We start from the raw sequence: 144,179 nt of genomic DNA on the forward strand, positions 1-144,179 counted from the left end.
TGCTACGTGTAAATCCAGCAGGACTGTAAAAACTGTGTTTGACACTGCAGTGTCCACAAGTATGCCAACAGACTCCACCCTATATATTCCATGCAGCCTATTGTGGGGTGGGACCCAGTCCCACCCCAGCCGACAACTGCCAAGTACAGGTGAGTACCTGGGCCTTGGACGGCCCCATAGAAGATCCTGTTTTTCTGGAGTGCTACGAAGCCCTTGTGCTGCCTTGTGGTGCCGGGAGGGCTAGCTCTGCCTCCCTGCACCAGTGGAGAATATTGGGGGACCGAGCCCCATCGAACTGCCACCAAACACAGGTGAGTCATGTGAAAAATGGAAACTACAATCCCCAGAATGCAAAGCAGTCTTGGGCAAACATCAAGGACTCACGTTCGCTGCCTCACTTTAAGTCGTGTCCACTGGGCAAGAGTCACTGATGGACACCTCTCCGTGATGTACACCAACTACATATGCATTACATCCTGTTCGAGGATTGTTGTTGTGTATCATTTTGCAACTCCACATTTACTGAAATGTGCACAGCTTTCGCTTTACGAGTAGACATGGTGAAAGGGATACCCTGTTGCTCCTTTCCAGTTCTTCCACTTGCTGTCAGGTTAGCTCAGTGTCAGGTTCTCTCGGTGCTGGAAGCCAGGGTGCAACCTCTCCCTTGCCGGCCCCTCACCGAACCCTGCAGCTACCTTGAGAGAAGGCCTTGGTCCCGCACCCCTTCCTTTTTCCTCCAGTGGTGAGTTCTGCGTTGGTGCCAACTTTTGCGTTGGAAGCGCAGTGGTTGGACTGCTTGCTTCCCCAGGCTAGTCATGTTATGCATTGGCTTTACTGCTGCCCCCTAAAACTTTAGAAATGCTCACATGGGACAGCTGAATTCAAGGAATCATATTTGGAGATTCCACTTGGGAAAGATTTCACCATCATTGCTTCAAAAAGTAAGGTTCGCTCATTGAGATGTGAGTGGAACTGTTAAAGTGTTAATGGTGTCAAATCAAAACTCTAAATACCAACAGTTCTCCCACATCTCTCACAGGCAATGAGTCACACACTAGTGCAGATGCTATTCAACTTCTGAAAAAATTAAAGTTATGCTTCTCAAGTTCTGGTAGACTTGCACTACCATCAGCACTGACACACGACAGGAAATGCTATATGTAGTATGTGCTTGTTTCTATTCACAAATGCTTACAAATACAATCTTTCCTACAGAGAAGAACATATTTTACAGAGTTCCGGTTTATGGACTCTTTTTGTTATGCTTCTTTGCTGAAATACCTGTACATTGACATATTATAAAAATCTATTTCTTATGCCTTATCCATGACTGTTAGTGTACCCTGATTTGCTCTCTTGTTGTTCAGATGTAGCCTCAAAGTAACCTAATCCTATTGCCCTTCTTTTGAGTGCTCTTCAAACAGAAAAGAATTTCTCCTGTATCAGGACCTGTTTTTGCCTCAGTACATATTGTTCCTCAGTTCCAACAGCATGGTGCCTAATACTTCTTTGTATTCTCAATCTGATGAAAGGCACTTACTTTTCAGATACATCTGGAGTTCACTAATTGGTTCTGTTCCCAACTGACAGTGGAGGAGTATCCACACCAGCAACACAGCACTAGAAAATGGTGTGAAAGCCACTGGGCCAAAGCCCTCTAGTTCAACATGAAGTGCAGCTGTCCATGTAAAGTTTTGCATAACAAAATAATTCTCATCACAATATCCCTGTGAGCCCTAACCACAAGGAGGGGTGGCTGTGTTAGGAATCAAGTGGACTTAGTCACTAGTTTGATCAACGACACCAGTAGAAACTTGCAGACCTTAGAAAGATCAAATACACAAATTCAGGAATACCGCATTTTTGTCTGAAAGTGGGCTCAGGAACCTTGGCAGAAGTTTATGACACCCTTTCAACTTTCTTTCCAAATGATTCCCAAAATTATATTTTGTGAGAAGTGTCTCCTGTTTGTGTTGGACTTGCTAGTCTGCTCTTATGCTAGGCTTTCTGTAAAAAAGGCCCAGTATTCTGTCCTTTCACCCATGGTTTCTACTACGATTATTTTTCACAGATATATGTGCAAGTTTGGAAACTGCATAACTATTTAAAAAAATTACACATTGTGGAACAATGGCAGAAATCCTTACAGGAACATTTTGCCAAACAGCTATTGTTTGCTGAATCCTCCAAACCTTCATTCTGATAACAATGTAGGACTTTTCTTAATTAGTATCTGATTCACTACCTCTTTTAGCCCAGAGTTGGATGCATTATAATGAGAAGCATGACACCTTCTCCACTGACAATGTTTAATATGGTTATGTTCTTTATAGTGTACTGATCTAGCCACAAGGAGAAAAGACTGCATGTAGCGCATAGTTATAGTCTGTCAGTAATTAACTCTTTGGCTATCAGAGGGTGGAACTCAAGTGTGGGGGGGTGATAACTCCAGTTGCATACACAAAAATAATTCCTACTATGAATGGATGATGGGGGAGTGGGTGAGGCAGGATTAACCTGGAAGATGCAGCATGAATAGGGGAGTCCAAACATTTCTCATGTGACTGTAGGATGATTTGAATGAACCAAAGGGCAGTTGATAATTGTACTACACAATAAAGTACTAAAAAAAAATTAAGAAGAGTGGGTTGCCTCAAAGAAACCTAATCCAACTTGGCATCCATTAAGGTTTTTTAAGAAACCTTCATCCACCGTGGTCTTTCGTTGGCATGCTTCATCATCAGGTAGCCACTCAGCATCCTAATGTGGCTGAGTGGGCTCAACCTCCTCATGGTGAGAGCACTTCTAAACTGTATTACTAGTGTGATCTGTGAAATGTGTATAAAAATGACCTCCAATAACACATTTTGTGTACAGGAATCAGGGCAAGGTTAATAAAAAAAGAGCTGAACGTGGGGATAACAATGATCCCTGACATCAACTGTGAAAGTGTGGTCTACATGTTTCAGCCACCTGGGTCCGGTTCGGTTCTCCTGGCTTCTGGCGCGGGGATCACTATAGGTACTCGGACTAGCAGGAACCCCTGACAAATATGCCAGTCTGCCTCTAAGTTGCCATATGGGGTCTAATAATCCCTTATTGAAGGTACCGGGCTAGTAGATCCAGGAGTGGTGTAAGTACGTGACTTTCATGAATTATGAGGTTCATTCTGTACACTAACACTCAAATTTTATGAGCAATAACCTTTTGGGAGCATAACACAGGATAGTGTCTGCTTATACATTAACACCCTGGGGTCTGTCATTGTTAGGTGCTGAGGAAAGCCACACGAACTGGTCTCGGCCCAGGTGGCTGAAACATGTAGACTACACTTTCAGAGTTGATGTCAGGGATCATTGCGGCCCCCAAGAATGTTTCTTGTTTTTTTAACCTTACCCCGGTTCAAGGATACGTAATAAAATCAGGTTAGGGATATTGGAGGTAATTTTTGGTTGTGACTAGAAGTTCAGTGGAGGGATCCTCTGTACTTCTATCTCCACCTTTTTTCTGTTGCATATTTGGAATGAGCCCTATGGTTTCAGGGATCTTGTTCCATAATTTTGGTGGGAGCAAGAGAAGGCCTGGTGTAAAGTCCTGCTATTCTTTCTATTTGGAACTTTAAAAGTCAATGGTAGCATTCCCCAAATGCCACATTTCTCAAAAACAGTTTTTTTTTTAGACTTGTTGTATAAAAGCACTGGTGCTGAAGCAAAAGCCATTGACTGGCAATAGGCCTACTCATCTTTTGCAATCCATTTTATGTTATCCTGTTATCATAATAAAATGGCAATTGGGTAAATAGTAACAGCAAACTATTTTGCAAACTTCGTATACAAGCTGTGAACGCCACAAAACTCTAAATGTTATGTGCATCGATTAGAGTTGTTCAGTAAGTAAATTACTTAAATGTGATCAATCTTTAAGCCAAGAGAAGCTTGTGAAAGTCCAAGAAATGCCACTTTGATACATTGAAACTAAACATTCAGGTCATTTTCCATCAAACTTTGTAATACTGACATCACACATTTCATAGCAATGTTCTTTTTTTTCTTAATGAATCAAAGTTTGCTTTATGTGCACAACAACAAAAATGCCCAAAAGGTCTCAAAACAATGTAGTGATGAAAACCTGGAACATGGCTGCAGCCTTACAAAGGCACATCTGTACAACTTGGTACCCTTGTCGACCAAAGTATGTCCTTAAGATGGCTTGTACTAGGTTTTTCTGTCAAGTACGCAATTTTTGTGTCATGCCAAAAAGAAACTGGAAGGTTTAATTTAAGAGTTTTTACTGACGAAAGACAAATTTAACGGATCCTAAACGTAATAGATGAAAATCTTATATCGAGTTTTTGTTTGTCTTTTGTATACCAATACATTCCATGTTTTAAATAATTATGAATAAAATCAATACATTTGAAGTAATGAGCATTTGCTAGTCCAAGTTTAGTATGCGTCTGTGCTGATTGCCTCTGGTCCAATTAGACCAAACGGAGATGTTCTCATACGCCAATGTTGTTTTATATGTAAGCTCCTTTCTTTTGGGGCTAAGCCTGTGCTCTATAAATTCCAAACATGTTAAATAAATAGCCATTCGAGCCACTTATTCATGGCAACGAGCATCCTTTATTTATAATTATCATTATTTTCAGAATCGAAGGCCAAGTGGTAAAGAATGCAGGTGATAGAGAATTCACAGTGGCACTTTACCATTCTTGCGATTTTACTCTGTATTCTTATACGAAGACGTTCTTATGTACCAATGTTGTGTGCTAAATAAACTTCTCCCCTTCGCTGCGTTCGTCCGCCAACGGCCTTCGTGAGTACTACCTCCGTAGTGCTGCGCATGTCCGTTGGCCGACGCAGCCCCGTCCACTCGGCTGACCTGGTTAAGTGATTAAATACCAAAAATATGTTAAATAAATAGCCTTTGGAGCCAGTTTTTCATGGCAATGAATATCTTTATTGATATTTATCTATTGTGTGAATTGAAAGGAGAGTGATCAAGGACAAGAGAATTCACAGCAGTACTATACTATTGCAGTCTATTTCTTTAAGTGATAAATTTGAAGGTTCGTTAGAGCATGCATCTGGCTGAGAGGGATGTGTTCTCTGGGCTCCTGGTGTATTGTGTAATGAAACTCTCAACACGGAAGAATAGCGTTTGTTTCTAGTTTGTTGAACACATTATTATTATTATTATTATTATTATTATTATTATTATTATTATTATTATTATTATTATTATTATTATTATTATTATAATTAACAACAACAGGTTTACTGTGACGATTTTGTGCATGAACACTAGATCAAGTGTATTGCTTCTATGTGAAATGCACATGTGCTTTCCAATAGTTCTGGTCAGATGCTTTGATCACAAAATAGTGGTGCATCTCTTTTATGATTCACATTTTGCATTTTAGCCATCCTTTATAAATCTGCTAAACTCACAATATGTAGAGACAAATGTAAGAAACACATGCAAAATATAAAAGTGATCTCATACTGTCCACCAAATCTCTAAAAGAAAGTTCAGATAGAAATGGCGGCTAAACTGCAGATACTGATAAACAACTGCCTGTCTCTGCTGCGAGGCCATGTTTTCCCATCACAATGCTTTCCTGGCCACTCCTAGCGTTCCATAGGAAGGTGACCTTTAAAGGTCAATGCAAAATATCAAGTCACGACTGGATTTATAGCAAACCAAATGGACTGTTTCTTAGCAAATGTGTCTGCATACCCTGCATGCTAAACTGCCTTGCGTTGATTGACAGCCACTGATGCATCATCCTAGCTAGGGCATCAGTTCCAGTGAGGTTGGAAAAGCAATGCAATGCACACCCAGACAGCGCCGAAAAATCTTTGACCCCCGACCCCCCATATATATCTTTCTAAAGTCAGTGGAGCGTAACTGCGTGCGCAACTGATGAATAATTCTGGTTGTTTTTTTTAAAGATGTACTTTCGAGGTAGATTTACAGGGCAGCAGAACTGCGCACTGTTGCAATGCTGTCATCAACTGAGCGGCTGCATATTGAAATTTCACACACAATAATTGGCTGACCTTCACAGCTTTGGCAGAAACTAATTAAGGCAGTATGCCTCTGCTAGCTGTGCTCTTGTGTGAAATGTGAGGGGTGGTGATAATGAAATATGGGGTGCAGATGTTATTGTCTCGGATCTCCTGTGCCCTTGATTCACACTAATGAAGAACAGCAATTATTAAACAAAAAAGTATGCTTTAAGCGTTCATTATTTTTTTGTTTAAGCTGAAAGGCTAACATCATTTCCCTGCTCCACTCTTGAAACACATCAAGGTAAGATCGCTACAGCATTACAAAGCCCCCTCCTACATTGACGCCACTCTACTATCTTTGTAAGATGCCCTTATACTTAAGCCCAAATAAAAGGAAAGGACAATTGCCTTTTTAATTTTTTTTTTTTTACATATTTAGAAGTTATAATGAAGCTTGACTCTACCTGTTTTTTCTGGTGTTATTTCATCTGTTGTTGTCTTGTTCATGTTAGCTTTTATCGATGGTTTGCATGTGCAACACAGTAGGGTTTTAAGCTTCGACCTACTTATTAACGAAGCAATGCAGCGAATAAAAAGGGCCTGGGTGTATTTATTGAAAATATTGTTAATGGTGTATTGTTACTGTAACTGAAAGAGATCTCAGTTCAGAAGCCTTCAATGCACAAGCCCTTCCCACAATCTGGCCAATAGCTGTTGACAGAGGGACAACCTGCAGACCCTTCTTTGTTTATGTCCTTATCTGCCAAATCAATCCTATTAGGATGAATAGGCGTAGTGGCAGAAGGAACAACACATCTACCATAGACACCCTTAATTTAACCTGCAAAACGCGAGAATAAATGTCAACTTTAAGGAATAACTGAGAAAGCTATTGCAGTATTATCACCAAAAAGCACATTTTGTTATGCAGTCAGGGACATATGTGTGAGGGCCTTGCATCATGCTTGAACCACACAACGTGGTACATGCACGACGCAAAGCTCCAAGTCATATTTATGAAGCTACATGAAGCCACTTTGTGTGGCTTTGAATGGCTTCATAAATACAGAGTAATGCAATGCAGCGAATTGTGCTGCATTGCATCACTTTGTGCAAGGGAGGCATTCCAAGGGCGTTGCGGTGCGTGTTCCTTTGCAAATCCTATGGTTTATGACACATTTCCAGGTTTACCAAAACTGGTAAACCCGGGAATGTGCAAAAAAGATACACCGCCCCTGGTGAGGCGTTACAAGGAGAAATATGTTTATTTCTCTTTGCTTTTTCCTCTGTGCTGCATTCTGCTGCACACATAGAACAAGGAAAACACCTCTATGGATTGTTTTTGTGCAGGACAGTTCCACTTCCGGCACTAAAACAATCCTGACTTAAACACAGGCACCCTTGCACCATTGTGCAAGGGCGTCTCTGTTGGCTCTATGCTGCTATGCTGCACGTGGGTCCCCTGCTCACTACGCCACTGGAGTCAAGCTATCCTGGCTGATGACAGCTGATAGCCAGAAACCGGTCCTAGGATGCTAGATTCCGGTCCAGGGAAGACATGGCTTGGCAGTTCGGGCTGGACTGTTCCCATGAGGCACAGGGTCAAGACTGATTTGCATATGGCCATGTCTGAACTGGGGTGGCTTGGTGAGCAAAATAACGATGGATTAAACCCAGATCTGTGACTGGGGGTGAATGTTTTGCCATTGTGCAACATTCCGTCCATCATCTTGTGTGTTTTGCTGTTCACCCTATGTGGGAAGGGTATGCCCAGACGTGGGTCCTGTGCTCACTACGCCACTGGAGTCAAGCTATCCTGGCTGAAGACGACTGATAGCCAGAAACCGGTCCTAGGATGCTTGATTCCAGTCCAGGGAGGACATGGATTGGCAGTTCGGGCTGGACTGTTCCCATGAGGCACTTGGTCAAGACTGATTTGCATATGGCCATGTCTGAACTGGGGTGGCTTGGTGAGCAAAAGAACGATGGATTAAACCCAGATCTGTGACTGGGGTGAATGTTTTGCCATTGTGCAACATTCCGTCCATCATCTTGTGTGTTTTGCTGTTCACCCTATGTGGGAAGAATATGCCCAGACGTGGGTCCCGTGCTCACTACGCCACTGGAGTCAAGCTAGCCTGGCTGAAGACGTCTGATAGACAGAAACCGGTCCCAGGATGCCTGATTCCGGTCCAGGGAAGACATGACTTGGCAGTTCGGGCTGGACTGTTCCCATGAGGCACAGGGTCAAGACTGATTTGCATATGACCATGTCTGAACTGGGGTGGCTTGGTGAGCAAAATAACAATGGATTAAACCCAGATCTGTGACTGGGGGTGAATGTTTTGCCATTGTGCAACAGTCCGTCCATCATCTTGTGTGTTTTGCTGTTCACCCTATGTGGGAAGGGTATGCCACTGGAGTCAAGCTATCCTGGCTGAAGACGGCTGATAGCCAGAAACCGGTCTTAGGATGCTTGATTCTGGACCAGGGAAGACATGGCTTGGCAGTTCGGGCTGGACTGCTCCCATGAAGCACAGGGCCATGTCTGAACTGGGGTGGCTTGGTGAGCAAAATAACGATGGATTAAACCTACATCTGTGACTGGGGGTGAATGTTTTGCCATTGTGCAACATTCCGTCCATCATCTTGTGTGTTTTGCTGAAATGACACCAGCACAAGGGAAAAGGACAGGAATACACAGTAATGGATAGATACAGTGCATTCCTGCCCATTCCCTGTGATGCAGAGCAGTGCAGCAAGGTAACTTGCTGCACTGTGACACAATTCCCATAAATATCTTTCTGAACGCTTTGGACACTTCTAAAAAACGGGTCTGGAGCCAAGGCTTCCAGAAATGGCTGCATGTATGTGTGAACAATTCTAAAAGTACTGTCACATAAGTATTTGAATAGTGTCCTGTTATGTATTCCCAAGAAGATCTGCAAGGAGCAATGGAGTAATGTTATGGGATCCCCCTGCAGAATCTGAAGCGGGCCTCAAGTCTCCCATATCTCACATATATGCATTGGCCTGTGGAGGAATGGGGCCCTTCTGAGGGGTTTGGAGGCCCCTGAGGGGTTGGGCCCCCTACACAGCACAGGCTGCAGGGGCCAGTGTTATGCCCCTGGCAGGGGCCCGATCTGCAATCACTGAACAAAGATTGTGAATATTACAAATCTTAACAACTGTTCTGCCTTCCACGTCCCCCCCAAAAAAGGAAGGCAGGGATGGTTTGCTAGGGGCCTCAACTTACAATTACATTGCATGTTTAAGTCATTTACTTCAAATTTTTAAGGATAAAAGTTTTAAGACTTCCAAAAAATAGAAAGGCATCCACATTTTTCGGTATAGCCTTTTAAAAATTAGATCTCTAAATTAACAACTGGAATTCTGCTAAATTAGATAAAACCACGCTACAACATTTGTAATATAATCAAATTATTTAAATGTAGATACCATTGGATGAGAACCACAGTGGCAGGGCCGCTGGAAGAAAACAATTATTCCCTAAACAGACACCTTTTTTGAATTCCCTGTTGACAGGAGCCAAATAATGTGACAGTGCACCACGCAATGTAGGAAAAAGAATCAGACAATTTAATATTTGGTGCACAGTGGCATGCAGTAGCGGTCGGTGGTTGAGTAGCTGCCGGGCGGTGATGTTGGGAGGGGGAGGGGCGGGGTGGGGGGTAGTAATCTATGGATTACATAGGATTACAGGTAAATAAACACATAAATAAATAAAATAAAAATCGTTGCGCGCACAGCATCCCCAAATGCGATGCATTGCACGTAACGAAATTCGTTTTATTTATTCATATGTTTGCTTACCTGTAATCCTCCATAATCCATAGATTACTATCCCCCACCCTACCCCTCCCCCTCCCCATGTCACCGCCCGGCAGCTACTCCCACCACAACCGCTACTGGTGGCATGTGATCTCAACAGCTAGGGAACGGACACCAGGCTACCTATCTGGTTTATGCTCTACCAAGAAGATAGCAATACATTTATAAAGTGACAAAATGATTTAAAAAAATGCATTGTGCATTCACTGAAAATGTTAAGACTAGTTATTTGCTTTTGGAGATATCAACTCAGGAATATAATTTCACTTCAGCAGAGAATGACCATTTCCAGGCAAGCTCTCCAGCAGCATCTAGATTGGCAAAATCCAGTCATTCCATGCAATGAATATGCAAATGAAAGAGTACTACTCCATGTTCTCTGCCTGCTGACCTAGTAGGATGCTTGTACCATGCACTTCCAGCAAAGGATCCGGCTCTAGACCGAATCTCCTAGTAGTAAAAGTAACCAACCCAGACCAACATTTTTCAAACACACTTTAGGTAAATTAGGCAACAAGCAATTATAGTTGCAGCGAAAATTCCTGAAATCTTTGGATTTGAATTAAAATCAACCTGCTCTACCTGCAATAAATCCTACAGTTCCTAATTATCCAAGTAACACTTATCAAAAATAAATAATCAACAAAATCTTCAATTAAATATTGATGCCTTCATCTGCCACGGAAATTCAATCACAGGAGAAACAATTTACAGATGCAAGCAATACTCTATGACATATATTAATTAACTGCTAACAGTGCATTGGCTTTGACATCTCTGTTGATTTTATTTATATAAATTGAATGACCTTGCATCCATAGAGGAACCTTAATCCCTAGTGGATCATTGCAGATAGCTCAGACTCAGATCATGGAACATATAGAAGGGTAACAGTGAACAACAGGGATGTTTTTAATCAAGAAGTTGTGGGTGAATTCAAATACATAACAAGAGCATTGCTCAAGTTGTCTATAATGTCTCTCAAAAGCCCGAGATGATTCAGTTTTTACCCATCTATAATTTTCTGTTATGCATGGCCTCCAAAGTCATCTGCCATGCTTTCAACCGCTACACAGGTGCAGAGGAATAACAGAGAAGCCATACATGATGTGGCCTCTTCTCCTTATCACAAATATAAAACAAAATATCTGGCCTCCTTCCACTCATCCCCACAACCCTTTGTGCTTTCTCTTCTCTCCCCCAGCCAAAATCTTGTTAACTGCTCTGAGAGCAGAGTAGCCGGGAATTTCTTGCTGTTGCAATAGTGGGACACAAGTGATGTTTCCTATTGCTGTTGCTTCTTTGAGTGAATAATCAAATTTAGAATGCGGGAGAGCCATAAATAACAACACCTTTTTTGGTAGTTAGAAAGTCATCTACCAGCCTTATGTCTTTGTTCATGTCATGGGAGAATAGTGTGCAATAATCTTTTTCTCATAACGAAAATACGCCATCCTCTATTTTTGAGCATTCCCTTCCCATGCAAAAAGCTCCAAGGACAACGATGAGTTGCTTCTTTTAGAGTTGTATTTCAGAATAGTGATGCTATATTGGATTCCATCAGAGGATTGGAGAATTAGTGGCTCCTTGAAATCATGAATATTGTTGGCTGGGGTGTTAACATGGGGCCCTACTCTCTTTGACTATGACAATGTCAATACCAAGATTTTAGCAGAATCACTATTGTATTGCCTCGCTAGAGTATACAGGTTCAGTGCAAATTGTAGGCATTGTACACCCTGTGGAATTTTGATGACGTGGCATAACCAGCGAATTTGGGTTTGTATGGTTGATGTATAACTTGACTAGTAGCAATACTATGCTTTTTCAGGAGAACACATGGAAGTAGACACTGAAGTTAATAACTGCAGTGACACCCAGGAGCATCTTACCGCCAACATTGAATGCTGGTGGCTTGGCTCAATAACAACTGGGGATCCTATGAGGGAATATCTAGAGGAATCAATATTCAAAAATGGACTTCAAAAACACAACCTCACCACACGGTATGGGAAGTCTTTGCAAATCTGTGCTTAAGCGTGCATGTTTGTGATTGTGTATGTGTGTGCGGATGTAAGTGGTCCAGTGAACACTTTATACTAAGAAAAAAAACTTAAAGGTGATCTTAAAACTAAGGGGCATATTATCAAGGACCGGTGTTAAAATTATCGGCGTTTTATCGGCAGGAAACTGCAGATAAAACGGCGATAACGGGCTTGATAATACGCCCTTATTAATTCCCATAGAAGCCCATGACTGCCGATAAAACTGCGATAATTTTAACACCGGTCCTTGATAATATGCCCCTAAACTTCTGTGTGCGGTTCCTTTGTTAATCTGTATTTCTGATTTGGGTCCCTGTTTTTTTTTCTAGTTTGCCTCTTTGTGGTTGGAGCGCACTGCAACAATTCTCTTCTTATGTGTATTCTTTTACAGAGAGGGCACAGAACACAGCAAAGCAACTCTCCGTTAAGCAGCTGCCAGTAGTAATTACATCTCTCAGTTCCCCACCATGTCCGCCTTTTCCATCCAACTGCCCATTTATCACCGAGTTTTAGAAATGTTGTGAAACTTCCAGCTAACTCGGCTCCTTCTTAGGCTTTGCAAGTGATGTTCAGTCATGGTGCATGCAGTAACAGCATGGAGGTACTATTACAAGTTGAAAGCTGGTCATTGTTGGGTATTTGGTTTCCATGTAATGTGGCTTTTGCTGTGGGTTTTTTTCCCGACACACCTACATTTGCAAGGTGTTTCTTTGTCTTTCCAAACGTTTTGCAAGCTTCATGAGCTTCACAACATGTGCACACTTTTTGTTAATGGGAAAATTGAGCACAATTCAGGGTGAGGTTGGCTTAGCCTGAGTAACCCTTTTTAAAATGAAATGTAAATACAGACGACTCTATGACAAAAACAGACACACAAGCCACACGAAATAGAGTTAGAAAAAATGGTTCGGCAACCATGAGAAATTCACAAGTATCAGAGAATGAAGCAAATTATGTATTTTCGTTTTTAACCTTTCCAGTTGTTCCTGCTTTTACAAATATTATGTCAAAAGCATTCAAGTATAAAAAAACGCGGTGTCTGACTTTAAGGACAAGATGATAAATATTACCACAGGGCAGTTTAAATGTCACCATTAAGACAGAAACAACTTGGAGGTGGGGGCAGGAGAGATGTTCAACAATTAAACGTTTTATGACTTTCTCTAGTGTAATTAAAAGTGCACCTTTAGAAAAGCTGAACAGATTGAATTTTATTTGTTCATCTGGTTTGCCGACCTCGCGATGACCCTTTCGAGTGCAGATGAATTATTTACCCCAGTGAATTATTTCTCTGTTGTATGTGTGATTGAAGATATCCAGAGAAGCAGATTATTAGAATAACCTGTGTGACAATTCGGAGAAACTACATGATTTTATTCGCAGGAGTGATTTTTTACCTGTCTTTAGCATTTTATTTAAAAAAATGCTTGTATAGTTCAAAGAATGTACATTTAAAATCCAAAAAATGACCCTGCACCCCTTCCCACCCACATGATTGTGCACAACAACAGCAAATAATAGGATGTGCAATTTAATTCTGCACATTGTAATGGTGTGCTAAATTTGCCTATGCTAGGTCTCATTTTGGCAAACAAATCATCATTTTCGTGCCAAAGGGCTGGGTGCGGAAAACCTTTATTAGGAACAACGCGTATTTCTGTGTGAGGTTGTAGTTCGGCGGGTAAATTACGATTTGCTTTCCAAAGCACGATCATTTTATGAATTGGACATAAAAAAAAGTGTTAATTCGACTGCAGATAGCAACTGCAAGGACGTATTTTATTAATAATAAGCCAAGGCTTCTGAGCAGAATCTGAGCAAAATCGTAAATTGGTGATAAAATGGGTTAGAAAAATAATAACGTGCACAACACAGACATTTGCACATAGCTCTTGACGTGTTATTTGTTGGGATCCAGCATAATTATTAATTAATGACTAATGACCTTACCATATGGAACATTTTTGTCTCAATAAAGGATTTTCTTGAAATTTCAGAATCTGGTTAAATGTGGATAGACCAACTCACTCTGGATACAGCTCGGCCACAAACAGGTAATCTCATGACAAAATATATTATTACAGCGTTTGCATGCAACGAGTTATTAACAAATAATAGAGTTTTATATAACAGTGAACTCGACCCGAAGGTATCAGGGCGCTTTACATGAGCACCAGTTACGTTACAAATGGACAAATTCATTTTATTTTGGAAGGCACGGGGAGATTAAGTGTTTCCCCGGAATCACAGAATGTTGAGCGCCCCAGCAGAGACTCGAACCCAGTTCTCCAGCTCCGAGGTCGACCGCTCTAGCCTTTAGGCCACATCCTCTTCCCTAGTTTGTAATTTGCAGGTTTGTGCAGCAATCTTACACTTAATTATTCATTCTTGCACATGGCTCACTTCTTATATGTATGGTTGAATCAAGTATGCTCTCATTGTTTCCCATGGACCCACAAAGCAAATAAAGCAACAGAACAGGTGCATGGGCAAGGATTTTCTTTAGTATTTTCGGTGAGTCATTGGCCATGTCACTGGTGCAGTTATTTTATGTTTCCTGAAAATCAATAAATACAGTTAAAAAAACAAGACAAAAGAAAATATGTGGAAACTGCATCTATTAGAAAGTTGTATTTGATATCAGGTTCCAAAATACTGCAGTGACTCACTTACCATGAATTGTTGGCTCATGATAAATGTGTAATTTCGCTTTTTCCACATATAGGTCCCAATATAAATGAGAACTACATGCTTAAGGTGAGAGAGACTTGAAGGATACGTGATGCGCTGCCTAACCCCCTGTGCATAGTTAGTGGCCATGCCCTAAGCAATATAGAATGGAATGACTTTTATGAGCAGGACCGGACTGGTAACCAAAAAATAGCCTTTACATCTATGTGTTTCTCATGGAATGCCTTTGTCATGCAGTCTTTACCACACAGGTAAATATCTGCGTCTTTACTATACAAGCCTTTATCATGAATGATCAGTATTGGTCAGGAAATTTTACGGTTTAGACGAGGGTAATGGTAAACAGAGGTAAGGGTAATTTTAGGGCTATGAAAAAAGAATGTATATATATATATATATATTAATACCACACCAAACTTCACCATCCAAGAAGGCGCTGACTCCGTGTATCTCAGTTCAAGATTTTTATTGCATATCAACTTCTGCTCAGACGCGTTTCGGCGGCAACCTCCGCCTTGCTCACTAACGTCTGACTAAACAAAATGACACTTATATACATGTTTTTAACCAATCACATGTGTCAATATGGTCATACTTAATTGGCACTCATTAGTTTCCATGGCAATCATATGTTACACCCCATCAATTTGTATGTGTTTCACACTTCTATGGCGTTTTAGAATACATAACTTTGTTTCTAATATTGTAAAAAATAGGCACGTATTAAATATATACAAATAGTAAAGAAAGGTGCATTTCTAACATTCTGTTTCTTGTTTATCCCTTTATCACTGTTTGAATGTTCTTGGCGGGAGAAAACCTCCGTTTTCGGTGTTTGTTTACATGTTAATGGTGTCATGATTTTGCTGGCCTATCAGTTGAGGAGGTGTGTTCCCCTACGGCCCCTGATTGGTTACCCGGATACTGTCATTTCTCAAAAGGGTTCTGCCTATTCAGGCATCGGTTTGTTAGTCTGGTTGGCAGGGGCAGAGCACTTTCCCCGGTAACAGACGATCGTTCGTGATTCTAGTGAGTAATGACCTGTTTGTTCCGTTTCAGTCTGCTCGGGGTTTATTTAGCCTGTGCTACGAGGAACTTCCCATTGAACTATTAAGCCTTCGTTCTCTGGGACCAAGACCGCTGTTTCATACGAATTGTGATCACAGCGTCTCGAGTGTTTATTTAATAAAAACCAACATATAGTTTTCCCGCTTTAGAGAGAAATATTGTCGTTTTGCGTTAGTGCGCGTTAAATCTCCCTCTAAAAGTGATTCATCTCGGGAAGTGAAATGCCTGCGTGCTAGCTGTGCCATTAGGGGTGAGTTATTGCCAATTAGTCAAAAGGTAGTTCCTATGACTATGTGATAAAATATGTGATGATTCTCACATATTTACGTGTGCTGTTTAACAACGTTATATATATATATATCAGGCTCACCCCGGGACCCAGCCCTACCAGGAACAATAATGGAGGGAGCAGCTGTGGTTATGCCACAGATTTCTAAAGTTGTTTCCCGCTCTTTCCAACAAGGCGTGGTTCCCGCGAAATGGAAACAGGCCATTGTCAAACCTCTGAAAAAGAAACCATCAATTGCGAGTACCGTGCTAGAGAACTTACGGCCTATCTCACTGCTTCCTTTTGTAGCCAAAATTGCTGAAAAAATTGTTAATAAACAACTGACAGAACATATTAACTCTAACAACTTGTTACACCCTTCTCAGTCAGGTTTTAGAAGGGTCCATTCGACAGAATCTGCCCTTCTACTTTGGACAGAAGAACTGAGGAAGCAAGCAGATGGGGGACAAACGGCCGCACTGATCCTGTTGGATCTTAGTGCGGCGTTTGATACCGTATCTCACGCACTGCTTCTACAAAGACTCGAAATCTGTGGCATCAGATACAGGGCACTGAAATGGATGACTTCGTTCCTTTCTGGAAGGAGTTTTCAAGTCGCACAGCAAATACACTTATCTAAGACCTTCCCACTAGCACAGGGAGTACCACAGGGCTCAATTTTGAGCCCAACACTTTTCAACCTGTATGTGGCTCCACTGGCAGAACAAGTACAGAAATATAATGTGTCGATCGTGTCTTACGCGGACGATACGCAGCTGATTGTATTGCTGTCTCAGGATCAAAAGCTAGCCGCAGTCCGCTTCTCAGAATGTCTAACGCATGTGGAAGAGTGGATGTATATCCACTGACTTAGAGTAAACGGAAGCAAAACAGAAGTAATGATTGTGGGCAAGGCACCATCCGTCTGGTCCTCTGCATGGTGGCCCGAATCTCTAGGCACAACACCCACCCTCAAAGCAGAAGTGAAAAATCTGGGAATCTGGTTAGATGAGAAAATGACGTTTGATAACCAGATCAGGAAAGTAGCTGGCAAATGCTATGGAGCAATAAAAACCCTGAAAAAGATCATTGATCTCCTCCCGCCCGCAGCAAGAAAAATGATAGTACATGCCGTGGTCACCTCCCAACTGGACTACGGCAATGTGCTATACATAGGGGCCACAAAGAAAGGAATAGCAAAACTGCAGGGAGTCCAAAACACAGCTGCCCGTTTGGTGCTTAGACTACCTAAAAAAAACAGTATGAAGAAAGCACTGGTAAGACTGCACTGGCTACCAATTGAAAAAAGAGTGCTTTTCAAGGCAATGTGTTATTGCCACCAGATCTTGTCACTCAACGGCCCAAAATATCTGCAGCCTTTACTAACCCACTATATCCCTGGACGAAATCTAAGATCCACCAACAAGTACATGGTTACCATACCAAGAATCTACAGAGACAGGATGGGGGGTCGGTCTTTCAGATACCGTGCAGCCAAGATCTGGAACACCCTTCCAATAAATATGACAACAGAGACGAGTGAAAGCAAATTCCGTAAACAACTTAAAACGTGGCTATTTGGAAAAAAGGACAATTAGGATGACTAGTACTCATCCGATCGACAGATGAATCAGTTGACGGCATCTCTCTCCCTCTCATCTTGTGCTGAGTTCTGAGTCTTAGTGCGGGGACACACCGTTAGGTGTAACGAGGGGCTCTATAATTGGATAAATAAATAAATATATATATATATATGTATATATATCTGTGTATATATATATACACATATACATATATTTTATATATATATATATATGTATATATGTGTATGTATATATATACATATATATATATACATACACTCATATATTCATACATTTATCACCCACAACACCTACTTTATATCTCTTACCCAAAGTACATAAGAACAGAACTGAACCCCCTGGACGCCCTATTATTTCCTCTAAGAACAGTCTACTAGAGAACACAACTATCTTTGTAGACCACTTTCTGTTCCCCTACGTGAAATACCTTAGCTCTTATCTAAGAGACACCAAGGATGTTCTACAGAAAATTCAGAATTTACATTTGGAGAGCGAGTACTGGATGGTCTGCCTTGATGTGGAATGTCTTTACACCAGTATAAGACACAGTGATGGTTTAAGAGCATATAAACACTTAAAAAAAGAAGTGTACATTTGTTGGAACACACACGCATGATTCTCCAAATGATTGAGATTTGTCTCATTGAGAATGTATTTATGTTCAATGAGGGCACTTCCATGGGCACTTGCACTTGCTTCGCCCCTAGCTATGCCAAGCTTATGGTAGGCTGGTGGGAGAAGCAAGTGCTGTGGGGTGATGATATGGAACCATGGACCAGCAAAATTGACCTTTGGCTAAGGTTTTTTAATGATGTGTTCTTGGTTTGGGAGGGAAGAGAATGTGATCTGATTGATTTTGTGAACAAACTGCACTGTAATAACATCAATTTAAAGTTTACTATGCAACACAGCCAGTAAACTATTGATGTTTTAGATATCAGGCTGACAATGAGTGACGGGAAACTATCCACAGACCTCTACAGGAAACAGACTGCAGGTAATTTGATCCTCTATGCCGCCAGCTGCCATCTCCCTAATTTTAGATGGAGTATCTCCTACGGGAAACTCCTCAGAGGAAAGCGGAACTGTAGCTCTTAAACATCCTATGAAAAAATAAAAAATTACATGCTGGAGATTCATGAGCAGAGGGTACTCTACCAAAATGTTTCGTAGGGTGGTGACTAAGGCAGACACCATTAACTGCAATGAGGCTCTTTTTCAACCACTAAAAACCAGAGGCAGGGCGACAGAAGATGACAACCCAATACGTTTCATAACCACCTTTAATACACAGCTAGCCGGCCTTAGGCAGATATTGAGAAAAAGGTGGCACATTCTTACCCAAGATCCAATGTTAGAAAAGAAACTAGGAGGGGTACCATCAGTTACCTATAGAAATAACCTATCAGTTAAGGATATACTGGTCAACAGCCACTTAAAATCCCGCAAGAGGAATTGACTTGAGCAGGGCGGTGGCATTCACAAGTGCAATAAATGCAAGGCCTGTAGTCACATTAGAATGTCAGGGAGGACACTACAGAGGTCTAGGAAACAGTGGAAAACCCCCAGATCAAAAAACTGTGGGACTGATTTTGTGGTGTATGTTATTACATGCCCCTGTGAGATGTGGTACATTGGGTTCACAACCTTCCTGGTCAAGAAACACATTTTAGAGCACTGGAGAGCTATAACCAATCAAGAATTCAGTTATAGCACAGTTAAGCATTTTAATGAAGCCCACAACAGTGACAGGACAAGGGGAGATACTTTGGCCTGGAAACAGTACCCAAACAACCCAGAGGAGGTAATCGGGTTCAGGCCTTACGCAGACTTAAATCTTGATTTATCTTGCAGGCTTGTAGCATGTCCCCCACAGGGATGAATAACGACGAAGAGTTGCATTCACATCTTTAGAATATCCTTGTCCTGCTAATGGCCAACTCCAGTAGTTGAGCATTTTCATATGTATGCTTTCATTATTTTTCCCTGTTCCCTGTCTTAACCCCATGATGTTTAGATACTTCTCTACATAGGACCAACATTAGTCAATGGAGTATCATCAGTTGCCATTGGCATACCATGCCTGGTTCTTGTTTTGTAGGATTTATCATAATTTTAGATCGTTAGATGCTGTTCAGTTTTGCCAAGTATTAGGTACTACAAGTTAATTGTCTCTTGTTTTTCTCTTGACAGAGCACGTTGACGCAACAGAATGAGAGTAGGCACCATGATTGTAGGATGTTCCTCTGAACTGTCATCTCTCCTCTTTCACGTATAATATATCACCGTAGGTTGTAGTTACGATCACTTTAGTCACTTGAATTTTTCAAGTACTAGGCCCTAGCATTGATAGTTGCATCACTGGCTGTCAGGAGGCCGTCTGGTATGAACTCATTATAAACATCGTTTTGTACAATGCTTGAGCAGCATAATAATGAATACAGGGGTACTACATCCACAGTGTGTTTATCACTTTTTATCACTCTATGCGATTTGCCAGTAACAAGACATTTGGGTGGTATTGACTACAAGCACTAATTCTGTGATTTATTTACTATGGACACCGGTGACAACAAACTTGTGAACGTGTTGCAGGGATTCCGTGTCTTGATCTGTAATTAAATTAATGAATTCTGTAATTGTTTCTTTGTTGCATGACAATTAATGTACAGCCCTCTGGGGTGACATTTGTGTGGTTTGAATATCGATCAACAAAACATTTTTTCATGTACCAATTTAGCCTATGTATACTAATAGCGGCTTTTCAAAAGATAAATATTTTGTTTTGAAGAAGGGGTAACTCAGAGATTGACGCACTTGTTTATTTTTTATTTCTTTGATGTTTCAAAGTCTTTTGTTTATTGCTGTTAGCACGCTGCATTGTGCTTGACACTGTTTCTTTACATGTTTCCGGAACTCGTGAAGTGGTCATGTGACCAAGACCCAGAGAGAGGTTGAAGCGTGTCTTTTGTTGTGGCATTAAAATGGAGAACCTGCACCCTTACAACCGGAGTGGCTCGTTTATTCTCACCAGTGGAGTGGGGAGATATATATTTATATATATATATATATATATATATATATATATATATATATATATATATATATATATATATATATATATATATATATATATATATATTCACTGAAAAAACCATAGGTTTTAGGTGTGTTATAGTTAGCTGGACATTTTACTCTTACAAAACCACTGAAATTCCTCCGTTATAGTTAGTTGTACTAACTGTAACTCTCGTGCCTGCAATCCACTGGTGATGATGTCACATATTACATCATTCATGACATGGTCAGTGACATCACTGATGACATCACTGATGACATCTCAAATGACATCATTGATGACATCACTGATGACATTATCCAGTGAATGTGGTTTGGTACCATATTTAAATTTGTATTATATATGTAGCAATCTGCATTGAAGAATGAGTGGATGTATAAGTCTCTGGATGGACGATTTAGTAGCAGTGTGATTGACAGTTTACTTGACTAATTTATATTGAATAGTGACTAAATTGTGTGAATATCTGTATTACTTTCTCAGTTGTTGTGTAAACTGCTACACCCTTTGGTTACTATCAATCAATCAATCAATACATTTATAGAGCGCGCTACTCACCGCGAGGGACCCAAGGCACTGAAGGGAGAGGGGGGGGGGGGGCGCTATTGCTCAAATAGCCAGGTCTTGAGGTGTTTCCTGAAGGTGAGATGGTCCTGGGTCAGTTGTAGGTGAGCGGGGAGGGAGGTCCATGTCTTGGCGGCCAGGTAGGAGAACGATCATCCTCCGGTGGTGACTCTGCAGATCTGTGGGACAGTTGCGAGGGCGAGGCTGGCGGAGCGGAGCTGGCTGGCTGGTAGGAGAGTAGAACGAGAGGCGGTTGTTCAGGTATTTGGGGTGGAGTGGAGTGCTTTGTGTGCGTGGGTGAGGAGCCTGAACGTGATCCTCTTGCTGACGGGGAGCAAGTGCAGGTTTTTCAGGTGGGCCGATATGTGGCTGTGGCGAGGGATGTCGAGGATGAGTCATGTAGAGGCGTTCTGTATGCGCTGCAGTCGTTTCTGAAGTTTGGCTGTGGTTCCTGCGTAAAGGGTGTTCCCGTAGTCCAGTCGGCTGGTGACAAGGGCCTGCGTGACCGTCTTTCTGGTTTCTGTGGGGAGCCCCAGAAGATCTTTCGGAGCATGCGCAGGGTGTTGAAGCAGGAGGATGAGATGGCCTTAAATTGTTTGGTCATCGTGAGCGAGGAGTCCAGGATGAATCCCAGGTTGCGTGTGTGGTCCGTGGGTGACGGTGCGGTGCCCAGCGCAGTGGGCCACCAGGAGTCGTCCCAGGCGGATCGGGATTGTCCGAGGATGAGGACCTCCGTTTTGCCTGAGTTCAGTTTCAGCCGACTGAGCTTCATCCATTCCGCAACGTCCTTCATTCCTTCCTGGAGGTTGGTTTTGGCGGTGGTTGGGTCTTTGGTGAGGGAGAGTATCAGCTGGGTGTCGTCAGCGTAAGAGATGATGTTGAGGTTGTGTTTGCGTGCAATGGCGTCGAGGGGGCTCATGTAGATATTGAAGAGGGTTGGGCTGAGCGAGGAGCTTTGGGGTACGCTGCAGATGATCTTGGTGGCCGTGGAGCAGAATGGGGGGAGGCGGACTCTCTGGGTTCTGTTGGAGAGGAACAAGGTGATCCAGTCCAGCACTTTCCTTGGATCCCAGTGTTGTAGAGGCAGGTTATTAGGGTGTGGTGGCAGACGGTATCAAAGGCGGCTGAGAGGTCTAGGAGGATGAGGGCGGTTGTCTCCCCGTTGTCCATCAGTGTCCTGATGTCGTCGGCTACGTGAAAGTCTATATTAGTTATTGATTAGTTAGCTGATTATTTGTATGGGAGAGTGAATGTGTGTGTGGTTTGGTGGGAGTTGTGTGACTTCCCAAAGATGTGTCAATAGTTGATTCAGTAGGTCTATGACGTTAAGACTACAGGTTATAATAGTTGTTTGGGTGTTTGAATATGTATATGGATGTGCTGATGAGCAAATATATCTCTCAATGGTACATGTCCAACAAGCAACAATAATAAAACGCAGTGTATGTGACATTTGTTGTATATAAATAAGTATACATAAGACTCAGTGATTGCATGAGTGTCTTTATGGATAACTGTATACTTGTAATAGGGATTTTTATAACACAGTAAGTATGAGTTACTATCTAAATGAATAAATGAAGTGGTGTTTGTATAAGTGTGAAGCTGAGTAAATATAAGTATGATCCATTGCTTGCCTAAGTGAGTAGGATGACTGCATAAGTAAATAGGATGTGTGCTGGTGTGTAACGTCAATATAGGTGTATAAATATATTTGATAGTGTTCTACTGATCATTGACAGCATGTATGAGTGTATCTATAGGTAATTGATTAGATGTGTGTCTAGATCGAGGAATCACTCAGTGGGTTTTTAGATATTTGTATTGGTGTGTCTGTGGATTCAAATATGATACTCTTTATTTTACAGTGAGTGATGAAAGATTATAGTAGTGTATGAGAAGGTGTATCTGATTGTCACATGGATGATGTCATCAGTGATGTCATTTGAGATGTCATCAGTGATGTCATCAGTGATGTCACTGACCATGTCATGAATGATGTAATATGTGACATCATCACCAGTTGGTTGCGGGCGCAAGAGTTACAGTTAGTACAACTAAATATAACAGAGGAATTTCAATGGTTTTGTACGAGTGAAATGACCAGCTAACTATAACACCCCTAAAACCTATGTTTTTTTCAGTGAATTTCAAAGGATTTTTAAATGACAATTCCTAACTATAACCTGCTTGAAACCTATATTTTTTTTCAGTTAATTTCAAAGGTATTTTAAAAGATAATTCCAAAGTATAACCTGCCTGTAACCCAAGGTTATTTTCTGTGATTTTGAAACATTTATTTAATAACACATTTTTAATCTAGTAATTGTTATCTTTATTTCTTTGATACTGAGTTACAAATTTATTTTAAATATATTTATTTTTAGATATCTTATTTTTTAGATTACATTGCACATTTTTAATATATATATTTTTTTATGTAATATATATCTTTTTTAAGATATTTTTTTATAATATTTTGTGTTTTATTTAAAAAAAAGTTTTTTGAGCAGTCCCGCACCCAAAGCGCATGTAGATGCCATTTTACAATTGTTCTGTAGGATGCGCGTAGGGTGTGTGATGGGTGCATATTTTCATGAGTGTTTGCTATGCGACCCATACATGACTTCAAGTGCATACGCAACATATGTGTATCACGCCACACCGTGCGCGTGCATTTCCGCATGATGTCATGTACGCGTTTAACGCGGTGGGCGCACGACTTCCGTGAAATTTTATTGATTTGAAAAAAGATATATATATATATATATATATATATATATATATATATAAATATATATATGTATTGGATCACTGACATAATATCGAATTCACAAATATAGAATTACCAAAATGTCGAAGAAAAAATATAGAATGCAAAAATATCGAATTCCTATCTACAAACAGGTAAGTACAAAAATATCGAATCAAAAATATAGTTTTAAAAAATATAGTTAGTCAAAATATAGATTTTTTTAAATGTCTTAAAATAATGTAAAATTAATGAAATAATAAATATAACATTTACTATTACCACTCCAGTGAGTGCAACAGTAGGGAAAGCGTTGGATAGTGTAGGGGTAAAAATTACTATTCCCACTCCAGAGAGTGCAACAGTAGGGAAAGCATTGGATAGCGTAGGGGTAAAAATTACTATTCCCACTCCAGAGAGTGCAACAGTAGGGAAAGCGTTGGATAGCGTAGGGGTAAAAATTACTATTCAATATTAAATTACTTACCTTCAATTCGATTTTTTTCACCACTATATTCTGTCCATTCGATATTTTGTCCATTCTATATTTTGACTTCGATATTTTGGTAATTCTATATTTTGAATTCAATATTTTGTCTTGTTACCATATGTATTTACTATAAATATTAAAGGGAAAAAAATAACATTCTTTTAGTTTCAATAAACTTATATTACTTTTAAATGCAATTTTGAGAAGTCACGCTGCGTGTAAGCACCCAACGCGGATCCCATGTGACCAAAAGAAAGATTTCACTGTCCTAACTATTGAAGAACCCCACCCATTTCAATTACTCTTCTTAGACCTTCCTTACGAGAAGACCTATCCTGAGAAGAACATCACTTTTTGTTAATCTGAAACCTGAACTTCTTTTTAGGAATCAAAAATAGCTCACCACTGCAACAATCATCTGATTCTGATGATTTTGTTACTGAACAATTTCTACCAGAACCTCACCTTCCCAAAAGATACACATCCATCGTAAAGAAATGTTTTACTTTTCCAGAGGGGCAAAAGAAATGTAATGCCACCAAAGTAACATGCAACATTTGCCAACATTTGCCAGGCAGTACTGTCCAGAGGAGATCCAAACAAGAAATACTCCTGTGGCACTGCTAGTGTGCGCAAGCTCCTCCAATCCATGCATCCTGTCAACTATGCTCACGAAAAATGTAGAAGACTGCGCCAAAATGTACCTCCACCACCGGCAATACCAAGTACCTCTGGGACATCACCTTCAACATCACCACCAGACATACGTCCCCAATTTGGGAAAGATAGAATGCACTGCGTGAAGTGCAATCATTTAATTTGTTATGGGGAGCGATCAGTAGACCTAGTTTGCAGAGCAATTGATAACCATCAATGCTGTTTTTTTTTAAATTCCCTCAAAGTTCATGGTTTTGTTCGTCATGTTGACTTTTTTTTTCTTTTTAAAAAAAAAACAAAAAAAGTTCTAAAAATCTGAAAAAAAACATAAAAGTACAAAAAACAAAAAAAAAGTTATTTTCAGAACTAACTTCTCTGGTTAAAGAAAGAGCTAAATGTATATGCTAGTGTGTGAAAGTTTACATCAATGTATACATACTGTATAATTGACTTAAGAATGCATTTGTCATATATGGTGAATGTATAACTGCAGAACTATAAGGAAGTTCTGTAGCGTGACACTGTAAGCTCTTTAGCTACAGCGTGTTGAGCTACTTCCGAAGGACAGACATGCAACATATGTACATAAATATGTTGGAAGTCTGTCCTTCCCTCTGCACTGCTGCTTAAACTGCAGGCATGTGGTGATACAGGCACCCTTGCACCATTGTGTAAGAATATCTGTTTGGTGTGGAGTTTGTTTTTGTGCAGGAAGACACACCTTCCTGCACAAAAACAATCGGTGAAGGCTTTTTTCTCCTACAATGTATGCTGTGCATTGTAGCATATATTGAAAGAGAAAAAATGAGCAGAAGTGCAAACAATTCTTCTAGGTAGTGCATTAGTCTTTGTGTAGAGTAGGGGGTCGTGTTGGTGGTAGATTTAATGTTTAGGGTAGTACACTGGTGTTTGTGTAGTGTAGGGGGTCGTGCTGAGGGTTGTGTTTTAAGGTTTAGGATAGTGCAGTGGTGTTCGTCTACTGTAGGAGGTAGTGTTTTAGGGTTTAAAGTAGTGCAGTGGTGTTTATGTAGTATAGAAGTTCATGCTGGGGGTAGTGTTTTTTAGGGTTTAGAGTAGTGTAGTGGTCTTTGTGAAGTGTAGGGGTTCTGCTGGGGGTATGTATTAACATTACACTATGACCACCCTAAGCACAATTATCATTAGTACAATTATCATTAGTAACCACCCAAAAAATCTTGCTGTGTGTTCTATTCCCTCCTGTGGCAGAAGCCGGGAGGTTGCTGTGTCATTGTGCTTAGACTCATTTTTATAATTTCCACGTTTTAACTTGCTGCACTTTTAAACATTGCCTTGTATTTTAGCTTGATTACGAAGCTTTTATAAATTGTATTTTTACCTGATGTGATCTCCTCGCTTGACTAAAAAGCGGTTTCGCCCCCTGCTTGACTTAATAAGCGCTCTCCCGCGCATTTCTTCGCCACCCGGACCAGCATCAGACGACACTGGCGCTGAGATAGCTGTGTCCCGGCCGGGCTGAATAATCTTAGCGGCCATCTTAGTTTGGGGAAGCGGTCGCACGCACTCAATTGGCCAGTATAAAAGGGCACCCTAAGCCAGGCTCCCATCCTTGCTGTGTGTTCTATTTCCTCCTGAGGCGGAAGCCGGGAGGTTGCTGTGTCATTGTGCTTAGACTCATTTTTTATAATTTCCACGTTTTAACTTGCTGCACTTTTAAACATTGCCTTGTATTTTAGCTTGATTACGAAGCTTTTATAAATTGTATTTTTACCTGATGTTATCTCCTCGCTGGACTAAAAAGCGGTTTCGCCCCCTGCTTGACTTCATAAGCGCTCTACCCCGCATTTCTTCACCACCCGGACCAGCATCAGACGACTCTGGCGCTGAGATAGCTGTGTCCCGGCCGGGCTGAATAATCTTAGCGGCCATCTTAGTTTGGGGAAGCGGTCGCACGCACTTGATTGGCCAGTATAAAAAGGGAAGGGCATGACTTCGCTCAGCGGACGCGATCAGCGGACGCACCGGACCTGCGCGGAGTCGTGCCAGAGTCCTGCCCGTCTGCGCCCGTCAGCGCCGAGGAAGTGCCAGGGGCCAGGGAGACTGCCACTCGTACTACACTCCCACCCGATGGTGAACTATACTCCCTTGCCATGCTACCCTCGCTAAGACCTCCTCCGTTACCATGCCATCATACTAGATCCCCTAACAATGTTATCTGTAGCTGTACTACCCCATCGCACAGGGCAGGGCTGTGATCGGTTAGAAAACATCGAACTAGGACTCTGCCAGATAAGGGCCAAGACAGCTCTGTAATGAAACCTGGCTTTCTTATTAATGCCAGCTCTCTGGTTAAAAATAACGTTGCTTTTAAGGATTTTGTATCGTTAAGGGAACCTCCTTGGGTCTTTGTAACTGAGACTTGGGGTTTAGAGACTGCCGGTCCGGATCTGGTCGGTGCCATTCCTGAGGGCTACGGTCTGGTCCAAATAGACCGGGAAAGGCGCAGAGGTGGGGGGTTGGGAATTCTCTGCAAAGATGGTTTCACTTGTCGTATTGATCCTCTCTCCTCCCCCTCAGATAAATTTGAAGCTCTATACTTCTCCATTCAGTTTGCCCCCACATCTTCTTTCTCTGGCATTCTGTGTTATAGGCCCCCGGGCCCTAGGGCCCATTTGCTCATGATATACTTGAGATCTTAGAGCCATTTATTAACAGGCCTCAATTTACGCTCCTGGTGACTTCAATTTTCATCTTGAAAAGTCTGATGACCCTGACACCATGGCATTGGTGGAGGGTCTGAATGCCTTTGGCCTCAGTCAACGAGTAGATGGTCCCACACACCTCGCGGGGCATACGTTAGATGGTATCTTTTCCAATGACAACAGGGTAGGGACTGAACCGACGATCCCGCTATCCTGGTCAGACCACCAGGTAGTTCCCTTCCATCTAATCACACCTGCTCCTAAACCTAAAAATGCCAAATCATGGGAAACCATAAGGAACTTTAGAGAGGTCAACAACATATCTTTAGCTCCTTTTTTGACTGAGGTTATCTCTTCACATGGGTCGGACCCTAATGTTGCTGCTTGTAGTTTGTCTAAAAGGGGGTGGTGATGAACAGAGTGTCTGAATTGAGCAGACCACTCTTACCCAGTCCAAAGATCAGGGCTTGATCCATCACCGTTATTTATCTCACTGCCCCATCCCAGCTCAGAACATGGCTATATGCAAATCAGTCTGTCCCTGGCCCAGTGCATCATGGGAACAGGGCAGACTAAACTACCAAGCCAATTCTTTACCAGAAAGGAAACAAGCTACCGGGGACCGGTTTCTGGCATTTCAGCCTCTTCGGCCCGGCTTGCTTGAATCCTGATGGAGCAGTGAGAAAGGGACTCATGTCTGAGTATACCCTGCCACACCTATAGTGGCCAAAATCGATTTACAAAAGGGGGTGGTGATGAACAGAGTGTCTGAATTGAGCAGACCACTCTTACCCAGTCCAAAGATCAGGGCTTGATCCATCACCGTTATTTATCTCACTGCCCCATCCCAGCTCAGAACATGGCTATATGCAAATCAGTCTGTCCCTGGCCCAGTGCATCATGGGAACAGGGCAGACTAAACTACCAAGCCAATTCTTTACCAGAAAGGAAACAAGCTACCGGGGACCGGTTTCTGGCATTTCAGCCTCTTCGGCCCGGCTTGCTTGAATCCTGATGGAGCAGTGAGAAAGGGACTCATGTCTGAGTATACCCTGCCACACCTATAGTGGCCAAAATCGATTTACAAAAGGGGGTGGTGATGAACAGAGTGTCTGAATTGAGCAGACCACTCTTACCCAGTCCAAAGATCAGGGCTTGATCCATCACCGTTATTTATCTCACTGCCCCATCCCAGCTCAGAACATGGCTATATGCAAATCAGTCTGTCCCTGGCCCAGTGCATCATGGGAACAGGGCAGACTAAACTACCAAGCCAATTCTTTACCAGAAAGGAAACAAGCTACCGGGGACCGGTTTCTGGCATTTCAGCCTCTTCGGCCCGGCTTGCTTGAATCCTGATGGAGCAGTGAGAAAGGGACTCATGTCTGAGTATACCCTGCCACACCTATAGTGGCCAAAATCGATTTACAAAAGGGGGTGGTGATGAACAGAGTGTCTGAATTGAGCAGACCACTCTTACCCAGTCCAAAGATCAGGGCTTGATCCATCACCGTTATTTATCTCACTGCCCCATCCCAGCTCAGAACATGGCTATATGCAAATCAGTCTGTCCCTGGCCCAGTGCATCATGGGAACAGGGCAGACTAAACTACCAAGCCAATTCTTTACCAGAAAGGAAACAAGCTACCGGGGACCGGTTTCTGGCATTTCAGCCTCTTCGGCCCGGCTTGCTTGAATCCTGATGGAGCAGTGAGAAAGGGACTCATGTCTGAGTATACCCTGCCACACCTATAGTGGCCAAAATCGATTTACAAAAGGGGGTGGTGATGAACAGAGTGTCTGAATTGAGCAGACCACTCTTACCCAGTCCAAAGATCAGGGCTTGATCCATCACCGTTATTTATCTCACTGCCCCATCCCAGCTCAGAACATGGCTATATGCAAATCAGTCTGTCCCTGGCCCAGTGCATCATGGGAACAGGGCAGACTAAACTACCAAGCCAATTCTTTACCAGAAAGGAAACAAGCTACCGGGGACCGGTTTCTGGCATTTCAGCCTCTTCGGCCCGGCTTGCTTGAATCCTGATGGAGCAGTGAGAAAGGGACTCATGTCTGAGTATACCCTGCCACACCTATAGTGGCCAAAATCGATTTACAAAAGGGGGTGGTGATGAACAGAGTGTCTGAATTGAGCAGACCACTCTTACCCAGTCCAAAGATCAGGGCTTGATCCATCACCGTTATTTATCTCACTGCCCCATCCCAGCTCAGAACATGGCTATATGCAAATCAGTCTGTCCCTGGCCCAGTGCATCATGGGAACAGGGCAGACTAAACTACCAAGCCAATTCTTTACCAGAAAGGAAACAAGCTACCGGGGACCGGTTTCTGGCATTTCAGCCTCTTCGGCCCGGCTTGCTTGAATCCTGATGGAGCAGTGAGAAAGGGACTCATGTCTGAGTATACCCTGCCACACCTATAGTGGCCAAAATCGATTTACAAAAGGGGGTGGTGATGAACAGAGTGTCTGAATTGAGCAGACCACTCTTACCCAGTCCAAAGATCAGGGCTTGATCCATCACCGTTATTTATCTCACTGCCCCATCCCAGCTCAGAACATGGCTATATGCAAATCAGTCTGTCCCTGGCCCAGTGCATCATGGGAACAGGGCAGACTAAACTACCAAGCCAATTCTTTACCAGAAAGGAAACAAGCTACCGGGGACCGGTTTCTGGCATTTCCCATCATGATGTTCCCATCATGCACTGGGACAGGAACAGACTAATTTGCATACAGCCAGGTTCTGAAACTGGGATGGTGCAGTGAGCTAAAAAACGGTGTTGGATCTAGCCCTGATCTCTTGACTGGGTGAGAGTATTCTGTTTAATTCAGAGACTCTGTCCCTCACCACCCCTTGTTGTAAATATTTTTGTCCACCCTAAGCGTGGAAGGGTATGCTCAGATGTGAGTCCCTTGCTCATTGCACCATCAGGATTCAAGCAAGCCGGGCCGAAGAGGCTGAAATGCCAGAAACCGGTCCCCGGTAGCTTGTTTCCTTCCCAGTGTAAGAATTGGCTTTTGTAGTTTGGTTTGCCCTGTTCCCATCATGCACTGGGACAGGAACAGACTAATTTGCATACAGCCAGGTTCTGAAACTGGGATGGTGCAGTGAGCTAAAAAACGGTGTTGGATCTAGCCCTGATCTCTTGACTGGGTGAGAGTATTCTGTTTAATTCAGAGACTCTGTCCCTCACCACCCCTTGTTGTAAATATTTTTGTCCACCCTAAGCGTGGAAGGGTATGCTCAGATGTGAGTCCCTTGCTCATTGCACCATCAGGATTCAAGCAAGCCGGGCCGAAGAGGCTGAAATGCCAGAAACCGGTCCCCGGTAGCTTGTTTCCTTCCCAGTGTAAGAATTGGCTTTTGTAGTTTGGTTTGCCCTGTTCCCATCATGCACTGGGACAGGAACAGACTAATTTGCATACAGCCAGGTTCTGAAACTGGGATGGTGCAGTGAGCTAAAAAACGGTGTTGGATCTAGCCCTGATCTCTTGACTGGGTGAGAGTATTCTGTTTAATTCAGAGACTCTGTCCCTCACCACCCCTTGTTGTAAATATTTTTGTCCACCCTAAGCGTGGAAGGGTATGCTCAGATGTGAGTCCCTTGCTCATTGCACCATCAGGATTCAAGCAAGCCGGGCCGAAGAGGCTGAAATGCCAGAAACCGGTCCCCGGTAGCTTGTTTCCTTCCCAGTGTAAGAATTGGCTTTTGTAGTTTGGTTTGCCCTGTTCCCATCATGCACTGGGACAGGAACAGACTAATTTGCATACAGCCAGGTTCTGAAACTGGGATGGTGCAGTGAGCTAAAAAACGGTGTTGGATCTAGCCCTGATCTCTTGACTGGGTGAGAGTATTCTGTTTAATTCAGAGACTCTGTCCCTCACCACCCCTTGTTGTAAATATTTTTGTCCACCCTAAGCGTGGAAGGGTATGCTCAGATGTGAGTCCCTTGCTCATTGCACCATCAGGATTCAAGCAAGCCGGGCCGAAGAGGCTGAAATGCCAGAAACCGGTCCCCGGTAGCTTGTTTCCTTCCCAGTGTAAGAATTGGCTTTTGTAGTTTGGTTTGCCCTGTTCCCATCATGCACTGGGACAGGAACAGACTAATTTGCATACAGCCAGGTTCTGAAACTGGGATGGTGCAGTGAGCTAAAAAACGGTGTTGGATCTAGCCCTGATCTCTTGACTGGGTGAGAGTATTCTGTTTAATTCAGAGACTCTGTCCCTCACCACCCCTTGTTGTAAATATGTAGTTTGTCTAAGGCACTGAGCGTGGCTATGGACACTCTAGCACCACCTAAGAAACATTATTCTGCCAGGAAGAGTCCCTCTGCCCCCTGGTATTCTGAAAGACTGAGATTGTTACGGCAGAAATGCAGACAAAAAGAAAGATCCTAAATTGCCCGTCCCAATGCTCCTGAGAAAAGCCAACACAAACTGGTCTTAAAGGAATATAAAAGGGCTATAACAGAAGAGAAAAGGATCTACTTCATTAACACCACTGTTGCACTTAAATCTTTAAGAGAGCTTTTTAAAATCATTAACTCTTTATCCTCACCTAGGGTCGTTAACTCAGTGGTTGAGACACAGGTGCTATGTGATAATATCGTGAATTTCTTTCATACTAAAATAGCCGATATACACACTGCCCTAGAAAAACTAAATTTGGACCTGAACACCGGACAATCTTCCACTTTACCCTCGCCCCATTGCCCGGTTGTGTCTGTGGTCTCGGAAGCAGGTCTCTGTCCCCATCTGACTAACTTCCCTAAGATGTCTTTGGAAAAACTTAACCGTCTCCTCGACTCCTCAAAGTCCAGTTCCCCTCTAGACCCCTGTCCCTTAAAAACTCTCAAAGCCTGTAGAGAGGTTGTTTTTCCTCCTCTATTGGAAATCATGAATATGGTCATTACTGAAGGGATCTTCCCCATAGTCTGGAAAACCGCAGGGGTTAAACCCCTGTTAAAAAAGGCCTCCTTGAATCCCGAAGTTCTCAAGAATTTTAGGCCTATTTCCTTACTTCCTGCCCCGGCCAAAATTCTTGAATTATACATCAACGGCCATCTGACTTCATTCCTGGAGACCCATAAACTTCTGGACGTATCCCAACATGGGTTTCCCTGCAGCCCATAGTACAGAGATGGCCCTCACCGTGGTTGCTAATAACATCAGGTCAGGGGTAGACACAGGCCAAACCATCTTGTTGGTTCTGCTGGACCTCACGGCGGCCTTCGACACCCTGTCCCCCTCAATCCTGGTCGACAGACTTGGGGGGGATAGGTGTCGAGGGCAGTGCTCTGAATCTCCTTTCCTCCTTCCTGCATCAGAGACAACAAAGAGTAAAACTGGGCAATTTCTTGTCTCCCTCTCAGGCGGTACAATATGGGGTCCCACAGGGCTCTGCTTTGAGCCCTGTATTGTTCAATATATATGTGACCCCTCTTGCTAAAATTGTAAGATCTTTTGGATATCAAGTACCCTGATTATCGTCTCCACCTCCCAGCCTATACAAGACTCCGCCCCCAGATTTAGAGCATGTATGGAAGCAGTAGCAATATGGATGATACGTAACCATCTCAAACTGAATGGAGAGAAGACCGAAGTCTTGGTCTTTAGAGGGAGTCATGAGCTGTGGAACAAAGATTGGTGGCCTGACTTCCTTGGTGATTGCCCCCAGCCGGCACAATCTGCCAGGAACCTGGGCGTATTAATGGATCCGACCCTCTCATTCGACCTACAGGTCAACAAAACAGTGGCCACATGCTGTACCATCATTCGGACACTAATAAAGATCGCCCCTTATCTGTCCTTGGAGGCACGTAAACAGTCAACGGTAGCCCTGATATCTTCCAGGCTTGACTATTGTAATGCACTTTATGGTGGCATTAATAAAAAATTGATTCAACGTCTTCAGGTGGCCCAGAATGCAGCTGCTAGGCTGGTTCTCAACCTGCCTAGGTGTTCATCTGCAACTAGGGCAAGAAAAGATCTCCACTGGCTACCAATCCAAGCCAGGATTTCCTTCAAACTTCTATGTATGGCCCATATGGCGATATTTGGGTCAGGCTCTGAAGGGATTAAATCTTTAGTTAGCCCCTATATCCCCAGCAGATCCCTTCGCTCCTCCTCCAGAAATCTGCTTACTGTCCCTACATTTAATAGGGCAAGATGGGGAGAAAGAGCCTTTTCCCTCTTAGCTCCCAGACTCTGGAACTCGCTCCCGCCTGAATTGTCTGATCAATCCTCTTTATCGGTTTTTGTAAACTCTTAAAGACATGGCTCTTCTCCCAGGCCTATTAACCTGACATTATTCTCTTTCTGCTTTGTTCTGTTTTGTTCCTTGCCTGTTATCTGCGCCTTGATGCCCCTCGGGGTTAAGTTCTTGCGCATTATAATTCACCTTTCATTCATTCATTCATTCAGGTGAAGTTATCAGCAGAATGCTAAGAAAACGTTTATCAATATTAAATGCTTCTAATCAAGTACAATTCAAATCATCACATGCAGTGTGCCACAAATGGTATTACCACAGCAGTAAGTCTCCCCAACTTAGATTTAAAGTGCATAAACATGTTTCATATGACAGACCCATAGGCCAACACTGCAGCTTCCACATGCTTCAACACTCACCACATACTCAGCAAGACCTTCAAATAAACCCAACCCTGAATCAAGGAAGACCATCACTCAAGCACTCATCACCAGCAGGCTGGACTACGGGAACACCTTCAATGCCTGAATCAACAAATCTCTACTCCATAAACTTCAGACTGTCCAGAACACCACAGCCAGACTCATCCTCAGCATCCCACGACAAGACCACATTACCCAGCATAAACGAGCACTTAACTTGCTCCCCGTAGAAAAAAGAGTGACCTTCAAGCTGCTCACACATACCTATAAAGCGCTCAACAACACTGGACTCCAATACCTCAATCTCCTTCTACTCCCCCAAAAGAAACCTCCACTCCGCTGACCAGGCCTTGGCCAAAATCCTCTGTATCCACGGAACCAGACAGGAGGCACACCCTTCTCCTACATCATGGCCAAGACCTGGAATGAACTCCCCCTCAGCATCAGATGAACCACCACACTAAAAGCATTCAGGAACAGCCATAAGACCTGGCTTTTCAAATCACCAATGCTGCACAAATCCCCCCCACATACTCCCCAGTGCCTGGATCCCTCACATGTGAGTACTGCACCCTATACATCCCTAATTGATTAATTGATATGCCACCACACTGTGTGTTTGAGTGTTATCAACACCCTCAGCCATTAGTTTGGCTATCTGTAACTCTTGAGGGTAGTGAAATGAGCAGTACAACCTTCTTTAATATACACAGAATCTCTGAGATTGGCTTGGTTTGGCTTCACCTCTGAGAACTACTTTCAGGGTGCTGGTGAGCTACCAGTAGCTCCCGAGCTACTAGTTGGAAACCCCTGGTATGTATAGTGAGTGGGGAATGTTAGTCCTGAAGCACAAATGTGAAGGTTATTACACCACTACATGCATAATACATAGCTCTTTGAATCACTCCATTCCCTAAAGCCTGGCTCACAGCATGAGTATATGCTTACTGGTTGAATGATTACATTAATATAAGTAAAGACACTGGGTGAATTCTTAATTGGTTGGCTTTTACTTTAGTGAATGAATTACTACATGGTACTGAAAGATTCATTTTGAAATTGCAACAGCAGTCACACTGTATTTGCTGGAGTATAAAGATAGTGACTGGGGAATTGTAGGCCTCAAGCATAAGTGTGAAAGTGGTTACACCACTACATGCATAATGCATAGTAATTTGAAGCACTGCATACCCTAAAGCCTGGCTTACTGCTAGAGTATATGTTCTTATGTAACTGCAAACACATCAGCCAACCAAATCATTCTCTCTCAGTTTTGCCAAATGAACACTGATTCATAGTGTGATTCTAGACAAATAACAGTATGCCTTGCAGAGTATAAAGAAAGGTTAAAAATATTAGATACATAAATGTATTTTAAACTCTTAGTAATGGAATTAAATAAATTAATAGTCGGATATAAAGTAGAATACTCAAAGTTTAATAGAGAGTATCTCTAGCACAGGATGCAGGGAAAACAGGGGTTTTGGGTAATGAAGAATAATGAAAAAAGTTGTACAAAAAATGGGAAGTTACTAGAATGATAAGTCGAAAAAAAGGGAATGAATGTTAATACTCGTATTAAAAAAAGTAACCTATAAAAATGCTTTAATAAGAAAAACAAATTTAAATAAAGCATTTTAGAAATTATACGAAAGTTTAAAAGTATGGAAAGAGGCACGTTTACATAAACACGTGACGTACTAAAAGAGTGGAAATGAGAACACCTGTCAACTGAAAAACGTGACTTAAAAGTGGGAGGAGCAATACATTGATCCCATAGAGTGTTAAGTAACCAAAAAGTATATAAACCACACCCGTGGGATAATTGGTTTCGTTTCAGAGAATCAATACGGGCGAAAAAACTATGAGCAAGGTAATAATTCAGGGCTGCGGAAGCATCTTGAAAATATCTTTCATTTCTTTAGAGGGAACATATTGTTAATGTATATTTAAAAATACATTAAGCATTATCTTCCTTCCAGAGGAGTTGGATGAATTTCAACGGAGAAAGAAAAGAATATCGAAGAGAGGTAAATTATCTGAATGGGTATATGTTTGATATTTTTAAAAAAGAAAGCAAAATAATTCAAATGATTACAGAATATGGTATGATTAAGTTTAAATGAAATATAATAACAAGTTGACGAAAGACCATTACAAGAAATATAAGTTAATTAAGGAATTACTACATGCAAAGTAATAATTAGGAGCAATGCCTTCCATCTTGAATTTATCTTTCATTTCCACAGAGGAATCATATTGTTAATGTATATTTTAAATTATGTATAACTTTATGATTCTTCAACTGGAGTCGGATGACTTTCAACAGAGGATTTCAAAACATAATAAATACTTTTTTTTTAGTATGCAAGTATTTCCTAATGATTGAAAAATGTAGTATAAATAAACTATTGAGGAAAAAACGAAATATATTGGAATAAAAGAGAATACTCTATCTTCTAGAGTGAAAATGGGCTAAAAGTATTTATATTGTGTAGTGCTTTCACCAATTTTCACTTGTGAAGAACAGGAGGATTATCTTTGCAAGCACTTTTTTGGAAAAAGAAATTATAATTGTGTCTTCAAATGTTAATAATTCTTTCCATTTTTAAAAATGATTGTTAAATGTAATATTGAAATGAAATGTACATAAAAAAAGAAAGATGAAGTAGTGAGGGAGTGTTTGTAGTAGAACTTCTATTCTACTTTATCTGAAAGTAAAAAAAGCCCAAGCATCTAAATAAAAATGATGGGGCAACACTTATATAATGTAAACATAGGGAATGAGTGCTTATGATAAAATAAAATAAATGTGGTCCAACGCGTGATACCAATGAAGGAAAAAAGATTTTGCATTTCACCCATGTGATGAATTTAAAAGACTCAATAAAAATATTTTTAAAACGTGGGCATTTTTCTTTCAAGGATGGTTTGAAGAATTATACATTTAATGAAAGGACAAAGTACTCCACGCTAAAGGAGAAAGGTCAGCACAATTATGATAGAATAAAAAATAGAATAATATTTTTAAATACCTTCACAGTCAATAAACTCGTAAGCACAGTAGACAGTTTATATTAAAAAATACCTACCACAACTGGGGGCATATTATCAAGAAGGGTTTGAAATGCATTGTAAAATAACGTGCGTCACAAAATGGGCTACATACATGGGGCCTCATTTATGAAAAATGACGCATCGCTGAGTGAAAACAGCAATGCGTCACTTTTCATTGCGCCCTCCTTGCGACACCAATGATGCGTAATATTTACAGTATGACGCATCATGTCGCAAGGAGTTACAGATACGTCAGTATTTCTGACGTATCTGTAGGTGCAAAAGTGACGCATTGCTGGAGTGTGTCACAAAAGTGACGCAACTCTAGCAATGTGTCCTTTCACATGGGGCAAGACACTCCAAACAGGACTTCATCTTGCAGAATTCTTTATTCAATTAACAAATGAATCGTGAGGGTCACAATCCGACGCGTTTCGGTGAACCCAGTCGCCTTGCTCACCAGATAAAAGTGGAAAGTTCAAAACAGGTATTTAAACAGATCACCACCATTAGAAATCGCCGCTGTCATGTGACCTTTGATGAACATAAATAACAGACATACGTTCCTGAGTTAACTAACAGCGAACAGACTACGATGTATGGGTCTTTTTCCAGATAAATAAAAGATCACAAACTGTTGCACAAAATATAAATGTTTGTAACATGCATTATAAGTGAAAAATAATAATAATGAATTTATCACAGTATAAATACTTTTGAAGTAACATCCACTTGTCGTGGCAAATGATCGATTTCCCACTTATTCCTTTCTACAGATATGTAGTTGCAAATCAAACTTCCACACATTCTATTTATGGACTGTGCAAATCACTGCTTAATACAGGTCATTATAAATGTTATGAAATACAATCAAATCTGCCATTACTTAAATCGTATTACACTATGCATGTAAATTGTCCAATATGTGATCTCAATTATATGTCTGCATTATATTCTTGTCATATTCATGACAGGCTAAAGTGCAAAAAGTATAAGTGCTCCAAAATTAAAAAAAACAAAGTGCTCATATATTCCCAGCCAGCAAATAATAATTCTCTACCACATCTGTTGGGATCATTTTTATCATGACAGTTAATAATTCAGACAGCCATCTGTATCCCCTGCAATATCAATAGTGGACCGATTCTCATGGGGGAAGAGGGTAATATCATACATCAATCAAGCTATGACTCTGGACTATTAGGGTCTAAGACTCAAAGAGCATTGGATTAAATCTGTGCAAAAAGTGCCAATAAATAATGTAAAACCATACATTCATAAAAACAAATTCATGATCAAACCATTACATACAGAACATCAGATGGAGACATAAAACTAAACCCCAAATTAATGTCTTAAAATTCCAATACAAAAGTTATATATAAATAGTCTTTCTGTCTAAAAAAGTCATTAAATTTCAACCTGGAAGTTGTTAATACCATACCCAAGTAGTTAAAAGTGCGTGTCCGTGTTACTACTCGAAGGAAACGTAAGTACTTTAGAGGTAGTGATGTAAATACTCACAAATATTCAGTCCTCTAGGAGCCATAGTATCAAGCTCCAAGATATACTTGGTTTCCAATTGCCTAAGCAGTTTATCCCTGTCGCCGCCTCTTTTTCTAGGTAGAATACTGTCGATAACAAAGTATCGAAGAACATTAAGATTGTTGTCATGCTCTGTCTTTACATGCCTAGCGACAGGATAGGAGGGGTCTGAATTCACGGTTGCTCTCAAGTGCTGCAATATGCGTGCATGAACATGGATTTTCGTACTTCCCACATATCGGAGACCACATATGCAGGAGAGGACATACACGGCATCCTCAGTTTTACAATTGAAATGCCCCTGTATCATCATTAACTCTTCAGAAAATCCATTCTTGTAAGAGGAGGTATTGCTCCCAAATTTACAGGCTCTGCACGTGCTGCACTTGAAGAAACCCCTCCTAGGTGAAAGCCAAATATCTCTGTTGTAAAGCTCAGGACTTGTCTTAACCAGATCGCTTCTCATAGAGCGCGCCTTACGGTATGTAAAATTGGGCTTGGAAGGTAAAACCATGTTAAGTAATCCATCAGTTAAAACTATTAGCCATTCTAACTTTCGTGCATTATAGCCTCGTTCCAATATTCTGCATTTAGCTTTCTCTTGGGACTCTTTCAATGCCTTATCAGTACTACATGCCCTACGTATCCGCAAAAACTCGCCATAAGGGAGACTTGCTATAGTGTGGTGTGGATGGAAACTAGATGCATGAAGTAATGTATTTCCAGCCGTCGGCTTTTGATAAAAACTAGTTTCTAAGTGGCCATTTTGGACAACAATTTGAATATCCAAGAAATTGGTGGAAACTGGGTCGATATTATATGTGAACTTAAGGTTTAACTCATTGTTATTTATGGTCTCAATAAAACAAAAAGCTTCTTGTTCACTACCCTTCCACACAATAAAAACATCATCAATGTAACGCCACATATACACCACATGCAAATCATAAAGTGTCCTGTGCTCTCGACAGAGGACATGCTCCTCCCACCAGCCTACATGTAAACATGCGTAGCTGGGGGAGAAGCATGCCCCCATAGCCACGCCTTGCTTCTGCTTGTAAATTTTACCGTCAAACATAAAAACATTATTAAATAAGCATCTCTTAATCATTTGCAATAACATCTTAATATGTTTGTACAAGACTATTTCTCTTTTGTGTAGATAGTGTTCTATGGCTCGGAGGCCATCCTCGTGCTTTGTACTAGTGTATAGCGAGGCTATATAGAGTGTTAAGAGCATAAAATCATCATTCCATTTCACAGCACTTTTTTTAGATAGAAAGTCTCTAGAGTCTTGTAAAAACGCTGGTAAAGTGCTGACAAATTCTTGCAGGTAGTAATCCACATACTTGGATGTGTTCTCGAAAGTACTATTGATTGCAGATATTATTGGTCTTCCTTGAAGAGGATTGATACCTTTATGAACTTTCGAAATTTAATAAAAGGTGGGTAAAACTGGATGTTCCTTATATAAAAACTTATATTCATCCTTGGTCATTAAGCCCTCCCTCTGCCATTTTATAAGGTCACTTCTGTAATCATTATTGATCTTAAGTACTTTCACTCCGTTACTTAACTCATAACGGTCGGAATCATTCAGTTGTCTGAATGCCTCCGATCTATACAGTTCCTTGTCCCACAATACTATATTTCCTCAATTGTCAGCGTTATTTATAACCAAAGTGTCATTCTCCTTCAGTTTCTTGATTAATCGAAAATACTCCTTCTCCTTACCCTTGGTCTTTGTCTTGGATCTGCACGTGTTCTTATATAGTGTTTTGAGTTCATCTGTGACCCGCTCATGGAAAATATCCAGGGCATCTCTGGGCATAAAAGGCACAAATGTGGAAGGAGCTCTAAAGGGACTATTGCCTGGTGAGGCAACATTGATGTTCTCCACCTGAGCTACTGGTTGCGATGCCGTTGTTTCCGTTGTCATGGTGTCGTGTAGAAGTGAATGCAACGTTGTTAACACCGGAATATCTCCCGACACCAATGACCCTTTCACGGTAGGCCCTGTTGTGCCAATTTTAGGACTAGTAGATTCCTGATTTTTAATCATGAAATATTTCTTCAATTTCATCTTTGCGGATAAATTTGTAAACATCAACACTTGTCTGAACGAATCCGAAGGTATTTTCCGGACAAAAACTTAGCCCCAAGGATAGCAGCTGTTGTTCTGCTGCATTTAACTCTGTGTTCGTCAAATTGATGATGGTATTTTTGTGCTGACTTGTTGCTTGCGCCAATTGTTTCTTTTTGGTCTCCCCCTGCCGGTTCCGCCTTGCGCACTTCCTCCTTTCTCTCCTCCGTCTGTTCCTTTCATTGTTCCCTGATGGTTCCTCGGTCGTAAGGAGTGCAGTCTCTGTTGCCTGATAAAATCCAACTCATCAGCATAAGAGATTGGGCCCAAGGCTGCCAGAGCTGCAGATGAATCGCCACTGGCGCTGCCACTACCATTGTCCGACTCCACGTCACTTGAAATTAAGCTCGATTCAGAACTCGAGTTAGTGGTCATTAATGTTGCATTTTGGTTGGTAGCTCCCAAACAGGCTGGTAACATGTTGGACCTAATCAGCGCCTTCTGTTTCTTGACTGTGTCGTATTTACGATCGAAGGTAAATACCTGCCCTCGCTCGTAGTCATTCTTATCTCGCGCAAATTTCCATATTTTGCGGGTTTTGATGACTTCTTCCTGCTTATTCTTTCTTGCCATCATTTCTTTTGTAGATTTTCCCACCAAATCTTTATTGGCATCATTGGTTAAAGTGTCAATTTCTTGTTGTATGCAGATTATTTCCTTCAGATCTTTCTACCGATCTATTTTCGCATATTTAATCAGCAGGCAGACTAGGCGCATGGACGCATCTAAATAATATATATATTACCTACTGGCGGTCGCCAGTAGGTAGTTATAGTTAGGACCTAGTTTCCATAGGTAATCCGCAACATTCTATTGGGAATAACTTTGGCACCGGTTGATGAATCTTCGCAAATTTCTCAAAGAAGATGGCTCGCTCCTTCCCTGAAAGTTTTGAGGGGATTCATCAAGTGGGGGCCGAGAAAAAAGGGGGGGTCCCAAAACGTGTTTTTCCCATGTTATTTTCCATAGGACGATTAGACACGGCTACAGCCCGAACGGCTGAACGGAATTACAAGAAATTTGGCAAAATGGCAGAGTCTGATTCGCAGATAACGCTTTTGCTTAAATGGTGTAAATCCCTCCAGTACTTCCTAGGAAAATCGAAAGAAAAAAATATATATATCTATAAGCGTGCACCTTATGCGTACAGGTCCACGTACTGTACGCGTACCGTACGTGTGGAAAACAACACTTACAACGCAACTTTTACAACGCACTACCTTTAAGACGAAACTTTTACAACACAACATCCATTACAATGTATGCCATTACAACGCAACCATTACAACGCATGTCACTACAACGCATACCACTACAACGCAAGTCATTACAACGCAGTCATTACAACGCATACCATTACAACGCATACCTACACTATCCAACACTTACCCTACTGTTGCACCCCATCGAGTTAGAATAGTAATTTTTACCCCACACTATCCAATACTTACCCTACTGTTGCACCCCCTGGAGTTAAAATAGTAATTTTTACCCCTACACTATTCAACACTTACCCTACTGTTGCACCCCTCTGGAGTTAGAATAGTAATTTTTACCCCTACACTATCCAATACTTACCATACATGCAATGTAATGGTATGCGTTGTAATGGTATGCGTTGTAAATGTAGTATGCTTTGTAGTGGAATGCGTTGTAAAGGTAGTTTCAAAGAATTCGTTGTAATGGCATGCGTTGTAATGGAATGTGTTGTAATGGATGTTGCGGTGTAAAAAATGCGTTGCAAAGGTATGCGTTGTAAAAGTATGCGTTGTAACGACATACATCCGTACGCGTACGTGCGCCTATGTACGGGCACCTTCCCGTGCACGAGCTGCATGCTGATTGGCTACCACTGTCTTTCAACACTCCAAAATAAATTGTTGGCAGCCATCTTGTGCCTCGGTAGACTGAGGCACAAGAAAGCAGAAAAACAAACGTGTAGAACTCAAAAAGGGGGCAGGGTAGAAGCACCCTGACCCCCAGGCCTGCTCAGGGGGTCCCACAAGGACCCCCAAGGCCCAAAAATGTTTTTTAAAAACCCGGTCTGTTTTTTTTTCAAATTACCCCCCCGAGGGACCAAATCGCGGGGGCATACTGATAAAGAAGTGTGGGGGGGCCCACTCCCCCCCACACTGCCCCAGGGACCGCCACCCCAGGGCAAAGCAACGCAGCCCCCTGGCACATACTGGAGGCTCCTGCTGGGCTAGTTGGCCCCCAGGGACCCCCAGTATGCAAGGGGAATTAGTTCACCCTCTCCAAACGCACCAGGGGGCTGCATTGCAGAAAGGTGTAAAAAGGGGACTAGCCTCATTACACCTCTCTGCAATGCAGCCCCCTGGCGCATTCTAGAGGTTCCAGTTGGGCTAGTTGGCCCCCAGGGACCCCTAGTATGCAAGGGGAATTAGTTCCCCCTCTGCAAACGTGCCCAGGGGCTGCGTTGCAGAGAGGTGTAAAAAAGGGTGTGACCTCATTATACCTCTCTGCAATGCAGCCCCCTGGCGCATACTGGAGGTTCCAGGTGGGCTAGTTGGCCCCCAGGGACCCCCAGTATGCAAGGGGAATTAGTTCCCCCTCTGCAAATGTGCCAGGGGGCTGCGTTGCAGAGAGGTGTAAAAACATTTTTTTTCAATTTATATTAAAAATATGTAATGTAATTTAAAAAATTAAATATCTAAAAATAAATAATTTAAAATAATGTAGTAAATCAGTATAAAAAATATAACAATTAATACATTTAAAAATTATTATTTACAAAACCATTGAAATTCACTGAAAAAACCATAGGTTTCAACCACGTTATAGTTAGGAATTACCATTTAAAAACCCAATGAAATTCACTGAAATAACTATAGGTTTCAGCCACGTTATAGTTAGGAATTAGCATTTAAAAAACCTTGCAAATTCACTGAAAAAACCATAGGTTTCACACACGTTATAGTTAGGAATTAGCATTTTAAAAACCATTGAAATTCACTGAAAAACCATAAGTTACACACCAGTTATAGTTGGCTGGTCATTTTACTCATACAAAACCTTTGAAATTCCCCCATTATAGTGAGTTCAGCTAATTGTAACTCGCGCGCCCGCAATGCACTGCTGATGACGTCACATATTACATCACTCATGACATGGTCAGTGACATCACTCAAGACATCACTGATGACATCATTTTGTATGAGTAAAATAACCAGCTAACTATAACTGGTGTGAAACTTATGTTTTTTTCAGTGAATTTCAATGGTTTTTAAAATGCTAATTCCTAACTATATAAAGATTGTGAATGATTTTACATATGAGAGTGATTTTACATATTTAAATGTAAATTTTATGTATATTTATATGTAAAATAATTTAAATATGAGAGTGAATGTGTGTGTGGTTCGGTAGAGGGTGTGTGACTGCCCAAATATGTGTGAATAGTTTATTCAGTAGATATATGAAGTTAAAACTATATGTTCTAACAGTTGTTTGGGTGAATGAATATCTTTATGGGTGTGGTGATGAGCAAATATATTTCTCAATGGTACATGTCCAACAAACTAGAAAAATAAAAGGCAGTGTATGTGTCAGTTGTTGTATATAAATAAGTATACATAAGACTCAATGATTGTGTGAGTGACTGTATGGATAACTTTATACTTGTAATAATGATTTTATAATTCACTAAGTATGACTTACTATCTAAATGAATAGATGAAGTGGTTTTTGTATAAGTGTGTAGCTAAGTAAGTATGTAAGTATGATCCATTGATTGCATAAGTGAGTAGGATAACTTCATATGTGAATAGGTTGTGTTTTGGTGTGTACTGTCGGTATAGGTGTATAAGTATTTTTGATAGTGTTCTATTGTTCATTGACAGCATGTATGAGTGAATCTACAGGTAAGTGATTAGATGTGTGTATACATCTAGGAATCAATGAGTGGGTTTTTAAATACTTGAATTGCTGTGTCAATGGATTCAAATATTATACTCTGTATTTTACAAAGAGTGATGAAAGATTTTACTAGTGTATGAAAAGGTGTATGTGATTGTCACGTGGATGATGTCATCAGAGATGTCATTATTGATGTCATTTGAGATGTCATCAGTGATGTCACTGACCATGTCATGAATGATGTAATATGTGACATCATCAGCAGTGGATTGCAGGTGCGCGAAATATAGTTAGTCCAACTAACTATATAGGTGCAATTTCAAAGGTTTTTTAAATGCTAATTCCTAACTATATATGACCTGAAACCTATGGTTTTTTCAATGATTTTCATGGAAAATATCCAGGGCATCTCTGGGCATAAAAGGCACAAATGTGGAAGGAGCTCTAAAGGGACTATTGCCTGGTGAGGCAACATTGATGTTCTCCACCTGAGCTACTGCTTGCAAAGCCGTTGTTTCCGTTGTCATGGTGTCGTGTAGAAGTGAATGCAACGTTGTTAACACCAGAATATCTCCCAACACCAATGACCCTTTCACGGTAGGCCCTGTTGTGCCAATTTTAGGTCTAGTAGATCCCTGATTTTTAATCATGAAATATTTCTTCAATTTCATCTCTGCGGATAAATTTGTAAACATCAACACTTGTCTGAACGAATCCGAAGTTACTTTCCAGACAAAAACTTAGCCCCAAGGATAACAGCTGTTGTTCTGCTGCATTTAACTCTGTGTTCGTCAAATTGATGATGGTATTTTTGTGCTGACTTGTTGCTTGCGCCAATTGTTTCTTTTTGGTCTCCCCCTGCCGGTTCCGCCTTGCGCACTTCCTCCTTTCTGTCCTCCGTCTGTTCCTTTCATTGTTCCCTGATGGTTCCTCAGTCGTAAGGAGTGCAGTCTCTGTTGCCTGATAAAATCCAACTCATCAGCATAAGAGATTGGGCTCAAGGCTGCCAGAGCTGCAGAGGAATCGCCACTGGCGCTGCCACTACCATTGTCCGACTCCACGTCATTTGAAATTAAACTCGATTCAGAACTCGAGTTAGTGGTCATTAATGTTGCATTTTGGTTGGTAGCTCCCGAACTGGCTGGTAACATGTTGGACCTAATCAGCGCCTTCTGTTTCTTGACAGTGCCGTATTTACGATCGAAGATAAATACCTGCCCTCGCTAGTAGTCATTCTTATCTCGCGCAAATTTCCATATTTTGCGGGTTTTGATGACTTCTTCCTGCTTATTCCTTCTTGCCATCATTTCTTTTGTAGATTTTTCCACCGAATATTTATTGGCATCATTGGTTAAAGTGTCAATTTCTTGTTGTATGCAGATTATTTCCTTCAGATCTTTCTACCGATCTATTTTCGCATATTTAATCAGCAGGCAGACTAGGCGCATGGACGCATCTAAATAATATATATATTACCTACTGGCGGTCGCCAGTAGGTAGTTATAGTTAGGACCTAGTTTCCATAGGAAATCCGCAACATTCTATTGGGAATAACTTTGGCACCGGTTGATGAATCTTCGCAAATTTCTCAAAGAAGATGGCCCGCTCCTTCCCTGAAAGTTTTGGGGGGATTCGTCAAGTGGGGGCCGAGAAAAAAGGGGGGGCCCAAAACGTGTTTTTCCCATGTTATTTTCCATAGGACGATTAGACACGGCTACAGCCCGAACGGCTGAACGGAATTACAAGAAATTTGGCAAAATGGTAGAGTCTGATTCACAGATCACACTTTTGCTTAAATGGTGTAAATCCCTCCAGTAGTTCCTAAGAAAATCGAAAGAAAAAAATATATATATCTATAAGCGTGCACCGTACGCGTACTGGTCCACGTACTGTACGCGTACCGTACGTGTGGAAAACAACACTTACAACGCAACTTTTACAATGCACTACCTTTAAGACGAAACTTTTACAACACAACATCCATTACAATGTATGCCATTACAATGCAACCATTACAACGCATGTCACTACAACGCATACCACTACAACGCATGTCATTACAACACAGTCATTACAACGTATACCATTACAACGCATACCTACACTATCCAACACTTACCCTACTGTTGCACCCCCTGGAGTTAGAATAGTAATTTTTGCCCCTACACTATCCAATACTTACCCTACTGTTGCACCCCCTGGAGTTAGAATAGTAATTTCTACCCCTACACTATTCAACACTTACACTACTGTTGCACCCCCCTGGAGTTAGAATAGTAATTTTTACCCCTACACTATCCAATACTTACCATACATGCAATGTAATGGTATGCGTTGTAATGGTATGCGTTGTAAATGTAGTATGCATTGTAGTGGAATGCGTTGTAAAGGTAGTTTCAAAGAATTTGTTGTAATTGCATGCGTTGTAATGGAATGCGTTGTAATGGATGTTGCGGTGTAAAAAATGCGTTGTAAAGGTATGCGTTGTAAAAGTATACGTTGTAACGACATACATCCGTACGCGTACGTGCGCCTATGTACGGGCACCTTCCGGTGCACGAGCTGCATGCTGATTGGCTACCACTCTCTTTCAACACTCCAAAACAAATTGTTGGCAGCCATCTTGTGCCTCGGTAGACTGAGGCACAAAAAAGCAGAAAAACAAACGTGTAGAACTCAAAAAGGGGGCAGGGTAGAAGCACCCTGACCCCCCAGGCCTGCTCAGGGGGTCCCACAAGGACCCCCAAGGCCCAAAAATGTTTTTTTAAAACCCGGTCTGTTTTTTTTCAAATTACCCCCCGAGGGACCAAATCGCGGGGGCATAGTGATAAAGAAGTGTGGGGGGCCCACTCCCCCCCCATACTGCCCCAGGGACCGCCACCCCAGGGCAAAGCGACACAGCCCCCTGTCACATACTGGAGGCTCCTGGTGGGCTACTTGGCCCCCAGGGACCCTCAGTATGCAAGGGGAATTAGTTCCCCCTCTGCAAACGCGCCAGGGGGCTGCGTTGCAGAAAGGTGTAAAAAGGGGACTAGCCTCATTACACCTCTCTGCAATGTAGACCCTGGCGCATACTGGAGGTTCCAGGTGGGCTAGTTGTCCCCCAGGGACCCCCAGTATGCAAGGGGAATTAGTTCCCCCTCTGCAAACGCGCCAGGGGGCTGCGTTGCAGAGAGGTGTAAAAAGGGGTGTGGCCTCATACACCTCTCTGCAATGCAGCCCCCTGGCGCATACTGGAGGTTCCAGGTGGGCTAGTTGGCCCCCAGGGACCCCCAGTATGCAAGGGGAATTAGTTCCCCCTCTGCAAATGCGCCAGGGGGCTGCGTTGCAGAGAGATGTAAAAACATTTTGTTTTCAATTTATATTAAAAATGTGTAATGTAATTTAAAAAATAAAATATCTAAAAAGAAATAATTTAAAATAATGTAGTAAATCAGTATAAAAAATATAAAAATTAATACGTTTAAAAATTATCATTTACAAAACCATTGAAATTCACTGAAAAAACCATAGGTTTTAACCACGTTATAGTTAGGAATTACCATTTAAAAACCCTATGAAATTCACTGAAAAAACTATAGGTTTCAGCCACGTTATAGTTAGGAATTAGCATTTAAAACACCTTCCAAATTCACTGAAAAAAACATAGGTTTCACACACGTTATAGTTAGGAATTAGCATTTTAAAAACCATTGAAATTCACTGAAAAAACCATAAGTTACACACCAGTTATAGTTGGCTGGTCATTTTACTCATACAAAACCTTTGAAATTCCCCCATTATAGTGAGTTCAGCTAACTGTAACTCGCGCGCCCGCAATGCACTGCTGATGATGTCACATATTACATCACTCATGACATGGTCACTGACATCACTCAAGACATCACTGATGACATCATTTTGTATGAGTAAAATAACCAGCTAACTATAACTGGTGTGAAACTTATGATTTGTTCAGTGAATTTCAATGGTTTTCAAAATGCTAATTCCTAACTATATAAAGATTGTGAATGATTTTACATATGAGAGTGATTTTACATATTTAAATGTAAATGTTATGTATATTTATATTTATATGTAAAATAATTTAAATATGAGAGTGAATGTGTGTGTGGTTCTGTAGAGGGTGTGTGACTGCCCAAAGATATGTGAATAGTTTATTCAGTAGATATATGAAGTTAAAACTATATGTTCTAACAGTTGTTTGGGTGAATGAATATCTTTATGGGTGTGGTGATGAGCAAATATATTTCTCAATGGTACATGTCCAACAAACTAGAAAAATAAAAGGCAGTGTATGTGTCAGTTGTTGTATATAAATAAGTATACATAAGACTCAATGATTGTGTGAGTGACTGTATGGATAACTGTATACTTGTAATAATGATTTTATAATTCACTAAGTATGACTTACTATCTAAATGAATAGATGAAGTGGTTTTGTATAAGTGTGTAGCTAAGTAAGTATGTTAGTATGATCCATTGATTGCATAAGTGAGTAGGATAACTTCATATGTGAATAGGTTGTGTTTTGGTGTGTAATGTCGGTATAGGTGTATAAGTATTTTTGATAGTGTTCTATTGTTCATTGACAGCATGTATGAGTGAATCTACAGGTAAGTGATTAGATGTGTGTATACATCTAGGAATCAATGAGTGGGTTTTTAAATACTTCTATTGCTGTGTCAATCGATTCAAATATTATACTCTGTATTTTACAAAGAGTGATGAAAGATTTTACTAGTGTATGAAAAGCTGTATGTGATTGTCACGTGGATGATGTCATCAGAGATGTCATTATTGATGTCATTTGAGATGTCGTCAGTGATGTCACTGACCATGTCATGAATGATGTAATATGTGACATCATCAGCAGTGGATTGCGGGTGCGCGAAATATAGTTAGTCCAACTAACTATATAGGTGCAATTTCAAAGGTTTTTTAAATGCTGATTCCTAACTATATATGACCTGAAACCTATGGTTTTTTCAATGAATTTGCAAGGTTTTTTAAATGCTAATTCCTAACTATATATGACCTGAAACCTATGGTTTTTTCAGTGAATTTGCAAGGTTTTTAAAATGCTAATTCCTAACTATATAAGGCCTGAAACCTATGGTTTTTTCAGTGAATTTGCAAGGTTTTTTAAATGCTAATTCCTAACTATATAAGGCCTGAAACCTATGGTTTTTTCAGTGAATTTGCAAGGTTTTTTAAATGCTAATTCCTAACTATAACACTATATAAGGCCTGAAACCTATGGTTTTTTAAGTGAATTTGCAAGGTTTTTTAAATGTCAATTCCTAACTATATAAGGCCTGAAACCTATGGTTTTTTCAGTGAATTTGAAAGGTTTTTTAAATGCTAATTCCTAACTATATCGGGTGTGAAACCTATTTTTTTTTCAATAAATTTCAAAGGTTTTGTAAATGCTAATTCTATTAGTGGATAACTTTTATATATGTTATTATCCTTCTGGGACCACCTGAGCAGCCATCTTGTTTCTCAGGAGAAGTGAGGCACAAGAGAGCACAAAACAAGAGTGGAAAATGCAAAAAGGGGGCAGGGTAGAGACCCCCTGACCCCCTAGCCCTTCTCAGGGGGTCCCAGAAGGACCACCAAGTGCAAAAAAAATTATTTTTTGTTTTTAAATCGCGGGGTACGCGCACGGTACGCGTACCGTACGCGTACGGTGTGCGTATCCCTCGATTTTTTTGCATTTTTTATTTCTTTTTTTTGTCCTTGGGGGTCCTTCTGGGACCCCCTGAGAAGGGCTAAAGGGTTGGGGGTTCTCTACCCTGCCCCCTTTTCGTGTTTTACACTCTTGTTTTGGGCTCTCTTGTGCCTCAGTTCTCCTGAAAAACAAGATGGTGGCCAACACTTCCTGGTTTGGACAGTTTGGAATGTTGACAGTCGACTGCCAGCCAATCAGAAACTTGCTCGCGCACGTAAGGGTACGCGCACGTACGGGTACGGTACGCGTACGGTACGCGTACGGTGAGCGCATATAGATATATAATTTGCTCAAATTCAATTTTCTCAACAACTACTGGAGGGATTTTCTCCAAATATAGAAAAGGCACTACTGCATACCAGTCCCTACCATTTTGCCAAGTTTGGTGTAATTCCGTACAGCCGTTCGGGCTGTAGCCGGTTCTAAAGGTCCCATGGAAAATGCCATGTGAAAAATTTCAAATTCAATTTTCTCAAGAACTACTGGAGGGATTTTCACCAAACATAGCAAAGGTACATGTGCATACCAGGCCCTGGTGTAATTCCATTCAGCCGTTCTGGCTGTTGCGGTGTCTAAACTGGTCCCTATGGAAATTAACATGGGAAAACACGTTTTGGGACCCCCGTTTCGGCCCCCGCTTATTGAATCCCCCCGAAACTTTCAGGGAAGGATCAGAGCGGAGCTGGCCAAAATTCTGGAAAATTACACGCAGATTCCTCAATCGGCGCCAAAGTTATTTCTAATAGAATGTTGAGCGCATATAGATATATAATTTGCATATAGATATATAATTTGCTCAAATTCAATTTCTCAACAACTACTGGAGGGATTTTCACCAAATAAAGAAAAGGCACTACTGCATACCTGTCCCTACCATTTTGCCAAGTTTGGTGTCATTCCGTTCAGCCGTTCGGGCTGTAGCCGTGTCTAAAGGTCCCGTAGAAAATGCAATTTGAAAAATTTCAAATTCAATTTTCTCAAAAACTACTGGAGGGATTTACACCAAACATACAAAAGGCACTGCTGCATACCAGTCCCTACCATTTTGCCAAATTTGGTGTTATTCCGTTCAGCCGTTCGAGCTGTAGCCTTGTCAGAATGTCCCTATGGAAATTTACATGGGGAAAACACATTTTGGGACCCCCCTTTTTTCTCGGCCCCCGCATGACGAATCCCCCCGAAACTTTCAGGGAAGGAGCAGAGCGCAGCAAGGCAAATTTAAGGAAAATTACAGGCAGATCCTTCAATCGGCGCCAAAGTTATTCCAAATAGAATGTTCAGAATTTCCTATGGTAACTAGGTCCTAACTATATATACCTACTGGCGACCGCCAGTAGGTAATATATACATACATATGTTTTCCCCATGTTAATTTCCATGGGGCGGTCGACCTCACTTTTAGCCCGAACGGCTGAATGGATTTTCACCAAACTTGGCAAAATTGTAGGGACTGGTAGCCCGATGTGCCTTTGCTATGTCTCAAGTTATGTGCTCCAGTGGATTTTGAGTAATTTAGGTTCAAAAAAATATATATATCTATAAGCGCGCCCCGGTACGCGCACCGGGGAGCGCACCGGGCGGGCCACGCGACTTGCGCACGGAAAGCTGATTGGCTCACGGGTGTCTGTAAACATTCGAAACAGTCTGGAGCGGCCGCCATCTTGTGTCTCGGTAGGATCGAGACACAAGAGGTGACATAAAAAAAGGGAGAAATGACTATAAGGGGGCAGGCTAGACCCCCTCCTGACCCCCTAGGTTTGATGTGGGGGCTAAAATAGGGTCCCGCGGGGCATTTAAAAAATATATTTTTTTTCGATTTGCGCGGGGAGAGCACCCGGTACGCGCACCGGGAAGCGCACCGGGGAGCGAAGCATGGGGAAAATCCAGGCCTTATTTATGAAGGCCTTGCGACAGTTTTGCGCCGCCTGTGCGTCACAGCGGTGTAAAAAATGCGCCTCGTTGCGCTATATTTAAAAAGTGACGCATCTGGGTAGATGGGTCACTTTTTAAAACCCTGCGCCACATTATACCTGCGTCAGGTATAATGTATGCAGAGGGGGCGTTCCCCCGCAAAAAGCTTCGTAATAGTGACGCAGTGAAATCTATGAGATTTCACTGCGTCACTTTTAGGATGCTGTTTCGTCAAAATCTTGCGCCTGCCTCACAGCAGGCGTAAGACTGACGCAAGACCTTTCACACGGGGCTTTCCCCATGTGAAAGGACGCATTACTGGAGTTGCGTCACTTTTGTGACACACTCCAGCAATGCGTCACTTTTGTGTTTACAGATACGTCAGAAATACTGATGTATCTGTAACTCCTTGCGACATGATTCGTCATACATTAAATATGACACATCTGGAATGTCGTAAGGAGTGCGCACAGAAAAGTGACGCATCGCTGTTTTCACGCAGCGATGCGTCACTTTTAAGAAAAGAGGCCCCCAGTTTATTCACTGTGTCACCTCTACGACCCTTTCTTGCGTCAATACGTCCCTTTTGCATACATTACACCTGAGGTAGGAATAATGTGGCGCAGGGGCTTACAAAGTGACGTAACTACCTAGATGCGTCACTTTGTAAATATGACTGAATAAGGTGCATTTTTTACAGCACTGGTGCGTCACAAAAAGTGACGCATCGGTGGCGTTAAAGTGACGCATGGCCTCATAAATGAGTCCTTCAGTCTTCTACTCATGCGTCATATTAAATTTATGACGTATTATGTTGGAAGTTCTTTTAGATACGTTATTATTTCAGATGTATCTGTAAGCGCAAAAGTGAAGCATTGTTGGAGTGTGTCCCAAAAATGAAGCTACTCCAGCAATGCATCTTTTCACATGGGGCCAAGCCCCATGTGAAAGGGCCTGCACGCCTGCTGTGAAGCAGGCGTAATATTTGGAAGTAACAGCGTCATAAAAGTGACGCGGTGATATGTCATAGATTTCACTGCGTCACTTCTACGACCCTTTCTTGTGTCAATACGTCCCTTTTGCACACATTACACCTGACGTAGGAATAATGTGGCGCAGGAGCTTACAAAGTGACGCAACTACCTAGATGTGTCACTTTGTAAATATGACTGAAGAAGGTGCATTTTTTACAGCACTGGTGCGTCACAAAAAGTGACGCTCTGGTGGTGTTAAAGTGACGTATGGCCTCATAAATGAGTCCTTCAGTCTTCTACTCATGCGTCATATTAATTTTATGACTTATTATGTTGGAAGTTCTTACAGATACGTCAGTATTTTAGACGTATCTGTTAGCGCAAAAGTGATGCATTGCTGAAGTGTGTCTCAAAAATGAAGCAACTCCAGCAATGTATCCTTTCACATGGGGCCAAGCCCCATGTGAAAGGGCCTGCACGCCTGCTGTGAAACAGGCGTAAGATTTGGACGCAACAGCGTCATTCAAGTGACGCAGTGATATCTCATAGATTTCACTGCGTCACCTCTACGACCCTTTCTTATGTCAATACGTCCCTTTTGCATACATTACACCTGATGTAGGAATAATGTGGCGCAGGGGCTTACAAAGTGACGCATCTACCTAGATGCACCACTTTGTAAAGATGACGCTCTGGTGGTGTTAAGGAGACGCATGGCTTCATAAATGAGGCCTTCAGCCTTCAACTCCAGCAATGCATCTTTTCTTACCCTTCCACACCCCCGTTCCTTTTCAACATTTTCTTTGAATATCAACATTCCCTATATTTACTTTTCTTCTCCTTACTTTCCTTCCCAACATTCACCTTCTTTCAGTCCCCCTACTTCACTTCCTTTCTCCTCTCATACCTTTCTGTTCTTTCTTACTCATTTTCCTTTCCATTATCAATGCACTCCATTTCACTTACTCTTTTTCATTTTTTAAAGAATATAGCTCTTTGATGAGAATTGGAGGTAGTTCTGAAAAGAACTTTTTGTTTTCTTCTTTTTTCAAAACAGGAACAAAAACAGGGAATGGAAACTGCTCAACAGGAGCAAAAAAACCAAAAAAAATTAGGGGTGGAAAGGGCAGTGATGGTTTTCCAATGCTCGAACCATGAGCTGGTCACTTTGCTCCCCAAAGGTAAGGAGTTGATTGCAGTATCTGCATCTCAGGACACCATGGTTAAAAGCAGGTTGGATATTTGGCACGAGCTCCTGCGATTGCCCCCTCCCAGAAGTAGTTGCTCCTCCGGTGGATGTAGAGGCCCCATCACTGGGAACCTCTTGTGCCAGAGCCCTGACACTTTCTCGGGCAAAATTCTGGGGGTGCCTCCTCTCCACACGCCTGATCATCGTAAAGTTCCCAAATGAGTATTTTTTTTTGGGGTCACCCCGTGACAGGACTTGTTTGCAGATCCTGCACTCCGCTTTTGGAGCATTCACCTTTTTTTGGTTAGGTGATATTTTAAAAAATTTCCAAATAAAATGTTCCTTCACCTTTGGGGTAGGAGGCTCTTCATTGATGAAATCAGGTTCTTCATCACTGCTGGATTCTCTAACAGCCAGGGTAAACCAAGAAAGATCCAGGAGCAAAAAACAGGTCTTTCAGTCACAAACGTGAAAGAAGAAGTGAAGGAAATGGGTGGGGATTTCATTCTTTGTAAAAAAAACTGTTAGCAACCAATGAAAAGTGTTATTTTAAGGTCACATGACTTGACGCGCTGACGCTGCGCGCACCGGAGCGCTTCCGGGGGCGCATACGCGGCGCGAACGTAGGCGCTTCCGGGGCGCATACGCGGCGCGAACGTAGGCGCTTCTGGGGCGCTTACGCGGCGTGAACGTAGGCGCTCCGGGGCGCGTACGCGGCGCGAACGTAGGCGCTTCCGGGGCGCTTACGTTGCGCGCCGAAGTGACGTCTTCATAGTTTTATGGAAATGCAAAATCATTTTCATTTCCTTATAAAAAAAAACTGCTTTTATTTGTATGGTACGAAATTTTTTGCGTTATTATTAACTTGTCATTCATATTTTTTTCACGAACGAAAGTAGCGCTCTGGGTGCGCTTCCCGGAGAGCTTACCGGAACGCGCACCCAGAGCGCCCCGGGAAAAAATGATTAAAAAAAAAACAAAACAAAAAAATTAATACTTACACAAAACAGCAAATTGTAAAAAAAAACATAGGTTAGAAACTCGATATAGAAAGGAATTAGCATTTAAAAAACCTATAAAATTCACTGAAAAAACCATAGGTTTCAAACTAGTTATAGTTAGGAATTAGCATTAAAAAAACCTTTGAAATTCACTGAAAAAACCATAGGTTTCACACCAGTTAAAGTTAGCTGGAAATCTTACTGACATAAAACCATTGAAATTCCCACGTTATAGTTAGTTGGACTCACTATAACTTGCACGTGTAATGCACTGCTGATGACATCACATATTACATCACTCATGACATGGTCAGTGACATCATTCATGACATCACTGATGACACCATCCAGTGAATGTGTGTCTTTCTGAAAAATAAATATGTTTTATATATGTATATGTAAAGGTCGATGGAAGAATAAATGGTTAAATAAGTGTCTTAATGGATGTTTTAAAAAAAAAATGATTGGTTAACTGGCTTATTAAGTGTATCATAGTGAATACATATATTAGCGAGTATTGTTTCAATATTTAAATGTTTGTATCAGTGTTTCACTTTGTATATAAGTGGGTGCATGGGTTGGTGAGTAGCTACATGTGTGTTTCTATGGCTTATTAGATGTTTTTTTAGAATCAGTATAAATGTCTGTATGATTTGGTGGGGGTGTTACTTAGCACACAGATGCATCAATGACTGACTCACTGTTTGTATGTGTTTTGAAGACAGTATATGTGCCGGACTGTATGGGTGAGTGAGTGTGTATATGTATGTGTTAGTAAGTGAATGACTGTCTCACTACTGTCTTTATCAGTAACTACATATGTTTTAATCTAGTATATGTGAGTATTGGTGTATATAAGTGAGTATATGTGAGAGTGAGAGATTGAAAGAGTTCTTGTTTTAATAAGTATGTGTTTCTATAAGTGATTGTTTAAGAGAGTAAGTATGTGTAAGTTTCCTTAGAAGTAAGGTGGTAGTGTGTGAATAGCTGTATATGCAAATAAATGAATGTTCAATAGTTTATTTGCATGTGTGAGTATGTGTGTGAGCAACTTTTGGAAGACTGTCGGTGTATTAAGGGATGTATAGGTGTCTCACTAAATATGATGAGTGAGTATATGTATGAGTGACTATATAGAAGTGTTGGTGAGTGAGTGGATGTGTATATAAATGGTGGAATTACTGAATTGGTTGTTGTAACTGGTATAGGTATGTCCACTTTTTTTTAAATGTTAGTTTTTTTTTCCAAAATGTGTTTTAAGGGTTACTTTACAGTGAAAGTAGGTCAGTCTCTCTGTCACAAGGATGGTGTCATCAGTGATGTCATGAGTGATGTCACTGACCATGTCATGAGTGATGTAATATGTGATGTCATCAGCAGTGCATTACACGCGCAAGTTATAGTGAGTCCAACTAACTATAACGTGGGAATTTCAATGGTTTTATGTCAGTAAAATTTCCAGCTAACTATAACTGGTGTGAAACCTATGGTTTTTTCAGTTAATTTAAAAGGTTTTTTAAATGCTAATTCCTAACTATAACTAGTGTGAAACCTATGTTTTTTCAGTGAATATATATATATACATAAATATATATACACATATATATTACATATATATATATATATATATATATATATATATATATATATATATATATATCAACATATATTACCTACTGGCGGTCGCCAGTAGGTATATATAGTTAGGATTTTTTCTCTATGGGATTTTTGAAAATTCTATGTCTAATAACTTTGGCGTTTGTGGACGGAATTGGCTGACATTTTCAGGAAAATGGAACATTTTGTTTCTGAGCAGCCCCTGACAATTTGGGGGGGTTTCATCAAGGGGGGGCCGAGAAAAAAGGGGGTCCCAAAACGCGTTTTTCCCATGTTAATTTCCATAGGGCGGTTGGCCTCACTTTTAGCTCGAACGGCTGAATGGATTTGCACGAAACTTGGCAAAATTGTAGGGACTGTTAGCCCGATGTGCCTTTGCTAGGTCTCAATATATGTGCTCCAGTGGATTTTGAGTAATTTAGGTTCAAAAAAGATATATATCTGGGCGGAGCCTAACCACACATCTGATCTGATTGGCTGTCAGCACTTCATCCAAGAAGTGTTGGCAGCCATCTTGGGACCAATATACATGATAGCACCTCATTAAAAAGCATTGTAGTCAATAGAGGGTTTTAGGACTTTAGTTACATTATAAATCATTTGTTGATTGTACCATACTCGTTTTAGGAATTGTGGTGGGTTCTAAGGTGATTTTACCATGTGAAAAAACCTTCTGCTGTGATATCATGAATATTGTTTGAAAGAAAACTAATATCTCATGATTTTCCCACAGTGGTTTGGAAGGGGATCTATAAGCTAAACTGAAAGCATATTTTCTGTAAATTCACATTATCTTTCTCAGTCATGTGAAAATGAAGTCTGACATTCTCAGTAAAACATGTACATCCAACAAGGACAGAGACTGTCAGTTGATTCCTTTGTGCTCTACTGCAGCCTCCTAAAGTGTTCTAAAGAACAACTAGAGCGCTAACAGTCCTACGTATTACAAAGGTATAGCACACCTGGAGCCATCGTGATGGGAATAAAGTGGTAACTCTTAAAACATTTAATTTAAAAAGGAACAAAATGAGAGGGTATATTATGCAATAGAAGGTATTATTAGTGCTGCAGAAAGAAAAATTAGGGCACATTTTGAGTGACTTTTCAAATCCTCTTCTATTTCATTAAAAAATTCTGACATGCAGTCTCCCAAAATGGCCACCAGAGACAAAAGAGCCCAAATGTAGCCCAAATATCACCCAGATGTAGCCCAAGTATAGCCCAATGACAGAATGTCCCAGAGTGTTCTAAAGAACAACTAGAGCGCTAACAGTCCTACTTATTACAAAGGTATGGCACACCTGAAGCCATCTTGATTGGAATAAAGTGGTAACTCTTAAAACATTTAATTTAAAAAGGAACAAAATGAGGGGGTATATTTTGCCATATGAATTATGATTAGTGCTGCAGAAAGAAAAATTAGGGCACATTTTGAGTGACTTCTCAAACCCTCTTCAATTTCATTAAACAATTCTGACATACAGTCTCCCAAGATGGCCACCAGAGACAAAAGAGCCTAAATGTAGCCCAAATATCACCCAGATGTACCCCAAGTATAGCCCAATGACAGAATGTCCCAGAGTGTTCTAAAGAACAACTAGAGCGCTAACAGTCTTACTTATGACAAAAGTATGGCACACAAGAAGCCATCTTGATTGGAATGAAGTGGTAAGTCTGAAAACACTCAATTTAAAAAGGAACAACATGAGGGGGTTAATTTTGCCATAGAAAGTATTATTAGTGCTTAAGAAAGAAAAATTAGGGATCATTTTGAGTGACTTCTCAAATCCTCTTCTACTTCATTAAAAAAATTCTGACATGCAGACTGAAACATGCACTTTGAATACCAGCAGCAGACGCCCCTGGTGAGCAGTAGCTTTACTACAGTGATCTAATGTGCAACTAGAGTGCTAACATTCAGAATTTATGGCAAATGTGTGACACATCTGAATGCCTTCTTGATGGAACCAAAGTAAACAAGCATTGAAAATGCAATAGATCTCGCCCTCGTTTAAGTTAAAGCCATTCTGTTTGTAATGAGGTGGCTTTTTAGCTTTGCTTTTATTAGTGTTTTTTCAACTTTCATGTAAATAACATGCATCTGTATGCATATAAGTATATGTATGCATGCATTTATGTTTGTATTTATATAGATATACAGATGATATATGTTTATATATGCATGTATATATATATATTCACTGAAAAAACCATAGGTTATAGACCATATATAGTTAGGAATTAGCATTTACAAAACCTTGAAAATTCACTGAAAAAACCATAGGTTATAGACCATATATAGTTAGGAATTAGCATTTACAAAACCTTGAAAATTCACTGAAAAAACCATAGGTTATAGACCATATATAGTTAGGAATTCGCATTTACAAAACCTTATTTTACTCACACAAAACCATTGAAATTCCATATATAGTTAGTTGCACTAACTATATATCGCGCACCCGCAATCCACTGCTGATGATGTCACATATTACATCATTCATGACATGGTCAGTGACATCACTGATGACATCACTGATGACATCTCAAATGACATCACTGATGACATCACTGATGACAACATCCAGTGACTGTATGTTTCTGTAAAGTTAAAATATGTCTTACATATTGAAGAATGAGTGGATGTATAAGTGTCTGGATGAAGGATTTAGTAGGTGCATGACTGACTGTATGAGTGAGTGATTAAATGTGTCTCACTGAGTGCATGGGTTAGTGACTAAACTGTCTTAATTTGTGCATCATTATGTCTGTTGTTCTGTAAACTGTTGCATGTGTTGATAAGTAGCTATATGAGTAACTATATGGGTTATTGAATGGTTGCCCAAGTATTTGTATGGGAGACTGAGTGTGTGTGTGGGTGGCTGGGAGGTGTATGACTCTGTGCATAGATGTGTGAGCAGTTGATTCACTAGATGTATGGTTTCAAAAGTGCATGCGGAAACAGCTGTATGGGCGGTTGACTGTGTGCATGAGTGTATTGGTGAGTGAATGGATATCTCAGTGCTACATGTCAAAGTAAGTACATATGTAAAACACAGTACATGTGAGAGTTGACATATATAAATAACTGTGCATAAGAGCCAGTGAATGTGTGAGTGGCTGTATGGATCATTGTGAACTTGTATCAGGGATTGTATAAGAGAGTAAATATGTGTTAGTATATGTTTGAATAAGTAAAGTTTGTATAACTGTATAGTTGAGGAAATGGAGGTGTGATTGATTCTTTGCATGACTGACTAGGTGTGTGAGTAACTCCATGGATGAGTGACAGTCTGTGAGTGTCTGTTTACACTGATTGTATCTAAGGTTATATTAGAGTCTGAAGAGGTTCATCGTATTATCACATGAATGATATCATCAGTGATGTGATCAGTAATGTCAAATGAGATGTCATCAGTGATGTCATTAGTGATGTCATTTGAGATGTCATCAGTGATGTCATTTGAGATGTCATCAGTGATGTCATCAGTGATGTCACTGACCATGTCATGAATGATGTAATATGTGACATCAATCATCAGCAGTGGATTGTGGGTGCGCGATATATAGTTAGTGCAACTAACTATATATGGAATTTCAATGGTTTTGTGTGAGTAAAATAAGGTTTTGTAAATGCGAATTCCTAACTATATATGGTCTATAACCTATGGTTTTTTCAGTGAATATATATATATATATATATATATATATATATATATATATATATATATATATATATATATATATATATATATATATATATATATATATTACCTACTGGCGGTCGCCAGTAGGTAGTTATAGTTAGGATTGGCTACCATAGGAAATTCCGAACATTCTATTGGGAATAACTTTGGCGCTGATTGAGGGATCTGCCTGTAATTTTCCTTAAAATGGTCTCGCTGCGCTCCGCTCATTCCCTAGAAGTTTCGGGGGGATTCGTGAAGTGGGGGCTGAGAAAAAAGGGGGATCCCAAAACGTGTTTTCTCCATGTTAATTTCCATAGGACGGTCTGACAAGTCTACAGCCCAAACCGCTGAACCGAATTACGCCAAACTTGGCAAAATTGTAGGGACTGGTACGCAGATGTGCCTTTGCTATGTTTGGTGAAAATTGCTCCAGTGGTTTTTATGAAAATTAAGTTCAAATACACATATATATCTGTAGGCGCGCTGCCGGCGCTCTCCGGTGCACTACAGGTGTGCGCGAGCGAAAGCTGATTGGCTGTCGGGTGTCTGTTAACATTCTAAACAGTCCGAAGAGTCCGCCATCTTGTGTCTCAGTAGAATCGAGAAACATGAGGTGAAAAAAGAAAGGGGGATATAATTAAAAGGGGGCAGAGTAGACACCCCCTGACCCCCTAGGTTTTCTGAGGGGGACCTAGAAGGACCATGAAGGGCTAAAAAACTTTTTTTTTCCAATTTTCGCGGGGTGAGCGCTGGCGGCGCTCCCCGGTACGCTCTCCGGTACGCGGACCCTGAGTGTACCATGGGTAAAAAGAGGTTAAAAAAATAGAGAAAAAAAAATGTTGAGTGTTTAGAGGAAAGTGATGCATTGCTGTAGTGTGACAAAAAAAGGATGCAACTCCAGCAATGCATCCTTTCACATGGGGCCAGGTCTATGTGAAAGGGCCTGCATCAGTCTTACGCTTGCTGTGAAACAGGCGCAAGATTTAGACGCAACAGCGTCATAAAAGTGACGCAGTGTTATATCTTAGATTTCACTGCGTTACCTCTACGACCCTTTCTTGTGTCAATACACCCCCTTCGCATACATTACACCTTACGCAGGTATAATGTGGCATAGGGGTTTACAAAGTGACGCATCTACCTAGATGTGTCACTTTGTAAGTATGACTCAATAAGGTGCAGTTTTTAACAGCACTGGTGCGTCACAAAAAGTGAAGTACCGGTGGCGTAAAAGTGACGCATGGCCTCATAAATGAGGCCTTCAGTCTTCTACTCATGCGTCATATTAAATATATGACACATTATGTCGCAAGTACTTACAGATACGTCAGTATTTCAGATGTATCTGTAAGCGCAAAAGTGATGCATTGCTAGAGTGTGTCACAAAAATGATACAACTCCAGTAATGCATCTTATCTTACCTTTCCACACCCCGTTCCTTTTCTACATTTTTTTTGAATATCTACATTCCCCATGTTCACTCTCCTTCTCCTTACTTTCCTTCCCCACATTCACCTTCTTTCAGTCCCCCTACTTCACTTCCTTTCTCCTGTCATAGCTTTCTGTTCTTTCTTACTTATTTTCCTCTCCTTTATCAATGCACTCCACTTCACTTACTCTTTTTCATTTTTTTAAGAATATAGCTCTTTGATGAGAATTGGAGGTAGTTCTGAAAAGAACTTTTTTTTTCTTCTTTTTTCTTTTTTTAGAACAAAAACAAAAACAGGGAATGGAAACTGCTCAACAGGAGCAAAATAAAAATTAAAAATTACGGCTAGGAACGGCAGCGATGGTGTTCCAATGCTCGAACCATGAGCAGAACACTTTGCTCCCCATAGCAAAGTAGCTGATCACAGTCTCTGCATTTAAGGATGCCTTTGTTAAATGCAGGCTGAATGTTCGGAACCAGCTCTTGCGATCTCCCGCTCATCGATGTTGTTGGTCCTCCGGTTGATGTAGAGGCCCCATCACTGGGAACCTCTTGTGCCAGAGCCCTGACACTTTCCCGGGCAAAATTCTGGGGTGCCTCCTCTCCACATGACGAATCATTGTGGAGTTACCAAAATAATATTTTTTAGTGGTGTCACCCCATGACAGGACTGTGTGGCAGATCCTGCACTCCACTTTTGGAGCATTTACTTTCTTCTGGTCCTCGGGAATTAAAAAAAACTTCCAAATAAATGTTCTTTCACCTTCGGCTAAGGAGGCTCTTCATTGATGAATTCATTGGTGTCATCTTCACTGCTGGATGGTCTGGCAGCCATGATAATCCAAAATATCCAACAAAGAACCGAGAGCAAAAAGGCAGGTCTTGCAGTCACAAAAGTGAAAGAAGAAGTGAAGGAAATGGGTGGGGATTTCATTCTTTGTAAAAAAAACTGTTAACAACCAATGAAAAGTGTTATTTTAAGGTCACATGACTTGACGCGCTTACGCTTTTGGCGCTTACCGAAGCGCTTACGCGGCGCGAACGTAGGCGCTTCCGGGGGCGCATATGTGGCGCGAACGTAGGCGCTTCCGGGGGCGCTTCCACGGCGCACCTAAGTGACGTTTCGATAGTTTTACGGAAATGCTAAATTATTTTCATTTCGTAAATCAAAAATACTGCTTTTATATGTATGGTACTAAATATCTTGCGTTATTATTTACTTTTCATTCTTATTTTTTTACACGAACGCAGAAGTAGCGCTCTGGGTGCACTCTCCAGAGAGTTTACCGGTGCGCGCACCCAGAGCGCCCCAGGAAAAAAGTGATAAAAAAACATTTAAAAAATATTATTATTAAAAAAAAATTGTAATTAATACTTACACAAAACAGCAAATAAAAAAAAAATCGTAGGTTACAAACTTGATATAGAAAGGAATTAGCTTTTAAAAACCTTTGAAATTCAGTGAAAAAAACTGAGGTTTCACAATCGTTATAGTTAGGAATTAGCATTTAAAAAACCATTGAAATTCACTGAAAAAACCATGGGTTTCACACCAGTTATAGTTAGCTGAACAGTTTACTCATACAAAACCATTGAAATTCCCACGTTGTAGTTAGTTGGACTCACTATAACTCACGCGCCCGCAATCCACTGCTGATGATGTCACATATTACATCATTCATGACATGGTCAGTGACATTACTGTTGACATCACTGATGACCTCACTGATGACATCATCCAGTGTCTGTGTGTTTCTGTAAAGTTAAAATACAATTAAGTTAAAGTTAATAATTTACATATTGAAGAATGAGTGGATGTATGAGTGTCTGGATGAAGGATTTAGTAGGTGCGTGACTGACTGTATAAGTGAGTGATTAAATGTGTCTTACTGAATGCATTGGTTAGTGACTAAACTGTTTGAATATGTGCTTCAGTATGTCTGTTGCTGTGTAAGCTGCTGCATGTTTTGATCAGTAGCTATATGAGTGGCTATATGGGTTATTGATTTGTTGTTCAAGTATTTGTATGTGAGGGTGAGTGTGTGTGGGGGTGACTGGGAGGTGTGTGACTCTGTCCATATATGCAACTCCAGCAATGCATCCTTTCACATGGGGCCAGCCTCATGTGAAAGGGCTTGCGTCAGTCTTACGCCTGCTGTGAGGCAGGCCCAATATTTTGATGCAATGGTGTACTAAAAGTGACGCAGTGAAATCTCATAGATTTCACTGCGTCACTTCTACAACCCTTTCTTGCGTCAATACGTCCCCTTTGCATGCATTACACCTGGCGCAGGTATAATGTGGCGCAGGGGCTTACAAAGTGACGCATCTACCTAGATGCACCACTTTGTAAAGATGACGCTCTGGTGGTGTTAAGGAGACGCATGGCTTCATAAATGAGGCCTTCAGCCTTCAACTCCAGCAATGCATCTTTTCTTACCCTTCCACACCCCCGTTCCTTTTCAACATTTTCTTTGAATATCAACATTCCCTATATTTACTCTTCTTCTCCTTACTTTCCTTCCCAACATTCACCTTCTTTCAGTCCCCCTACTTCACTTCCTTTCTCCTCTCATACCTTTCTGTTCTTTCTTACTCATTTTCCTTTCCATTATCAATGCACTCCATTTCACTTACTCTTTTTCATTTTTTAAAGAATATAGCTCTTTGATGAGAATTGGAGGTAGTTCTGAAAAGAACTTTTTGTTTTCTTCTTTTTTCAAAACAGGAACAAAAACAGGGAATGGAAACTGCTCAACAGGAGCAAAAAAAACAAAAAAAATTAGGGGTGGAAAGGGCAGTGATGGTTTTCCAATGCTCGAACCATGAGCTGGTCACTTTGCTCCCCAAAGGTAAGGAGTTGATTGCAGTATCTGCATCTCAGGACACCATGGTTAAAAGCAGGTTGGATATTTGGCATGAGCTCCTGCGATTGCCCCCTCCCAGAAGTAGTTGCTCCTCCGGTGGATGTAGAGGCCCCATCACTGGGAACCTCTTGTGCCAGAGCCCTGACACTTTCTCGGGCAAAATTCTGGGGGTGCCTCCTCTCCACACGCCTGATCATCGTAAAGTTCCCAAATGAGTATTTTTTTGGGGGGTCACCCCGTGACAGGACTTGTTTGCAGATCCTGCACTCCGCTTTTGGAGCATTCACCTTTTTTTGGTTAGGTGATATTTTAAAAAATTTCCAAATAAAATGTTCCTTCACCTTTGGGGTAGGAGGCTCTTCATTGATGAAATCAGGTTCTTCATCACTGCTGGATTCTCTGGCAGCCAGGGTAAACCAAGAAAGATCCAGGAGCAAAAAACAGGTCTTTCAGTCACAAACGTGAAAGAAGAAGTGAAGGAAATGGGTGGGGATTTCATTCTTTGTAAAAAAAACTGTTAGCAACCAATGAAAAGTGTTATTTTAAGGTCACATGACTTGACGCGCTGACGCTGTGCGCACCGGAGCGCTTCCGGGGGCGCATACGCGGCGCGAACGTAGGCGCTTCCGGGGCGCATACGCGGCGCGAACGTAGGCGCTTCTGGGGCGCATACGCGGCGTGAACGTAGGCGCTTCCGGGGCGCATACGCGGCACGAACGTAGGCGCTTCCGGGGGCGCTTACGTTGCGCGCCGAAGTGACGTCTTCATAGTTTTATGGAAATGCAAAATCATTTTCATTTCCTTATAAAAAAAAACTGCTTTTATTTGTATGGTACGAAATGTTTTGCGTTATTATTAACTTGTCATTCATATTTTTTTCACGAACGAAAGTAGCGCTCTGGGTGCGCTTCCCGGAGAGCTTACCGGAACGCGCACCCAGAGCGCCCCGGGAAAAAATGATTAAAAAAAAAACAAAACAAAAAAATTAATACTTACACAAAACAGAAAATTGTAAAAAAAAAACATAGGTTAGAAACTCGATATAGAAAGGAATTAGCATTTGAAAAACCTATGAAATTCACTGAAAAAACCATAGGTTTCACACCAGTTATAGTTAGGAATTAGCATTAAAAAAACCTTTGAAATTCACTGAAAAAACCATAGGTTTCACACTAGTTATAGTTAGGAATTAGCATTTAAAAAACCTATTAAATTCACTGAAAAAACCATAGGTTTCACACCAGTTATAGTTAGCTGGAAATCTTACTGACATAAAACCATTGAAATTCCCACGTTATAGTTAGTTGGACTCACTATAACTTGCGCGTGTAATGCACTGCTGATGACATCACATATTACATCACTCATGACATGGTCAGTGACATCATTCATGACATCACTGATGACACCATCCAGTGAATGTGTGTCTTTCTGAAAAATAAATATGTTTTATATATGTATATGTAAAGGTCGATGGAAGAATAAATGGTTAAATAAGTGTCTTAATGGATGTTTAAAAAAAAAAAATGATTGGTTAACTGGCTTATTAAGTGTATCATAGTGAATGCATATATTAGCGAGTATTGTTTCAATATTTAAATGTTTGTATCAGTGTTTCACTTTGTATATAAGTGGGTGCATGGGTTGGTGAGTAGCTACATGTGTGTTTCTATGGCTTATTAGATGTTTTTTTTAGTATCAGTATAAATGTCTGTATGATTTGGTGGGGGTGTTACTTAGCACACAGATGCATCAATGACTGACTCACTGTTTGTATGTGTTTTGAAGACAGTATATGTGCCGGACTGTATGGGTGAGTGAGTGTGTATATGTTGTGGAATTTTAGTTTGCGATCTGAACATTATCTGCGCCAGCTTGTCACCTATGCACCACATGCACGGCAGCCATTTTAGATATCATGGTCTCCCTGTCCACGATCGATCGCCAGTGCACCCCTCTGACCCAGCAGGCATCCTCCGCGCACCCTGGCTCCCCCTCCCTCCTCCTTATGAGCATGACCCTTCTGCATGACCCTGTCCTTGGGAGTCACGCCAGCGCCTGACCGACACCTCCTCTCCTCCCATGAATGCCCCTCTGTTGATAAACCTCCCCTCTGCGCTGGATTGTCCACGCGGCATGAATACCACTCCATTGATGGCCCCTCACCCCGTGTCCGACTATCCACACAGGTCCGAGGCCACTGCCTAAGCCGGGAGATATCATTTACTGCCCCTTATTGTATGAGGTCGCTCTCCTTCAAAGGACCCTCTATTGATCCAGGCCTCCCCACCCCCTGTGATATGATCAGGCGCACACATCCTAAGACTCGAACGGAACACACAGCTGCGTGATGACCCCCTCCTCTTATCAGCAGGTTGAGGACCTCTATTGTGAAGGTATATGGGGGTGGGATTAACACGAGGATTACGGGGATGCCTTTTCCTTGCCTTACAAAGTTGTGATTGTAATAAAGGAAGGTCACATGCCATAAACCGGTGTATAAGAGGCCAGGCCTCTGAGAGGCTGTTAGAGCACCTCGAGACGATACCTTGTTGTCTGATCTGATGTGTTCTGCTCCGTCGGAATAAACTTCTGTTTCCTGCCTTCTGGTCTCCGGCGCCTGCCTCATTGCTTGGTAAATTTGAATGGTACAAGGGCGGTTAGCGCCGGGCAAATCTTGAGAAAGGTCCTAGCCCTACCTTTTTCTACAATTTGGCGTCCCAAAGCGTGGGGCCCATCAGCGACACGTGGATCCAGTGGGAGAGGTCCCGATGACAGAGTGAACGACTGCAACGATCGGGAAGAGCTCATGTCCGATAGACCCTCGTCTGACAGCCGATCATCCGACCTTCACTAGTTCTGAACAGACCTCTCTCGAGTGATCTACGGTCCTGACTGGGAACCATCAGGAGTGCCGCGAACATCACGAAGGAGAGAGGACGATCGGGCGCTGGATCCAGAGGACAGGAAACCGTCCATGCGGTCCGGGTAAGGTCGTGTAAACACGACGAATTGAGGAAAATTGTTTTTGTTTGGATAATACTAGTATTACGATTTGTTGAAACCTCTGGAGATTCGCTGTCTGCAAACGGGGAAAAACAAACAGGCTCTCTCTTTGCAAACATTGAAGGATAGGTAACGCAGACCTTTGCCCCTGTTGTAATCCGTCGTACCTATCTTCCTCCCCCACTGTTTCCCGAACTGTCGTTCGTGGATTATTGTCTGGAGATTCTTTGTCTGCAAACAGAGAAGAACAAGGTCTCTCTTTGCAGGTAGAGAAAGAGTGGGTAGCGATAACTTTTCGTGCCCACTTATTCTCCCCACTGAATTGTTTGATTGGCCGATTATTCGGTATTGGTTCGTTTGAGGTATTCATCGCCGGCAAACAACGGAGAATAGAAATATTCTGTCTAGTCTTTGCCCGCCGTGATAAGATAGGTAGTGCAGACTTTTGTCCCCGGTGTAAACCGTCATGCCTATCTTCTCCCCACTGGTTGGTAGCCTGTTTAGCCCGGACCGCTTATTAGAGATGAACCATCCAGCTCCACTGGAGGGCACCCCTAATAAGGACATGTTCACTAAGTATGGACTAGTCGCTATAGCTTACACTAGACTATGGCATAAATATACGAAAAAGAACCCTGAAAGTCAGTGGCCACTGATAGGTTCCTTTAACGAAAATAAAATAAAAACATTAGAAATAGCGCTCCAGAAAAATAAGACCACGCCCACTATGCTCGACAGTATCGGCATGTGGCGCAAAGAAACGGAACAACGAAAGAAAAGAGAAGAAGCAAAAGTAGGGAAAGAACTACGAAAGGCAGCCCACCTAGCCGCAAAACAACTAGAAGAAGAAATAAAAGAAAGAAAAGAAGCTACACAAAACCAAGAATCAGGGTCAACAGGCCAATGTCCTGTTAGGACCCCCTCTGCGCTCTACCCTGAACTGCCCTCCAAACAACGGGCAAACGATGAGTTACTGCTAGGTCCCCCAATCATCTACATGCCCCCTCCATACGCTCCCAGCCAACAAAACCTGCAAGCCCCGAGTGCGAGTGAAAGTGACCCTAGTGCTAGTGCACCGGCCCTCACGGCCTCCGCACCAGCCACATTAACAACTTCGTCAGACGACCCCGAGGCTAGCAAACAATCATCAGCCAGGTTAAGTAGGTTAAGCAAAGATGAGCGGGATGGGATCAACGAAATAGCAAAGACATTGGTAGACCGAAGGGAGAGCGAAGAATACACAATGAGCGTATATAATTCACACGCCGACAGCCACAGACGGCATTTCATTTTGCGATTCAGCTACCACACCCTGAACGCGTATGAAGATAGGTATCAGAGTAAGGGTCCCGCTAAACTAACAACACTGTATAGGAAGGTTGATGTTGGAGATGGGACTGAACGTGAGGCGACGGAGCTCTTCATGCAAATGCTTGAGGTCTTCCGCCACCTCGCGGAACAGAAGCCAGAAGCCAAGGTTACGGTCCCTGAAACAACTTCGGCAGAAGTAGTCAATACTATGATGCCTATCAGAGAAGCGGCTCCTTACTGGATCCCGCCACGGGGCCAGGGGACGAGCGATGATATTAATAATGAACATGCAAAGGGAAGGGTTGTGTACAATTGGGTTTACCAACCATGGGACCGACAAGATATCCTAACCTTCAAACAAACCCTGCCCGACTTAAGAAAGAACCCAACGGCATTTTATACCGAATTAGGCACAGCCTTGGGTTCGACAATAATGACTTTAGCAGATATTGACTTGTTCTTTGGGTTATGCCTGCCAGCTGATGTGTGGAAGCAAATCCGGAAGGTTGACCACACAGATCTGTTTGGACATACCTGGGACCAACTCGGTAAACTAGATAGACAGCGAGAGCCGGGGAGTAAACCAGTGAAGGACATACTGGAACTCCCAGACAAACTGGTCCAGAAGTTGAAAACCCTGGTCCCGGAAAGAAAAGTAGACTGGTCGATAGTCACAGCCTGTCGACAGAAACCCCAGGAAGATGTGTCAGAATACTTCTCCCGATTTGAGACAGTGTTCTCCGACTACAGTGGCCAAGACATGACCACCGCAACCGGACAGCACCTGTTTGTGCAAAATTATGTAAAGGGACTAACACAAGAAGTCTCCCAAAAACTGCAGACGAGCGAGAGTAGTTGGGGGGCCTCCAAACCCGCAGCTATCCTTCAGATGGCTCAGTATTACGAGCACCAAAAGAATGAGAATGATAGGGCGTCCGAGAAAAAGAAGAAAGATTTAAAGGAAAGGGTAATGATAGCCCAGATACAAGGTATAGCGCTTGGACGGGAACACCAAAGGGGGAACTACCAATCAACCACCCCCAGAGATCTACCTCCTAAAGATCACACCCCAGCACCCCACACTGGACGAAGAGACGTTAGCAATGACCAATGCGCCTTCTGCAAAGGGCTCGGCCATTGGAAATTCCAGTGTCCAGTTCTGCTAGAAATGAATAGGAATAGGGATTCCAGGGATGTGGCGGGTGGTCCGAGGAATAGAGTACAGGGACGAGGGAGCCCCAACGACACCAATAATGACAGATCAGGAAGACCGAACACATTTGACCGTCCCCGACAGAACCAATATCAGCTATCTGAAGGTGAACATGCCCCCGACTTTGCATAGGACTGCCAGGGGCAAGGGAGGGATCCAGTCGAGCTCTGTGTTGACCAGCAAGGTCCTTATGTCACCGCTAAGGTCTTGGGTACAGAGTCTCCATTCTTGGTAGACACTGGGGCGACACGTAGTGTGTTATCAAAACGACTGATTCCAAGGGCACCCTTGTCTGGCTCACACATAACGTCGATAGGTTTCGATGGGACGCCCTCCACTAACCCCCTGTCCGTACCTATTACCTTTGACCTAGAAAACAACACTACTGACGCGACATTTCTACTCTCCTCCAACTCCCCTGACGCCATTATGGGTATTGACTTACTGAAACATTTTCGAGCTACCATTAGGTGTTCCCCAGATGGAATACGAGTCATCCTGTACGACAACCCAGACATGCCCAGATCCCCTCCCCCACGACACATGTGCTCCGTAACTGACGCTGACCTGTCCCTGCTTGACACCCTACCCCCGTACCTGTGGGCCAAAAATGACTCTGATGTGGGGCGAATGATGATTGATCCTATTCACATAACTGTACGACAGGACGCTATGCTCCCGAAACTCCCGCAGTATCGGATATCACCAGAGGGTGAGAAGGCACTGGTAGCGATCATTCAGTCTCTGGTAGATGCAGGAGTGGTTGAAGAGGTGGTTAGCAACGTCTGCAACAGCCCAATCCTACCTATTGTTAAGAAGCAAGGTGAAGGAGATGAGAAAGCGTACCGCTTCATCATCGACCTGCGAGAGATTAACAAAGTGGTTGTACCCCAATATCCTGTGGTCTCTGATATCACCACCATTCTGACCCTCATCCCGTCCACTGCCACCACCTTCACTGTTATCGACCTTAAGAACGCGTTTTTCTCTATCCCCATTCATCCAGATAGCCGTTATCTGTTCGGCTTCACCTTAAAATCCCGTTCGTACCGATTTTGTAGAGCTCCCCAGGGGTACACTGAAAGTCCCAGCATTTACAGCCAGGCCCTCAAAAGACAGCTGGATGCCTTCCAGCTACCGGAGGGAGTGGTGTTGATCCAATATGTTGATGATATCCTTTTGGCGGCCGACACCACCCCGCTTGCAACGACAGCCACCGTCCAACTCCTACACTTTCTTGCAGAGAATGGCCATAAAGTCTCCAAAAAGAAGTTACAGTTCTGCCAGCCACAAGTGACTTACCTAGGCCATCTTCTGTCCAAAGAAGGGAGGAAACTCACACCCGACCGAATCCAAACCATCCTAGATACCCCCATCCCGAAAACACAGAAGCAGGTCCGCTCTTTGGTTGGCCTAACCTCTTTTTGCAGACAGTGGTTGCCTAATTACAGCCTCATTGTGAAACCATTACTTGCCCTACTAACCAAAGATGTCCCCTCCCCGCTTCCTTGGACCGCTGAGTGTCAAGCCTCCTTTAAAGAATTACGGGATGCACTCTGCTCAGCGCCTGTCCTAGGAACGCCGGATTACTCCAAACCCTTCTCCCTCTTCACCCACGAAAGGGAGGGATGCGCATTGTCTGTCCTAACTCAATCAATTGGTCCTAAGCAGCGCCCTTGTGCCTACTTCTCCGCCACTCTTGATCCTGTAGCCAGAGCCTTGCCTGCCTGCCTTCGAGCAGTAGCCGCCGCTGCTGTCTCTATCCGTCAGAGCGAGGGAATTGTACTTTCCAACTCCCTCACAGTGCTAGTACCCCATGCAGTCGACACCCTCTTGAATCAGACAAAGACCCAGCACCTGACTAGCGCACGACTGACAGGGTACGAGTTGACTCTACTTGCACCCCACATCACACTGAAGAGATGCACGACTTTGAATCCTGCCACATTACTGCCTCTGCCTGAAAATGACCCCGACGTGCCTCCCATACACGACTGTGTGACCCTCACGGACGAACAAACTAGGAGTAGGGTTGACCTCCGAGACACTGCTTTTCCCGACCCCGATGGAGAGCTATGGGTAGACGGCTCTTGCATCAAACTCCCAGATGGCACCACTTCAGCTGCCTATGCAGTAACGACAGCCCGAACAGTAGTTGAAACAGCCTGCATCACACAACGATCTGCCCAGGCAGCAGAGCTGATAGCCCTCACCCGAGCATGCATCATAGCCGCAGGGACCACCACGAACGTATATACGGACAGCCAGTATGCCTTCGGAGTGGTCCACCATTTTGGGCTCCTGTGGAGGGAGAGGGGATTCCTGACATCCCACGGCACCCCGATCCTCCACGGAGATCTAGTTTCCGCTCTGATTGAAGCAGTTCTCCTCCCCAAACGACTAGCGGTGATCAAATGTCAAGCACACAAAAGGGTGACAGACTTAGTTGGGCAAGGGAATGCATTGGCCGACGTCACTGCACGAACCACAGCTGAGAGTAGGACGGTGACGCGCATGTACATGACCAGGTCACAAGCAGAAACATGGAGTGACACAAGGATAATGATTAGAGACATACAATCGGCCAGCACCCCTCACGAACTGACTAAGTGGGCAAGGATGGGTTTGAAGGATGAGGAGGGCTGTTGGCGAACGAAGGATGCAAGCAAATGGTTGCTGCCCGACTCATACCTGATCCCCATACTGACAATGGCTCACTCCCCCGCACACATAGGATCTGCACCCATGATCGAACTCATTTCCAAAGTCTGGCACAATGACAAAATCCCTGACTCAGCCAGACGCCTAGTTCAGCAGTGCCTCATCTGTCTGCAACACAACCCCGGGAAAGGAACTGTAGTGCCCCGGGGAGGGTTTGGGACCCCCAATCACCCCTTTGAGGTCCTTCAGATGGATTACATCCAACTAGAGAGATGCCAAAGCCTGAAGTATGTACTAGTCATCGTATGTGCCTTCAGCAAATGGGTAGAAGCCTATCCAACCCGTGACAACACTGCCATGACTACTGCCAAAGTACTACTGAAGGAATTCTTCCCTCGCTATGGCCTTTGCCGAATTTTATGGAGTGACAATGGCCCCCACTTCATAGCTGAGGTTATCCAGCTAATCCTGAAAGGGTTGGGGGTGAAGCAACGATTCCATGCGGTCTTCCACCCCCAATCCGCTGGTCTAGTGGAACGCCACAATGCCACACTCAAGCTGAAACTGGCAAAAATAGTGGCCACCACTGGACTTAACTGGCCGGATGCCCTCCCACTGGCTTTGTTATCAATGCGCTCCACTCCCACCAAGCACCATTTGACCCCCTATGAGGTCGTGTTTGGGCGGCCTATGAACCTCTGGACTGCTCCCAAACCGACCTCCATTCATGACGTCCCAGACGTCCTACTATCTGATTATTTGTGCAAGTTGACTAAAACGTTGTCTGTCATTCATCAACAGGTGCAGCAGGCCATCCCCGATGCTTCCAGGGGCCCCGGTCACGACATCCAACCGGGAAATTTTGTATTGATACGAAATTTCCAGCGAACCAAGAGTCTGGAACCTCGGTGGACGGGCCCCTGGCAAGTGCTGATCACCACCCGAACAGCACTCCGAGTGGAGGGGAAGAAGCACTGGCTGCACGCGCATCATTGTCGGAAGGTCCCTGCAAACCTGGCCACGACAGAAAACGTCAGCACCCAAGAAGAGCTCCTGACCAAAGACCGACCGATATTGGACTGTTATCCAGATACTGGGGCACTCGAACTTGCAAAATTCTCTGATCCTACTGTGCCATCCAGAGAAGGGTATTTCCTGCGTCGAAAGGAGGGAGTCTCGGCTAAGTAGGCCACGGACTAAGTTAAAATCTCAGAACGGTGACCTACACACAATCAAGGGTTGCCGGGAGAGAAGCTAAACAAAGTCTGTGGTTCTGCCCACTACCGAGCCCCTTGAAGGTGATGGAAGCGCCAAATAAGAAGATGATGGAAGCGCCAGATAAGAAGATGATGGAAGCAACGGGAAATACCCAGTATAGGAATCCAAAGACTGACAACCTGCACAAATCGAAGACAATTGCACTCTTCATTGTCTTCCTCTTCTGCCTCCTTCTCATGACCTCCCTCTGGATTCTGGAAGAGAGCACACCGGCTCATGAGACATTGCTACCTACTGCACAGCCAACACCCCTGAAAGAGCATCACCTAATCTCTCTGTCGCCTCAGCTCCGAGAAAGGCGCAGGGAATTCTGGAACAATTCCTTTGTGCAACTGTTGCACCAACATAACCTTGCTGCAAATGCTACGAACTGTTGGATCTGTGGGTTGCTCCCACATGCCACTGGACACTCCATCCCCTTCATCCCTTCACCCTTCTCAGTTCACGGCTCTTGCCTCGCCTGGTTGATCCTCATGCAAGAGAGCCACAGGGACAACGCCACCTCCAGTCGGACAGTGTCACTCTTCTACTCTGGGTTCTGGCTGAACAAAACAGGAAAGACTCCAGCTGCCCTGTGTCCAGCACTCGCAGGCACCACCTTCATCAAAGACATTCCAGCCAAAGAACGAGTCGAAGTACAGGTGCTCCACAATCCAGCCAGAACCACCTTCTCTCATCTGCAGAAACAAACTACCGCCACCCTGACTGTGGCTCTGTCCGTGATCAATGTCACTGGCCTTGTGTGCCTAGAAGGCCAAGGAACGCAGCTGGTGGGTTACAGCGCCTGCCGAGTCACCAGAACATTGGACTCAGCTGAACCCCCTTCTTTTGTTGCTTCTCCGAATATGTACTTTGTGTGTGGCACCAAGGCTTACACCTGGCTCCCGAAAGGATGGAAGGGCACCTGTTATATTGCCTTCGTTCTTCCACCCACATATGTAGCCCCTGCCAACCACCACCGGCAGAGGCGTGCAGACGACCTTGGGCAAGCCGACTCCACTGGAGCACAGTTCCTGGATGCAGCAAAGGGACTTGTTCCTCTGTGGGGCCCAATGGCTAACAGCCGTGCTATCCGACACCTGACCCAGGCAGTAGAAACAACGATCAATATCACGGCTGGCATCCTCGCCAACAATACTGCGGAGCTTCAGGCGGTCCGCCTCGTGACCCTCCAAAATCGTCTTGTCCTAGACGTGGTCCTAGCCGACCGAGGAGGAGCATGCCGCATCATCGGATCCAGCTGCTGCACCTACGTGCCTGACAACTCGCCTTCAGTCTACAAAGCCATTGAACACCTCCACAGACTGTCCTCAGAGGTTCACCAAGAGCAGGAAGGATGGTCGCTTGGGAGCTGGTTTTGGGACACTTTGAAAAATTGGGGTTGGAAGTTGTTTTCCTTCGTACTGATACCTATTGTAATATTATGTGGGTGTTGCTTAGGTATCCAATGTCTGCCACCTTTGCTCGGCCTTGCTTCTAACTGTATGTGCCCAAAGACTTTGGACTTCCGAAATGAGCACATGAGCCCCCTCTATGAAGTAGAAATACGTGGCCTTATGGGGATAAATCCAAACTGACAAGTTGGCGAGACATGTTAAAAGGGAGGACTGTGGAATTTTAGTTTGCGATCTGAACATTATCTGCGCCAGCTTGTCACCTATGCACCACATGCACGGCAGCCATTTTAGATATCATGGTCTCCCTGTCCACGATCGATCGCCAGTGCACCCCTCTGACCCAGCAGGCATCCTCCGCGCACCCTGGCTCCCCCTCCCTCCTCCTTATGAGCATGACCCTTCTGCATGACCCTGTCCTTGGGAGTCACGCCAGCGCCTGACCGACACCTCCTCTCCTCCCATGAATGCCCCTCTGTTGATAAACCTCCCCTCTGCACTGGATTGTCCACGCGGCATGAATACCACTCCATTGATGGCCCCTCACCCCGTGTCCGACTATCCACACAGGTCCGAGGCCACTGCCTAAGCCGGGAGATATCATTTACTGCCCCTTATTGTATGAGGTCGCTCTCCTTCAAAGGACCCTCTATTGATCCAGGCCTCCCCACCCCCTGTGATATGATCAGGCGCACACATCCTAAGACTCGAACGGAACACACAGCTGCGTGATGACCCCCTCCTCTTATCAGCAGGTTGAGGACCTCTATTGTGAAGGTATATGGGGGTGGGATTAACACGAGGATTACGGGGATGCCTTTTCCTTGCCTTACAAAGTTGTGATTGTAATAAAGGAAGGTCACATGCCATAAACCGGTGTATAAGAGGCCAGGCCTCTGAGAGGCTGTTAGAGCACCTCGAGACGATACCTTGTTGTCTGATCTGATGTGTTCTGCTCCGTCGGAATAAACTTCTGTTTCCTGCCTTCTGGTCTCCGGCGCCTGCCTCATTGCTTGGTAAATTTGAATGGTACAAGGGCGGTTAGCGCCGGGCAAATCTTGAGAAAGGTCCTAGCCCTACCTTTTTCTACAATGTATGTGTTAATAAGTGAATGACTGTCTCACTACTGTCTTTATCAGTAACTACATATGTTTTAATCTAGTATATGTGAGTATTGGTGTATATAAGTGAGTATATGTGAGAGTGAGAGATTGAAAGAGTTCTTGTTTTAATAAGTATGTGTTTCTATAAGTGATTGTTTAAGAGAGTAGGTATGTGTAAGTTTCCTTAGAAGTAAGGTGGTAGTGTGTGTATAGCTGTATATGCAAATAAATGAATGTTCAATAGTTTATTTGCATGTGTGAGTATGTGTGTGAGCAACCTTTGGAAGACTGTCGGTGTATTAACGGATGTATAGGTGTCTCACTAAATATGATGAGTGAGTATATGTATGAGTGACTATATAGAAGTGTTGGTGAGTGAGTGGATGTGTATATAAATGGTGGAATTACTGAATTGGTTGTAGTAACTGGTATAGGTATGTCCACTTTTTTTTAAATGTTAGTTTTTTTTTTCTTCCAAAATGTGTTTTAAGGGTTACTTTACAGTGAAAGTAGGTCAGTCTCTCTGTCACAAGGATGGTGTCATCAGTGATGTCATGAGTGATGTCACTGACCATGTCATGAGTGATGTAATATGTGATGTCATCAGCAGTGCATTACACGCGCAAGTTATAGTGAGTCCAACTAACTATAACGTGGGAATTTCAATGGTTTTATGTCAGTAAAATTTCCAGCTAACTATAACTGGTGTGAAACCTATGGTTTTTTCAGTGAATTTAAAAGGTTTTTTAAATGCTAATTCCTAACTATAACTAGTGTGAAACCTATGTTTTTTTCAGTGAATATATATATACATAAATATATATACACATATATAATACATATACATATATATATGTATATATATATATATATATATATATATATATATATATTACCTACTGGCAGTCGCCAGTAGGTATATATAGTTAGGAATTTTTCTCTATGGGATTTCTGAAAATTCTATGTCTAATAACTTTGGCGTTTGTGGACGGAATTGGCTGAAATTTTCAGGAAAATGGAACATTTTGTTTCTGAGCAGCCCCTGACAATTTGGGGGGGTTTCATCAAGGGGGGGCCGAGAAAAAAGGGGGGTCCCAAAACGCGTTTTTCCCATGTTAATTTCCATAGGGCGGTTGGCCTCACTTTTAGCTCGAACGGCTGAATGGATTTGCACGAAACTTGGCAAAATTGTAGGGACTGTTAGCCCGATGTGTCTTTGCTAGGTCTCAATATATGTGCTCCAGTGGATTTTGAGTAATTTAGGTTCAAAAAAAGATATATATCTGGGCGGAGCCTAACCACACATCTGATCTGATTGGCTGTCAGCACTTCATCCAAGAAGTGTTGGCAGCCATCTTGGGACCAATATACATGATAGCACCTCATTAAAAAGCATTGTAGTTAATAGAGGGTTTTAGGACTTTAGTTACATTATAAATCATTTGTTGATGGTACCATACTCGTTTTAGGAATTGTGGTGGGTTCTAAGGTGATTTTACCATGTGAAAAAACCTTCTGCTGTGATATCATGAATATTGTTTGAAAGAAAACTAATATCTCATGATTTTCCCACAGTGGTTTGGAAGGGGATCTATAAGCTAAACTGAAAGCATATTTTCTGTAAATTCACATTATCTTTCTCAGTCATGTGAAAATGAAGTCTGACATTCTCAGTAAAACATGTACATCCAACAAGGACAGAGACTGTCAGTTGATTCCTTTGTGTTCTACTGCAGCCTCCTAGAGTGTTCTAAAGAACAACTAGAGCGCTAACAGTCCTACTTATTACAAAGGTATGGCACACCTGAAGCCATCTTGATTGGAATAAAGTGGTAACTCTTAAAACATTTAATTTAAAAAGAAACAACATGAGGGGGTATATTTTGCCATAGAAAGTTTGATTAGAGCTGCAGAATGAAAAATTAGGGCACATTTTGAGTGACTTCTCAAATCCTTTTCTATTTCATTAAAACATTCTGACATGCAGTCTCCCAAAATGGCCACCAGAGACAAAAGAGCCCAAATGTAGCCCAAATATCACCCAGATGTAGCCCAAGTATAGCCCAATGACAGAATGTCCCAGAGTGTTCTAAAGAACAACTAGAGCGCTAACAGTCCTACTTATTACAAAGGTATGGCACACCTGAAGCCATCTTGATTGGAATAAAGTGGTAACTCTTAAAACATTTAATTTAAAAAGAAACAACATGAGGGGGTATATTTTGCCATAGAAAGTATGATTAGTGCTGCAGAATGAAAAATTAGGGCACATTTTGAGTGACTTCTCAAATCCTTTTCTATTTCATTAAAACATTCTGACATGCAGTCTCCCAAAATGGCCACCAGAGACAAAAGAGCCCAAATGTAGCCCAAATATCACCCAGATGTAGCCCAAGTATAGCCCAATGACAGAATGTCCCAGAGTGTTCTAAAGAACAACTAGAGCGCTAACAGTCCTACTTATTACAAAGGTATAGCACACCTGGAGCCATCGTGATGGGAATAAAGTGGTAACTCTTAAAACATTTAATTTAAAAAGGAACAAAATGAGGGGGTATATTATGCAATAGAAGGTATTATTAGTGCTGCAGAAAGAAAAATTAGGGCACATTTTGAGTGACTTTTCAAATCCTCTTCTATTTCATTAAAAAATTCTGACATGCAGTCTCCCAAAATGGCCACCAGAGACAAAAGAGCCCAAATGTAGCCCAAATATCACCCAGATGTAGCCCAAGTATAGCCCAATGACAGAATGTCCCAGAGTGTTCTAAAGAACAACTAGAGCGCTAACAGTCCTACTTATTACAAAGGTATGGCACACCTGAAGCCATCTTGATTGGAATAAAGTGGTAACTCTTAAAACATTTAATTTAAAAAGGAACAAAATGAGGGGGTATATTTTGCCATATGAATTATGATTAGTGCTGCAGAAAGAAAAATTAGGGCACATTTTGAGTGACTTCTCAAACCCTCTTCAATTTCATTAAAAAATTCTGACATACAGTCTCCCAAGATGGCCACCAGAGACAAAAGAGCCTAAATGTAGCCCAAATATCACCCAGATGTACCCCAAGTATAGCCCAATGACAGAATGTCCCAGAGTGTTCTAAAGAACAACTAGAGCGCTAACAGTCTTACTTATGACAAAAGTATGGCACACCAGAAGCCATCTTGATTGGAATGAAGTGGTAAGTCTGAAAACACTCAATTTAAAAAGGAACAACATGAGGGGGTTAATTTTGCCATAGAAAGTATGATTAGTGCTTCAGAAAGAAAAATTAGGGATCATTTTGAGTGACTTCTCAAATCCTCTTCTATTTCATTAAAAAAATTCTGACATGCAGACTGAAACATGCACTTTGAATACCAGCAGCAGACGTCCCTGGTGAGCAGTAGCTTTACTACAGTGATCTAATGTGCAACTAGAGGGCTAACATTCAGAATTTATGGCAAATGTGTGACACATCTGAATGCCTTCTTGATGGAACCAAAGTAAACAAGCATTGAAAATGCAATAGATCTCGCCCTCGTTTAAGTTAAAGCCATTCTGTTTGTAATGAGGTGGCTTTTTAGCTTTGCTTTTATTAGTGTTTTTTCAACTTTCATGTAAATAACATGCATCTGTATGCATATAAGTATATGTATGCATGCATTTATGTTTGTATTTATATAGATATACAGATGATATATGTTTATATATGTATGTATATATATATATATATTCACTGAAAAAACCATAGGCTATAGACCATATATAGTTAGGAATTAGCATTTACAAAACCTTGAAAATTCACTGAAAAAACCATAGGTTATAGACCATATATAGTTAGGAATTAGCATTTACAAAACCTTGAAAATTCACTGAAAAAACCATAGGTTATAGACCATATATAGTTAGGAATTCGCATTTACAAAACCTTATTTTACTCACACAAAACCATTGAAATTCCATATATAGTTAGTTGCACTAACTATATATCGTGCACCCGCAATCCACTGCTGATGATGTCACATATTACATCATTCATGACATGGTCAGTGACATCACTGATGACATCACTGATGACATCTCAAATGACATCACTGATGACATCACTGATGACAACATCCAGTGACTGTATGTTTCTGTAAAGTTAAAATATGTCTTACATATTGAAGAATGAGTGGATGTATAAGTGTCTGGATGAAGGATTTAGTAGGCGCATGACTGACTGTATGAGTGAGTGATTAAATGTGTCTCACTGAGTGCATGGGTTAGTGACTAAACTGTCTTAATTTGTGCATCATTATGTCTGTTGTTCTGTAAACTGTTGCATGTGTTGATAAGTAGCTATATGAGTAACTATATGGGTTATTGATTGGTTGCCCAAGTATTTGTAAGGGAGACTGAGTGTGTGTGTGGGTGGCTGGGAGGTGTATGACTCTGTGCATAGATGTGTGAGCAGTTGATTCACTAGATGTATGGTTTCAAAAGTGCATGTGGAAACAGCTGTATGGGCGGTTGACTGTGTGCATGAGTGTATTGGTGAGTGAATGGATATCTCAGTGCTACATGTCAAAGTAAGTACATATGTAAAACACAGTACATGTGAGAGTTGACATATATAAATAACTGTGCATAAGAGCCAGTGAATGTGTGAGTGGCTGTATGGATCATTGTGAACTTGTATCAGGGATTGTATAAGAGAGTAAATATGTGTTAGTATATGTTTGAATAAGTAAAGTTTGTATAACTGTATAGTTGAGGAAATGGAGGTGTGATTGATTCTTTGCATGACTGACTAGGTGTGTGAGTAACTCCATGGATGAGTGACAGTCTGTGAGTGTCTGTTTACACTGATTGTATCTAAGGTTATATTAGAGTCTGAAGAGGTTCATCGTATTATCACATGAATGATATCATCAGTGATGTGATCAGTAATGTCAAATGAGATGTCATCAGTGATGTCATCAGTGATGTCATTTGAGATGTCATCAGTGATGTCATTTGAGATGCCATCAGTGATGTCATCAGTGATGTCACTGACCATGTCATGAATGATGTAATATGTGACATCATCAGCAGTGGATTGCGGGTGCGCGATATATAGTTAGTGCAACTAACTATATATGGAATTTCAATGGTTTTGTGTGAGTAAAATAAGGTTTTGTAAATGCGAATTCCTAACTATATATGGTCTATAACCTATGTTTTTTTCAGTGAATTTTCAAGGTTTTGTAAATGCTAATTCCTAACTATATATGGTCTATAACCTATGGTTTTTTCAGTAAATATATATATATATTAGTAGTTATAGTTAGGATTGGCTACCATAGGAAATTCCAAACATTCTATTGGGAATAACTTTGGCGCTCATTGAGGGATCTGCCTGTAATTTTCCTTAAAATGGTCTCGCTGCGCTCCGCTCATTCCCTAGAAGTTTCGGGGGGATTCGTGAAGTGGGGGCTGAGAAAAAAGGGGGATCCCAAAACGTGTTTCTCCATGTTAATTTCCATAGGACGGTCTGACAAGTCTACAGCCCAAACCGCTGAACCGAATTACGCCAAACTTGGCAAAATTGTAGGGACTGGTACGCAGATGTGCCTTTGCTATGTTTGGTGAAAATTGCTCCAGTGGTTTTTATGAAAATTAAGTTCAAAAACACATATATATCTGTAGGCGCGCTGCCGGCGCTCTCCGGTGTACTACGGGTGTGCGCGAGCGAAAGCTGATTGGCTGTCGGGTGTCTGTTAACATTCTGAACAGTCCGAAGAGTCCGCCATCTTGTGTCTCAGTAGAATCGAGAAACATGAGGTGAAAAAAGAAAGGGGGATATAATTAAAAGGGGGCAGAGTAGACACCCCCTGACCCCCTAGGTTTTCTGAGGGGGACCTAGAAGGACCATGAAGGGCTAACAACCTTTTTTTTTCCAATTTTCGCGGGGTGAGCGCTGGCGGCGCTCCCCGGTACGCTCTCCGGTACGCGGACCCTGAGTGTACCATGGGTAAAAAGAGGTTAAAAAAAATAGAGAAAAAAAAATGTTGAGTGTTTAGAGGAAAGTGATGCATTGCTGGAGTGTGACAAAAAAAGGATGCAACTCCAGCAATGCATCCTTTCACATGGGGCCAGGTCTATGTGAAAGGGCCTGCATCAGTCTTACGCTTGCTGTGAAACAGGTGCAAGATTTAGACGCAACAGCGTCATAAAAGTGACGCAGTGTTATATCTTAGATTTCACTGCGTTACCTCTACGACCCTTTCTTGTGTCAATACACCCCCTTTGCATACATTACACCTTACGCAGGTATAATGTTGTGGCATAGGGGTTTACAAAGTGACGCATCTACCTAGATGTGTCACTTTGTAAATATGACTCAATAAGGTGCATTTTTAACAGCACTGGTGCGTCACAAAAAGTGAAGTACCGGTGGCGTAAAAGTGACGCATGGCCTCATAAATGAGGCCTTCAGTCTTCTACTCATGCGTCATATTAAATATATGACACATTATGTCGCAAGTACTTACAGATACGTCAGTATTTCAGACGTAATTGTAAGCGCAAAATTGATGCATTGCTAGAGTGTGTCACAAAAATGATACAACTCCAGTAATGCATCTTATCTTACCCTTCCACACCCCCGTTCCTTTTCTACATTTTTTTTTAATATCTACATTCCCCATGTTCACTCTCCTTCTCCTTACTTTCCTTCCCCACATTCACCTTCTTTCAGTCCCCCTACTTCACTTCCTTTCTCCTGTCATAGCTTTCTGTTCTTTCTTACTTATTTTCCTCTCCTTTATCAATGCACTCCACTTCACTTACTCTTTTTCATTTTTTTAAGAATATAGCTCTTTGATGAGAATTGGAGGTAGTTCTGAAAAGAACTTTTTTTTTCTTCTTTTTTCTTTTTTTAGAACAAAAACAAAAACAGGGAATGGAAACTGCTCAACAGGAGCAAAATAAAAATTAAAAATTACGGCTAGGAACGGCAGCGATGGTGTTCCAATGCTCGAACCATGAGCAGAACACTTTGCTCCCCATAGCAAAGTAGCTGATCACAGTCTCTGCATTTAAGGACGCCTTTGTTAAATGCAGGCTGAATGTTCGTAACCAGCTCTTGCGATCTCCCGCTCATCGATGTTGTTGGTCCTCCGGTTGATGTAGAGGCCCCATCACTGGGAACCTCTTGTGCCAGAGCCCTGACCTTTTCCCGGGCAAAATTCTGGGGTGCCTCCTCTCCACATGACGAATCATTGTGGAGTTACCAAAATAATATTTTTTAGTGGGGTCACCCCATGACAGGACTGTGTGGCAGATCCTGCACTCCACTTTTGGAGCATTTACTTTCTTCTGGTCCTCGGGAATTAAAAAAAACTTCCAAATTAAATGTTCTTTCACCTTCGGCTGAGGAGGCTCTTCATTGATGAATTCATTGGTGTCATCTTCACTGCTGGATGGTCTGGCAGCCATGATAATCCAAAATATCCAACAAAGAACCGAGAGCAAAAAGGCAGGTCTTGCAGTCACAAAAGTGAAAGAAGAAGTGAAGGAAATGGGTGGGGATTTCATTCTTTGTAAAAAAAAACTGTTAACAACCAATGAAAAGTGTTATTTTAAGGTCACATGACTTGACGCGCTTACGCTTTCGGCGCTTACCGAAGCGCTTACGCGGCGCGAACGTAGGCGCTTCCGGGGGCGCACATGCGGAGCGAACGTAGGCGCTTCCGGGGGCGCTTCCACGGCGCACCTAAGTGACGTTTCGATAGTTTTACGGAAATGCTAAATTATTTTCATTTCGTAAATCAAAAATACTGCTTTTATATGTATGGTACTAAATATCTTGCGTTATTATTTACTTTTCATTCTTATTTTTTTAAACGAACGCAGAAGTAGCGCTCTGGGTGCACTCTCCAGAGAGTTTACCGGTGCGCGCACCCAGAGCGCCCCAGGAAAAAATGATAAAAAAAACATTTAAAAAATATTATTATTAAAAAAAAATTGTAATTAATACTTACACAAAACAGCAAATAAAAAAAAAAATCGTAGGTTACAAACTTGATATAGAAAGGAATTAGCTTTTAAAAACCTTTGAAATTCAGTGAAAAAAACTGAGGTTTCACAATCGTTATAGTTAGGAATTAGCATTTAAAAAGCCATTGAAATTCACTGAAAAAACCATGGGTTTCACACCAGTTATAGTTAGCTGAACAGTTTACTCATACAAAACCATTGAAATTCGCACGTTGTAGTTAGTTGGACTCACTATAACTCACGCGCCCGCAATCCACTGCTGATGATGTCACATATTACATCATTCATGACATGGTCAGTGACATTACTGTTGACATCACTGATGACCTCACTGATGACATCATCCAGTGTCTGTGTGTTTCTGTAAAGTTAAAATACAATTAAGTTAAAGTTAATAATTTACATATTGAAGAATGAGTGGATGTATGAGTGTCTGGATGAAGGATTTAGTAGGTGCGTGACTGACTGTATAAGTGAGTGATTAAATGTGTCTTACTGAATGCATTGGTTAGCGACTAAACTGTTTGAATATGTGCTTCAGTATGTCTGTTGCTGTGTAAGCTGCTGCATGTTTTGATCAGTAGCTATATGAGTGGCTATATGGGTTATTGATTTGTTGTTCAAGTATTTGTATGTGAGGGTGAGTGTGTGACTCTGTCCATATACGCAACTCCAGCAATGCATCCTTTCACATGGGGCCAGCCTCATGTGAAAGGGCTTGCGTCAGTCTTACGCCTGCTGTGAGGCAGGCCCAATATTTTGAGGCAATGGTGTACTAAAAGTGACGCAGTGAAATCTCATAGATTTCACTGCGTCACTTCTACAACCCTTTCTTGCGACAATACGTCCCCTTTGCATGCATTACACCTGGCGCAGGTATAATGTGGCGCAGGGGTTTGCAAAGTGACGCATTTACCTAGATGCATCACTTTGTAAATATGACTCAACAAGGTGCATTTTTTACACCACTGGTGCATCACAAAAACTGACGCACCAGTGGCATGAAAGTGACGGAAGGCCTCATAAATGATGCCTTCAGTCTTCTACTCATGCGTCATATTTAATGTATGACACATTATGTCGCAAGGAGTAACAGATACGTCAGTATTTCTGACATATCTGTAAGCGCAAAAGTGATGCATTGCTGGAGTGTGTCACAAAAATGATGCAACTCCAGCAATGCATCCTTTCACATGGGGCTAGCCTTATGTGAAAGAGCTTGCATTAGTCTTGATAACTTAATTGTATTTTAACTTTACAGAAACACACAGACACTGGATGATGTCATCAGTGATGTCATCAGTGATGTCATTTGAGATGTCATCAGTGGTGTCAACAGTGATGTCACTGACCATGTCATGAATGATGTTATATGTGACATCATCAGCAGTGGATTGCGGGCGCGCGAGTTATAGTGAGTCCAACTAACTATAACGTGGGTGTTGGGATTTAGAGCGGGCTGCGCCCAGTCCTCTCTCTGTGCACATGCTGTTGATTACACCCCTCCCTCTTTATCCATGTGATCGCTTTTAAGGAGAAGAAACCGGGCAGTCAGTGCTTGGTTTAGTTACCGGTCACGTTGTCTTTTCTGGTGACCGAGCTACGTGGGATTATCGGCTGTGTTCGTGTTGTGTTGCTGAAAGACACTTTGTCTGCAGAGCGAGGCTTCGCTCTGAAAAGGATACCTTTCAGTATCTGGATTGGGAGTACGGATATTGTTGGGCTAAGTACCTGATTCAGCATTGGAGTTTGTACGCGGCTGCGTGTGGACATTTTAAGAATGCCAGTGCATTCATTTCCGGGTTTTGGACCTCACTCGATATCCTTGTGTGTTATTCGGGTTCATTTACGAACCAGCTGCTAGTTTGCGGGTTTTTTCCTTTTCTTTTTGTGGCCACTGTATTTTCGGGTTGTTGGGAAGCGGGACGTTTTTTATTTACACATATCCAGAACGGAAGGGGTTTTTTAAGTCGGAAGACTTTTTCCCCTAATGTGTATAAAGTATCAAGGAGACTACTATAGAGGGGAGTTAACTCTAGAAGATTTCAATACGAAGTGAGAGGCACCACGTCTTCAGTCCAGCGATCCTGACACCTTCTGCGGGTAAGACGAGAGGGGTTGTTGTGTTTCCCGAAACATTGGATGTGCATAGAGAGAGTACAGTGGGGTGTGATTTCTCATTTGTATTCTTTCTGTTTATCTCTCCTCTGCAGGGTGTGTGTTTCTCCCTATACCCCTTGAGAGCCTTAAGAGCTGGAGACGTACTGGGTCCTCTGAAGTCTTCTTCTTCCCCGGGTGTGGTTCTTTTTTATCCTACCCTCTCTCCTGGCGCAGGCTGTAGTGTGCAGTGATATATATATTGCGGACTGCGGTCTGTGTGGGGATAGAGGGCTGGGAATATCGTCGCTCCTGCAGCGTGGTTCCAAGTGGGAGACAATCTGACAAAAAACCAAGCCCACGAATAGTTGCGCTGCCCGAGCGAGGATGGATATTGATAAGAATGAGGATAATGGGCAGGAAGAGAGGGTCCCCACCATGCAGGAATTAATGGGTGCCATAACGGCTTTGCAAACGCAATTGCAGGACCTAAAGCAAGAGAACCAGGGGTTGCGTAGGGAATTGGATGTGGCCAGGTCCCGGGAACAGGGAAGTTGGGGAGCCGGTAAACCTGTGCTACAACCCGCCACTTTCCAATATGACAGAGGCGCTAGTAATAGCACTGCTCCTATGACTGTCAATGTCACCACCCCTACTCCTGTCCCGTTAGTGGTCCCTGAACGCTTTACGGGGGATTCAAATAAATTCGCTGTATTTATGAATCAGTGCCATCTCCATTTTTTGTGTAGGCCCGCAGCCTTTCCTAACGATTCCGCCAAAGTGGCCTTTGTGATCTCCTATTTGGCAGGGACCGCAGCTACATGGGCGGTACCTTTAGTGGAGAATGATGATCCCGTATTGACCAATTATGATTTATTCAAGGATTTGATGCATGCCCTTTTTGCCAAACATGCGTTTATGCAGGCCAGTGACGCTGAACTCCTGAAATTGCGACAAGGCAAACAAGATCTACTTACCTATGTTTCCACCTTCAATAGGTTGGTGTCCGAAACGCACTGGCCTGTTGATAAACGCACCTCTATTTTCTATCAGGGGTTATGCGAGGAATTAAAGGATGTGGTTTCCCAGGTGGTCAAACCTCCATCGGATTGTACTGAGTTTATAGATCTGGTAGTGAAGCTTAATCACCGGTTGTTGGAAAGAAAGGGAGAAAGAACTAGACACTTTATGTCAAGACCTTTGCCCATACGGAGCGAATCACGGGGATCTGGGGGGAGGTAAAACAGACCCCCGAACCGATGGAGATAGGTGGAGTAAGAGGACCGTTGACCTCGGTTGAGAAAGAAAGACGTAGATCCAACAATTTGTGCTTATATTGTGGCCATGAGGGACATTATGCAAGGGACTGTCCGGTGAAACCTTCTAAGGAACCTTCGCGTAAGGCTGTGGCCTGTGTGCACAGGGACGCCCTGATTAAGGATTCCTTGGTTCAATGTACCCCTTATCAGATACCCGGCATAGTGAAGAGGGTCCCAAGACATTTCACTATCACAGTGTGTTTGGTTATCTCAAACAACCATAGGGCTCCAGTGTCGGCTTTGTTAGACTCCGGTGCTACGGGGAACTTTATGGATATCAAGTTGGCAGAGAGAATCGGAGTTCCCTGGGTCTACAAGGAACAACCTGAACCGGTGAGGGCCATTGACGGTACTGAATTGTCATCCTGTACCATTACACGTCAGACCGAACCTCTATGTATGGTAGGAGACAACGGTCATTCGGAGGAAATAGGTTTTGATTTGATAGATGCCCCTTCTTTTGGCGTGGTTTTGGGAGTACCGTGGTTGCAGACACATAATCCCAAAATAGATTGGATAAGGAGAACAGTGACCCTTGACTCCGTTCATTGTTTGCAGAGTTGTTACAAGGTCGCAACTGATTGGATCACCCCCTTGACTTGTGCTGCGAGTTCCGGTGGGACGGGGAAGAGTTGGGAGTCCCTGAAAACTATTCGGCCTTTAGTGAGGTGTTTGATAAAGGAAAGGCTAGAGCACTTCCCCCTCACCGGCCGTTTGATTGTCGGATTGATCTGATGCCGGGGGCTACGCTACCTTGTAGTCGTGTCTATGCTTTGTCGGGCCCTGAGGAACAGCATTTGAAGGAGTATATCGAAGAGATGCTGGAGAAAGGGTTCATCCGTCCCTCCTCCTCACCTGTGTCATCGGCTATCTTCTTCATTCCGAAGAAGGAGGGTGGACTTCGGGCGTGTGTGGACTATAGAGCGCTCAACAAGGGTACGATTAAGAACAAGTACCCTCTTCCCTTGATACCTGTGTTACTTGATCAACTGAAGCATGCGACGGTTTTCACTAAGTTAGATCTCAGGGGTGCTTACCATCTCATCCGCGTCCGAGAAGGCGATGAATGGAAAACTGCCTTCTGGACCAAATTCGGCCTTTACGAGTATTGCGTTATGCCTTTTGGACTATGTAACGCTCCGGCTGCTTTTCAGTTTTTCATCAATGAGGTATTGAGGGAATATTTGGATTTGAGCGTCATAGTCTACATTGACGATATCCTAGTGTTCTCAAACACTGTTGAGGAACACGAAGTCCATGTAGGGCAGGTATTGCAGCGTCTGAAAGAACATCAGCTATATATCCGGCTAGAAAAGTGTAGCTTTCACACGCCAAAGGTGGAGTTTCTGGGGTTTGTGATTTCAGCTGAGGGGATTATGATGGATCCCAAGAAAACAGAAGCTATCACTTCTTGGCCGTCGCCGACTTGTGTGAGAGAGATTCAGGTCCTACTTGGGTTCGCCAATTTCTATCGGCGGTTTATCTCACATTTCTCAGAGATCATCGCACCCATGACAGTGTTGTTACGGAAGGGGGTGCCTTTTGTTTGGTCTGATCATGCTCCATCTTCTTTGAATCTGTTAATTGAGAGGTTCACTACAGCCCCTGTTTTGGTTCATCCTGACCCTACGTTGCCTTTCTTCGTGGAGGCGGATGCTTCTTTGTGTGCAGTGGGTGGGGTGTTGTCCCAGAGAGACGTGGAGAATGGATACATGCATCCGATTGCCTTTTTTTCTAAAACCTTGCTGCCCGCTGAGAGGAATTATACTGTAGCGGAGCGTGAATTGTAGGCCATTAAATTGTCTTTTGAAGAGTGGCGTCATCATTTGTGGGGTGCTCGGCATCCGATAACGATCTTCACTGATCACAAGAACTTGGAGTTCTTCCGGTCAGCACGAGCCTTAACTCCTCGTCAGATGCGGTGGGTTTCATTTTTCAATGAGTATGATTTTATCATTACTTATAGGCCCGCAGTGCAGCAGTTAAAATCAGATGCATTGTCCCGTATCCATGTGAAACACACTGACCTGACGGTTGAGAAAGAGAGGTGTTCATTCATTGCTCCTGAAAGAATAGTGGGCAGCATTTCCACTGATGACTTTAAAGAGTTGGTACGGGTAGAACTGGGAAAGATCGATCTTAAGCCTTGGCTGTCGCAACCTTTGTTTTCCTTAAAGAATGGGTTGCTGTATCATGAGGACAAACTGTTTATTCCCCCTGATCTTCGGGATATGGTCTTGGAATGGTGCCATTCTTCATCTCTTGCAGGACACCCTGGTACTAACAAAACCATGGAGTTTTGTTTGCAGTGGTTTTGGTGGGAGTCAGTGGCTAGAGACGTACAGTCGTATGTAAAGGCCTGTCCTGTGTGTGCCGTGAATAAACCGACCCATACTAAGCCCTCAGGATTGTTGCACCCTCTCCCTGTACCCAACGCTCCTTGGCAACACATAAGTATGGATTTTGTGACAGACCTGCCCTTGGAGTCTGGCTTTACAGCCATATTAGTTGTAGTCGATTCATTCACTAAGATGGCGCATTTTGTGCCCTTAGCTAAGTTACCCACTGCGGGGAATCGGCAACGATCTTTTTGTCTTCTGTGGTACGTCTGCATGGATTGCCTCTGGCCATTGTTTCGGATAGGGGGGCTCAATTTGTTTCTCATTTCTGGACTGAATTGTGTGCTGCTTTACGGATGAAACTATGTCTGTCCTCCGCATATCATCCTCAGTCGGATGGTCAGACGGAGCGCACCAATCAAACCATGGAGCAATATTTGAGGTGTCTGGGAACATCATTGTCTTGTAGTTGGGTTGTGGCTCTCCCTCTGGCTGAATTTGCATATAACAACAGTGTGCATTCAGCCGTGGGAATGACCCCTTTCTTTTGTTCCATGGGGTTTCACCCTCGAGCAATCCCTATTCAGCCATCAGGCCAGGTACCTGCAGTGACTGCTTTGGGTCTTTCGTTGGTTCAGATTTGGAACACGGCTTTGGAACATCTAGAGAAGGCCAAGGTTGACATGAAGAAACAGGCAGATAAACATAGGGCCCCTGCTCCTTCCTACCGGGTGGGGGATAAGGTGTGGCTTTCCACCAGGAATTTGGGATTAGGGGGGTCGCGAAAATTACAGCCAAGATTTGTGGGTCCTTTTCCTGTTCTCAAAGTCATTAATCCATTAGCAATGAAGTTGGGGTTACCAGATGAGTATGGGATCCATCCTGTCTTTCACACCTCTCTCTTGAAACCATACGTAGTTACCACACAGGTTCTGCCCCCTCCCCCTCCTGTGGTGGTAGGTGAGGAGGAGGAGTTCGAGGTTAGTGCCATCTTGGATTCCAGAAGAAGGAATGGGAAACTCATGTACCTGATAGATTGGAAAGGATATCCCCCTGAGGATCGTACATGGGAGGCAGCGAGTGGGGTGCATGCCCCTAGATTGGTGAGGCTTTTCCATTTACGCCACCCATCCAAGCCCCGTCCGGTAGGGAGGCCTTTGAGGGGAGGTACTGTTGGGATTTAGAGCGGGCTCCGCCCAGTCCTCTCTCTGTGCACATGCTGTCGATTACACCCCTCCCTCTTTACCCATGTGATCGCTTTTAAGGAGAAGAAACCGGGCAGTCAGTGCTTGGTTTAGTTACCAGTCACGTTGTCTTTTCTGGTGACCGAGCTACGTGGGATTATCGGCTGTGTTCGTGTTGTGTTGCTGAAAGACACTTTGTCTGCAGAGCGAGGCTTCGCTCTGAAAAGGATACCTTTATGTATCTGGATTGGGAGTACGGACATTGTTGGGCTAAGTTCCTGATTCAGCATTGGAGTTTGTACGCGGCTGCGTGCAGCCATTTTAAGAACGCCAGTGCATTCATTTCCGGGTTTTGGACCTCACTCAATATCCTTGTGTGTTATTCGGGTTCATTTACGAACCAGCTGCTAGTTGGCGGGTTTTTTCCTTTTCTTTTTGTGGCCACTGTATTTTCGGGTTGTTGGGAAGCGGGACGTTTTTTATTTACACATATCCAGAACGGAAGGGGTTTTTTATGTCGGAAGACTTTTTCCCCTAATGTGTATAAAGTATCAAGGAGACTACTATAGAGTGGAGTTAACTCTAGAAGATTTCAATACGAAGTGAGAGGCACCACGTCTTCAGTCCAGCGATCCTGACACCTTCTGCGGGTAAGACGAGAGGGGTTGTTGTGTTTCCCGAAACATTGGATGTGCATAGAGAGAGTACAGTGGGGTGTGATTTCTCATTTGTATTCTTTCTGTTTATCTCTCCTCTGCAGGGTGTGTGTTTCTCCCTATACCCGTTGAGAGCCTTAAGAGCTGGAGACGTACTGGGTCCTATGAAGTCTTCTTCTTCCCCGGGTGTGGTTCTTTTTTATTCTACCCTCTCTCCTGGCGCAGGCTGTAGTGTGCAGTGATATATATATTGCGGACTGCGGTCTGTGTGGGGATAGAGGACTGGGAATATCGTCGCTCCTGCAGCGTGGTTCCAAGTGGGAGACAATCTGACAGTGGGAATTTCAATGGTTTTGTATGAGTAAACTGTTCAGCTAACTATAACTGGTGTGAAACCTATGGTTTTTTAGTGAATTTCAATGGTTTTTTAAATGCTAATTCCTAACTATAACGAGTGTGAAACCTCTGTTTTTTTCACTGAATATATATATATATATATATATATATATATATATATATATATATATATATATATATATATATATATATATATATATATATATATATATATATATTACCTACTGGCGGTCGCCAGTAGGTATATATAGTTAGGACCTAGTTTCCATAGGAAATCCGCAACATTTTATTGGGAATAACTTTGGCGCCGGTTGATCAATCTATGTGAATTTCTCAAAGAAGATGGCGCGTTACGCTCTGCTCCTTCCCTGAAAGTTTCGGGGGGATTCGTGAAGCGGGGGCCGAGAAAAAAGGGGGGTCCCAAAACGTGTTTTCCCCATGCAATTTTCCATAGGACCTTTAGACACGGCTACAGCCCAAACGGCTGAACGGAATTACAAGAAATTTGGCAAAATGGTAGAGTCTGATTCGCAGATCACGCTTTTGCTTAAATGGTGTAAATCCCTCCAGTAGTTGCTGAGAAAATTCAAGTTGAAATCAATTATATATCTATAAGTGCGCACGGTGCGAGCACCGTGCGAGCACCCCGCGATTTTTCAAAAAAAATAAAATAATTTTTAGGGGCCTTAGGGGTCCTTGTGGGACCCCCTGAGCAGGCCTAGAGGGTCAGGGTGCTTCTACCCTGCCCCCTTTTTGAGTTCTACACATTTGTTTTCCTGCTTTCCTGTGCCTTAGTCTACTGAGGCACAAGATGGCTGCCAACTGTTTCTGTTTTGGAGTGTTGATAGACAGTAGCAGCCAATCAGCATGCCTTCCAGAGAAAGTTGCATGCTCATTGGCTGTCAACACTACAAACCAGGAAGTGTTGGCATCCATCTTGTGCTAGGTAGACCGAGGCACAAAAGAAGCAGAGCTCACAGCCCAGACAGCTCTCACAGCCCACACAGCTCTCACAGCCCACACAGCTCTCACAGCCCACACAGCTCTCACAGCCCACACAGCTCTCACAGCCAACACAGCCCATACAGTTCTCACAGCCCACACAGCTCTCACAGCCCACACAGCTCTCACAGCCCACATGGCTCACACTCTCACAGCCCAAACAGCTCTCACAGCTCTCACAGCCCACAGAGACCTCACAGCCCACACAGTCCTCACAGCCCACACAGCTCTCACATCCCACACAGCTCTCACAGCCCACACAGCTCTCACAGCCCGCCTAGGTAGACCGAGGCACAAAAGAAGCAGAGCTCACAGCCCACACAGCTCTCACAGCCCACACAGCTCTCACAGCCCACACAGCTCTCACAGCCCACACAGCCTTCACAGCCCACACAGCCCTCACAGCCCTCGCAGCACACACAGCTCTCACAGCCAACACAGTTCTCACAGCCCCACAGGTCTCACAGCCCACACAGCTCTCACAGGCCTCACAGCCCACACAGCCCTCACAGCCCACACAGCTCTCACAGCCCACACAGCTCTCACAGCCTTCACAGCCCACACAGCCCACACTCTCACAGCCCACACAGCTCTCACAGCCAACACAGCTCTCACAGCCCACACAGCCCTCACAGCCCACACAGCCCTCACAGCCCACACAGCTCTCACAGCCAACACAGCCCATACAGTTCTCACAGCCCACACAGCTCTCACAGCCCACACAGCTCTCACAGCCCACATGGCTCACACTCTCACAGCCCAAACAGCTCTCACAGCTCTCACAGCCCACAGAGACCTCACAGCCCACACAGTCCTCACAGCCCACACAGCTCTCACATCCCACACAGCTCTCACAGCCCACACAGCTCTCACAGCCCGCCTAGGTAGACCGAGGCACAAAAGAAGCAGAGCTCACAGCCCACACAGCTCTCTCAGCCCACACAGCTCTCACAGCCCACACAGCTCTCACAGCCCACACAGCCTTCACAGCCCACACAGCCCTCACAACCCTCACAGCACACACAGCTCTCACAGCCAACACAGTTCTCACAGCCCCACAGGTCTCACAGCCCACACAGCTCTCACAGGCCTCACAGCCCACACAGCCCTCACAGCCCACACAGCTCTCACAGCCCACACAGCTCTCACAGCCTTCACAGCCCACACAGCCCACACTCTCACAGCCCAAACAGCTCTCATAGCCCACACATCTCTCACAGCCCACACAGCTCCCACAGCCCACACAGCTCTGGCAAAGATAATACCAGCAGAGAACAAGCACTGGCAAAGACAATAACGGCAGCAAACAAACACTGGCAAAGACAATAACGGCAGCAAACAAACACTGGCAAAGACAATAATGGCAGAAAAAAAAGGCAAAGACAATAACGGCAGCAAAAAAAAAACACGGACAAAGGCAATACCAGCAGCGAACCAACACTGGCAAAGATAATACAATCAGGGGGGCAGGGGCACAAAAAACGGCACAATCAGGGGACAGAAGGCCCGACAAACAGCACAATCAGTGGGCAGAAGGCAAGAAAAAACTGCACAATTAGTGGGCAGAAGGCAACAAATACGGCACAATCAGGGAGCAGAAGGCAAAAAATACAGCACAATTAGGGTGCAGAAGGCAAGAAATATGGCACAATCAGGGTGCATGAGGCAGGAAATACGGCATAATCAGGGGGGCAGAAGCCAAGAAATACGGCACAATCAGGGGGGCAGAAGGCAAGAAATACGGCCCAATCAGAGAGCATCTTGCTCCGGTCCAAAAATCGGATCCCTAGGGCTGCTCAGGTCGTCCCACAAGGATATTAACATATTTAAATGTTATCCGCTAATAGAATTTGCATTTTCAAAACCTTGCGAATTCACTGAAAAAACCATAGGTTTCAGGCCATATTCAAGTAGGAATTGGCATTTAAAAAACCTTTGAAATTCACTGAAAAAACCATAGGTTTTAGGCCTTATATAGTTAGGAATTAACATATAAAAAACCATTGAAATTCACTGAAAAAACCATAGGTTTTAGGCCTTATATAGTTAGGAATTAGCATTTAAAAAACCTTGAAAATTCACTGAAAAAACCATAGGTTTCAGGCCCTATATAGTTAGGAATTAACATATAAAAAACCACTGAAATTGCTCCTATATAGTTAGTTGAACTAACTATATATTTCGCGCATTCGCAATCCACTGCTGATGATGTCACATATTACATCATTCATGACATGGTCAGTGACATCACTGATGACATCACTGATGACATCTCAAATAAGGCCTAAAACCTATGGTTTTTTCAGTGAATATATATATATATATATATATATATATATATATATACACAGAAGTCCTTCCCAAAAGAAAAGGTGGAGGCCAACACGGGAACAGGTAGGAAGTCTTTATTTTGAAACATTCCACCAGGGCGAATGCATTTCGGCATCTTTATCCTTCGTCAGCGCCGTGGAAATGATGGGGAAAGGGAAGTAAGTCTGCACCTTTGAATGTCCTGCCGCTGCTGGATTGGCTGCGGCTGCTCCTCCCCCTGAAGGGCTCCGCCAAAGGTAGTTCGTACTGTAGGTGCTCGAACTACAGGACCCAGAATGCAGTGCTCCACTTCGGGTCCCACGACGGTGATGACAGTAGGATACGCCATAATATTGGATGGTGCACACTTGCTGTCCAATGTCTCCCATGTTAGCAATTAAAGGAGCCTCCTTCCGTCCCCGCTGCACAACCACTCTCCCCAGATTTCTGTTTCACGGGGGCATGCGGCGATGCAGCTAGCCCAGCGCAAGGAACAATGTCCTCATCACCGCGTCTCTTTCACCTGGATGTAGTGGTGGGCCTGACCATGTCAATCCATGACCGAATCCAATGCCGAAGCGTTGCCAGCAATTCGTCAGGCCTCTTGATTTGCGGGGGCCTCCCAACACACCACTGGCAGGCGTGTAAATTATGCACAGAAGTCCTTCCCAAAAGAAAAGGTGGAGGCCAACACGGGAACAGGTAGGAAGCCTTTATTTTTCAAAATTCCACCAGGGCGAATGCATTTTGGCATCTTTAGCCGTCGTCAGCACCGTGGAAATGATGGGGAAAGGGAAGTAAGTCCGCACCTTTGAATGTCTAGCCACTGCTGGATTGCCTGAGGCTGCTCCTCCCCCTGAAGGGCTCCGCCAAAGGTAGTTCGTACTGTAGGTGCTCGAACTACAGGGCCCAGAATGCAGTGCTCCACTTCGGGGCCCCACGGCGGTGATGACAGTAGGATCCGCCATAATACAGGACGGTGCACACTCGCTGTCCATTGTCTCCCATGTTAGCAATTAAACGAGCCTCCTTTCTTCCCCACCGCACAACCACTCCGCCCAGATTTCTGTTTCGCGGAGGCATGCAGCGATGCAGCTAGCCCAGCGCAAGGAACAATGTCCTCAACACCGTGTCTCTTTCACCTGGATGTAGTGGTGGGCATGACCGTGTCAATCCATGACCGAATCCAATGCCGAAGCGTTGCCAGCAATTCGTCAGGCCTCTTGATGTGCGGGGGCCTCCCAACACGCCACTTGCAGGCGTGTAACTTATGAACAGAAGTCCTTCCCAAAAGAAAAGGTGGAGGCCAACACAGGAACAGGTAGGAAGCCTTTATTTTGCCAAATTCCACCAGGGCAAAGGCATTTCGGCATTTTTAGCCTTCGTCAGCATCGTGGAAATGATGGGGAAAGGGAAGTAATTCTGCACCTTTGAATGTCCTGCCGCTGCTGGATTGGCTGCAGCTGCTCCTCCCCCTGAAGGGCTCCGCCAAATGTATTTCGTACTGTAGGTGCTCGAACTACAGGACCCAGAATGCAGTGCTCCACTTCGGGGTCCCACGGCGGTGATGACAGTAGGATACGCCATAATACAGGACGGTGCACACTCGCTGTCAAATGTCTCCCATGTTAGCAATTAAAGGAGCCTCCTTCTGTCCCCACCGCAAACTACTCTGCCCAGATTTCTGTTTCGCGGGGGCATGCGGCGATGCAGCTAGCCCAGCGCAAAGAACAATGTCATCCTCACCGTGTCTCTTTCACCTGGATGTAGTGGTGGGCCTGACTGTGTCAATCCATGACCAAATCCAATGCCGAAGCGTTGCCAGCAAATCGTCAGGCCTCTTGATGTGTGGGGGCCTCCTAACACGCCACTGGCAGGCGTGTAAATTATGCACAGAAGTCCTTCCTAAAAGAAAAGGTGGAGGCCAACACGGGAACAGGTAGGAAGCCTTTATTTTGCAAAATTCCACCAGGGCGAATGCATTTCGGCATCTCTAGCCTTCGTCAGCGTCGTGGAAATGATGGGGAAAGGGAAGTAAGTCCGCACCTTTGAATGTCCTGCCGCTGCTGGATTGGCTGAGGCTGCTCTTCCCCGTGAAGGGCTCCACCAAAGGTAGTTCGTACTGTAGGTGCTCGAACTACAGGACCCAGAATGCAGTGCTCCACTTCGGGGTCCCACGGCGGTGATGACAGTAGGATACGCCATAATACAGGACGGTGCACACTCGCTGACCAATGTATCCCATGTTAGCAATGTTAAGGAGCCTCCTTCCGTCCCCACCGCACAACCACTCTGCCCAGATTTCTGTTTCGCGGGGGCATGCGGCAAAGCAGCTAGCCTAGCGCAAGGAACAATGTCCTCATCACCGCGTCTCTTTCACCTGGATGTAGTGGTGGGCCTGACCGTGTCAATCCATGACCGAATCCAATGCCGCAGTGTTGCCAGCAATTCGTCAGGCGTCTTGATGTGCGGGGGCCTCCCAACACGCCACTGGCAGGCGTGTCAATTATGCACAGAGGTCCTTCCCAAAAGAAAAGGTGGAGGCAAACACGGGAACAGGTAGGAAGCCTTTATTTTGCAAAATTCCACCAGGGCGAATGCATTTTGGCATCTTTAGCCTTCGTCAGCGCGGTGGAAATGATGGGGTAAGGGAAGTAAGTGCGCACCTTTGAATGTCCTGCCGCTGCTGGATTTGAGATGTCATCAGTGATGTCATGAGTGATGTCACTGACCATGTCATGAGTAATGTAATATGTGACGTCATCACCAATCAGCAGTGCATTGCGGGAGAGCAAGCTATAGTTAGCTGAACTTACTATAACGGGGGAATTTCAATGGTTTTGTATGAGTGAAATGTCCAGCAAACTATAACGTGTGGAACCTATGGATTTTTCAGTGAATTAGTAAGGTTTTTTAAATGCTAATTCCTAACTATAACTTGTGTGAAACCTATGGTGTTTTCAGTGAATATATATATATATATATATATATATATATATATATTCACTGAAAACACCATAGGTTTCACACTTGTTATAGCTAGGAATTAGCATTTAAAAAACCTTTGAAATTCACTGAAAAAAACATAGGTTTCACACCAGTTATAGTTAGCTGAACAGTTTACTCATACAAAACCATTGAAATTCCCACGTTGTAGTTAGTTGGACTCACTATAACTCGCGCGCCTGCAATCCACTGCTGATGATGTCACATATTACATCATTCATGACATGGTCAGTGACATCACTGATGACATCTCAAATGACATCACTGATGACATCATCCAGTGACTGTGTGTTTCTGTAAAGTTCTATACATCATTTGTGTGTTACTGTAAAGTTTAAATATGTTTTACATATTGAAGAATGAGTGGGTGTATAAGTGCCTGGATGAAGGACTTAGTTGGTGCGTGACTGGCTGTATGAGTGAGTGATTAAATGTCTTACTGAATGCATGGGTTAGTGACTAAACTGTCTGTATGTGTGCATCATTCTGTCTGTTGTTGTGTAAGGTGCTGCATGTTTTGATTAGTAGCTATATAAGTGACTATATGGGTTATTGATTGGTTGCCCAAGTTTTTGTATGTGAGGGTGAATGTGTGTGGGAGTGGCTAGGATTTGTGTGACTCTGTGCATAGATGTGTGAGCAGTTGATTCACTTGGTGTATGGGTTCAAGAGTGCATGTGGAAATAGCTGTATGGACGGTTGACTGTGTGCATGGATGTGTTGGTGAGTGAATGGATATCTCAGTGCTACATGTCCAAGTAAGTACATATATAAAACACAGTGCATGTGAGAGTTGGCATATATCAATGACTATACATGAGAGTCTGTGATTGCGTAAGTGACTGTATGGATCAATGTGTACTTGTATCAGTGATTGTAAAAGAGAGTAAGTATGTGTTAGTATATGTTTGAATAAGTAGAGTTATGTGTTTATAACTGTATAGATGAAGAAATGGGTGTGTGACTCATTCTTTGCATGACTAACTAGGTTTGTGAGTAACTCCATGGATGAGTGGCAGTGTGTCAGTGTCTGTATAGGTGTATGAGTGCATAGGATAGTGTTGTATTGATGAGTGACTGTATGTATGAGTGATTGTATGGGTGAATGAGTGGATGTGTGTGTAGACTTAGGAATCAGTGAGTGTGTATGTAGTAACTAGTTTTGGTGTGTCAATGGTTTCAGGAATGGTAGTCTGTATTCAACACTGGGTGTATCAAAGGTTAGATTAGAGTGTGAGGAGATGCATTGTTTTATCACATGAATGATGTCATCAGTGATGTCATCAGTGATGTCATTTGAGATGTCATCAGTGATGTCATCAGTGATGTCACTGACCATGTCATGAATGATGTAATATGTGACATCATCAGCAGTGGATTGCGGGCGCGCAAGTTATAGTGAGTCCAACTAACTGTTAGGATTCGGTCCCCAGTCCTCTTTTGATGACCATGTTTTGCTGTCACATGACTTGCCAGTTACACATAAAGGTTAGTCCTACCATAGTGTTGGTGCTTGTTATTGCTAACCTGTGGGTTCCTGGTATCCTGGTTCCTGTGTATCCTGTTTGCGATTGCTGGCTCTCACGGGCTCGTGAGAACTGTTGGTGTGTCCCTTTTTGTCCCTCCTCCCGTGTCCCGGACTCCCGAGTTTCCTTTTTGGCTGTTCACCATCCCCTTTCCTTCCTGTTCCTCCCTCTTAGGTAGTGAGTTAGTTAGTGTCAGTGTTCGTCCTTTTTTACGTATATCGATCCTGTTTTCGTTCCCTTTCATTGCTTATGTGTTGCGGGCATTCAGGGGCTCCTGTGTGCCTTTCAACCCGCTGGTGTTGTTTTCTTTTTGTCCCCGAGGTGCGGTGAGGTGGTACTGATTAATGCGCTGTTTCCGCGCTGTACACACGCCCTTCAGTAACCGCTCCCTCTCGTTGTGGGCGGAAATGACGTTTGCGGTCATTCCGCGAGTGTAAACCCAGCCGGGTATTACTTTCTGTTCTCTTTGGAATGGAGTTGACATCAGTTACAGATTCCCTTCTACTCCGAAGCGTGTTTGAATTCGCAGGGGTTTTTTGTTCATGCCGGTCACTTAGGCATGTTTTTTACCCTGTAAATATTTAGAGCCCAAGCCAAACACCCGAAAACTCAGTCCCGTTTTATTTCCTGCCCAAGAGAAGTTATCTTGGAGTTATTTGTTCCTTGGACTGAAGCCCCCCTCGAAGCAAGACCTGCATTTGTCCTTGGTAACTGCATGTGTGGTTATTGGCTGGATATGGTCATCGTGGACAAAGAAGGATTGGGGACTGAGATTTTATTGTGAGGTGTTTTGTTTCCCTGTTTATGCAGGTGCCGAAGCGAGGAGGGGGTGTTGTTTGGACTACGCTCTACAGGGGTGGAAGATTTGGTGACTATATATTCCACCCCCTTTTCTGGGTCATTGGCTTACTCATAAGTTACATCTAGTGAGTGGCCGGTGAGTCGGGAAGTGGATTGGGACATACCTCGTTCCTGCAGTGTGTGGGTTGGGCGGGAGCCTAACACTAACTATAACGTGGGAATTTCAATGGTTTTGTATGAGTAAACTGTTCAGCTAACTATAACTGGTGTGAAACCTATGGTTTTTTCAATAAATTTCAAAGGTTTTTTAAATGCTAAATCCTAGCTATAACAAGTGTGAAACCTATGATTTTTTCAGTGAATTTCAAAGGTTTTTCGAAAGCTAATTCCTAACTATAACGATTGTGAAACCTATGTTTTTTTTAGTGAATTTGAAAGGTTTTTTAAAAGCTAATTCCTAACTATAACGTTTGTGAAACCTATGGTTTTGTCAGTGAATTTCATAGTTTTTTTAAAAGCTAATTCATTTGTATATCGACTTTGTAACCTATGATTATTTTTTTTGTTAGCTGTTTTTTACAACAATTAATTATATATATATTTTTTTTAAAAACATATGTTAAATGTATATTTTTTTTACATTTTTTCCCGGTGCGCTCACGGTGCGCGTACCGGTGAGCGCACCCGGAAGCGCACCGAGCTTACCCCGCTTACCCCGTGAAATTCTAGGCCCTCCTCAGAAAACCTAGGAGGTCTGAGGGTGTCTATTCTGCCCCTTTTTAATTATTTCCCCATTTATTTTTCACCTCTTGTGTCTCTGTTCTTCAGAGTCACAAGATGGCGGACTATGCAGACCATTTAGAATGTTTACAGACACTCAAGAGCCAATTAGCTTTTGAAATTTACAACCAATTAAAATGTTTCTTTGGTTTAGAATTTGTGTGTGATGAAGTTTCCTTGGTTTTCTACTAATGAAATGGTTCTCTAATGAGAGGGAAACACAGCCATTTTGTGACAGTACTCCTTGAGGTTCATTTGTGAGGAATTTCTGGTGTTCTATTTCTGGTGTGAAATTTACACAGAATTATCTCTTCTACTGCTTTCTAAAAGGTGAGTTGTTAATCTGTAAGGGGAATTTAATACTTTATAAAGGTAGTTTAATATTATCTATTACTAAAAACGATAAATTAAAGTGTTTTTTTTTCCTACTATTTACAGCAAGAAATTTAAAAAGAATATGGATGTCAATGAGGACACCGTTAATATTAATTTTGCAATTTCCGCAGCCTTTGTTGAGAAGAGTTTCATTGAGGTCTCAAATGATCCTATTCATGACACTATCCATGAAGGGGACCTTTTTTTGAGAGAAGAAGAAATGGAGGATTTTAATGATGAGACTTTGGATGTTGAGTTAGTGGAATGTTTGGACTATGTTGAGTTCCAGGAGTCATTTATGAAGAGTTCTGATGAGGAGATTCCTGATCAATTAATGCTAGAAGTACTTCTAAATTATGAAAATTCTGAAGAATAAATTTATATTTATAAATTATAAATTGTTTGAGACATTTTTCTGTTATTTTACTTGAAATTCATGAGATAGTAGTGAAATAATTGTGGTATAAAGTGAGACTTATAGTATAGAGTGCAACATTTCTGTATTACATAGTTAGTTTACTCACAGTTACTTCCCTTCTCCCACTATATTTTCTCCAATGTGCATTTCACATCTCTTTTTCATCTCATGCATTCTTTTTCTCACTATTTCTCTCTAAAGTACACTATCGCCGCCATTTTTTGTATTTTCAGAAGACAGTGAAATGTAATGCTCCACGTCGAGAGAAGGCACCCCCAGAACTATGCCTGTTTTTAATAAGGCTTCCATCAAATACAAAAAATCTAGGTAGATGCGTCACTTTGTAAAGGCCTGTGCCACATTATATGTGCGTCAGGTGTATTGTATGCAAAGGGGGCGTATTGACGCAAAGAAGGGTTGTACAAATGATGCAGTGAAATCTATGAGATTTCACTGCGTCACGTTTATGACGCTGTTGTGTCAAAATTTTGCACCTGCCTCACAGCAGGTGCAAGACTGACGCAGGCCCTTTCAGTTAGGGCTTGCCCCATGTGAAAGGATGCATTGCTGGAAATTATTTTTTTAAATGGCATAAATTGAGATAGAATATACAAAAAAAGAGAGACATATTTACAAGCTGCGTGCGCAATGTTTGATATAGTTGTGTGTTTATGAGGTAGACTTCTTTATAAATTGTTTTTTATGCTTGGATTCAATGCTGGTTTAGAAATTGTGTAATGGTTTCATTGGAGTTGTACATATGCTCATTTTTATGAACCACATTGTGCAACCTGTAGCATGGATAGAAGGAGTGAATGTCTAGAGAGGGATAGGAATAGCAGATAGAAAACCATATGAAATGGTGGGGAGATGCATAAACACACAGCTATGTCAAAGTTTGTGCCCCCAGCTTGTAAATATGTAGGCAGACAAAGCAATCTTTGACATAGCTGTGTGTTTATAAGATCTCTCACAGCATTTCATATTCTTGTCTGAGTGCATATTTACAAGCTGTGTGCACAATCTTTGACACAGCTGTGTATTTATAAGGTAGACTCTCACAATGTTAACATCTCTCACATTACATAAGGTAAGGTCATGAGCTTGCCCCATGTGAAAGGATGCATTGCTGGAAATATTTTTTTTTACTACAATTTTTTAAACAGTATTTTCCTGTGGTGCGCTCGAGGGCCTCATTTATGAGACCATGCGTCACTTTTACGCCGCCGGTGCGTCACTTTTTGTGACACAGTAGTGGTGTAAAAATTGCACCTTGCTGAATTATATTTACAAAGTGACGCATCTAGGTAGATGCGTCATTTCGTAAACCCCTGTGCCACATTATATGTGCGTCTGGTGTAATGTATGCAAAGGGGGCATATTGACGCAAAGAAGAGTTGTACAAATGACGCAGTGAAATCTATGAGATTTCACTGCGTCACTTTTATGACGCTGTTGTGTCAAAATGAAACAAAGAAGTAAGAGAAGACAGAGGAAAGAAAGTACAAGAGAACGCCTCAAAGAAGGTGAGAGTAAGAGAAGAGTGTAAAAAAAGAGAGTAAATGTGGGGATTTAGAATAAGTGAGGCAAGTGCTATAAGGAAACAGAGGTGTGGGAATATCAAAGAAGAGTAGTGAGGTTATGGAAAATAGTATAGAGAAAATAAATATTCTACATCAAACTTACCTGATAAGTAATATCAACTTAGTTTTATATTTTCATTTAAATTTATATCTGTGAAAGACAAAACAAAATAAGTTACAATATTTATAAAATATATTTTACAATACAAGAGACAAAGTAGGAGATTAACAAGGGTAAGTGAGGATAAGTGAAGGGCAGGGAGGTTGAAGAAAAATGGAAAATAAAGAGAGGATAAAAGCAAGTAAGCTTGAGACAAATGAAGTGAAGGAGTGAGAATATAGAGCTTGTGAAGAAAAGAGTGACACAAAGGAACTGAGTAAGAGAGCAAAGAAAGGTAAGGAAGGGAGTGAGGGTTATTTTTAGGGAGTAAGCATGACGGAAGAGGAGTGAGAGAGTGAGAGGATCCAGAGACTGAAGCTAAGAGACAGGCTGTGAGGGAAAAGGAGTGAGGATGTGAGAGGATAGAGGAAGTGAGAAAAGAAGTGAGTAAAGTGTAAAAAAGTGAATGAGAGAAGGAGAATTATTGAGGGAACAAAGAAAGGAAACAAAGGGAAGGGGAGTGAAGTAGAGTGACTGACAGCTGGAAATTGGTGGCCAGGAGAGAGGTAATGAGCAGTGAAGGAATGGTTAATGAGAATAAGTGTGGAAAATGGAATAAGGGAAGGGAGGTGATTGAGAGTCAAAAAGGCCAGTGAGGTTGAGTTAAAAAGAGTGATAGAGGGTGGAAATTGGTAAGTGAGCATAAGAGAATGGAAAAAGAATATATATTTAATAATAGAAAATACAAAATCATTTCAACAACATGTTAAATGGTTTATTTTTGCTGTTCTCAGAATATATTGAATTTCACTTAAAACAGTGACTTCAAAAGTACTCATCATATAACAGCGGGCAAAAAAAACACAATCAAAATGATTGTGTTTAAAAAACCCATTGAATAATTACTTAAATAATGTAAATTTTTAAAAACCATATCTAAACTCACTTTTGATCCATCCACTTTTCCACGAGGCCAAATAGTATATGGAAAGTCATTTTCTATGTAAATTAGTCCACTGCTTTCGTAATGTCTCATTTACCCAACTTTCTGAAAGAAAAGCTCCAACATCTTTCACGTTATTAAACAAGAGTTTTACTTCCATCTCTAGCTTACATTTAATAAATAATTCCTATAATACTCACAGCACACTTTATTTAATAAACATATACTATCTCTATGAGAACTATATGTTTTTTATTACCTTCATCACTCTCATTCAGAAAGTAATTTTGAAGAGCAAACTAAGTTATATTAACTGCTGCAATCTTCATAGGCCAATTACCTTCCCTAAAATTTCGGTTGTAAGAACACTAGGTAAGAATTTAGTAAGTCAGAAGGCATACGTTATTTGAAAGTCAATTGAGTATCATTACAGAGCTTCCAACCTTTTTCACATTTTAAATAAGCTGTGTAATGTCCTGATGTTGTTGAAGGACCATCATGGTAAATAATTCCTGCAGTTGTAAAGGTTCTTCCTGAAATTGATAATTGAGAAGCCACAACATTTTTTATTAATGTTGTCAATTTAGTCCCATCAGGTCTACATCGTTGGAACATTAAAATAACATACTGTCCATATCTTATTAAAAATAAAGTTGATAGCATTTCAGATATACATTGACTACAAACCATGTTTTGATTTGCTGCTCTAACTAGATTATTAAAAGACACTGATTTGCAGTCTGGTAAAGTCAAAAATATAAATCTTTCCGTGTGTACTGTCGTACTACTTGAAAAGGAGCAATTTTCACAGTCATGTTGCCATTCATAAGTAAGGCCAAAAAGATTTTCTACATCTACTCCTTCATCTTGTAAAACAACAAGCATAGACATTTGAAATTCCTGACAATCTTGCAGAATACTCTGTGAAAATTGTTTTAGACCAGAACATATGTCTAAAACCTTTCGAATTTCAGAAACACTTTGTATTTTTGTTCTATCACTGCTACATTTCTCAAACACAGAATTTAATAAACAACAAAGTGTTTGATCACAATTTTCAGCAATCTGTTCTTTTACAGTTTGGAGAAAGAAAACAACATTAACCACTACATTAGCATAGCAGTTGACACCAGAACTATTTTCAAAGTGAAATCCAACAACATCTTTAACTGAATCCTTTTCCTTTCTGTTTACAATTACTGTTTCATCTACTTTTTTTCTTTTTGCTACAACTTCACTACAATTTTTTTCTCATTTCTTCTTTTTCGGCCTACCACACGCTTTTCAAACAGAGGATATTGAGGTAAATTTAGAGCATACTCTCTTCTTAACCTATTATATTCTTGTAAACAATTTAGATCTGCATTAATCTTTGTCTCATCAAAATCAATCAAGTACAATCCAGACAAAGTTCTGACTCGAGATAAAGCAACATATGCCATGCCCTCCTTGAACACAGAATTTCCAATATTCACCAAAGCAGTATCAACACTTAAACCTTGAGATTTATGAATAGTTACTGAAACAGGAAACTGTTTTCTGCGGACATATAAAACTTTCACTAGCAAAAAGCGAGCAGAACAACAACTGATTTGTTGTACTTCTTCAATATCATCAAATTTAATTTTTATCATTTCAATTCCATCTCTATTTCGGTAATTCACAAAATCCACAACATGACCCATTGCTCCATTTACCTCTTTCCACATGTAAATTACGTCGTAGAATTATACGACAATTTAAAGATGCATACAGAGTCTTTTCGATACCAGCAGTTTTAAATATTGTCTTCTCTAAAGAATCCAATTTTGTTTTCAACTTTTCTGACAAAATAATAGTGTCTCCTTCATGTTCTATTTTATCAAAAGCTTCCAGTTTCACAATCTCTTGATTTTCCAACTTTAACATTTTGGTGTTGAAGATTGAACATTCTTGCAGAGTTGGCATCAAGCATATGACAGATTTGTTTTCAGGAATTTTCTGAAAAATATTCTCTGGGAGTATATTTTCCTTTGGAAACAAATTTGAAATTAATCATGCATGTAAAGCTTCTTCGCCATCCTCAGTTACTTTTCCAATTCTTACATCTTGTAGAATATTTTTATAATTTTCATCCTTTGCCTGTCGCATATTTTGAAGTAGTTCTGCATATTTGAAATTTAGCCATATGTTAACATTTCCAATGCTTCCTAAGCACTTCCTGGTATCTTCATGCGTAAGCATTTTAAACACTGGCTGTCCTTTCACTGGAGTTAGTTGCAGTAAATCTCCAAAAACAATGATGTGTTTGCCTCCAAATAACACATCATAGTCTGTTTTAAGAGTTTCTTGCATTCTTAAATGCACAAAAGCAAGCATTACATTTGATACCATGCTTACTTCATCAATGATAAGAAGTTTCATTTTCTTTAGTACTCTTGAAACTTGACAACAAGCTTCTCCAGATAGCTTGTGGTATTGTAATTTGTTATCATGCTCCACTGGCAGCATCAATAAGCGGTGTAAAGTAATTCCTTTAATGTTGTGTGCTGCTAACCCAGTTGGAGCAGTAACAACACAAGAGAGCGATGACTCTGTTTTTTTCTGCAAATATGTTGCAATCACTTTAATCGGGAAACTTTTCCCAGTTCCTGCTTCTCCCTTGACATATAGTCGGATAGGCACAAATGATGTACATGAGCACTCTTTTTTCTCATGTAATAAACCATGCTCAATTTGTTCTGTGACTTTGTCATATATTTGCCTCTGCTCAACGTTTAGTTCTTTTTCCAAATCTTCTAAGTCAACTCCATCCTCCTGAGCTTGTTCCATGGCTCTTTCAACTTCATCCATGGCAGTGGCAGCTTCATTTTGTATAATTGGTCCTCCTAGTAGATCCTGACTCAATGAAGCAGAATTCTGACTGTCTTGAGAACTGTCTCTAGCAATCTCTGCTGCAATTGTAGCTTCTTGCTGTATTTCCTCATTCAACATTTGCAGATAACTTGAAAAAACAGGACATTCTATGGTATTTTTGGTTGCATTGAACAAATCTTCATAAGTAAGAAAATCTCCAAGTAGTTCCTCTTCTCTACGCCAAGGTTTAAAGAGTTATAAAAGTGCTAAGTAATAAAATTCTCTTTTGTCTGGAAAATCACAACTCAATTTTCGATAATTGATCAAATGACCTTTTCTTTGTTTTACTAAACAGCCTTGACATCCAATTACAGCATATACACCTTTATTGATGTCTTCTGTGACGTTCCTTTTAAGAGTGTAGGTTTGCAGAACTTCATAGAGACAAGCGTTCTCAAGGTGAGTACTTCTATTTGGATAGTATGTATCCAACATGTTTGTCTTCAAAATATCTGTACTGTCTAGTTCTTTCTCTGCCAAATACTCAATTTCTTGTACAGATTTCACAAATCAGTTTCGTGTTGCAGCAAGACCTAGACTCACCCAAATGATGGTTCTAGATTTGGCATATAGACTTGCTGATGACAACCGATCAGAACATTCATACGCTCCAATATCTCAATGCGACAACATCTTTAAACTGTAACTGTATAATTTCTTGCTTAGACTCTTTTCATGTGAAATTTCCTCCCACATTTCCTTCAGTTCAATTTTTTCTGATTTTGTGATGTAAGACGTCACATATTAAGCCACAGCAATAGAGTTGTCAGCCACATATTGAATATCCATGTTAGCATTCCACATGGACAAAATGACTGGGTTGTAGTCATTTATGTATTTGGATTCCTCATTTCTTCTTAGGTTGTATGTATTTTTGGGTGATTTCCTAGTCACAGTATGTCGCAGAGAAGACATAAAATTGTTGACTCTTCCTTTCGATGTTACTGGACGTGGAAATGCAAAATGACATTTCGTGTAGAACTTGTCCTTGGATTTGTATTTTTGACAACAGTATTTCCCACAACAATGGGTTTGAAAGCGTAAAACTTGCTGTCTTAAATTGTTTTCATCTGTACTTTTCGGAACAGTACATGTAGAATACTGCTCAATGAAACTCATCACTTTCTTATCTGAATCTGTTCCAAGTTTTGGTGCGTCTTTAATCCATAGCAGCATATGTATATGAGGAGCACCTCTTGCTTGATACTCCTTTCTCCAAAAGAAATCCAACACCTCTACAAGCGGAGGATTTTTTTGTTTGTAATAAAAGACATCATAGGTTCAAACCTATGTTTGAAATACCTGCATACATTAACTGGATCCAAAGAGCACAGTTCTCCAGGTTCTTGTATTCAATATTTTCAATGTTTTTATTTGCCTCTTGTAGAAATTCAAGTAAGTCTTCCCAAGCATACTCAGCACAGCTAAGAGTGAGGAACCATGTTGGAGTTCCTAAGTTTCTTAGCATACATTTCAATTCCCCATGACGACGGTACCAATACTCATTAGTACCACGCTGACATGCCATGAGATTAATTAGCTGAGATTCCAAAACACTGTCTTGCAGTTTGACTTTATCCATAAAATCCCTTGCCGAAACATTATGTAGATGTGCTCCACTTTTCAGTACATGGTTTACTGCATAGGAAAGTCCAGACAAGTCACTCTCAAACAATAGATGGAACAAATATGGAATGCATTGACGAAACCTTGGATCTTCTGCATATAATCTTGAAGTCCGGTATTCAGATGCAGGAATTTGAACAGGTCGGTTGTCATATCATCCACCTTTGCCTGTTGGAAATAACTGTGGAAAACAACAAGCTTCCATTCTTCCCATACACTAATGGGACTTCCTTCGGCTTTTTTCCTCTGAAACAAGTCAATAGCATTCCCCATTACTTCTTTGGAATGCAATGGATGAACACTATAATGTTCATAAATGTTTTCACTTCTAGAGATATCAACTTTTTCTATTTGCCCAGCAGAGACATCAGTGTCCTCTTCTACAGTTGTTTCTTCTTCTCCCAGATGCACATTTCTATAGTACTGATTATTTTTTACTAAATACAAAGTTGCCTTCTTGACTTTCCTAACATCCACTAATTCTTGCCAGATTTTCTTACTTTTTGTCGGAACACCATTACCTAGAATAACCAGAGGTTCATCTTCTACTTTTTCAACACCAATCGTATCAATATTTTTCTTAAAATCAAGAGGCAAATAAACAACTCTTGCCTTTAATCCTCTCTGTAAATCGGAAGGAGGCAATTTAGCAAACAATAACCTGAAAAGGATGCACACATTGAATCAGAATAGACTCATAGGTATTTAAATCCATCAATTCAGAAGGAATGTCTACCAACTCCATATTATTATGAACAGCTCTAGCAGGCATTTTATTTTCATTTAATTTATTATAGCAATATGTTCAAATACGTTGATCAGAGCCCAAATCAAAACAATTTTCAACCAACAAATAAGTAGCAAAATCCTTCCACTCATTATTATTTATCTTTTCGCTTTTTACATATAAATCTAGTCTGATGCTTATAATGAGTTCGTCGACAACAAAGACAAGAAAAAGCAGGCCTTTCACTTGAATTGACTTTAAACTTTATCATTTCATTTTCAAAATTTTCTGTACCTAAAATCTCTTCATTCTCTTCATCATTACCTTCTATTAGTGTATCAATTTCTGTACTGACCTCTTTTTCACCAAAGTAACAAGACTCAATTTCATCACAAATGTTTTTGACATCTAATTCAGTTCCATGCAAAAGAGCACAGAGTTCACAAGTTCATTTTACTATGTTGCAAAAAAATCCATCAAGCCTGCTTGACCTCTCAATCTACTAGCTAATAAAGTGCAATGTTTCTTTAAATGACTTTTTCTCAACCATTGAAATGACTTCTTTAAAAAAAGCATTCACCCTAATTTTCAGTGGAGATTTTAAACAAAGCTCCAATCATTTCTACTTATTCATCTGCACTGTTTCTCAAACACTTTTTATCATAATCAAACTGCCATTTTATTTCCACAACTCATCTGACTAGAAGCACACCTACCTTCACACTCCTACCTTCAAAATGACAAGAATCTGGTTTGTGGGTCATAGCTATGTCCACTAGGTTCAAAAATACGCAACTAACAGAGGTATTTACAATCTTGATTTACCAAATGTGAACATTGTATGGATTGGACAAAGAGGATTGAGGAGTCACCAATTGATACCATTGATAAAATCCTTTTTGCATTTACCACACCCTGACCTTATAATTGTGCACTGTGGTGGAAATGACGTTGGCACTTTGACTGGGGTAGGTCTGGAAATGCTTTTAAAGGACATCTTTGGGCAATTGATGTCACTTTTTCCAAAAACTGCCTTGGTATTTTCTAATATATGCCAAAGGCAAAAATGGAACTGGTCCAACCAATTTTGTCCACATATTGAGAAAGCAAGGAAACATGTAAATAAATCTGTTTCTGCTTACCTCAGAGACTATGCTATGGGTTCCATTTATCACAACAACTTGCGTTACAACATGCAAGGCATCTATAGGAGAGATGGTGTGCATTTCACAAATGAGGGGAATAGAGTTTTCCTCTTGAATATAAGACTCTGCATTGGTACTTACTTGTAGGTACAAAAAACACTCAATGAGCACAACAGCTCTTTTCAGAGCTAACTTACCACTAGACACTCTACATAATTTTTTTACTCTATTTTTTTACACTGATTTTCCTCGTGGTGCGCTCAGGGTGCGCGAACCGGAGAGCGTACCCAGGAGCGCACCCAGCGTTACCCCGTGAAAATTTTTAAAAAAACAAAAGTTTTTTTGCCCTTCAGGGTCCTTCTAGGCCCCCCTCAGAAAACCTAGGGGGTCAGGGGGTGTCTACTCTGCCCCCTTTTAATTATATCCCCCTTTCTTTTTTCACCTCTTGTGTCTCGATTCTACCGAGACACAAGATGGCGGACTCTCCGGACTGTTTAGAATGTTGACAGACACCCGACAGCCAATCAGCTTTCTGCTCGCGCACACCCGTAGCACGCCGGGTGCGCTCCTAGGTACGCGCACCAGTGAGCGCTCGGAGCGTGCCTATAGATATATATGTGTTTTTGAAGTTAATTTTCATAAAAACTGGAGCAATTTTCACCAAACATAGCAAAGGCACATCTACGTACCAGTCCCTACAATTTTGCCAAGTTTGGCGTAATTCCGTTCAGCGGTTCGGGCTGTAGACTTGTCAGACAGTCCTATGGAAATTAACATGGAGAAAACACGTTTTGGGACCCCCTTTTTTCTCAGCCCCCACTTCACGAATCCCCCCGAAACTTTCAGGGAAGGAGCGGAGCGAAGCGGGACCATTTTAAGGAAAATTACAGGCAGATCCCTCAATCGGTGCCAAAGTTATTCCCAATAGAATGTTCAGAATTTCCTATGGTAGCCGATCCTAACTATAACTACCTACTGGCGACCACCAGCAGGTAATATATATATATATATATATATATATATATATATATATATATATATATATATATATATATATATATATATATATATATATATATATATATATATATATATATATATGTGTATATTTATATATATATATATGTGTGTGTGTATATATATATATATATGTGTGTGTGTGTGTATATATATATTAACTACTGGCGGTCGCCAGAATGTAGTTATAGTTAGGATTTTTTTCAATGCAAAATCTCAAAATTCTATTTGGCGCCGAATGACGAATCTGCCTGAAAATGTTCTCAATTTTGCCTCGCGGAGCTCCGATCCTTCCCTGAAAGTTTGGGGGGGATTCGTCAAGTGGGGGCCGAGATAAAAGGGGGGTCCCAAAACGTGTTTTCCCCATGTTAATTTCCATAGGGCGGTCAAACTCACTTTTAGCCCGAACGGCTGAATGGATTTCCACCAAACTTGGCAAAATTGTAGGGACTGGTAGCCCGATGTGCCTTTGCTATGTCTCAAGATATGTGCTCCAGTGGATTTTGAGTAATTTAGGTTAAAAAAAATATATATATCTATAGGCGCGCCCCTGTACGCGCACCGGGGAGCGCACCAGGCGCGCTACGCGACTTGCGTGCGGAAAGCTGATTGGCTCTCGGGTGTCTGTAAACATTCCAAACAGTCCGGAGCGGCCGCCATCTTGTGTCTCGGTAGGATCGAGACACAAGAGGTGGCAAAAACAAAGGGGGAATTGACCATAAGGGGGCGGAGTAGACCCCCCCTTACCCCCTAGGTTTGATGTGGGGGTCATAAAAGGGCCCCGCGGGGCCAATTTTTTTTTTTTTTTTCGATTTTCGCGGGGGGAGCGTCCGGAGCGCGCACCGGTGAGCGCACCGGTGAGCGTACCATGGGGAAAAAGAATGACAGTTTTTAAAAAAAAGTAGCTGTTTCAAAAAAGAAATGTTCTTCTTGTTGTTTTTTTAAATTTTATTTAAGTACCTACATGTAGGTACCAATGCAGAGTCTTAAATTTAATGTACACCGTCTCCTCTGTAGATATCTTGCATGTTGTTATAGAAGTTATTGTGGTATATGGAATTCATACCATAGCAGAAACTGATACTTTAAGCAATCCCTGAGAAGTCCTAGGGGATCATGGGTAATCTATCCTGTTCCCTTATAATGAAAAAGAGATGTCAAATACACATTGGAGATAATATAGTGGGAGAAAGGAAGTAACTATGAGCAAACTTATTATGCAACACAAAAAAATTGCACAGTATACTATATGTCTCACTTTATATTATAATTATTTTGGTACTATTTCATGAATTACATATAATAATGAAAAATGTCTCAAACAATTTTTAATTATTAAATATAAATTTATTGTTGTGATTTTTCAAAATTTAAAAGAACTTCTAACATTAGATCATCTGGAATGTCCTCATTTTGATTCAATGATTCTATTGTTTCAACACTGTCAAGTAATTGTTGGTCCAGAGACTGATCCATAAAGTCCAAGTCATCCATATCTTCCTCAGGATTGTTTTCAACAACAACTTTGAAAGAAATATTAATTTTGTCTTGTTTTCCTTCCATTTTCTTGCTGTAAATTGCATAAAAAATAACTATATCAGTAGAGTTAGGGCACTGTTGGGTTTAAGTTCAGACAGGTACTTTTGAGTTTTTAACAATGAAGTTATCTTTGGGCAGTGTATGGTTTCAGGCAGGAAGTAGAATTATTAAAAAGTGCATGTGATGAAGCCTAAGTAAATTCATAATTATACCAGAGAAGCCTAACTCAATTCATAACTATAACAGAGAAGCCTATCTCAATCTATAACTATTACAGAAGGACAGTATATAACTATCAGAAAACGTTTTCCCAAATTAACTTAAAGTGCACAACATAGTTCCCCTTCCAAATTAACAACTTACCTTTGTGAAAACAGTTGAAGTTTTCACTGAAAATCCTTTTCAAATGTACCTCAGGTAGTACTAGTCAAAATGGCTGTGTTTCCCTCTCATTTTTCATATATATTCATGTACTTAACCAATCAAATGTCAGCACATAAAAGTACAAAATGTAAGTAACATTTTAATTGGTTGAAAATTCAAACAGTTTCATATGTGTTTTTGTCATGTAATTTACCTCAGGATATTTAGACAGGGCTACAGCCCAAATGGCTCAATGGAATACCACCAAATTTGGGTAAATGATAGGGACTTCTATGTAGTAGGGCCTATTCTATATTTGGTGTAAGTGTCTCCAGTGGTTTTTAAGAAAATTACTTTCCCACATTTTTTTAGGGAGCGCTTACCGGTGCGGGCCCCAGTACGCGTATCGGGAGCGCTAAGGGAGTCTGCCATTTTGTGTTTCGGTCGAATTGAGACACAAGATGGAGGACAAACAACGTTGGGAATGGGTAAAAAGGGGCACAGTAGACACCCCATGACCCTCTATGTTTTCTGAGGGGAGCGTAGCATGGGGAAAACACAGTTTATTCACTGTGTCACCTCTACGACCCTTTCTTGCGTCAATACGTCCCTTTTGCATACATTACACTTGACGTAGGTATAATGTGGCGCAGGGGCTTACAAAGTGACGCATCTACCTAGATGCGTCACTTTGTAAATATGACTGAATAAGGTGCATTTTTTACAGCACTGGTGCGTCACAAAAAGTGACGCACCGGTGGCGTTAAAGTGATGCATGGCCTCATAAATGAGGCCTTCAGTCTTCTAGTCATGCGTCATATTAAATATATGACGTATTATGTTGGAAGTACTTACAGATACGTCAGTATTTCAGACGTATCTGTAAGCGCAAAAGTGATGCATTGCTGGAGTGTGTCACAAAAATGATGCAACTCCAGCAATGCATCTTTTCTTACCCTTCCAATCCCCCGTTCCTTTTTAACATTTTCTTTGAATATCCACATTCCCCATGTTCACTCTCCTTCTCCTTACTCACCTTTTTTCAGTCCCCCTACTTCACTTCCTTTCTTCTCTCATACCTTTTTGTTCTTTCTTACTCATTTTCCTTTCCATTATCAATGCACTCCACTTCACTTACTCTTTTTCATTTTTTTAAGAATATAGCTCTTTGATGAGAATTGGAGGTAGTTCTGAAAATAACTTTTTTTTTCTTCTTTTTTCTTTTTTTAGAACAGAAACAAAAACAGGGAATGGAAACTGCTCAACAGAAGCAAAAAAAACAAAAAAAATAGGGCTGGGAACGGCAGCGATGGTTCTCCAATGCTCGAACCATGAGCAGGACACTTTGCTCCCCAAAGGTAAGTAGTTGATCGCGGTATCTGCATTTCAGGACACCTTTGTTGAATGCAGGCTGAATGTTTGTAACCAGCTCCTGCGATCGCCCCCTCACAGAAGTAGTTGCTCCTCCAGTGGATGTAGAGGCCCCATCACTGGGAACCTCCTGTGCCAGAGCCCTGACACTTTCCCGGGCAAAATTCTGGGGGTGCCTCCTCTCACATGGCGAAGCATTGTGGAGTTCCCAAATGAATATTTCTTAGTGGGGTCACCCCGTGACAGGACTGTATGGCAGATCCTGCACTCCACTTTTGGAGCATTCACCTTTTTCTGGTCATCTGGTATGGAAAAAAAATTCCAGATGAAATGCTCTTTCACCTTTGGCTGAGGAGGCTCTTCATCAATGAATTCAGGCTCATCTTCACTGCTGGATGGTCTGGCAGCCATGATTAACCAAGCAAGATCGAAGAGAAAAAAGGCAGGTATTTCAGTCACAAAAGTGAAAGAAGAAGTGAAGGAAATGGGTGGGGATTTCATTCTTTGTGAAAAAAACTGTTAGCAACCAATAAAAAGTGTTATTTTAAGGTCACATGACTTGACGCGCTGACGCTGCGCGCACCGGAGCGCTTCCGGGGGCGCATACGCGGCGCGAACATAGGCGCTTCCGGGGGCGCATACGCGGTGCGAACGTAGGCGCTTCCGGGGGCGCTTACACGGCGCGCCGAAGTGACGTTTTGATAGTTTCACGGAAATGCTAAATTATTTTCATTTCCTTATTCAAAAAACTGCTTTTATATGTATGGTACTAAATGTCTTGTGTTATTATTTACTTTTCATTCATATTTTTTCACACGAATGCAAGTAGCGCTCTGGGTGCGCCCTCCGGAGAGCTTACCGGTGCACGGACCCAGAGCGCCCCAAGGAAACTAGTAAAAAAAAAAAAACATTTTTAAATATTAATTTAAAAAAAAATAATACTAATTAATACTCACACAAAACAGCAAATTAAAAAAACATCGTAGGTTACAAACTCGATATAGAAAGGAATTAGCATTTAAAAAACCTATGAAATTCACTGAAAAAACCATAGGTTTCACACCAGTTATAAATAGGAATTAGCATTTAAAAAACCTATTAAATTCACTGAAAAAAACATAGGTTTCACACCAGTTATAGTTAGCTGGAAATTTTACTGACATAAAACCATTCAAATTCCACGTTATAGTTAGTTGGACTCACTATAACTTGCGCGTGTAATGCACTGCTGATGACGTCACATATTACATCACTCATGACATGGTCAGTGACATCACTAATGACATCACTGATGACACCATCCTTGTGACAGAGTGACAGACCTCCTGTCACTGTAACCCTTGAAACACATATTCAAAAATAGAAACTAAAATTTTCAAAAAAGTGGAGATACCCATACCAGTTACAACAACCGATTCAGTAATTCCACCATTTATATACACATCCACTAATTCACCAAAAGTTCTATATAGTCACTCATACATATACTCACTCATCATATGTAGTGATACACCTATACATCCTGTAACACACCGACAGTCATCCAAAAGTTACTCACACACATAATCACACATGCAAATAAACTATTGAACATCCATTGATTTGCATATACAGCTATACACCCACTACCACCTTACTTCTAAGGAAACTTACACATACTTACTCTCTTAAACAATCACTTATAGAAACACATACTTATTTAAACAAGAACTCTTACAATCTCTCACTCTCACATATACTCACTTATATACATCAATACTCACATATACTAGATTAAAACATATGTAGTTACTGATAAAGACACTAGTGAAACAGTCTTTCACTCACTAACACACACATATACACACTCATCCACCCATACAGTCCTGCACATATGCTGTCTTCAAAACACATACAAACAGTGAGTCAGTCATTGATGCATCTATGTGCTAAGTAACACCCCCACCAAACCATACAGACACTCATAATGATACTAAAAAAAATCTAATAACCCATATACACACACATGTAGCTACTCACCAACCCATGCAGCCACTTATACACAAAGTGAAACACTGATACAAACATTTAAATATTTAAAAAATACTCGCTAATATATGGATTCACTAAGATACACTTAATAAGCCAGTTAACCAATCAATTTTTTTTTAAAAAAACATCAATTAAGACACTTATTTAAACATTTATTCTTCCATCGACTTTTACATATACATATATAAAACATATTTATTTTTCAGAAAGGCACACATTCACTGGATGGTGTCATCAGTGATGTCATGAGTGATGTCACTGACCATGTCATGAGTGATGTAATATGTGACGTCATCAGCAGTGCATTACACGCGCAAGTTATAGTGAGTCCAACTAACTATAACGTGGAATTTCAATGGTTTTATGTCAGTAAAATTTCTAGCTAACTATAACTGGTGTGAAACCTATGGTTTTTTCAGTGAATTTAATAGGTTTTTCAAATGCTAATTCCTAACTATAACTGGTGTGAAACCAATGGTTTTTTCAGTGAATATATATATATATATATATATATATATATATATATATATATATATATATATATATATATATATATATTACCTACTGGCGGTCGCCAGTAGGTATATATAGTTAGGATTTTTTCTCTATGGGATTTTTGAAAATTCTATGTCTAATAACTTTGGCGTTTGTGGACAGAATTGGCTGAAATTTTCAGGAAAATGGAACATTTTGTTTCTGAGCAGCCCCTGACAATTTGGGGGGGTTTCACCAAGGGGGAGCCGAGAAAAAAGGGGGGTCCCAAAACGCGTTTTTCCCATGTTAATTTCCATAGGGCGGTTGGCCTCACTTTTAGCTCGAACGGCTGAATGGATTTGCACGAAACTTGGCAAAATTGTAGGGACTGTTAGCCCGATGTGCCTTTGCTAGGTCTCAATATTTGTGCTCCAGTGGATTTTGAGTAATTTAGGTTCAAAAAAAGATATATATCTGGGCGGAGCCTAACCACACATCTGATCTGATTGGCTGTCAGCACTTCATCCAAGAAGTGTTGGCAGCCATCTTGGGACCAATATACATGATAGCACCTCATTAAAAAGCATTGTAGTTAATAGAGGGTTTTAGGACTTTAGTTACATTATAAATCATTTGTTGATGGTACCATACTCGTTTTAGGAATTGTGGAGGGTTCTAAGGTGATTTTACCATGTGAAAAAACCTTCTGCTGTGATATCATGAATATTGTTTGAAAGAAAACTAATATCTCATGATTTTCCCACAGTGGTTTGGAAGGGGATCTATAAGCTAAACTGAAAGCATATTTTCTCTAAATTCACATTATCTTTCTCAGTCATGTGAAAATGAAGTCTGACATTCTCAGTAAAACCTGTACATCCAACAAGGACAGAGACTGTCAGTTGATTCCTTTGTGCTCTACTGCAGCCTCCTAAAGTGTTCTAAAGAACAACTAGAGCGCTAACAGTCCTACGTATTACAAAGGTATAGCACACCTGGAGCCATCGTGATGGGAATAAAGTGGTAACTCTTAAAACATTTAATATAAAAAGGAACAAAATGAGGGGGTATATTATGCAATAGAAGGTATTATTAGTGCTGCAGAAAGAAAAATTAGGGCACATTTTGAGTGACTTTTCAAATCCTCTTCTATTTCATTAAAAAATTCTGACATGCAGTCTCCCAAAATGGCCACCAGAGACAAAAGAGCCCAAATGTAGCCCAAATACCACCCAGATGTAGCCCAAGTATAGCCCAATGACAGAATGTCCCAGAGTGTACTAAAGAACAACTAGAGCGCTAACAGTCCTACTTATTACAAAGGTATGCCACACCTGAAGCCATCTTGATTGGAATAAAGTGGTAACTCTTAAAACATTTAATTTAAAAAGGAACAAAATGAGGGGGTATATTTTGCCATATGAATTATGATTTGTGCTGCAGAAAGAAAAATTAGGGCACATTTTGAGTGACTTCTCAAACCCTCTTCAATTTCATTAAAAAATTCTGACATACAGTCTTCCAAGATGGCCACCAGAGACAAAAGAGCCTAAATGTAGCCCAAATATCACCCAGATGTACCCCAAGTATAGCCCAATGACAGAATGTCCCAGAGTGTTCTAAAGAACAACTAGAGCGCTAACAGTCTTACTTATGACAAAAGTATGGCACACCAGAAGCCATCTTGATTGGAATGAAGTGGTAAGTCTGAAAACACTCAATTTAAAAAGGAACAACATGAGGGGGTTAATTTTGCCATAGAAAGTATGATTAGTGCTTCAGAAAGAAAAATTAGGGATCATTTTGAGTGACTTCTCAAATCCTCTTCTATTTCATTAAAAAAATTCTGACATGCAGACTGAAAAATGCACTTTGAATACCAGCAGCAGACGTCCCTGGTGAGCAGAAGCTTTACTACAGTGATCTAATGTGCAACTAGAGTGCTAACATTCAGAATTTATGGCAAATGTGTGACACATCTGAATGCCTTCTTGATGGAACCAAAGTAAACAAGCATTGAAAATGCAATAGATCTCGCCCTTGTTTAAGTTAAAGCCATTCTGTTTGTAATGAGGTGGCTTTTTAGCTTTGTTTTTATTAGTGTTTTTTCAACTTTCATGTAAATAACATGCATCTGTATGCATATAAGTATATGTATGCATGCATTTATGTTTGTATTTATATAGATATACAGATGATATATGTTTATATATGTATGTATATATACATATTCACTGAAAAAACCATAGGTTATAGACCATATATAGTTAGGAATTAGCATTTACAAAACCTTGAAAATTCACTGAAAAAACCATAGGTTATAGACCATATATAGTTAGGAATTCACATTTACAAAACCTTATTTTACTCACACAAAACCATTGAAATTCCATATATAGTTAGTTGCACTAACTATATATCGCGCACCCGCAATCCACTGCTGATGATGTCACATATTACATCATTCATGACATGGTCAGTGACATCACTGATGACATCACGGATGACATCTCAAATTACATCACTGATGACATCACTGATGACAACATCCAGTGACTGTATGTTTCTGTAAAGTTAAAATATGTCTTACATATTGAAGAATGAGTGGATGTATAAGTGTCTGGATGAAGGATTTAGTAGGTGCATGACTGACTGTATGAGTGAGTGATTAAATGTGTCTCACTGAGTGCATGGGTTAGTGACTAAACTGTCTTAATTTGTGCATCATTATGTCTGTTGTTCTGTAAACTGTTGCATGTGTCGATAAGTAGCTATATGAGTAACTATATGGGTTATTGATTGGTTGCCCAAGTATTTGTATGGGAGACTGAGTGTGTGTGTGGGTGGGTGGGAGGTGTATGACTCTGTGCATAGATGTGTGAACAACTGATTCACTAGATTTATGGGTTCAAAACTGCATGTGGAAACAGCTGTATGGGCGGTTGACTGTGCATGAGTGTATTAGTGAGTGAATGGATATCTCAGTGCTTCATGTCAAAGTAAGTACATATGTAAAACACAGTACATGTGAGAGTTGACATATATAAATAACTGTGCATAAGAGCCAGTGAATGTGTGAGTGGCTGTATGGATCATTGTGAACTTGTATCAGGGATTGTATAAGAGAGTAAATATGTGTTAGTATATGTTTGAATAAGTAAAGTTTGTATAACTCTATAGTTGAGGAAATGGAGGTGTGATTGATTCTTTGCATGACTGACTAGGTGTGTGAGTAACTCCATAGATGAGTGACAGTCTGTGAGTGTCTGTTTACACTGATTGTATCTAAGGTTATATTAGAGTCTGAAGAGGTTCATCGTATTATCACATGAATGATATCATCAGTGATGTGATCAGTAATGTCAAATGAGATGTCATCAGTGATGTCATCAGTGATGTCACTGACCATGTCATGAATGATGTAATATGTGACATCATCAGCAGTGGATTGCGGGTGCGCGATATATAGTTAGTGCAACTAACTATATATGGAATTTCAATGGTTTTGTGTGAGTAAAATAAGGTTTTGTAAATGTGAATTCCTAACTATATATGGTCTATAACCTATGGTTTTTTCAGTGAATATATATATATATATATATATATATATATATATATATATATATATATATATATATATATATATATTACCTACTGGCGATAGCCAGTAGGTATATATAGTTAGGATTTTATCTCTATGGAACTTTTGAAAATTCTATGTCTAATAACTTTGGCGTTTGTGGACGAAATCGGATGAAATTTTCAGGAAAATGGCACATTTTGTTTCGGAGCAGCCCCTGAAAATTTGGGGGGGTTCCATCAAGGGGGGGCCGAGACAAAAGGGGGGTCCCAAAACGCGTTTTTCCCATTCATTTTTCCATAGGGCGTTTGGCCTCACTTTTAGCTCGAACGGCTGAATGGATTTGCACGAAACTTGGCAAAATTGTAGGGACTGTTAGCCCGATGTGCCTTTGCTGGGTCTCAATATATGTGCTCCAGTGGATTTTGAGAAATTAACGTTTAAAAAAACAGATATATCTGTGACAGCGTCCCGGATAGCGCACCAGTTCGCGTACTTTTCGCGTAACGGAGCTTTGCGAAGCGAAGCTGATTGGCTCTCCGGTGTCTGTCAACATTCTAAACAGTCCGGAGCGGCCGCCATCTTGTCTCTCGGTAGGATCGAGAGACAAGAGGAGGCCAAAACGAAGGAGGAAATGAAGGAAAGGGGGCAAGGTAGACCCCTTCTGACCCCCTAGGATTGATGAGGGGGATATTAAAGTGCCCCGCGGGGCCAAAAAAAAAAAGAAAAAAAAATTGCGATTTTTTGTCGTAGAGGCGCAAATCGGTACGTGAACCGGGCAGCTAACCGGGCAGCTAACCGGCAGCGTAACAGGAGTCTGAGGAGAAGCTGATTGGCTGTCAACATTGTAAACAGTCTGGAGCGGCCGCCATCTTGTCTCTCGGTAGGATCGAGAGACAAGAGGTGGTGAAAAACGAAGGGGGAAATGAAGAAAAGGGGGCAAGGTAGACCCCTCCTGACCCCCTAGGATTGATGAGGGGGATATTAAAGTGCCCCGCGGGGCAAAAATTTTTTTTTTTTAAAAATTGCGATTTTTCACCGTAGAGGCGCGTCCCGGTACGCGAACCGGGCAGCTAACTGGGCAGCTAACCGGCAGCGTAACGGGAGTCTGAGGAGAAGCTGATTGGCTGTCAACATTGTAAACAGTCCGGAGCGGCCGCTATCTTGTCTCTCGGTAGGATCGAGAGACAAGAGGTGGTGAAAACCGAAGGGGGAAATGAAGGAAAGGGGGCAAGGTAGACCCCTCCTGACCCCCTAGGATTGATGAGGGGGATATTAAAGTGACCCGCGGGGCAAAAGAAAAAAAAAATTGTGATTTTTCGCGGTAGAGGCGTTTCCCGGTACGCCAACCGGGCAGCTAACCGGCAGCGTAAAGGGAGTCCGACATCTTGTGTTTTTGGAGCGTCCGGTTTGCGTACCGGGTAGCGTTCCGGTAAGCGTAACAAGGGGAAAACCAAGAGAAACAGTAAAATAAAATTTAAAGGAATAGATTTCCACCAAACTTGGAAAAATTGTAGGGACTGTTTGTTTGATGTGCCTTTGCAAGGCCTCAAGATATGTGCACGTGTGGATTTTGTCTAATTAAGGTAAAAAATATATATATATATCTGTAAGCGTGCTCTGGCGCGCTGACGTTACGGGTTTTGTTTGCGCTGCACAGACGATACGTCACGTTTATGCGACACGTCATGAGGCGTCTCACGTGGCTACTTGATACGTCACGTAATAAAGAATATATTTTACAGCTATAGATATTAGCTTTTAAAAAACCAATGAAATTCACTGAAAAAACCATAGGTTATAGACCATATATAGTTAGGAATTTGCATTTACAAAACCTTGAAAATTCACTGAAAAAACCATTGGTTATAGACCATATATAGTTAGGGATTAGCATTTACAAAACTTTAATTTACTCGCACAAAACCATAGAAATTCGCATATATAGTTATTTGCAATAACTATATATCGCGCACCCGCAATCCACTGCTGATGATGTCACATATTCCCATTCCCAACATTGTTTATCCTCCATCTTGTGACTAAATTCGTCCGAAACACAAGATGGCGGACTCCTGTTACGCTACCGGTGAGCTACCCGGTTCGCGTACCGGGTAGCGCTTCCACCGTGAAAAATCAAAAAAAAATGTTTTTTTTTTTGCCCCGCGGGGCCCTTTAATAGCCCCCACATCAATCGTAGGGGGTCAGGGGGGGTCTACCTTGCCCCTTTCATTCATTTCCCCCTTCGTTTATTTCCACCTCTTGTCTCTCGATCCTACCGAGAGACAAGATGGCGGCCGCTCAAGACTGTTTAGAATGTTGAGAGTCACCGGAGAGCCAATCCGCTTCTCCTCGCGAAGTTCCATTACGTGTCTGGTACGCGAACCGGGGCGCTAACCGGGACGCTGTCACAGATATATATATTTTTTTGAAAGTTAATTTCTCAAAATCCACTGGAGCACATATCTTGAGACCTAGCAAAGGCACATCGGGCAAACAGTCTCTACAATTTTGCCAAGTTTCATAGAAATCCATTCAGCCGTTCGAGCTAAAAGTGAGTCCAACCGCCCTATGGAAAACTCAATGTTAAAAACACGTTTTGGGACCCCCCTTCTTTCTCGGCCCCCGCTTGACGAAACCCCCCCAAACTTTCAGGGGACGCTCAGAAACAAAATGTGCCATTTTCCGTCCATCAACGCCAAAGTTATTCAACATAGAATTTTCAGAAATCCCTATTCAAAAAAATCCTAACTATATATACCTACTGGCGACCGCCAGTAGGTAATATATAAGTGTGTGTGTATATATATATATACATATATATATGTGTGTGTGTGTATATATATATGTGTGTGTATATATATATATATATATTCACTGAAAAAACCATAGGTTTCAGGCCTTATATAGTTAGGAATTAGCTTTAAAAAAAACTTTGAAATTCACTCAAAAAATGTTTTAGGGGTGTTATAGTTTGCTGAACATTTCACTCATACAAAACCATTGAAATTGCTCCTATATAGTTAGTTGGAATAACTATATTTTGCGCACCCGCAATGCACTGCTGATGATGTCACATATTAGATCATTCATGACATGGTCAGTGACATCACTGATGACATCTCAAATTACATCACTGATGATATCACTGATGACATCATCCAGTGAATTTGGTTTGCTTCTTTATTTAAATATGCATTATATATATAGCAATTTGCATTGAAGAATGAGTGGATATATATAAATAAATATTTGGAAGGAGGATTTAGAAGCAGTGTAATTGACTGTTTACTTGACCAATTTATAGTGTCTCACTAAATATAGTGGATAGGGACTAAACTGTGCGAATATCTGTATCACTTTGTCAGTTGTTGTGTAAACTGGTTCTCCAGTTGGTTACTAGCTATGTGAAAGTCTATATTAGTTATTGATTAGATAACTGAGTATTTCTATGGGAGAGTGAAAGTGTGTGTGGTTCGTTGGGGGGTGTGTGACGGTCCAAAGATGTGTGAATAGTTGATTCAGTAGATATATGAAGTTATAATTACATGTTCTAACAGTTTGGGTGAGTGAATCTCTTTAAGGGTGCGGTGATGGGCAAATATATTTCTCAATGGTACATGTCCAACAAACTAGAAAAATAAAAGGCAGTGTATGTGTCAGTTGTTGTATATAAATATTTATCTATAAGACTAAATGATTGTGTGAGTAACTGTATGGATAACTATATACTTGTAATAATGATTTTATAATTCACTAAGTATGACTTACTATCTAAATGAATAGATGAAGTGGTGTTTGTATAAGTGTGTAGTTAAGTAAGTATGTAAGTATGATCCATTGTTTGCCTAAGTGAGTAGGATGACTTCATATGTGAATACGATGTGTGCTGCTGTGTAATGTTAATATAGGTGTATAAGTATTTTTGATAGTGTTCTATCGTTCATTGACAGCATGTATGAGTGAATCTACAGGTAAGTGATTAGATGTGTGCATACATCTATGAATCACTGAGTGGGTTTTTTGATACTTGTATTGCTGTGACAATGCATTCAAATATGATACTCTGTGTTTTACAAAGAGTGATGAAAGATTTTACTTGTGTATGAAAAGGTGTATGTGATTGTCACGTGGATGATGTCATCAGTGATGTCATCAGTGATGTCATTTGAGATGTCATCAGTGATGTCACTGACCATGTCATGAATGATCTAATATGTGACATCATCAGCAGTGCATTGCGGGTGCGCGAAATATAGTTAGTCCAACTAACTATATAGGAGCAATTTCAATGGTTTTGTATGAGTGAAATGTCCAGCAAACTATAACACCCTTAAAACTTCTTTTGAGTGAATTTCAAAGTTTTTTTTAAAGCTAATTTCTAACTATATAAGGCCTGAAACCTATGGTTTTTTCAGTGAATTTCAAAGGTTTTTTAAATGCTAATTCCTAACTATATAAGGCCTGAAACCTATCGTTTTTTAAGTGAATTTGCAAGGTTTTTTAAATGCTAATTCCTAACTATATAAGGCCTGAAACCTATGGTTTTTTAAGTGAATTTGCAAGGTTTTTTAAATGCTAATTCCTAACAATATAAGGCCTGAAACCTATGGTTTTTTAAGTGAATTTGCAAGGTTTTTAAAATGCTAATTCCTAACTATATATGGCCTAAAACCTACGGTTTTTTCAGTGAATTTGCAAGGTTTTTTAAATGCTAATTCCTAACTATATCCGGCGTGAAACCTATATTTTTTTCAAAAAACTTCAAAGGTATTGTAAATGCAAATCTATTAGCGAATAACCTTTTTATATGTTAATATCCTTCTGGTACCACCTGAGCAGCCATCTCATTTCTCAGTAGAACTCAGGCACAAGAGATCACTAAACAAGAGTGGAAAACGCAAAAAGGGGGCAGGGTAGAGACTCTCTGACCCCCTAGCCCTTCTCAGGTTGTCCCAGAAGGACCCCCAAGGGCAAAAGTATTATTTTTTTTAATATAAAATCACGGGGTACGCGCACGGTAGGCGCACGGTACGTGTACGTACGCTCGCCTATACGCGTACCGTGCGCGTACCCCCCGATTTTTCGATTTTTTTTTTTTTGCCCTTGGGGGTCCTTCTGAGACCCCCTGAGAAGGGCTTTGGGGTTGGGGGTCTCTACCCTGCCCCCTTTTCATGTTTTCCACTCTTGTTTTGGGCTCTCTTGTGCCTCAGTTCTCCTGAGAAATAAGATGGTGGCCAACTCTTCCTGGTTTGGACAGTTTGGAATGTTGACAGTCGACTGCCAGCCAATCAGGATCGCGCTCACCCATGTAAGGGTACGGTGCGCGGACCCGTAAGCTCATATAGATATATATGTGTTTTTGAACCTGATTTTTTTAAACACCACTGGAGCAATTTTAACCAAACATAGCAAAGGCACATCTGCGTACCAGTCCCTACAATTTTGCAAAGTTTGGCGTTATTCCGTTCAGCGGTTCGGGCTGTAGACTTGTCAGACCGTCCTATGGAAATTAACATGGGGAAAACACGTTTTGGGACCCCCCTTTTTTCTCAGCCCCTACTTCACGAATCCCCCTGAAACTTTCAGGGAAGGAGCGGTGCTGAGCTGGCCAAAATTTTGGAAAATGACACGCAAATTCCTCAACCGGCGCCAAAGTTATTACCAATAGAATGTTGCAGATTTCCTATGGTAGCCAATCCTAACTATATATGCCTACTGGCTATCGCCAGTAGGTAATATGTGTGTGTGTGTATGTATATATTCACTGAAAAAAACATAGGTTTCACACCAGTTATAGTTAGGAATTAGCATTTAAAAAACCTATTAAATTCACTGAAAAAACCATAGGTTTCACACCAGTTATAGTTAGCTGGAAATTTTACTGACATAAAACCATTGAAATTCCCACGTTATAGTTAGTTGGACTCACTATAACTTGCGCGCCTGCAATGCACTGCTGATGACGTCACATATTACATCACTCATGACATGGTCAGTGACATCACTCATGACATCACTGATGACACCATCCAGTGAATGTGTGTCTTTCAGTAAAATAAATATGTTTTACATATGTATTTGTAAAGGTCGATGGAAGAATACATTTTTAAATAAGTGTCTAAATGGATGTTTTTGTTATAAAAAATTGATTGGTTAACTATTAAGTGTATCTTAGTGAATACATATATTTGTGAGTCTCCATGTGCTGCCCAACCCCGGCTCCCTTCTTCCGCTCAATGGTGTGAAGAACTGTCCTGTTATTTCACTGATAAAATTACAAAAATTCAATTGGACTTAGAAGTGGCTCAAAAGTCCTTTACGACCCCACATACCCTTTTAGTATCGGATAAACAATGCCCAAAGGATCAGTTTGTTGCCTTCCTCCCGGCCTCGGAATCGGATATACGGCAAATCCTGGCAGCGTTAAAGTCCGGATCTCCTGCAGACCCCTGCCCAGCCAGGGTTTTGGGAGGGATAGTGGATACTATTAATCAAGAGGTGACGCACATTATTAACCTCTCCCTTTCCAAGGCCTCGATTCCGAGAAGTTGGAAGGAGGCAAAGCTGCTCCCTTTGTTAAAAAAGGCTGGTCTAGACCCAGCAATGCCATCGAGCTATCGGCCCATATCACTGTTGCCAGCTCTGGCGAAGGTGTGCGAGAAGGTGGCTTTCAAACAGTTGGATGGCTTCATTGAGTCCTCCCACGCACTACATCCTGCCCAGTCAGGGTTCAGAGCGGCCTATAGTACCGAGACAGCACTAGTTGAGGTCTCGGAGGCTGTTCGAGAGTGCTTGGACGGGGGTGGCAGAGCGGTCCTGATTTTATTGGACCTCTCTGCCGCCTTCGATACGGTGCCTCATGCCTTACTTATTACTAGACTGCGAGCCGTTGGCATCTCAGGGCTGGCCCTTGACTGGCTGTCATCGTTTCTGAGCGATAGAACTCAGCAGGTCTGGATGCCCCCCTACTCTTCGGCCCCGAAGAGACTGTCAACTGGAGTTCCGCAGGGTTCTACGTTAAGCCCTTTATTGTTTAACGTTTATATGACCCCTTTACTATATCTGGCGGAACAGCTGGGAGCCAAGATAACAGCTTACGCAGACAACACACAGCTGTTATTCACCTGGCCTAAGGGTGTGTCTGATCCATCAGCAGTCCAACATTGTTTGTCGGAAGTATTCAGGTGGCTTGCACAAGTTCAACTTAAGTGCAATGAAGACAAGTCCGAGATTTTATTCTTCGGCTCTTTTCCTGACAACTTCAAGGATCAGATTTGGCCCCCGGACCTGCCCTGTCCCAGTGCGACGGGAGGCCCAGCTATGAACTTGGGGGTCTGGTTCGGTCAGGATCTGAAGTTTGCGGATCACATAAAAAAACTGACCGGTACCTGCTTTGGCACCCTGCGAGCCTTGAGGAAATTTTTCCCTCTTTTGCCCAGGGTAGCCAAGGAGTCTGTTCTTCGAGCCCTGATTTTATCTCGGCTCGATTACGCTAATGCCTTATTCTGTGGCCTACCCGCGTATATGGTTCATCGGCTACAGGTGATTCAAAACGCTGCAGTACGCTTGCTTTTCTCTCTCCCCAGGAGGTCGAGTGTGCGGAGTCACCTACGAAGTTTGCACTGGCTACCTGTACCGCATCGAATCTTGTTTAAAATTCTTGTGTTGGCATTTAGAGCAGTCCATGTTCAGGGACCGTCGTATTTGCAGAAACGGTTTTCATTTTATACTCCTAACCGTGCCCTTCGATCGGCCAATCAATGCCGACTGGCTACTCCCAAATTCAAATATGCTCGTTTGGGAGGCCAATCTATCTCAGTTAAGGCAGCTTCTGCTTGGAATGCTCTTCCCCTGTTCCTTAGAGCTGCGCCGACCATCACTGTTTTTAAGAAGGAACTCAAGACTCATCTGTTCAATGCCCCCCTCTAACAGCTCGTTTAGGCTCTGATCCAGCACTCTTGCTGTCCAATTACTCGCCGCGCCAGGATACCCCGTGGTAATAGAGCGCGCTATAAAAGTTTTAATAAACATAAACATAAACATAATTTTTAAATATTTAAATATATGTATCAGTGTTTCACTTTGTGTATAAGTGGCTGCATGGGTTGGTGAGTAGCTACATGTGTGTGTGTATGGGTTATTAGATGTTTTTTTTAGTATCAGTATGAGTGTCTGTATGGTTTGGTGGGGGTATTACTTAGCACATAGATGCAATAATGACTGACTCACTGTTTGTATGTGTTTTGAAGACAGCATATGTGTTGGATTGTAAGGGTGGATGACTGTGTATATGTGTGTGTTAGTGAGTGAATGACTGTCTCACTAGTGTCTTTATCAGTAACTAAATATGTTTTATTCTAGTATATGTGAGTATTGATGTATATAAGTGAGTATATGTGAGAGTGAGAGATTGTTAGAGTTTCATTTTAAATATGTATGTGTTTCTATAAGTGATTGTTTAAGAGAGTAAGTATGTGTAAGTTTCCTTAGAAGTAAGGTGGTAGTGTGTGTATAGCTGTATATGCAAATAAATGGATGTTCAATAGTTTATTTGCATGTGTGAGTATGTGTGTGAGTAACTTTTGGATGACTGTCGGTCTGTAACAGGATGTATAGGTGTATCACTACATATGATGAGTGAGTATATGTATGAGTGACTATATAGAACTGTTGATGAATGAGTGGATGTGTACATAGATGGTGGAATTACTGAATTGGTTGTTGTAACTTGTATGGGTATCTCCATTTTTAAAAAAAAATGAGTTTCTATTTTTGAATATGTGTTTCAAGGGTTACATTACACTGAAAGGAGGTCTGTCACTCTGTCACAAGGATGGTGTCATTAGTGATGTCAGGAGTGATGTCACTGACCATGTCATGAGTGATGTAATATGTTACGTCATCAGCAGTGCATTGCAGGCGCACAAGTTATAGTGAGTCCAACTAACTATAACGTGGGAATTTCAATGGTTTTATGTCAGTAAAATTTCCAGCTAACTATAACTGGTGTGAAACCTATGGTTTTTTCAGTGAATTTAATAGGTTTTTTAAATGCTAATTCCTAACTATAACTGGTGTGAAACCTATGTTTTTTTTCAGTGAATTTCATAGGTTTTTTAAATGCTAATCCCTAACTATAACTGGTGTGAAACCTATGTTTTTTTCAGTGAATTTCATAGGTTTTTTAAATGCTAATTCCTAACTATAACTGGTGTGAAACCTATGGTTTTTTCAGTGAATGTCAAAGGTTTTTTAATAGCAAATTTCCATAGCTATGAAATGTAATATTTTTAAAAATGAATCCTATATTGTATATTTATATAATACTATTTTTTTTGCCATGGAGCGCTCCCGGTGCGCGCCCCGGTGAGCGCACCGTAAAGCGCAGTTTTCCGGCGCGCCCCGGGGCGCTCACCGGTGAGCGTCCCATTAGCGCTATTGCCGTGAACGAAAACATCATCGTGACGTGCCGCGTCCGCGTGATACGCACGGCGTAAGCGCACCGGGAAGCACTTGAGCGAATACGATCACGCAACGTAAGCATCCGACGCGCTTATGCGACGCGCCCTGGGGGGCGCGTAGCGTAAGCGCGTCGGGTCATGTGACCTGAAAATAACACTTTATACTGGTGCAGAACAGTTTTGGTTTCCAAATGATGAAAGCCTGGGTCATGTGACCTGAAAATAACACTTTTCATTGGTTCAGGACAGTTTTTTTTTCCAAATGATGAAAGACCCCACCTTTTTTCCTTATTCTGACTTTGTCCTTTGACTGAGGAAGACCTGTTTGGAGATCTGTGAATATTTTGTACTTTAAAAAGGCTACAGTAGCAGCAGCAGCTGGAGCATCTGCACCACCACCTTCACCAAGAGGACAACCCCAACACCACAGTGGTGGAGATGAAGAAGAGGAGGACGAGGAGGAGGAGGGGAATAGGAGATTCCTACCAGAAGACAATACCCCATATAGGCCAAAGCAGCACATTGTATGGGAGTTTTTTTCCATCCCAGAGGGCAAGAAGAATGTGAATGCGCCAAAGGTGACTTGCCTAATCTGTGGCACTAAACTTTCAAGGGGGAACCCAAAAAAAAATACTCATTTGGCAATAACACCATGATTCGGCACATTCAGCGCAGGCCTCCCAACAACTATGCTGCGGCAGAGGTGAGAGAACTGGCCAGCAACCCTCCCCAATCTTCACCCAGCACCTCCAAACGAAAGCAACCCACTCCATCGGGACCAGAGACAAGGGAGATGGTCCCAAACATTCAACCAAAGTTTGGGCAATACAAGATCACTTGTATTTTTTGTGGTAAGACCATCACCTATGGTGAGCAAAGCATAACGCTCATCAACCATGCTGGTGACAACCACAAATACCCCAAAAATCCATAATGTTTTCCAGATTTTGTTTTGCTCCAGTTGAGCCGTTTTCAATTCCCTGTTTTTTGTTTCTCCCCATAAAAATAACAAGAAAAATATAAAATAGTTCATAAAAGCCAAAAAAAGTACAAAATCCCCCCCAACCTCTCAGGGAAAGACCGGAGCGCCGCGAGGCAAATGTGAGGAAAATTTCAGGCAGATTCCTCAACCGGCGCCAAAGTTATTCCCAATAGAATGTTGCGATTTTCCTATTGAAAATAATCCTAAGTATAACTACCTACTGGCGACCGCCAGTAGGTAATATGTGTGTCTGTGTGTATATATATATATGTGTGTGTGTATATATATATATATATATATATGTGTGTGTGTATATATATATCTATATGTGTGTGTGTATATATATATGTGTGTGTGTGTGTATATATATATATATTCACTGAAAAAACCATAGGTTTCACACCAGTTACAGTTAGCTGGAAATTTTACTGACATAAAACCATTGAAATTCCCACGTTATAGTTAGTTGGACTCACTATAACTTGCGCGCCTGCAATGCACTGCAAAGGTGAATGCTCCAAAAGTGGAGTGCAGGATCTGCAAACAAGTCCTGTCACGGGGTGACCCCAAAAAGAAATATTCTTTTGGGAACTTTACAATGATACGGCATGTGGAGAGGAGGCACCCCCAGAATTTTGCCCGGGAAAGTGTCAGGGCTCTGGCACAAGAGGTTCCCAGTGATGGGGCCTCTACATCCACCGGATGAGCAACTACTTCTGGGAGGGGGCGATCGCAGGATCTCGTGCCAAATATTCAACCTGCTTTCGACAATGCTGTCCTGAAATGCAGATACTGCGATCAACTCCTTACTTATGGGGAGCAAAGTGTCCTGCTCATCGTTCGAGCATTGGAGAACCATCACTGCCAGTACCAGCCCTCATTTTTTTGTTTTTTTTTGCTCCTGTTGAGCAGTTTCCATTCCCTGTTTTTGTTTCTGTTCTTAAAAAAAAGAAGAAAAAAAAGTTCTTTTCAGAACTACCTCCAATTCTCATCAAAGAGCTATATTCTTAAAAAAATGAAAAAGAGTAAGTGAAATGGAGTGCATTGATAATGGAAAGGAAAATGAGTAAGTAAGAACAGAAAGGTATGAGAGGAGAAAGGAAGTGAAGTAGGGGGACTGAAAGAAGGTGAGTGTTGGGAAGGAAAGTAAGGAGAAGAAGAGTGAATATGGGGAATGTGGATATTCAAAGAAAATGTTGAAAAGGAACGGGGGTGTGGAAGGGTAAGAAAAGATGCATTGCTGGAGTTGAAGACTGAAGGCCTCATTTATGAAGCCATGCGTCACTTTAATGCCACCAGAGCGTCACTTTTTGTGACGCATCAGTACAGTAAAAAATGCACCTTATTCAGTCATATTTACAAAGTGGCGCATCTAGGTAGATGCATCACTTTGTAAGCCCCTGCGCCACATTATTCCTACGTCAGGTGTAATGTATGCAAAAGGGACGTATTGACGCAAGAAAGGGTCGTAGAGGTGACGCAGTGAAATCTATGAGATATCACTGCGTCACTTTTATGACTCTGTTGCGTCCAAATATTACGCCTGTTTCACAGCAGACGTGCAGGCCCTTTCACATGGGGCCTGGCCCCATGTGAAAGGATGAATTGCTGGAGTTGATTCATTTTTGAGACACACTCCAGGAATACATCACTTTTGCGCTTACAGATACGTCTGAAATACTGACGTATCTGTAAGAACTTCCAACATAATATGTCATAAATTTAATATGACGCATGAGTAGAAGACTAAAGGCCTCATTTATGAGGCCATGTGCCACTTTAACGCCACCGGTGCGTCACTTTTTGAGACGCACCAGTGCTGTAAATAATGCACCTTATTCAGTCATATTTACAAAGTGACGCATCTAGGTAGATGTGTCACTTTATTAGCCCCTGCGCCACATTATACCTACGTCAACTGTAATGTATGCAAAAGGGACGTATTGACGCAAGAAAGGGTCGTAGAGGTGACGCAGTGAAATCTATGAGATATCACTGCGTCACTTTTATGACGCTGTTGCTTCCAAATATTACGCCTTTTTCACAGCAGGCGTGCAGGCCCTTTCACATGGGGCTTGGCCCCATGTGAAAGGATGCATTGCTGGAGTTGCTTCATTTTTGTGACACACTCCAGAAATGCATCACTTTTGCGCTTACAGACACGTCTGAAATACTGACGTATCTGTAAGAACTTCCAACATAATACGTCATAAATTTAATATGACGCATGAGTAGAAGACTGAAGGACTCATTTATGAGGCCATGCGTCACTTTAACGCCACCGGAGCGTCACTTTTTGTGACGCACCAGTGCTATAAAAAATGCACCTTATTCAGTCATATTTACAAAGTGACGCATCTAGGTAGTTGCGTCACTTTGTAAGCCCCTGCGCCACATTATTCCTACGTCAGGTGTAATGTATGCAAAAGGGACGTATTGACGCAAGAAAGGGTCGTAGAGGTGACACAGTGAATAAACTGGGGACCTCATTTATGAAAAGTGACGCATCGCTGAGTGAAAACAGTGATGTGTCACTTTTCAGTGCGCACTCCTTACGACATTTCTGATGCGTCATATTTAATGTATGACGAATCATTTCGCAAGGAGTTACAGATACGTCAGTATTTCTGACGTATCTGTAAGCGCAAAAGTGACGCATTGCTGGAGTGTGTCACAAAAGTGACGCAACTCCAGTAGTGCGTCCTTTCACATGGGGAAAGCCCGGGGGGAGCGCCCGGTACGCGCACCGGGGAGCGCACCAGGGAGCGTACCATGGGGGAAAAAGAATGACAGACTTTTCAAAAATTGTATGTTTAATGTTTATTAATTGTTCTTTTTGTTGTTTTTTTTTTATTAAGTACCAACATGTAGGTACCAATGCAGAGTCTAAAATTTAATATACACCGTCTCCTTTGTAGATATCTTGCATGTTGTTACAGAAGTTATTGTGGTATATGGAATTCATACCATATACTGTCAGGAAAGCAGAAACAACATGGAGGCAGGAGATGATAAAGAGATGTTAAATACACATTGGAGATAATATAGTGGGAGAAAGGAAGTAACTATGAGCAAACTTACTATGTAACACAAAAAAGTTGCACAGTATACTATAAGTCTCACTTAATATTATAAACATTTTGGAACTACTTGATGAATTACATATAAAAATGAATAATGTCTCGAACAGTTTTTGATTATTAAATATAAATTTATTTTTCTGATTCTTTTTCAAAATGTAATAAAACTTCTAACAATATATTTTCTGGAATGTCCTCATTTTCATTCTGTGATTCTATTTATTCCACACACTGAACTAATTGAAGGTCCAGAGACTCATCCATAAAATCAAAGTTATCATTCTCAGCAATTTTTTCTTCAGGGTTGTTGTCCAAAACAATTTTGAAAGAAATATTCTGTTCTCCTTCCATTTTGTTGCTGTAAATTGCATAAAAAATAAATATATCAGTAGAGATAGGGCGCTGTTGGGAAGTTCAGACAGGTACTTGTGAGTTTTTAACAGTGAAGTTATCTTTGGGCAGTGTATGGTTTCAGGCAGGAAGTAGAACTATTAAAAAGTGCCTGTGATGAAGCCTAAGTAAATTCATAATTATACCAGAGAAGCCTAACTCAATTCATAACTATAACAGAGAAGCCTATCTCAATCTCTAACTCTTACAGAGGGACAGTATATAACTATCTGAAAACGTTTTCCTAAATTCATTTAAAGTGCATAACATAGTTCTCCTTTCAAATTAACAACTTACCTATTTTAAAGTAGTTGAAGTTTTCTTTGAAAATTCTTTCCAAATGTACCTTAGGTAGTGTTAGTCAAAATGGCTGTGTTTCCCTCTCATTTTTCATATATATTCATGTACTTAACCAATCAAATGTCAGCACATAAAAGTACAAAATGTAAGTAACATTTTAATTGGTTGAAAATTCAAACAGTTTCAATTTGTGTTTTTGTCATGTAATTTACCTCAGGATATTTAGACAGGGCTACAGCCCAAATGGCTCAATGGAATACCACCATATTTGGGTAAATGGTAGGGACTTCTATGTAGTAGGGCCTATTCTATATTTGGTGTAAGTGTCTCCAGTGGTTTTTATGTAAATTACTTTCCTACATTTTTTTGGGAGCGCTTACCGGTGCGCGCCCCGGTACGCACACCGGAAACGCTACGGAAGTCCGCCATTTTGTGTTTCTGTAGAATTGAGACACAAGATGGAGGACATACAATGTTGAGAATGGGTAGAAGGGGGCACGGTAGACACTTCCTGACCCTCTAGGTTTTCTGAGGGGGGTTTAGGAGGCCCATTTATGTCCCCCCCCAAAAAAACATTTTAAAATTTTTCACGGGGTGAGCGCCCGGTACGCGCACCGGGAAGCGTAATGGAAAGGGGCGACCACTCGGTCCCCCCGAACGTATGGCAGAGTGCCTCGATCCCCCCGGGAAGCCATTTTGGGCGGGAGGCGCGTCTCGGCTGGTATGCCCGAAGCGGCGTAGCCGGGGCGCGCTTTTTCCCGCCCTAGAGTGGGCTGGCCTAGACACTGACGCGGCTGGCCACGCCCTCGGGGCAGGCAGGGGCGGGTTTACGCCCGCCCTGAAGATGGATAAAAAGGGACGCAAGACCAGAAGACATCCTCTTGTTCCTGTGCTCTGAAGCTGCACCTCCTCGCTGCACGTGAGCTCGAGACGGAACGAAGAGCCAATTTTGAGCGTTTTAATCGTTCTTGTTTGTTTTACAGTTACTTTGTTGGAGAATGCCGAAGAAGGTGGGAAAGCGCATGACTACTGACCAGATGCTGCGCGTTCTCATGAAGGAGATGTCCGAGCTAAAGAAGCGGGTGGACAAGAATGAGGAAGGGGGTCCAAAACGTCCTTTGGCGGGAGCAGCCCCGGGAGGGAAAAACAAGAGGCCCAGGAGGGGGGCAGCGGGTGAAGACATCCCGGGTCCCAGTGCCCCGCTCGAGGCTCCAACTCCCGTGCCGAAGGAGGGGAATCCAATTCCCGTTGTGGTCACCCCCGTGTCCGAGGATGATATGCCGCCCGAGCTGGCGGCACAATTGGCAGCGTGGTTGGGTAAAGGTAACGAGGGCGCCACGGCTGTCGATGCGCAGGCGCTGATAAAGCAATTGCGTGAGAAACGGGAAGCAGCCAAGGTGCCCGTGCCGGCTGCAGTAGGGGACAAGACACCAGGGACGATTGCGACCACAGAGGCAGCGTCAGGTGCAGGTAAGCGGCCATTGCCGATCGCGAGGGATGAGTCAACACCCTCTCGGAGAGAAAAGTTGGGGCAACATGTTCCTTTGGCAATTAAGGAAAAGATTTGGGCGGGGGAGTATGTGAACATTTTCTCACTGCTTGTTGATCATTATGAGGTAGAGCATGTGAAGAGTCAGAAGGATCTCATGCATCAGAGTGTTTGGCGCGCAAAAATGGCCGCCTTTAAAGTGAATGAGAATATCGGCAATTGGGGCAATGCTTGGGGAATCTTTACATCAATCTTGGGGGAACGTAGACCTGAGTTGCTTTCCGAGTTCCCAATCTATCAATCACGAATCATGGGGTACTCGACATCGCACCAGGGTAATCATTGGTTCTGTTACGATAATCTGTTCAGAAAGGAAAAGGAGCATAATAAAAGTTTAACCTGGGATTGTTATGATTCCTTGACTTGGGATAAAATGAAGGAGTCAGGAATGTTGAAAATGCCGTTGGTGGGAAGTAATGTTGGCGAATCCTCCCGGCAATATGCGGGGACGCCCTTTCGATCAGGTACGGGTGCCGACGATTACTCGAAACCTGCCGTCAATACCGGAAAAAGGGGTTTCTGCTTTAATTACAACAGAGGTAAATGTACTAGACCCCAGGGATCGTGTAAATTCAAACATGAATGTAGTGGTTGTGGGTCGTCCCATCCTGAGTCCTCGTGCAGAGCCAAAACGGGTGATAACGGGGGGAGAGGAGGTGCCAAACAGGTCTAATATAGTCCGAGGGGCGCCTTTACCTACCCCAATTGATACCCTGGCGATGATTCCCTGGCTCAGTGAATACCCGGATCGTACTTCTGCTGGGGTGCTGCGGAACGGTTTTTCGTATGGTTTCCGCATCCCGGTAGGGGACTTTCAGGGTGTGGAAAAGTGTAAAAATCAACTTTCCGTCCTGCAGCATACGACCGTAGTACAGGATAAGATCCGGAAAGAGGTGACTCGAGGTCGGGTCGCCGGCCCGTTTAGTTTACCCCCGGTCCAGAATTTTGTTTGTTCTCCCTTAGGGGTAGTCCCCAAGAAAGACCCCGGTGAGTTCCGACTGATTCATAATTTATCAGCTCCACGAGGTCTTTCCGTAAATGATGCAATCGATCCAGAAGTGTGTTCGGTGCGGTACGCATCCTTCGATGAGGCCGTAGCCATTTTAAATCGCCTGGGGCCCGGGGCGCTGATGGCGAAGTCAGATATCGAGTCAGCGTTCCGATTGCTCCCGGTACACCCAGACGACCAGCGTCTCCTAGGATTCATGTTTCAGGGTTGTTATTACATGGATAGGTGTATGCCAATGGGGTGCTCTATATCCTGTGCTTATTTCGAGAAATTCAGTAGTTTTCTACAATGGGTCTTCACAAAGAAAACAGGTTTCCAAGATGTAATGCACTACCTTGATGATTTTCTGTTTCTTGGGGCAGCCGGGGATCTTGAATGTGCCCGGGCCTTGGCCGAATTTTGTGTGTTAATGAAACAGTTTGGTGTGCCATTGGCGCCGGGTAAAACAGTGGGTCCTACGACTTGCCTCGAGTTTCTGGGGATCGAGTTGGACTCCATTGAAGGGTGTTTCCGTTTGCCAGCTGAGAAGGTGTTGAAGTTCAGGGCTGCGCTGCAAGTGTGTATGAATGCATCAAAAGTTACGCTGCAACAATTACAGCAGTTGGTGGGACAGTTGAATTTTGCCCTGAGGGTAATACCAATGGCCCGCCCCTTTTCCCGTTCAATTGCCCAAGCGATGGTCGGCCTTAAAGAGTGCCACCATCGCACGAGACTATCGGCCGAGATCCGCCAGGACATGCGTATTTGGTTAGCATTTCTGGCGGACTTCAATGGTAGAATCGTCTGGAATGAACCAGCCGTGTCTTCTGAAGAGCTGGGGCTGTGGACAGATTCAGCAGGAAGCATAGGTTTTGGCGCCATTTTCGGCACGAAATGGTCGGCACAAAGATGGCCGACATGGTGGCATGAGAATGGTCTGACGAGTAATATTGCTTTCCTGGAACTGTTTCCCATCTTGGTGGCCTTGAGAACATGGCCCGATGGGTTCAAAGATCACTCTGTCATATTTTGGTCTGACAATATGACCGTGGTCGAGTGCATCAATAGTCAGGCAGCACGTTGTAAACTGATTTTGAGACTGCTTAAGGAAATTGTTTTACTATGCATGCAATTGAACGTGCTATTCAGAGCAAAACATGTTCCGGGGGTGATGAATCAGGCGGCTGACGCACTGTCTCGTTTTCAAATGCAGGCTTTTTCGGGTTTCCTCCCCTCAGCGGACCCAGAGCCGGCACCCTTTCCCGAAGCTCTCTGGTCTCTCGGTGCCCCGAACTTCGTCACCTCGTGGGAGAGAGTCTAGCACCAAGGACGAGGAAGGCATACGAAGGGGCGTTTCGGGCCTATTTAGCCTTTTTGGGGAGTGATAGAGAGCGACTTTGGGGTCACGAGGAATGGGTAGTGAATTTCCTGATGTCCTTACGTAGGGCTGGGAAATCGGTGGCTACGGCCCAGAGGCATCGTGCTGCCATTTCCTTTGTTGCCAGAGCACACGCTATCCAGGACCCAACAGCGTCTTTCGTTGTACAGAAAGCGCTACGTGGGTGGCAACGCCTTGAGGGTCGCAGAGTAGATGAAAGGCGCCCGATAGGTTTGGATAGATTGTCCCAGTTGTTGGCCACACTCCCGGCCACATGTTCATCTCAGTTTGAGGCGTTGCTGTTCCGAGCCGCTTTTACGCTAGCATTTCACGGAGCAATGCGGGTAAGCGAACTAGTTGCAAGGAACAAACTGGAGGTGGCAGGGGGTTTGTGCCAGGAACACGTTCAGATCAGGGGAGAAACAATGACTGTCTCCTTTGTAAAATCCAAGACTGATCAAGATAGGATGGGTGACTGCGTCATCATACGCAGGATTCCTGGGTCCTCCATGTGTCCGGTACAGTGTTTAGAGGATTACCTAGCACGAAGGGTGGCATCATGGGGGGGGACTTTGTTAAGACACGCTGACGCCACCCCACTGACGAAATTTCAGTTTCAGCGGGTGCTTGCGATGTCGATTGCCGCTGCGGGCTTGAACCCGGGCGAATTTGGGACCCATTCCTTTCGGATAGGGGCTGCTACGGAAGCTACAGCCAGGGGTCTTAATGTTGAGCAAGTGAAACGAGTGGGGCGTTGGTCCTCCAATTGTTACAAAAGATACGTGCGGTTGCACATGTTGTGAAGCTGTAATAATGTACTCACGCTTCTTGTTTTTGTTTGGTTTTCAGTTACGCAAGCCTACGAGGCGGGGCGGACTATGCAGTCGACCCTACACCGGGCCAGCGGTCAGACATCACCGGCTGTGAAAAAGGAGGTGTGGGTCGTGGGCCACTCATACGTGAGGCGTGCCGCAGACGTATTCAAAGCAGGTGACATGATTCACGTAGCTGGGGAATACGGGTACAGGATGTCCTTCTACGGAAGGGGCGGTCTCTGTATTGACCAGTTTAAAACATTTTTCGAGGGTTTGTTAGGGCGGACAAGGTCACCGCCGTCTATAGTTATAGTGCATGTTGGGGGTAATGATTTGGTCACCATCGGTAGACGACTACTCCTGGAGGCAATGCTTTCCACCGTAAGTTGGTTGGCGAGGAGAGTTCCGGGGTGCACGATTGCATGGTCCCATTTGATTCCACGAAAGGTGTGGCGGGGGGCTATCTCTATTCCTGCTTTGAACCATTCTGTTAGAAAGCTTAACAATAAAGTGAGTAGGTTGTTCCGTTCCAGGGCATTGCATTCTATTTCTCATAGCTGTATTAATGATGACAGTATGTATTCGGGGGATGGTGTGCATTTGTCTTGGGTGGGGAATGAGTTACTCTTAGGAGACTTCTTAGCATGGTTAAAATCGTTGAAACATGACCTTTAGGTAGGAGTTGTGTGGGGAGTCCGGATAGCCGGTCAACTATCCGGCCTGTGGCGGTAAGGTCATGATCGGTGAGCACTAATTGGAAGATCCCTATGAGTGGGCGTCACCCAACACGGATGGGAGCGCTCGGGGGAGGTGGCCTTTGGCCCCTCAACAGGGAGGCGGTCCCTTCTAAGGATGGGTCGCCGAAAGAAGAGGAAAGGCGGTCAAGGCCCCTTCCTGTGTAGGAGGGGTTACAGCCCCCTCCTGGGGAATTTCCCGGGGCCAGTGACATCTGCGACGGCAGATGCGGTAAGTTGTGTGGGGTTGGGGGGAGGTCTACGATACCTTCTAGATACCTCACACGAGTCTTCGAACGACCTTTAACTGGCGTCGAGTTGATAAGTGCCCCCGTCAAGTCAAGGGAAATTGGTAGTAGTTGCACTTGAGTACGCCTCAGTGCTGTCGCCCCTCCAAGTGGGGGGGGTATGTCTGGTTAGGGATCTTGACACCGGTTACGACCTTGCCGTTGGCCCTTAAACGTTAGGATGTACAATTTCAATATTTCAAGTAAATGTTTTGTAGGATGATAGTTCGGCTAGGAGAACCTCTGTATTAGAGAATCTGTTAAGGTTAGCCAAACATCGCAATGTGGTATGAAATTGTACATTAATGTTTAAATGTTTATAATTTTTGTTTTAATAAATACGGCCGGGAGGGTCACTCCCTCCCACTTCCAAAAACTTCAAGAACTGTTTCCGGTTTCCCTCCTTTGGGGATTGTGTTGAGAGGGGGTGGCGGGTATCTCAGCCATATGGAAAGGGGCGACCACTCGGTCCCCCCGAACGTATGGCAGAGTGCCTCGATCCCCCCGGGAAGCCATTTTGGGCGGGAGGCGCGTCTCGGCTGGTATGCCCGAAGCGGCGTAGCCGGGGCGCGCTTTTTCCCGCCCTAGAGTGGGCTGGCCTAGACACTGACGCGGCTGGCCACGCCCTCGGGGCAGGCAGGGGCGGGTTTACGCCCGCCCTGAAGATGGATAAAAAGGGACGCAAGACCAGAAGACATCCTCTTGTTCCTGTGCTCTGAAGCTGCACCTCCTCGCTGCACGTGAGCCCGAGACGGAACGAAGAGCCAATTTTGACCCACCCACCAGCCCCTGAGGACAGCCAGTGGTTTTAATAAATTTGATCAATTATTCTATTTCATTTACAGGTTATTGTAGTGTTGTGTTGATGTTGAAATGCGTAATAAAGATTGGTCTAATTTTACAAGTTTGCGATTAAAGAACTTCGGATGTAAGGTCCATTTATAAACAGGTTTTTTCGGTCATAGTGGCCAATGTAGTTTCGTTTAAGTTAGCATTTGTCGTATTTATTTTGGTCGGGCGGTAAGGTCATGATCGGTGAGCACTAATTGGAAGATCCCTATGAGTGGGCGTCACCCAACACGGATGGGAGCGCTCGGGGGAGGTGGCCTTTGGCCCCTCAACGGGGAGGCGGTCCCTTCTAAGGATGGGTCGCCGAAAGAAGAGGAAAGGCGGTCAAGGCCCCTTCCTGTGTAGGAGGGGTTACAGCCCCCTCC

The sequence above is a fragment of the Lissotriton vulgaris genome, chromosome 6, assembly GCF_964263255.1.
Source record: "Lissotriton vulgaris chromosome 6, aLisVul1.2, whole genome shotgun sequence".
NCBI lineage: Eukaryota > Metazoa > Chordata > Amphibia > Caudata > Salamandridae > Lissotriton > Lissotriton vulgaris.